The sequence below is a fragment of the Amblyomma mixtum genome, chromosome 8 (genome assembly GCF_055824585.1).
Source record: "Amblyomma mixtum isolate Tamu chromosome 8, ASM5582458v1, whole genome shotgun sequence".
Classification (NCBI taxonomy): Eukaryota; Metazoa; Arthropoda; class Arachnida; order Ixodida; family Ixodidae; genus Amblyomma; species Amblyomma mixtum.
The window spans coordinates 82,711,815-82,855,993 of NC_143019.1; the positions used below are offsets into that span (position 1 = coordinate 82,711,815).

General features: G+C 47.8%; 3 protein-coding genes and 1 long non-coding RNA gene across 5 annotated transcripts; 3 read left to right on the forward strand and 1 right to left on the reverse strand.

Annotated features, from left to right (window-relative positions):
• The first annotated feature begins 30,484 nt into the window (after positions 1-30,484).
• LOC149333227 (uncharacterized) lies at positions 30,485-32,053 on the forward strand. The gene is made up of 2 exons (XM_089556005.1): positions 30,485-31,310; positions 31,398-32,053. The coding sequence occupies exons 1-2, from the start codon at positions 30,485-30,487 to the stop codon at positions 32,051-32,053; spliced, it is 1,482 nt and encodes a 493-aa protein (XP_089412131.1).
• Positions 32,054-47,833: 15,780 nt separating this feature from the next.
• Positions 47,834-75,384, reverse strand: LOC149333228 (protein toll-like). Of its 2 annotated transcripts, XM_089558605.1 has the most exons (4): positions 74,181-75,384; positions 64,075-64,213; positions 61,469-61,793; positions 47,834-48,208 (listed from the first exon to the last, which is right to left on the reverse strand). In XM_089558605.1, exons 1-4 carry the CDS (start codon positions 74,922-74,924, stop codon positions 47,839-47,841), a joined length of 1,578 nt encoding a protein of 525 aa, XP_089414731.1. In that variant the 5' UTR covers positions 74,925-75,384; the 3' UTR covers positions 47,834-47,838. The 2 variants fall into 2 exon arrangements, with proteins under 2 accessions (XP_089414731.1, XP_089414730.1); XM_089558604.1 differs by lacking the exons at positions 47,834-48,208; positions 61,469-61,793 and adding an exon at positions 67,995-68,862 and having other exon boundaries at positions 64,116-64,213.
• Positions 52,918-58,802, forward strand: LOC149333229 (uncharacterized). Its single transcript, XR_016285299.1, has 3 exons — positions 52,918-53,602; positions 54,863-54,970; positions 58,283-58,802. It is a non-coding gene; the product is annotated as an uncharacterized LOC149333229 (long non-coding RNA).
• A 24,659-nt stretch (positions 75,385-100,043) lies between the features above and the next one.
• LOC149333230 (protein toll-like) lies at positions 100,044-116,430 on the forward strand. The gene is made up of 6 exons (XM_089558606.1): positions 100,044-100,096; positions 101,615-102,482; positions 110,484-111,052; positions 112,069-112,204; positions 112,276-112,594; positions 116,071-116,430. The coding sequence occupies exons 2-6, from the start codon at positions 101,636-101,638 to the stop codon at positions 116,372-116,374; spliced, it is 2,175 nt and encodes a 724-aa protein (XP_089414732.1). The 5' UTR covers positions 100,044-100,096; positions 101,615-101,635; the 3' UTR covers positions 116,375-116,430.
• The last annotated feature ends 27,749 nt before the right edge of the window (positions 116,431-144,179 follow it).

A 144,179-nucleotide genomic window follows, 5' to 3' on the forward strand; every position in this document is an offset into this window, starting at 1 on the left:
GAATCATATAAAAGGGAGTAATTTTATCCGACGCATCTCCCTCTGCTTGCACAGTGTAGTACCGATTGACCTCGAGAGATTTACAATTAACAGTCCTGATATCACATCCTGTAGGTGAGCAAGGGTACTTAAAAAATGGCCTGGCTTAGCTTATGGTTAAGCCTAGGATGCGAAGCATAGTTTTGCGGTCTGGTGAGCCGCCCTCTCCCTGGCCGACATCGCGCTGCTCAACTGACTCAACGAGTGCGTCGCCTTTTGCGTGACGTCAGTATCTCTTAGCGGTAGGAGCGGGAGTTAGGCCGCCGGCGGAGGCTGCGCGTCCGCATGCGAGCGCACGAGGCCCCAGCTTTCACAGCTGTTGTGACGTCATATCACGTGGTGCGCCGATGAAGGTCAAGTGGTAGCTACGCGGCCTGAAGGTCAAGTGGTAGCAAGGAAGAGCTCGGTTGTGCGAGTAATATGCTTCGCATAAAAGAAGAACAAAACTTTAAAAAGAATTTCCGCAAAAAAACTTCCATCCTGTAGTTGTATATACTCGTTCAGACGGACACGAGGGCTAAGCCTTTAGTATTTGCGAAATGCACATTCCGACGCGGGCGTTCGCATGTGGACGGACGCACTCCACATCGGCTTCGTGTCTTTTCGAAGATTCCGACACAATATTCACGTGGGCCATCGAAACTTTTCGGCCACATCGACGGATAACGTCACCTGGACCACGGCGACACCACTCTTGAGCCGGTAGGCCCATTTTTTGGACTTTTATCGGACTTTTGAGTGCCACCTGCGGCCGGGAGCGCTGAGCCTAGCGCGCTCCCGGGGCGGCCCTGTGCGGTGCCGGGACTCGGGGACGCAGTGACCGAGGCCATGGAGACCTCGCCACAGCAGCGGGACGACGGGGCCGACATCGACCCACTGCAAGACGAAGACATGGATCGTTGGGAGCTTGTATCTTACAAACGGCGCCTAAAAAGGAAAGGCTCGAAGGGGCCAGGCGATCCCCGGGAAGAAGCAAGCAACAAGATAGCGCCGACAGCCGCAGCTGGCGGAGCAGAGACGCAAGCGAGTGGCGTGCCGCGCTTTACATTAAAACCACATCTGGCGGGAGCGCAGCGGCAGATAAGGCCACGTCCGCCGCCGCTACCGAAGGATGATATCAATATCATTTATCGCCGCAAGGGAGCCCTAAAAATCAGCGAAATCCGTGTCGACCAGGCAACGCAAGCCCTCGTCGCGGCCAGCGGAGGAAAGATCAAGGAAGAAGACTTCATCATGAGACTCCGGCCCGGATCGAACATCATGATTGCGAGCAAGCCCGACCTGGACATCGGCGACGTGCTCAGGAAGATCGAAAAGCTCACGATCAATGACCAGACCTATGCAACCAACACCTATCCAGCCCTACCGGGCGACCTGAAGCGTGCGGTAATCCACGGCGTCATGCTGGGGCAATCACCGGCCCTACTGAAATCGAGGATGCGGCTTCGATCCCAAGGAGTGAAGATCCTGGAAGCGAGGATGCTGGGCAAGTCGGAAACGGCGCTCATCACGTTCGACGGCCCGTATATCCCGCAGTGGGTCGTCTACTGCTCCGGAGAATTCAAGACCTACCCATATCGTCCTACGAGGCAGATCTGCTACGTGTGCGGAGAGCAAGGCCATCGTTCGGACGTCTGTCCAACGCCGAACACCAAGATCTGCAGGACGTGTGGCACACACGACCCATCAGAAGGCCACCCCTGCAAGGCCAAATGCATGGTGTGCGAAGGCGACCACGTCACCAGGGAGTGCCGTCGACGCCTCAAGACTACTGACGAGCTCCGGGCAGCACGACCGGCGGCCGGCAGTCCCGGAAACAACAATGGCAGCAGCAGCAGCAGCAACAACTGCCGCAGCATCAACAACCGCAGCAGCAGTAGTGGAACCAGCACCTGAGTCGAGAGCGCCGGCCCGGTGGCTTAGCTCGGAGCGGGACCATGGCCGCTCCTCGAGCCGAGGCCGTAGCACCGTGTGAGATCGCAGCCAGAGCCGATCCAGGGATGACTCTTCCCCGCCGGTCAACCGATCAACGGCCAAGCCGAAGCAGCAGCAGCCGCCGCAGAAACAACAGAAGAAGGGCGGCGTCAAGGTGAGCTGGGGAGCGGGCTCTCCAAACCCACTGATTCCTCACTCGGATCAAGATAATATTACGCGTAACCCGAAAGAAATTAAAGCTCTCAGAGAGGAGAATACACATCTCCGAAAAAAATCGATGACCTAATTAAAGAGATGCAGGCTCAGAGAACAGGGCACATACCGCGGCCCCCGACCCCGGCGGCCGAAGTGCAACGATCTCCAACCCCCTTAGAAGTGAACCCCGAACAATTAAGAGCTTTCATGCAGCGCATGGAGGATTTCATGATTCGCACCGAAGGACAGTTCCGCCAAACTCATGCAAGATAAGATGCCATGCAGGTCCAACTCAACCTGTCAGAACAGAATCAAATCAAATCAAATCGTCTTTATTTCTCTCTCAAGGAGAAAAGGGGGTGACGGGTAAAAGCCGCATGTCTGCGGCTTGACAAAGCCCGGCCCCCTCTATGTACAGTTCGGCAGTATTGCTCGTGCACATACAGAATTAAATTTCACACTTCCTCTCAGGCCTAAAATTTTGCACCCTACAGAACAAAATCACTCCAAATGAAAGCACATGCAGTTTTAAATACATTCGAAACACACATTCTAGAACACATCAGGTTTTAAACATAAAAATTTCAAACACACTCAGATTAAAAACACGTTCAGTTCAATAATTTTCAATTTTTTAAAATTCTGGAAAAGACGTTACCTTTAGTGGTAGCAGAAATTAAGACATTTTACAGCAAAAAAGCACCAATAAAAAATAAAAGGCACCAAGAAAAACACAAAACGCAATCATACAAGAGAATCATGTGATGTTGGCTGCAAGGAAATGTGCATGTAGCGCTCGTAATGACAATTTTTCCGGGAAGGTATCGATGAGCGCAAGGCTATTAGAAGAATAGCAGCATGATACGAAATGGACTGGCGACCGTACTCTGTACGACAGTGAAGCACCACCCATGCGTCATTATGACGTGTATTGTAAATGTAAGTGCGGGGGCGAAGGTTTAACAAATTCAGGATGCTGTGATTGCACGCCGATACGGATGAGCGATATGTACAAGATAGACGGTAAGGATAAATGCATTCCGTGGGAAGAAGCTTATAGCGCAAGAAGTAATCGGAAGTGTGTGCATGACAAGGGACATTAGCAATAGCACGCAAGGCACGTTTCTGGCAGATTTTAAGTTTCTGTATGTTTTCTTTCGTTGTAGTTGACCAGACTAAATGGCAGTAGTTAAGTGTCGACAAAAATAGTGCGCTATAAATTAAGCGTTTAACTGTTGTTGGCAAGAAGTTGCGGTGTCTGTTTAGTATCCCGCAAACCTTATTAAATTTGTTGCAAAGCCCATCAACATGCTTGTTCCAAGTTAGAGTTTCCGATAATGTTACGCCAAGAGTCTTAATTTCATGAATAATGCTTACCTCTTCGCAGTCTAAAAGAATTTTGCCCTTGATGTTTACCTTTGTGTTCTTAGTACGGAAAAGAATAGCTTGAGTTTTTTTGGTATTCAACCGCAGGTAATTTGTTTGCGACCAGTCTCTAACTAATGATAAAGCGTGATTTGCCGAGCAGACTAGATCATCAGTATTTGCCCCTCTGAAAAACATAGCAGTATCATCCGCGTACCCAACCCATGTAGCTGTGTTTAGAAGAGAAAAAATGTCGTTAATATAAACAACAAATAGCAGAGGTCCTAGAATACTCCCTTGCGGTACGCCGGAAGTGATGGTTCTTATGTCGGAATTATGATTGTTATTGCTGACATACTGGCACCTGTTTTGAAGGTATGAGGAAAGGAGACGATTTGCACTACCGCGTATTCCGTAATGCTGCAGCTTAGATAATAAGGTTACATGATGTACGCAGTCAAATGCTTTCGTGAAATCAATATACAGTCCTAGTACAAGTTCTTTGTGTTCAAAAGCGTCAATAATGAATTCTTTTTCTGTTAATAGTGCCAATTCTGTGGATTTGCCTTTCAGGAAGCCATACTGGTGCGGCGAGATAAGTGAGAATTTGTTTAAACAGTTGTAAAGGCGTGTGTGCATTATTTTCTCCAAGCCTTTTGAAAATATGGGTAGTACGGAGATGGGACGATAGTTATTTATGGCATTTTTATCACCCCCTTTATGTAGAGCTACCACTTTTGCAATCTGCATGTTCTTGGGAAAACTGCTGTACTCCAGAGCTAAGTTGTATATCTTATTCAGGACAGGTGCGATCAGGTCTAGGATATATTTCACTGGGGCAATCTGCATGTCGTTCACATCATGTGATTTAGAATTTTTCATTGTCTGGAATGCAGCAATGATTTCAGTCTCAGTTGTGGGGAAAAACACCATACTGTTACTAACTGCACTTGGTCCAGGAAGTGGGACAGAGCTTATTGCTGGTTTACTGTTTGAGGTGCCAACACTAATAAAATGGTCATTAAGCATATCAGATAGCTGTTTGTCAGCCACAATGTTATTACCCACACTCAAACTGGTGAGTACAGCTGGGCTTTTACTTCGAAGAAGACTGTTTAACCGCTTCCATAATAAATCAGTGTTTTTAATTGCATCACTGAACTGCAATTGTAGAACGTCACATTACTACAGCAAAAAGTTGCGTTGCAGGACCAAAGTTTCCGCAACCACGTCAAAAGTCAAAATACGCAACGAATAACAAACGAGGCCCGGGACAGGCTCATACACGAGCGCCGTTTCGGAACTGAAGGCTCCAATCAGAACAATGCCCAAAACCATGGCTAAACAAACTCCACTAGAAATCTGGCAATGGAACTGCAGGGGGTACCGCCAAAAGCAGGGACTCCTAATGCAGTTTTTACATACGAAAGGCTCCACACCCGATATAATAGCTTTACAGGAAACTAACACGACACCGTCACTCAGGGGATATACGTGCTACGATAGCGGACGCACGGCAACCTTGGTCAGCAAAAAGTTGGTAGCCATAGCCTATGACCCAATTGCCAACAGCAAAATTGAACACTTAATGACGGAAATTATTCCCAAAAAGGAGCGTAAGGAAAAGAGTGTCTTTCACGTAAACCTCTATAGCGCGCCTCGCAAGCGAGACGCGAATTTTCATACCCTCTTTCTAGGGGCCAGCAAACTTGCGAAAAGCAACTCGTTGCTCATTGTAGGCGACTTCAACGCTCGCGGACAGCAGTGGGGATACCCCACTAATAATCAAAAAGGTATTCAGGTCGAGGACGCGGAGGAAGCGATCCAATGTACGCGCTTAACAGACGAACTTCAACCCACGCGCCTTGGCACTTCGATCTGACCGGATACGTGTCCGGACTTAACGTTTGTCAGGGGAGTGAAGCACGCAACGTGGGAGAATCTGCTGGAGAATCTAGGCAGTGACCACTATATCCTGAAGACCACGATAGCAGCCACCAAAATCAAGCGCAAGCTCGGCATGGCCAAGATCACCAACTGGCCGGCTTTCCGCAAGGCTTGCGCGGACCTGGAAGGGGGGATTACTTCCATAGATGATTGGTGTCAACAACTTAAAGACATCCAGAAGCGGTACACTCAGGAAGTGGATCGCACCGAGCAAACACCAGAGGTGAACCCTCGGCTCATCAGGCTATGGGAGGCACGTCGAGGACTCACCAAGCGCTGGAAGAAGCAGCGCTTTAACAGGAAGCTCAAGCTCAAGATCGCAGAAGTCACCAAGATAGCGGAGGAGTACGCGACCCAACTGGCCAGGCAGAGCTGGCAGCAGTTCAGTAGCTCGCTGGACGGCACCCTCAGCGCAGCCAAAACGTGGCGTATACTCAAGACCCTGCTCGACCCTACTCAAACCAGGGATGAAAGCGGGAAAGCTATCCGCAGACTCATCCACATCTTTGAGGGTACGGAAGAGGAACTGCTAGATAAGGCCAAAGAGAAATGCTACGGCACGACCTTGCCTGCGGCATACGCGAAACAATACCTAGGGAAACCGAACACCCACTTAGGCCGATCACCAGGGAAGAAGTGTTCGCTGCCATAAAGGCATGCACGCGCAGCCCTGCGGCGGGAGCAGACAAGATCCAGAACGCACTCACACGCAACCTCTGCGACGAGGCGGTCGACCAACTGACCACCTTCCTCAACGGGCACTGGGCCACAGGAACGGTTCCTGAAGAGTGGAAGCATGCAGAGGTCGTAATGATCCTCAAAACGGGTAAGAAATTCCAGATCGAAAATCTCCGACTTATCTCACTCACCTCCTGCCTAGGCAAGCTCTACGAGCGAGTCGTTACTCGAAGGCTCCAAAGCTACATGAAAGACGAAGACCTGTACCCCCACAGTATGTTCGGCTTCCGAGCCCACCTCTCCACACAGGACATCCTCTTACAACTCAAAGAGGAAGTCCTCACCAACGTCCCGAGCGTAGGCGAGAACGTGGTTATGGCCCTCGACATCAAAGGAGCCTTTGACAACGTTAGTAACACGGCTGTAATGGAAGGACTCGACAACCTTCACTGCGGCGAGAAGATTCACAGCTACGTGAAGGCCTATCTCTCCAACCGCACTGCAACGGTTGGGCTCGGAGACCTTCGCAGCGCTAAATTTTCGACCCCCAACAAAGGAACACCTCAAGGGTCCGTCATCTCGCCACTACTTTTCAACGTGGCCATGATCGGCCTCGCGAGACAACTCGAGAAGATCGCAGGCATACAGCACGCAATATACGCTGACGACGTCACGTCTGGGTTACCACTGGGTCGCTCGGCCAGAAAGAACGACTGCAAGCAGCGGCTACCTGCGTGGAAGAATATGTCAGTGCACGAGGCCTCGCCTGCTCCACCGAAAAATCCGATCTCCTGCGAGTCCACAAAGGGAAACACAATTGAGGAAGGGTCCCTCAATGTCTCCCTCGGAGGATAGCTAATTCCCGAACGAGACAAGATACGAGTCTTGGGGATGTGGCTGCAGAGCAACCAGCGATGCGGCCATACGCTCGGCCTTCTCAAGCAATCGACCACTCAGGTCACCAGAATGATCCCGCGCGTGTCGCAGAAGCGGAGCGGCATGCGAGAGGGGGATACCCTGCGCCTGGTTCAGAGCCTGGTGGTCAGTCGCGTGGGTTACGTCCTCCCGTATCCCGTATTTCAGCCTCAACAAAGGAGAAGTGGATAGTGCAGATACCATACTCCGTAAAGCTTACAAGACAGCCCTTCATCTACCAATGAACACCTCCAACGAAAAACTACTGGCTCTTGGAATTCACAACACCTTCGAGGAGATCAAAGAAGCCCAACTGGTCACGCAGTTAGCTAGGTTCCAGCAGACTCCTACGGGGCGCTCGCTCCTTAGGCGACTGGGGCTAGGCGGAACTGCGGAATTCGAGAATCGTACTGCGAGCATACCGGACGCAATTCGCCAGACGCTAAAGGTTCGCTCCCTTCCCCGGAACATGGACCCCAACTTGCATGCGGCCCGTAGGGCAGCCCGGGCGAGGTATGTACAACAAAATCTAGCTACAAAATCCACAACGCTATACACGGACGCGGCTCCGTATACAGGAAGCTCACATAACAGCACAGTGGCGGTAGTTATTGATTCCAACTTAAAGGAATTAGCTAGCGCCTCAGTGAGGGATTGCACGGTAACCGGAGGGGAGGAGCTGGCCGTAGCTCTAGCGGCGGTAGCCGGTTATCGAAGCAACATGTCCCTCACCATCCTTACAGATTCGAGAGAAGCGTGCCGTAACTACATGAACGGCCGCATAGGTCGCGCCGCGCTCCGGTTCCTCCAGAGCGCGACCCCACCAAAAGTCACACATAGCATTTACTGGCTGCCAGGACACACCGACATAGCGGGGAACGAACGCGCCGACGTGGTAGCTCGAGGGTATACGAGCCGAGCTTCCTCCCAATCGGACGATCTACCCGACCGAGTCGGCCCTACGTACTCAGACATTCTTAACTAGTATAAGGGGGTACGAATCCGCTATCCGTCGCCTCATCCTGATCTAAATCAACTAGAGGCCGTGTATTGGCGAAGATTGCAGAGAGGAACATTCCCAAATCTTCATATCCTTAGCAAGATTTACCCGACGCAATATCGGGACACTCGCCCGTGGTGTGGCAGCAAACCATCGTTGTACCACATCACGTGGGAATGCAGTAAGAACGACAGCTTTCGCAAAGAACCGAGTGCAGAACAGTGGGAGAGCCGGCTCTCCAGCGGCGATCTGGGTTGCCAACAAGGTCTGATCCAGCACGCCCAACGAGCAGCGAAGCTCAGCGGGGCCCTGGAATAGGGGCACCGACCCTGTGAGAAGAAGGAAGATGGACCTCTTCTTTCTCGTCTGCCACTAGCACCTTTCTAGAGCAATAAAAGTCTTTCCTACCTGCCTACCTACCTTGCGAAATGCAAAGGAAACACTTGAAAAAGCAAAACAAATGTTCGGTAATGAACAAAATCAGTCCATGTGACGACTGATCCGCAGAATTCCTGTAGCTTGAGCAAATTCAGGTGAATATATTACTTACCCATAATCAACGATGGTTGACCGCTGTTTATGAGTATGGGCATACTTCTGGCATCATGATTACTGGCTGTTTATATAATGAAAGAAGTAGTTACAAAACCTAAAGCTTCCAACATCCCATTCCTAGTGCAAAGGAGCAGAAGCCAAGAGACGTCCAAGTCCCAAATGAGCGCAATATTAATTCTTTCAGGTACCATTCAACTATTGGATTGAAACGAAACGATTTTGTGCCCAACATTTATACTCAGATCTTTAGATAGCAAATCCATCAGTTTAACAACTAAACCTGCCAATGGGTAATTTTTACACGCATGCGCTAAATTTCTCCAGACTGCCACAGTAGGAGCAAACTGTGATTTAAAATATCAGCTTTTGGGAAAGCAACGTTACAGGGATCATTTTCGTTTTCGAAGGTGCACACAACGTTTAAAATTGTCGGAAAAAATAATTGAAATAAGTACTGGCGACGAAACCTGCATAGAAGAAGAAAGCGGAGAAAATGGTTTTACAATATCTGTTTTGAGAGTTATTATGGGCAGCATTCATTCGCCGGCATAAAAAACCTCCTTCTTTGCAAAATATAGCATACCGAATTCATTTGGAAAGAAATCAGTGCACTAAGTAGAGAACGCTGAGAAAAGGCAGTGAGTTTTCCATGCAAGCTGTTTTGTATAACGTGGATTAAAGCACCCGCCAGCACCACCAGCCAACGCAAAAGCCCACGAGCCTTTCAATTCGTCTTGGGCGGAAAGGTCGCGCCGTTAGTTAAATTGTTTCCTCTGGAATAATTATGATTATGTTAGAAACGCTTTCAAACCGCAGCTGGAAACATTTTTTGCCTCTTTGATGGTGAACAAATTATAAAAGAGGGGACACTTAATTAAGCTACGCCATAATAATATGACGAAATAGCGTAATGGGTTAATTCCCATACATACAGAACTGGTCACTCTACAATCATAGACCCTTGGGAGTCCTCATACCACTCCTGGTGCAGTGGTGCAGCGGTTAAGCCATGCGCCACTGCCCTGCGATGACAGGTGCTGCCACCTGTGGGGCTTGTGAGAACCATGTTGCTCTCCACGAGCGACCAATCATTAATTTAACTGCCACCTGCCATGATGGGCAGTTTGCTGGCTATCCGGTTTGCAGCTCTCCCGAAGGTCATTTTGCACACATGGCGATACCCGGCTTTACGTAGGACAGCGAAGCTATCAGTTCAAAATACGGACCCTCATTTGTCACTGGGTCGAGTAAGTTCAGAAATATAAAATATCAGAAATAAGGACGCTTGCACATTGCTTGTCGAATAAGAATGAAACTGCTCCAAACTTTTCGTATGTCGCGATAATGTCGGCAACCACAAAAACAAGAATACTGCAAGATTTCAGTGATTTGCATGCTTGCCTGGACCGAGAGGCTCCTTCTCGGCGGATGAATAAAAGTTTCATTCATTGATTGATTGATTGATTCATTCATTCATTGATTCATTCATTGATTGATTCATTCATTCATTCATTCATTCATTCATTCATTCATTCATTCATTGTTACATTACCCAAGCCAATTTTAGCCGCGAAAAAAGAAAAAATGGGTTATCCAAGGTTGTCTTCACAGGACAGCTCAGAAGTGCAGCGGTAATCGGTTTTGCCTCTACACAACTGGATTATTCGTAAACGACTACTGCGGTTTCTGTACGGGTAGTAACTGGTCCTTAGGCAGCAGATAAACCATGATGCGTGCGAGGAAATATCCATTAAGCCATGCTCACAGGGCCTACGAACCGCAGTTGTTTAACCTGCTTGCGGATGTGGGACAGCCTTTCGCCTAGCTATTTAGGTCATGAGGCATTAACCATGTGCTTCTCTACTTTCCCTGATCATGCAGATCATGCATGCAGGTCAGTCGCACTTAGGTTGGGCACTACATTTCGAATGGCTCCAAATTGGTCACGGACACAAAAAACCCTGTTCATTATTCTGAGTCAAAACTATAACCTCGTGTAAACTAACGGTTCCGTTCTTCACCTTTAGTTATTAGTAGTCAGCAGTGAGAGGGCGCCCCGTCCTCTCCTTGAGTGGGCCGACCGTGACAGCGATGCATTCCTAACCGGCAGCCCAGATACATGAATAGCAAGAGGGGGCTGCAATCGCTCGCTGTAATCGCACATCGTTCATAGCCAAGGGCTCTCTGGCGAAATGCCACACGCGAACATCGATTACTCCCAATCAAGCGTTCGCGATGAGAAGAAGACGCGGGTGAGTTCAAGGCCCCCTCTTGTGACACTAATCTTTTTCTGATTTTTAACGTCCTCTCTTTGCGCTCATTCATGATGAAGTTAGCTCCAAAAACGAGGACCAAAGTAGGAGAGAAGACACAACACGAGCGCTTTTAACGGTGGTGGTGGTGAAAATATTTTAATGAAATAGTTTAGGAGATTGTAGCGGCGGTTGGAGCTCTCAGTCTGGAACCCCATTGGCGTAGGCTGCTGTCCGGGCTCTTTCGATGAGTTGCTTTTGACTCTTTTCGTCCGAGCTGGTCAGAGCTACCTGCCACCCCTCCTGCGTTGGCTGGTTATTAACAGTGATCTGCTCGCATGGTCGTTCGCACCTAAAGCTGCCTGGGCTCCATTACACTTACTTTGAATATGGGAGGCGTCTCTGGAACTCGCACACTCACAGTGATTTTTTCCCAAACAACATATGTGATGCAATTTGTTGGCACCTTCACGACATTACTGTAAGAAGTTACATACGATCATCGCCTCTGCCGTGGACCAATCAGAAAGTGGACCACCTTGTGACCATCGGCGTGAGTTTCAGGGCAGCCGTGTAGATCGGACAGAGTGTGAAAGTGTTTGTTCACTCTTTGGAGCACGTAATGAGTGCCGAGGGAATGCAGTCTCCGGAATAATTTCAACCTCCTGGGGATATTTAACGTTACCTGACATCGCACAACACACGCGTGCCTTTTGCGTTCCACCTCCATCAAAACGCGGCGGCCGCGGTCGGGTTGGCACCCGACCATTGCGGCCACGTTTCGACCTAGCGAGGCGGAGTACCCGGGTTTGAACCCGACCGCGACGGTGGAACGCAAAAGGCACCCGTGTGCTGTGCGATGTCAGTGCACGTTAAAGAACCCTGGTGGTCGAAATTATTCCGGAGACCTCCGCTGCGGCACCTCTTTTCTCTTTCTGCTTTCACTCCCACCTCCCTTCTTTCCCTGACGGCGTGGTTCAGGTGTCCACCGTGATAAGTGAGACTGATACTGGGGCATTTTCTTTCCACAAAAAAAAACGATTTACCAGTATACAATGCAGTGACCTCCAAGAAAACTTACAGAAAACTAAGCGCTGTCAGAAGCCCTCTGTGCTGTATGAACTCGTCCTATACGAAGCATTAATAATAACTTCGCAATATCGCTGCCTATATTGGTTTTACCTTGTTAGCCTGACGATGGGAGCTTTGAAAATTGGCGTTTGGGTCCTTTTTAATTCGAAAAACTTGCCAGCATTGCTGCGCCGAAATACACGCTATCCACATCGAAGCCTGCGCGATTTCGGCCGCATACCTGTTTTTTTGTCAGCCAACGTCCGCCGAAGCGGACGCAGTTGCGACGCGCGTCATTTTTTACCTCTCCTCTATCTTCACGTGGTGGTGGTGGTGGCTCGGCTCGAGCCAGTAGGCAGGCCCGTGCACTTTCCTTTTCATCCTTGTCTCAGTCGCAACAACAACCCGCAGCTGCACTTTTTATACAGTCATTTATTTTTTGAGGTAAACGCCTTTATGGTTTGGTTTGGTTCATGGGGTTTAACGTCCCAAAGCGACTAAGGCTATGAGAGACGCCGTAGTGGAGGGCTCCGGAAATTTCGACCACCTGGGGTTCTTTAACGTGCACTGAGATCGCCTTTATGATTGTTTTGTTGTATTTGGGCATCGTATTGGTTACCTAACGGGCAGTTCGTTTAGCATTAGCTGCCTCCTTGAGACAAACGACAACGATTTTCTATGCAGGAAACTATCGTTTGCAGAGTGCAGGAACGGAGTGAAAATTGAAAATTGGTTTTTGAGGAGAGGAAAGCACGCAGTAGCTGTCTCACATATCACGGTGGATGTCCGTGGCACCTCGTAAGGGAAGCGATAAAGGAGAGAGTGAACGAAGAAAGAGGTGCCGTAGTGGAGAACTCCGGATTCTTTAACGTGCACTGACATCGCGCAGCACGCAGGCGTCTTTTGCGTTTCGCTTCCATAGAAATGCGGCCGCCGCCGTAGGGCTCGAAACCGGGTACTTCGGCTCGGTAGACGAGCTACGTGACCATTTTGTAGGTACCGACATTTGATGCTGCGTAAGAAATCAACTTTGAGACTGCGCCTCTGTTGACAGGTGCTTATAGCGTTCGCTCTTTCTTGCACATGTGCCTGATTTCTGATGGATGGATGGAAACAACTTTATTAAACACACACACACACACACACACACACACACACACACACACACACACACACACACACACACACACACACACACACACACACACACACACACACACACACACACACACACACACACACACACACACACACACACACACACACACACACACACACACACACACACACACACACACACACACACACACACACACACACACACACACACACACACACACACACACACACACACACACACACACACACACACACACACACACACACACACACACACACACACACACACACACACACACACACACACACACACACACACACACACACACACACACACACACACACACACACACACACACACACACACACACACACACACACACACACACACACACACACACACACACACACACACACACACACACACACACACACACACACACACACACACACACACACACACACACACACACACACACACACACACACACACACACACACACACACACACACACACACACACACACACACACACACACACACACACACACACACACACACACACACACACACACACACACACACACACACACACACACACACACACACACACACACACACACACACACACACACACACACACACACACACACACACACACACACACACACACACACACACACACACACACACACACACACACACACACACACACACACACACACACACACACACACACACACACACACACACACACACACACACACACACACACACACACACACACACACACACACACACACACACACACACACACACACACACACACACACACACACACACACACACACACACACACACACACACACACACACACACACACACACACACACACACACACACACACACACACACACACACACACACACACACACACACACACACACACACACACACACACACACACACACACACACACACACACACACACACACACACACACACACACACACACACACACACACACACACACACACACACACACACACACACACACACACACACACACACACACACACACACACACACACACACACACACACACACACACACACACACACACACACACACACACACACACACACACACACACACACACACACACACACGCACGCACGCACGCACGCACGCACGCACGCACGCACGCACACACACACACACAATCTTGCAGGGTGGTTCCCTACTGGTCCAGGAGTCCACGGGCTTGTGCTTCACGTGAAGCCGGATCCACCAGCCATTTCTGGCCGGCGGGCTGAGCGGTCCGTAAAGCAGCCTCCCAGGAAGAATGAGTGGGATTGGCGATTGGGGATACTGCCTTTGGGGAAGGACATTCCCAAAGGTAGTGGAAAAGTGTGGATCTGGGCACGCCACAGGTGGTACAATCAGGAGGAAAGGTGGGGTGAAAGCATGAGAGACGGTGGGGGGGAAATGAAGCAGCCTGTCTGTAATTGTCGCCATGTGCAGACAGGCTGCTTTATTTCCCCCCACCGTCTCTCGTGCTTCGCGTCTGAAATAACAGTTGAGTTTTGTCGGTGAATACATCGACGGAAGTGGTACTCACAACGTTATTCGGAAGCGAATTCCATATTTCAGTGTTCATGGAATTCCATGAACAGGAAATTCCATGTTACGCCGTCGTCATCATCATTATATCCTGCACTGTATGATGAGTAGCTGAAATTTTATTTATGGGAGTGTATTTATTCAATCTGTAATCAACTTAACAACCAAGACCGATAGCCGTCGACAGTAGGTGTGGCTTTTTTTAGCGTAGAGCGGAAATTTGGGAGGTCTTGCCGCTTCGTCATCCGTTGAGCTATCTTCAACATTATGCATAGTTGAAAGTTTGATTTTGATGTCATCGCTTTTGCTCGCACCAGTCACTCTTTTATCTGCGGCACACACAGGATAGGCGAGCAGGCCTTGATAGGCATCGCATATCGACGTGTATTAGGAGGCAGCTCGAAGAGGCGACCTTCAGGGCAGGCGGCATTGGCCACGAAGGTATTTTGGACTGGGCGAATACCGGCTGATATAATAAAAAAGAAAACGAGGCTTTCACTGGCGTGCTCCGGCCCCCGCAAGCTGGTATTTTTACGAGCAGCCTTGTGGTCGATTAGCCGTTAAAGTAGAACGGGTGGCCGAGTTATCCTCCACTCTGCCTGCGCCACCGGCTTCTTGCATTAACAGCTATTGATACGGAGGAAAGCGCGTATATTGCCGCAAGGCGGTGGTAATCTTCTGTGCATTCGAGCGAGCAGTCTTGAACGATAACAGCTAGCAAACAGCAAACTGTTAGAGGCGCTGTGCTCAGCCTGGGCCGCTATCAAGATCTGCGACGTGTTGCGAAAACTGATTGCGATAAAAAAACGCAGAGAGCAACTATATCTATTGTTTTACTCTTAGTAAAATGTGATTATGTGGCTCTTTGAGGGTATGTTGCTGCTTTTCCGGCATAAAAAGATGCACTTAAAAATACATTGAAAAAGTTTTCTGCCTGTACATTGAAACATGGGACATCCACAATAGCAGAGATACTGCGGTTAACATTTGATGATTATGATGGCGATGAATTTGAATGGCACAGAGAGAGCTTCGGCGAAAAAGCGCAATGGCAAAAGGTGTTCTCGCCTTCTCAAGGTGGGGTCAAACACCAATTTTCCAAGCATTTCACGGCAGATTAAATCTGCACAGGCCAGGGGAAAGCTTGTACTAAGTAGCTGGAGGCACTGAGGATAGACCACGCACCTAACGCATGCGAGGCGGATGCTGAAACCACTTGTCCACCCCTTCGGTTCAGAGAACGATATTACAATAAAGGATACAATGCGACGAGACGCAGAGCTTAAAAAACTAATGTATATGTGCGAATGAGGCTACACCGGCATCACTCATTACTTAATTATGGGTGGTGTTTTCTTATGTGCTTGCTAATTTTAATACATGCGTACAGTTTCTGAGATTGCTGCTGGTCACCCATTTCCTGTTTTTCCTTTCATTTCTTCTCTGCGCCGCAGGTTTTTCTCAAATTGTAACAGAATGAGCAGATAGATGGCAGCGTCCTTACAGGTGGATATAGATTCAGGTGGAATCCACGGCTTCCGTTTTTCATAGAGGGTGCTTTTAGCATTTCTGCACCGAAGCGATGCAAGAAATATTACAAAAGTTGATCCACTGAGCTTGAAAAACGTCACAAACTTTTATTCAGAAGATCATGCAAATAAATAAAGAAAGCCATGTTGCCGGTCTTGATTTGCTTGATTTCATGTTGCTTTATTTCTTAATTCGTTTGGTCATAACATGTCTCCAGCAGCTATATTTGTAGCATTCAGTCAGCGCTTCCCTTGCGTACCTTTTTTCTTTCTTCTCTCATTCGCACTGATAGCACAAATAAACGAACGCAACGTCTTGCGTTAACTCCAGCGCACCTTCGCTTACTCGGATGATTGACATGAACCGATTGCTTCAGTCCCCCAGCTTAATATGCGTACGCATACTGAGGAGAACAACGGAAGATTGAAAGTCCCAAGGAAATCTCGGGAGCTGAACTACAATAAGGGTGCACTAATAAACGCAGACATGTCTTCAGCCGCCGCGGTGGCTCAGCGGTTATGGTGCTCGGCTGCTGACCCGAAAGACGCGGGTTTGATCCCGGCAGCGGCGGATGAATTTCTTTGGAGGAGAAATTCTAGAGGCCCGTGTACTGTGCGATGTCAGTGCACGTTAAAGAACACCATGTGGTCGAAATTTCCGGAGCCCTTCACTACGGCGTCTCTCATAGCCTTAGTCGCTTTGGGACGTTAAACCCCATAAACCAAACCAAACCAGACATGTCTTCATAGCTGGGCAGCCAAGAAAGACTCTGAACCTGAGAGTGCAATCTTCATTAATTAGCCAGTTAGCATGCTCTTAGCGCAGCTTAATAGTCAGACGTCAAATGTCGCACCACACGCTGCGTTGTTTACTAAGTTGATTAGAAAGTCGATAGAAACTTCGGTATTTTTCACGTAATGGCGGGCTTATTAGGAACTGCATATATACTACAGTATTTGCGTTTTTTTCTTACAAAGATAAGTTCGCAGTAGAATAGTTTTCAATATGTCTTTTCTTGTTCCATGCACATTGTACACAACTTCCATTGGAAATGAGATCTGACAATGCTTGACCTGTGTTATTTCCTGCTATAAATATGATTTCTATCAGAGTATTGCTGAAAGTCCGTATTAGAGTTTCTTTTTTTCTGTATTCATCATTACATTGCCATATTTCTGTTACCAAATGTATGGAATTGTTGGAGAAGTACAGTGACTAAATGATCATTTGAGGTAGCAGGCAATTTGATTTAGTAGAAGAAAAAAAAACTTGTCGGCGGCAGGAGCCGAAGTTTCGTCGAACCTCAGCCCGAACCGAAAGTGAACTCAGGTAGCCGTCAGTGTAGGACTTCTGGTAGAGCCCCTTTTGCACTACGGCCATTGGGTGATTGAGATGAGCTTGGCAGTGTTTTTTTTTTCTTCCAGATTATCAAAAAGTTTCTTGTCCCAAACCACTGCGGAATAAATACCGTCCCTACAAACAAGATCTAAAGGCCACTAACACTAAAATTTTCTAGCGCATTTTTTAATCTCTCACAATCGCAATCGTGTTTCGCCCATGGGTTTATTAAGACCGGGACGGCGGGTTGAAGGCCGCTGGGTCCGCTTGCCGAGCACGAGACGCCACCAACTTCGTTCTTCTCATCTTCGCCTTTGTCGGCGACTCCGACAACGCAGAATAGATATCGCCTTTTCATGGGAGTCACAATATATAATCTCATGGCCACCTAATTTCCGCTACATTCTTATTTCTTCTTAAAAGAGGACTTTGGCGCTACGTGAAAGGTAGGAGTGGTAGCGCTACTTGCATAGGTTTGGTTTGGGTTGGTTTATTGGGGTTTAACGTCCTAAAGCAACTCAGGCTATGAGGGACGCCGTAGTGAAGGGCTCCGGAAATTTCGACCACCTGGGGTTCTTTAGCGTGCACTGACATCGCACAGTACACGGGCCTCTAAAATTTTGCCTTCATCGAAATTCGGCCGCCGCGGCCGGGACCGAACCCGCGTCTTTCGGGTCAGCAGCCGAGCGCCGTAACCCCTGAGCCACCGCGGCGGGGTAACTACTTGCATAGAAGCCCATACGTTCAAAACTCGGCGGCTTATGGTGCGGTGCAAAAGCCTTCTTCGAAGGGTGAGACGTACTAAATAGTGACGTCATAACTCGGAAACTAAAAATCATGTGACGTCATAAACAGGTGTTTTATGGCAGTAAAAAATTTATGAAGCCTCGAGGATCCTTGCGAGCACGAGCCAGGAGCGAAGACACGACGACGTGCGCCGACTAAAGATTTGATGTAGTCAGTTCTCATTGCCTCTTTTTCCTTTGCCTTTGCCATTGCAAAGTGTTAACCTACCAGCAGGGCCGGCTATTAGTCTTAATGCTCGAGGGGTACATTTTATATACGCTTATAGCCTCTTGTTTAGAAGCTGCTTTTATGCACCCAGGTTTGCGACCAATGCCTTTTGGCAGAATTGTGCTGATGGAATTATTACGGCTGCCTTTTAGAACATATACAGGATACGACTTTTCATCAATACAATCAAAACCTACGCGGGCCGGATGAAACATGCAATCAAGCGTACACACAATGAGAAAGCAAGGGGAGGGACGGTAAAATGATAAAATACGAAAAGGAACCTCTCATTCGCCTGAAACGTTGAAGAAACCGTATGCTCATGGAGATTTCAATAAAATTCATCAATAAATTTCATCACATACTTCTTTGTGTCCAAGAGAAAAATAGAAATAGCCCCTGAGCATCCAAGATTTTGTAAAGGGCCATAGCGCGTGGTATACGACACACTGTTGTCTGATCAATACCAATAAAATAATATAAAAAGGACTGTATCCCACCGACATAACATCTAAAAAACTCAATGTGTACAATACCCATTACAGTTGCAAGTTTCAGTGCTCAGTAACATGTACTTACGTAGTGTGAAATTTCAAGGCAGCATTCATTTCGTGTTTTCAAAGGAGAGGGCGACAGATTTTTCGATTTTCAAACCGTTTCCCAATATTTAGAGGGATATACAGCATATGTATTCTTCAAATCACTGCCAAGTGCACTTTGATAGGAGCGTTTCTTCACCAAGAACAAAAATAATTCTCACTCAGTATTTCATTCAACAAATAGCGCAATCATTCAGACCAACTGCCTGCCAGAAAATTAATAGAAACAACTACGTAACATGCGCTTTCGTGCCAACTACCAAGCGACTATCTGAATATCACATCTAATGCCTCCCAGACAGACGTTTTAAGGCACCTTTATGGGTGGTATAAGCAGTCAGTGGCAACTGAATACCACAGTGCCAAAGCAACTGTAACACCCTGCGGCTCCAAAGCGATGCCAGCGGGGAAGTTGTCACTTTCATTAACACTTTCCTAGGAGCACCAGTTCTTAGATTGCCGTATGCTCTTCGTCTCGAACTACACCGTCTTTCCGAAGACAGCGGCCTCAGAACTGTGTGACTGAAACTGTGGTTGGTAAGACAAAAAACAAGCGCGCTCAAGCAGCCGACAAGTAGCTGACAAATACCACGAAAAGAAAAATTAACCACGTGCATGAAATCAACGCAGATAAAAGACGAGCTACCACACGCAACGAAGTCACGAGATGACGAGATACGCCGGCCGGCATCTAGCGGCCAGCAAGCCCAGAAAAATCAAGGTGGACAGCATAAGTGCCGCTTCCCGCTGCTGTGAAGGGGCACGAACTGGAATACAATTTTTAAATAAGCGTAGTGCTTTCGAACCAAATGTACACAACTAAAACATTTTTAAAACCAGTAATTATAGAGATGTCGGAAATTAAAAAGACCGCATATATATAAGCAGTGATTTTTCTCTTCATTGCGTAGTCCTCACTGAAAATTTTGGAGCTACGGTTCCGCTCCTCATTTGATGTCGCTGCCGTTTGGTTCTAGACCGCTATCGAGCCCGACCTTAGCGATACATGTGATCGGACGTTGTTGGGTGCTCATCTTTAGCTCGTATAAACAGAAAATTTAACGATTTTATGGTCGTGAGTGACGTCGCAGGATGTGAAAGTAATAAAAAGTCAGCGATTCGAGTTTTCGTAATACAAATCTGTACAACTTTATCCCAGAAACAAACTCAACTATGAATTCGAGATCCTCCTCAAGAAAAACAAACGTTAGATGTCACTGCGGCAACGCGCATTGGGAGAATGCGAATGCGTTTACACCTCCTCGGCACTCGTCGCCTCCCTTTGCTTGTATTTGCCTCTATTCGCTCATATTTCCCTCTATTCACCTAAATTCGCAATTAATTATCAATTTATTCGCACTTAATTCACTTAATGCGTCCTTGATTCACCTAAATGCAATATTAATCTCATTTCAATCGCACAATGCAGCTTAAGACAAGATTAATTCACAATTAACTATTTTTAATTGAGAAGTAATCGACTTTAATTCACCCCTAATTCAATCTATTGTGCCATTAATTCGCATTATAATTGCATTCATTCACCTTAATTCATAATTCAATCGCCTTAATTCACAAATTTTAGATGTTTAGATGTTTCTGAAATCGTTAATCATTGATTACATTTCGATTAACTCTACATTTCTTCTCGTGTCATTGATTGTAAAACATTTTATTCGCCGGGAAGAGCTTGGCAAGAGGTCGCGTTAAGTGGTCGAGAGTACATAGCCCTCGACGACTTTGTCAGCCCACTCCACCGCCAAAACTTGCGTTCTGGGGTCAGAGCTAGCCAGCACGGTCTCCCACCGCTCGAGAGAAGGAGCTGTAACTAGATCACCCGGAGGTGGCTCTATTTTGCAGTCCCACAGGATGTGATCGTAGGTAGCACGTTGGCCACAGTGTTTGCAGTTTGGGTTGTAAAGATCTGGATAAATGTGCGCGAGGAATGATGGGGTGCGTATCGATCTCGTCTGTAGATGACGCCACGTAACCTCTTGTTCTTTAGTAAGTCTTTTGTCTGGAGGGGGGAAAATTCTCCTCTCTAATTTAAAATGATTGGTGAGATCTTGATATGTGATCATTGAGTCCTTCGTGAAATTTAGGGAGCCAGACTCATCCACTGCGCGGTCGACGAAACCTCGGGCTTTATTGTGGGCTGCCTCGTTCCCCGGATTCCCCGAATGGGCTGGGACCCATATCAATTCGGAATAATTTGGTGAGAATTTGGTTGGGTTAAGGATTCTAAGGGAGGTGCTTGTAATTCGCCCTTTAGCGAAATTATTGATACCCATTTTGGAATCGCTGAGGATGATGCTCCCTTGGGTATGTGCTAGGGCGAGGGCTATAGCCGCCTCTTCTGCCGTTTCAGAGGATTTCTTTTTGATTGTCGCCGAGACGATGTGGTCACCATTCTCGTTCACAACCACAATTGCAAAGGCATTGACATTTTTGTATTCTGCCGCATCTACATAAAGTGTTGCAGCGCACTGTCTGTATTTCTTATGTAAGGCTTTGGCTCGTGCTTGTCTTCTACCCTCATGGTGTAAGGGTTGCATGTTTTGGAGAGTGGTTTGATTAGTAGGGCCGTCCTATAGTCGCGGGGTAAGTCTACTTTAGCATCGTTATTCGTAGGTTGAAAGTTAATTCCGAGCCTGGTAAGAATACTCCTGCCAGTTCTGGAATTGGCTAATCGCGCTGTTTGAGCCATTAAATGGGCTTCTTTCAGTTCATTGTAGGTGTTATGTATTCCTAACCTCATAAGCCTTTCGGTTGAGGCATTTAGTGGGAGTCCTAACGCAGCCTTATAGGCCTGCCGTATCATGCTATCCAATTTGTCCTTTTCTGCTTTCGAAAATTTGAGATAAGGGGTGGCATAGAGTATCCTGCTTAGCGCAAAGGCCTGCACTAGGCGGCATAAATCTCTTTCCCTCACCCCTTGCCTGCGGTTAGCTATGTGGCGGATTAATCGCGCCGTCGCTTCTACCGTGCGTTTTAGCTTAGTGGGTGTGTCAGTATTCTTTCCATTTGTTTGTAAATACAACCCCAGTATTCTCATGGTCTGTACCTCTTTGACACATCGTCCATTAACATAGACGTTTATTTGCGGGGGCGATGTCGTGGTACGCCTACCTCTTTGTTTACGACGGATCACGAAGAGTTCAGATTTTTGCTCAGAACAAGTGAGGCCGGATTCCCATGCGCATGCCTCAATGATGTCCACTGCTGCTTGGAGTGTGTCTTCTATGTAGCCTTCGCATCCTTTGGTTACCCAAAGTGTGATGTCATCTGCATAGAACGTGTGATGTAGGTCTGGTATTTGTGCCAATTTGGGGGGAATTTTGATGAGGGAGAGGTTAAAAAGGAAAGGGGACAGGACGGAGCCCTGCGGCGTTCCTTTACTTCCTAGTGTGATTGGGGCAGACTCTATTGTTCCGACCGTTATCACTGCTGTTCTGTTAGTGAGGAAGGATCGGATGTAGTTGTACGTCCTTTCTCCGGGGTTGATTTCTGACAAGTTTGTCAAAATGGCTTTGTGGGTGACGTTGTCGAAAGCTTTAACAAGGTCTAAACCCAATATTGCTTTCGTTCCTGTTCCCTCGTCAGCTTCAATTATGTCCTTGTTAAGCTGCAAGAGTATGTCCTGGGTAGATAGTTGGGCCCTGAATCCAAACATTGTTTCAGGTAGGAGGTTCATGTCCTCCGCATAGTTTTGGAGCCTATTGAGGATGACATGCTCCATGAGTTTGCCTAGGCATGATGTTAATGAAATTGGGCGTAGATTCTCAGTGCTGAGTTTCTTACCCGCTTTAGGAATAAAAGTGATTTTCGCGTGTTTCCACTCTGGTGGTATGTTGCCTGCATGCCAGTATTTGTTCATAAGGTCTGTAACCGCCGCGATCGACATTGCGTCCAAGTTCCTGAGAGTCTTATTTGTTACTTTGTCTGGTCCTGCCACAGATGCTGTCCGCAGTTTTCCAATTGCGTACCAGACCTCTGCGTCTGTGATGTCTGCGTCTAAATTTGGATTAGGAGTCCCCCGGTAGTCTGGTTGTGTGGTACCATCATCCGTGTTTAGATAACGTTCTCCTAGCTCTTTGATTAGGTCTTCAGTTGTACCCTCATATTTATGTGAGTCTGTACAGTTGACTTTGTTGCACGGGACGTGTTTGTTCTGGGTCGAGCAGGTGTCTTAGAAGATGCCATGTCTTCTTATTTCCGAGCTGTCCATTGACGCTTTCACATATTTGGTTCCATTGTTGTGTTTGGAGAGTAAGTGTATGTTCCTCGATTCGCCTCTCGATTTCAGCGATCTTTTTGCGTAGTCGCTTGTTGTGTTTTTGCTTCTTCCAGCGTTTTTGGAGGCCTTTTTGTGCCTGCCACAGGTGTAACAGCTTTGAGTCTGCAATCTGCTCCTCCTTCTCAACTGGCACCACAACGCTAGTGGAGCTGACATCCTCATTCAGGGAGATAACCCAGTCGCTAAGGTTAGAGATCTCCTTTGGAGCTGTTTTGTCGCGAAGTTGCCTGAACTTGTCCCAATCAGTGGTTCGTATTTCTTTTGCTTTGTCTTTAAGTTTTGTCGTGGGGAAGGTGATGCTAAGGATGAAGTGATCACTACCAAGGTTTTGCCCGGTGTTGACCCACTTTGCGTCCTTGACGTTTTTAGAGAGGGATAAGTCTGGAGATGTGTCTACACATACACTGTTACCCATGCGTGTGTGGTCGCTCGGGTTGTTTAGCGTTGTGAGCCCTAGTGACTGTATGATTTGCCAGAGCAGGTTCCCTTTCGGAGTTGCTTTGGTATATCCCCATGCTGGGTGTTGAGCGTTGAAGTCTCCCACAATTATTAGTTGAGCCCCAGCAGCCAGCTTTACTGTGTTTATCAACAAGTGTGGGAGTCCATTGCCTTTGTTTCTGGGCGGGTTGTATACATTAAGGATGAAGAGATTTGAGTCTCCCTTTTGCCTTGGTACTATTTCAAGTAGGGTGTAATCTTCTTTCGAATCATTTATAAAATGTTGAATTGCGGTGATATTTCTATGCACCAGAGTGGCTGTGAAGGAGCCGGCTGCGTTACTAGTATCATAATGAGGTGGCAGATATGCTTTATAGCCTGGCAGTGCAGCCCTGCCGCTAGCTTCTTGCAATGCAATCACGTCTGGGGTTGGAACAGACGGTGCTTGTTGGATGTGGAGCTGCAAGTGGGCCCGCTTGCGGCGGAAGCCTCTGCAGTTCCATTGCCAAATTTCAAATTTTTGGCGTGGTGCCATGTTGGGTTATAGATGGTTGTGGCGTCGTGGACAGATCCAAGATGGGGGGTAGGCGGGCCTCAATAGTTGTAAGCCTATCCATTATTTGCTGCATGCAGGTGGCTATTTGGGATACCTGTCCCTCTAGTGTTGCAAAGCGAATATCTATCTCTGCAAATTTGGTAGTAACGAGGCCTTGGAAGGTTGCTTGTTCTGTTGATATAGCGCTAGTTCTCTCTGACAGAGTATTGATGTCTGCCTTGAGTTTGGTAGGCGCTTTCGACGGCTGCGGGGTGTCGGCTTCCGAAGCCTCGGCCTTTCTTTTGGATTCCTCGCCTTCTTTTGTAGGAAGCGGTCTTTTAGTGGCTATTCTGGCGTCTGGGTCCGTCGCGTTATGGGCCGAAGACTAGGACGCGGTGGAGGGAGTGTGGCAAATAGCGTCTGTTTCCATCGCATTATTGGTCGAAGCCTGGGACGCGGTGGGTGGCATTCTAGCCGCAGTGGCATTCTGCACCTGATGCGCTTGTAACAGGCGTTTAATGTCAGCCAACTCTTTTTTAAGGCTGGCAATTTCTCTGTCTCGGGATTGTAGTTGGATCTGAAACTCCGTCTCTCGAGCGTCAATAGATTGGGAGGCCTCTGCTGGCCAGCTCACCTTTTTATTGGAGCGGCTATCGCTGCGTCCGCGGCTCGAGCTTCTCTTGTCGTTCCCTGCAGGGTTCCCCAGGGGCGGGAAGGAGCTGGAGTTGTTCCGGCTGTGGCTTCCTCCTTTTCCGGTAGCACCGTGTTCCTTCTTCCTGGGCCTAGACTGGTGTCCGTGTAGTGATGAGTCGTTGTCCCCTTGCTTGGGTGCCTGGTTGCCATGGGGCGTTCCTTGTTTGTTCTTGTTGATCAGCCGGAATTTGCAGTTCCGGCTGCCTGTGTTGTGGCCCCCGTTGCAGACGATGCAGACGGGTTGGCAGGTTGGCTGTTCTCCCTCAGGTGGAGGCGAGTGATTTTCTCCGCAGCGGCGGCAAAGGTTCGTTGTAGGTTTGTAGCAGACATCGGCCCGGTGTCCTACCCTCCTGCAGTTGTATTCATTTGCAGTTGTATCTCAGTATTCATTTCGGACATTCAAATTTTGGCGCCGCGCGTTGGCTCCGCCCCCACTTCCGGTCACATGGAACTTAACGTGGTACTACACTTCCGGTGTTTCAAATTTGGCGCCGCGTTTTCCCTGGCCACGCCCACTTCTTGCACATTTTTGGCTGCACTTAACTAATCACCGAATCGTCATCAATTTTTTTTTTGCGCCGCATCCTCACATCAGCCTCTTTCGATTATAGCCACTCTTTTGACGATATCTGTTTGTTTCCCTCGGACATGTTTGGTGACAGGTTGGCGGTCGACATAGCCTAGTAATGCTTTCGTGTTAAAATATGGCCCTGGAATGCACGAAATGCATGGCACGAACTTTAAACGAAATAATGCAATGTTGCACTGCCTTTCATCTCTGATGTCCCACGTAAAAGCTCACACGTATATAGATTACCGAACACAGTATACATACAAGAGGCACATACCCCTGGCAAAGCAAATCACAGAGTGAACAAGGGAGGTAAAACCTCAGGGTGTTTTGCAACGCTTCGACAAAAGTACTCGTCTTCGTCTGGGCCAACGTTGGCAACTACTCTGTGGCTTTCCCTCCCTTGTTCACGTTGTGATCAACAAGAACCACCTGGCCAACCTCTCCCAACCATGCATTACAACGCCAGATTGTCAATGAAGGCTCAGCTGCGTGAAAAGGCAGTGACTAAAAAGTCCTGTTTTTTTTTCTTTTTAAATATCCATCAAAATAACTTTCACGCAAAATAGAGAGTTCGGAATTTCGGTAATGTTGTGGCTCAGAAAGTGGACAAAATTTTTCGAATTGCCACTCAGCGAGTCATTTGGGCCACGTGCCACTGCGAAATGCGTCCCCATTTACTTATACGCCGCTTCGTCGCTCTTATCTAATCAGCAATCAATCGACCCTGAGAGGCGTCGCCCGTCAGCAGATATTGAGGACAACTGAAAAGGCTTTCCCGAGATGCTGAGAGCAGTCGAGGATACTTGCGTGTTTGCGAAAGCCCATTATCTCCTCTGCGCGCTGCCGTGAAAGGCGTACCTTGAACTTGTTTCGCAAACGGAGTGCTCGATCTTCTGCGCAGATAATTCAAATGGCGAGTCGCAATAACCGCAGAAAGCGTACGAGCGAAAGCGAATATGTCGTGTGTTGTTTACTGCTGCTTACTTGTAGGCCGAGCGAATGGGTTCTATAAATGCGAGAAAGGTGGGCAGTTCAGGCTTTGTACGTAATCGAAGTGCGCTTTCTAAACTGGAAAATGTTTAATTTTGGTATTAACGTCCAGAGATACAGAGAGAGGGGAAAGGCAGGGATGTCCACCAGAAAGGTTTCCGGTTGGCTACCCTGCAAATGGGAGGGAATGAAGGGATTAAAGAGGGAAGTTAGAAGGAGCGTCCAGAAATCATATATAGGCTTTATGAGGGCTGCCGTAGATGAAGGTTCCAGATTAATTTAAACCACCTAGGCTTCTTTAACGTGCACTGATATAGCATAGCACAAAGGCGTTTTTGTATTTCACCTTCATCGAAATAGGGCCACGGCGTCCGGGATTGAACCAGCGACCCTGACGTCAACAGCCGAATGCAAAAGCCGCTTAATCACTTCGTGCGGTCCCGCATTTTCCGCATACCACGCGACGCCTATCGGCGTTTTCCCAAAGCAGGAGCACTGTGGTTATAAGCGATACGAATGACACGCCTTTAGCTAAGAACACCTACTGGCCTGTCTCCGCCGCAATAACTGACGAAGAATGGCACAGCAATGAAATCTAACTTAAGCTTGCGTCGTATACACCGTTGTGCTCCCGACAGCGCATATTGCGATGTTACATTTATCTTGATGCCATAAATGCTGCAAGAGCAAGGCTGCAGAATAGGTCTACACACGCTCGAGATTAAGGCGCCGAAATTAGATTGAAGTTGAAGGGAATCTAATGTGAAGCACGGCTCTCAGAACTGCGAAGTATCAGGAGTTTTCTTTTGAAAATCTATGGATTCCACAAGAAGTTGCCACTTCTATTTTTTACCAAGCGATAACTCGCTGATAATGCTGCTCTTCCTGGAAGAATAAGTGGAAGGTGACTCTGAAACTACAGCGGGACAGAAGTCTGAAAAGCTACCCGCCATGAAATTTCCAGTGAGGCTGTTTTAAGTCATCGTAGCAAGGAATTTTTAAAACAGTCAAATACATATTATAGCTGCAACTGTGCTATGCAATAGAAAACACTGGAATTTGCGCGCATAACAAAAAGACCAGCATATTAGGACTGAGTCGTGAGCGCCAACATTATATCTGCATTCAGGAATGCCCCGTGCCTGAACATTGTGATACTGCTGTATTTTGGACTACAACTAAGCGTGATTTTTGTGCTTCCTGCTCTCTACCTTCTTGAAAACATTGTAGTGTTTTTTGATTGCCTGCCGTGAATGGTGCTCCCAGAAAACAGTTCTCATTGCGTACACTTGCTGGGAGATACAATATGGCTCGCCCTCGCCTAGTAAATTTGGTTCTTGTAATCGGCAGATTTTGCCACCGTCAGCTTGGCTACGACTGACGCTCTGCCTACCCTCTTCGAAATGCACCGGTATAGTTGTTAGAATGGGTACGTGAAGCTGACAACTACCCAAACGACATCGATCTTGCGTTGTCTCTTTCAAATCTGTCTCCGGGTTGTGAGTCGCGTTTCTGCACCACACATAGGTTGGCATGTTTACCCTGTTTGTGAAACAAATCATATTTGAAACGCTTCTCTGTAATGTACAGGTAACATGAAGACGAACCTATGGTCTCAACGCATATTTCATTTTGGAGCTCAAATATTTGGCTTAGTACACATTAGCGGCAACGAACCTCAGCGGCTTTAGCGGCACTCCTAACTCGGGGACAGCTTCCTGTGGCTTTGCAGGGGAATTAGATTGCATAGCAATTATTTCGTCATAAAAGGCAATATGCAGATGATCCGTGCTAAGTTCCTGTCAGTCCACGGTGACAGCGACCTAAGTAGTCCATTCAATGGCCCAGGTTTGAACGCCCAGATCTGAGCTGGACAACATGGTCTCCTATTCCTCGAGAGTAGGAACTTGTATTAGAGATTCTGGTGGCGGCTCCTCTTTACATTTCCAGAGTATGTGACTGTAATTGGCTATTTCGCCACATAGTGCACACTTCAGGTCGTTATCAGCGGGATAGAATTTGATAGTAAGTAAGAAGTGATGAAGGATCGCGTCGGAAGTCGTCGCCAAAATATCAACTACAACTTATCTAAGGTTTTGTCTGGAGGGGTGAAGATTCTCTTTTCTAGTTTAAAATTATTAGTAATCTCGTGCTCCGAACGTGCACCACAAGCTTGACGCCTTCTACAACCTCTTCTGTGTCTTTGCCTCGGACTTGCTCATTTAAAACGCACCATTCCTTTCATTTTGATCAGAAAACTTGTCTACAACGTTTATTTTAGTGCTCTCTCAAGCCTCGCCTGCTCAGCAGGATGTTCGTTCGATATTTGCATTGCTGCGCAAAGAAATTTTTTTTTGTAGTTCGGGCGGCCATTGTGATTGTTGGCGTCCTCTGTGATAGATTGTACTGACTGCGGGAATCGGACTAAGTTTGGCGCTTAATGGGAAAGACAATAATAGAAGAGATTTACAGGTAAAGCGAGGCTGTACGCAATATAAGAACAAAGTGTAAAGAAAAAACAAATGAAGGAGACAGAAAAATGCCTAAAGTGAAAGAAAAACTGGGATAATTTGAAACAATTTCGATTCACCTGAATAAGCGAACATATCGGTTGCCGTAAAGAGACTGTGAACAATACCACAAACGTCGCTTAACGCATAACCAGAGGTGCTCGTACAAAAGGACAGAAGAAGAAGAAGGAGACAAGAGGGCGGTATTGTTGTTGGCCCCAAGAAGATATGGCACGTACCTATTTCGGGGGATTGGCCAAGACGCAGGCGGAGACTGAGAGATGCTGAAAACGTTAAAAAAATAATAAAATAAGTAAAAATATGTGCAGATTTGAAGATTTTAATTAAAAAATCAAACACCGTGAGGTTGGTGACTGAAAATGGGAATGGGGCTAAATGCACCGTGTTTAGGGAATCTTTTCACTGCTGAATTTTGAATATAGTAGCCAAAAGATAGAATTCAGAAAGATTTTAGAGTGGCAGCCGTTTGGTGTCTAAAAGGAAAGTTGGAAAGGCTGAGAGCACATTCCTGATGCCCTGCTCGCAGGTGGAAGCACAGACAGAAGAACCCCAGCTGACAGACTGAGCTTGAGCTGTCGTAACGGGTGTTCTAGCAGGTGCTTCCGTAAATATTAGAAGCACAAGCATGTCAACAAGAAGTAATCTACCGTTTCGGGCGGAGCGTAGAGCGCGCACAATGGGGAAACCACCAGATCAGACCTATACAGGGAGAAATTTAAGTGAGGCACGCGACAACGTAGACGCGTGAAAGAAAACTGAATTTTTCGCGATCGCCATCCTTTACGGCAGCAAGGGTAGAGAAGATGCTGGACTTCGGGATTGATGTAGCTAGCCTTTGAAAAGATTGAAAATCGGGATTGAATTCGGGATTGAAACCTTCACTGGCGTTTCTTTCTTTTCCTGAGTTCGTTTTATGCGGCACAGAGAAATACATAAAACAAGCAGCGATGAGACGGAGCCACTTTGCAGAAGGCTATTATTGGCTGCAAGCGCTAGTCGTTGCGTTACACAGCTGAAAATTAGATCAAAATGGTTTCACTCGTTGAAAAAGAAAACACATTGCGTATATGGCATCATGCCTCCCGAAGCAGATGTAGAGAAAGACAAAGTTGAAACCAGCACTAGGAGTTGGGCCACCGAAGGAGCGTCTCGCCGCTCACCGGCGTCGTGAACGCCCCCGCCGTGTCCCGGGCCGCGATGCCAACCGCCGCCAGGTGAGGCTCGGATCCGCGAGCAACCGCCACCCGCAAGATGTCGGCGCCGCCGGGGGCCCAGCCCCCCGCGCCCGACAAGCAGTCCCGCAGGAGCTCCAAGTCGCACGAGAGCGGCACCAAGGAGGGTCGGGGCAAGTCAACCACCGAAAAATCGGCGACAGAAAAGTCCGCGACCGAGAAGACGGGCAGCGAAAAGTCTGGCTCTGCAAGCCAAGACAAGAGCGGCGAGAAGAGCAGAGATAAGAGCGGTGAGAAGAGCGGAGATAAGAGCGCCGAAAAGAGCTCGACCAAGAGCCATACCAAGAGCCACAAGAGCAAAGACCGCAGCAAAGGCAGCAAAGGAAGCAAAGGCACCGAAAAGACGCAGGACAAATCTGGCGAGAGGAGCCATGAAAAATCGGGCAGCAAGACGGAGAAGAGTGGCGACCATTCGACCGAGAAAAGCGCGGACAAAAGCGGTGAGAAGACCGACAAGACCGACAAGACCGAGAAGACAGACAAGTCCGAAAAGAGCGGTAGCAAGAGCGGCGAAAGAAGCGGGAGCAAGAGCGGCGAGAAAAGCGGAAGTAAAACAGAGAAGAGCGGCAGCAAAAGTGGTGAGAAAAGCGGAAGTAAAACAGAGAAGAGCGGAAGCAAAAGTGGTGAGAAAAGCGGAAGCAGGAGTGCCGAGAAGAGCGGAAGCAAGAGTGGCGAGAAGAGCGGTAGCAAGAGCGGCGAGAAAAGCGGGAGCAAAACAGAGAAAAGCGGCAGCAAAACAGAGAAGAGCGGCAGCAAAAGTGGAAGCAAGAGTGAAGAAAAAACCGGAAGCAAAACCGGAGGTGAGAAAAGCGGTAGCAAGAGTGGAAGTAGAAGCAAGGATAAGAGTGGCGATAGGAGTGCCGAGAAAACCGATAAGACTGGAAAGACCACTCAAAGTCAGGAGAAGACCCATAGCAAGAGCACATCCCGAGGAAGCCAGGAGAAGAGCAAAGGCAGCCAGAAGGAAGGGGACAAGTCCCAAGAAAAGACCCAAGAGAAGAGCCAAGAGAAAAGCCGGGAGAAGAGCGGCGGAACAGCGGGTAGCCAGCGTGAAGGGAGCCAGCAGCAACAAGGGGACGCGAAAGACATGATGCTGGGCGAAGACAAGGGCATGGAGGGCATCAAGGCGCTGCCTGAAATGCACGCTCTTAGGCTCATGTACGAGAACGCGCTCCTGACCGTGCACAACCGACAGCTGCAGTGGCTTCTGTCCGAGCTGAAGCAGGAGCACTCGGTCACGCTGCTCCAGGTGGGCTCGTTGCGCAAGCGCCGAGGCGTGTTCACCGGGCCGACCGCCATCATGGTGGACCGCGCCGTGTCGGCCTTGGCCCTTGGCGAAGGCATGGCGGGCGGCGCTATTGCCGGCGAGTCCTCCGGCGCCCGCTTCGACGACGGCAGATACGCCAACCTTGCTTCGGTCGTTGTCAATATCGAGGACAAAGGGATCTCGGCGCAGGACGAGAGCCTGTACGCATTCGGCCGAGCCGGCAAGGGCACGAGGAAGTGCAAGCACATGGCCGGGCCGCACGACGACATCAACTGGGAAGAGCTGCAGGCTCGTCTGCTGCCAGCCTTCTACACGTTTTGAGCATGTCTCATGACAGCCGTCTGGCTTTCGAGGTCAAGACCCCGTGCCACGTTCTGCGCTGCATTGTTTTGCACGGCAGCTTTTGCCATTAATCAGGACACTACAGTATTATCTCCTCTCCGCCAGTGCCGTGGTTCCTGCGGGATGCAGGACTTACACGCTGCAGACTGCTGTGATGCCATGTTGCTAAACAGTGCGACCGTGTCTTGTGCGAAGCGCTGCACTAAAAAGGTCCTGGCCATTCTCAGAATTTATGCTCATTTCCTTCACTTATAAGGTCCTATTTAGCGCCTTCAACATTCTCATTGCGCCTGATATTTTGACTTAAGAGGTTACTTCATAAATCTAGAGCTTTTTTTTTTAAATATTCAGCCCCAATAGTTTGCTTTCTTGCCGTGTAGGAGAGTTTCGGGACACTCATATTTCAATGAGCTCAGTAGGGGGCGGTTAATAGCTTGTCGCACTTTCATGATACTTGCAACGCTTTCGATGAAAAACAATTGAACTAGCAGAGCGCAGTATCAAAGCTAGTGGGCCGCGTATTTTTTCTTTGCATGTCATAAGCGTTAAATTGCTCACTCGGATTTGGGAGGACACTTCATCAACATGGCATAGTCCTTCAATGCTTTTATGATCATGAAACTTCTCCGTAACTCTATGGGAGAGCTTCATATGTTGACCGCGCCTTCCACGAGGCGGCGCTAAGAGTCCTGTGGGGGCAACGACGCGAGGTACGGCCGCGAGTCTACGGGAGGAATGGGACGCCGGCAGCACGGCAGCAACTATTTTCTCTTATCAATTTGCCTTCGTTTGCAAAATAAGTACAGTGCACGTGACGTGCAAGCCTGCGATGCCGAATACTTGCTGCGTTACGGGTGTCCGCTCCGGCTACGGAGGTACGCAGGAAAAGGCCTCGCTGTTTTGACTGCCGAGCGACGCCGAGCAGCGTAAAATATGGAAGCGGGCGATGCCGCGTCAGGAAAGCGGTGGATTTAGCTTCGACTCCAAGCATGTCCGTGTCTGCGAGTGGCATTTTGCCCCGCGGATTTAATTCGGCCTCACGAGTTCGTGATCAGCGGAGAAGCAGTGTCGCCGCAACGCAAGAAGCTGAAACTCAGGCTCGGCGCCGTCCCGCGGATAGTCGAAGGCCTACCAGCGTACTTGAGCACGAATCTGAGACGGTGTTGCATTTCATACAGCTGCACTTTTCAATGTGCTGATGGCTTTTGGTGCGAAAGAACTACTCCATAGGGTCAAATCCAACCAAAATTCTTGAGGCGTCCCTGACTTTGAGGGTGCAGGAATGAAATAAATATTGCCGCGCCTGGAAATTTCGAACCACCGGCGGTGCGAACGGATCAGCTTCGCGGGCCACTGCACGAGAGCGCTGTGCTATCGCAGCAGCCCATCACGCCTCGTGTTGTAGTTGTTGTTGCCTCAAAAATGATGGCACGGTGGGAGATTGGCCATGGTTTCGTGCAGACCCAAACAGGAAAAAACTAAACTGCAATACACTCTCTCGTGTTGGGCATTGCACATCGTCGTCTTCATCAACTTTCACCTTCGGAACGAGCACATCAGACCAGCTTCACCTCGATCAGAGCTTAACTTCAGTGTAATATCGTCGCCAGACGTGCCAACGATCCAGCAAAGCAAAACCATGAGCCAAAGAGGCTAAACACATGCGTTCGCACATCTGCTCGGTTTAACCACGTTAGATTCCTAGCACTTTTTTATTTTTTGTACATGTTTCTCCGTGATTTCTATAAATGCTCATTTTTGGTTTTTGGCGTGACCGCTCACAGCTTGTCTCTTATTCTGGTTGCGCGAAGCCAGCACATGTGCAATGAACAACAAAAATTCACTTTTTCCTTGCACTCGCCAGCGCCTCCGTAGTCACAGCGGGACAAATTGTAAATAAATATCTTATGCAGCAAGAGTCTTCAGAAGCTGGCTTTGCCACCTCCGAAAGTGTCAGCAAAAAAAAAAAAGAAATTGAGAGAGCACCATCAAACTACCGGTGCATTCGTCATGTGATCGCTTTTGTAGCGCGCACTCCAGTTCTTAAAATACCGCCATAACGTATTGTTTTCAGCCCTAGTGAGATTGCAGTATTTCTCACAATGTAAACGCCAGCCTTAAGCAGCCTTGTACATTTAGATGAAAGCGAGGACTCGACCGACAGCCGCAACCAAGACACATAATAATATGTTCTCATCGCTACGCTAGATCTTCCAGAATGACGTGGTAGGCAAGTTGCGGTAAAAATGAATGCGCAGGCTGGATGGACCCACTGTAATGATCGTACTTCTGGCGACGTGTGCCCGAGCAAGAAGCAACTGAGAACGGCCGACAAGGCCGACAATCCCAACACCATGTACAAAAATCGCTTTTTCGTAAAAGCATCGAGAGAAAGTAAGCGCGTTAATTGTTTGCCAGAAAACCGCCGCTAACAAGGTTTACTGGCGCCAGTCGTCGATCGCACCGGGTTTTTAGTGTCTCAATGTCGCAGCCAAGCTTTCTCATGAAAACCAGTAAAGTAGCGTCCATCCTAAGCACAAATACCGATCCCCAAAAAGCGCAATTACCAAGCGAATATGAGCCTGTCGGCCGGAAAAGAGCCGCTGCGGGCAGGGCTCGCGCAGCGATTCGTGCCCCCTCGCCGACAGCCGCGCCACTAGCGGCGCGCGCTGTCCCTATATGAAACTTTGGCCGGAGTATCGTGACCATAAAAAAAAACATTGAAAGACTATGACATGGCCCAAGCACGGTGCGTTAGCAAGCGTACGAAAGATTTTATTAGGACGTCATTAGTCGAGAACGCCGCTCTAACTGCCTGAAAAGAAGCTTCTACGTAGTATTTTGGCATGTCTGTCTTGCTGTTGTGGGTGCTTTGTGTAAATTAACACGAAACTAAACTACTTCAGTTCAAGCTACTTCAGTGCGTTCTGTAACGACTGAGTTACAGAACACACGTCGGAGATTACGCACGACGGCACTGGCAAGCGCAGTCAGTTGTGCTAATAGCATGCGTTGTAGTTCTGATGGCGGAAGTGGTTTTGTGAAAAATCATTTATCATCCATTCAGTTGTTACAGAGAGGTGATGGGGTAGGGCCCTATTGGCCCTTTCCCCTTAAAATACTAGGTGGAGCCCCTATTCAGGGACCCCATTGGCAAGCAACGCAGCCCGCGTCCGTTGAACCAAGGTGGAGCGATGGAGCAGAACATGAAACAAGAAGGGATGAAGTGCCAACAACGGCATTTGCAATAAACTTGTAACGTCCACAGACTTTGCGTACTATCGGGGACAAAAGTGGTGTACTCCACGCTGCGGAGGCCGGAGCAGCGGAAAACTGCGTTGCAACGCCATATACAGGCGTCATCTGGGATCGAGACAGCCAATGCGTGACCTTTATTATCAGTAGGCATGTCGCTTGGCTCGTTTCAGTGTTTCGTGCTTTAGCTCGCCAAAATGGCGCAGTTTTCCGTTGCTCCGGCTCCCGTTACGTGGAGTATACCACTTTTGTCCCCGATAGTACATTCCGGACGCTTGTTGATGTTTCTGTGGAACAGGCCCAAAGTAAAGACCTGTGCTTTCTCGGTTAGCGGAAGTAGCACTTGTTCTGTTGAGTTTGATGATGTTGATGATTATTATGAAAAACATTATGCTGAATAAACCTGCTTTACTTCCTCCGACGTAGAAGGGGCGTTCAGTCCACAACTGCCACGGGCTTCGCAATTTTCTGCACCTGAAGAACCAGCAGTCTTTGGTCCTCTGGTGCGGTGAGATATGTGTGCGGGTGGAAGAATATAAGGTGCGATGTGCGTAGGGCTGTGGAAGATTTTGTGAAATAAAGACATGCTGGCAATGCGACAGTGGAGCGATAAGAGTGATAATCCGGATGCTGTTTTTAAGGAAGAAACACTAATGTTATGATATTAGTAGGATGAATGTATGACAGAGTAGGATGAATGAATGAAACGAGCAGCGCTATTCTGAACAGATTCGAGGGCATTGATGAGATATGCTTGATGAGGATTCCAGATGGGCGACGCAAATTCTAGTTTGGACCTGACTAATGACTTGTAAGCTAATAACTTGACATGATGGGGAGCATGATGAAGATGGCGCTTTAGGAAACCTAACGTCTAGTTTGCTGACGATATTATATTAGTAACATGCAGGCTGCAAGAAAGATCGCTAGAAAGAGTTATGCCTAGATACTTGTATCATTGAACTAGTTGTGCGGGAACTTCAGATATTACGTAAGAGAAGGTTAGAGGATTACGGCGAGGGCTAATGGACAAAATATTACACTTACGTGGGTTAAGTTCCATTAGCCATTTATTACACCACTCCTGAACAGCATTAAGATCATTCTGGAGAGAAGATTGGTCAGCGGTGGTGAAAATAGCACGATAAAGTACACAGTCGTCAGCGAACATGCGTTTGTTAGATGTTATGTTTGAAGGCAGATCATTAATGTATATGAGAAAGAGTAGTGGGCTAAGCACAGATCCCTGTGGGACGCCCGACGTTACTAAGAGTGAGTTAGAGTTCTTATTGTTAACGGAGACAAACTGCGATCGATTAGTCAAAGATTCTTCAATCCACTTCAAAATATGAGGGTGCAAATTTAATCGAGAAAGTTTTATCAGCAGGCGTTTATGGGGTACTTTATCAAAGGCTTTGGCAAAATCTAGAAAAATGATGTCAGTCTGTAGATTAGAATCAAGGTTAGCATGCAGATCATGAATGAATGTGGCAAGTTGGGTTTCGCAGGAGTAACCCCGGCGAAACCCGTGCTGAGCAGGATGGAAAAAGTTATTCGAATCAAGGAATGTCATGATGTGTGTATAGATGACGTGTTCCATGATTTTGCAGGGAATACTAGTTAGAGAGATGGGGCGGTAATTAAGCGGCGAGTTCTTGTTACCTGATTTGTAGACTGAAACGACCTTCTCATTTTTCCAGTCTATGGGCAGTTGACCTATGAAGAGTGACTGAGCGAATAACAATCAAAACAGAGATGAACGTATATCTTTGGTATTAATCAGTATTTTAGAGTTGATATTGTAAATTCCAGCAGAGCTATAAGCTATAAGCACACAGTGTGTAGGGCCATACCGCAGCGCTGCCATTTGGGCTTCTCTATTTCGCACTACTATTTCTCGTTTTATCTTATTTGCAGCAGTAAAGCATAGTCGAAACATTATGTTGTACTCGTATTTGAATCGGGATTTTGCTACAGTTTTCGTGTTCCATTAGGTTTTACAAAAATACTGCTTTCGCACAGCTGCCGTCTACAGATGCTGAGCAGATGTGCATCTTGAGCGATGGAATCCTGAGCTTCTTGCCCTCATCAGAATCGGGGTGGTACTGCGTATACAGGGTGTTTCACCTAAGACTTTCTGCAATTTTTAAATATAAGCTACTTGAATTAGATGCGCGCTTTTTCTGGCATAGCATTGTCAGTGGTGTAGTACATCATAATTCAACTAAGACGTGCTAACTAGCAGGCTTGTTAACCAATATTTAATAGTTCACTTTTAAACTATTACCGTTGGGCTCCTTAATTATTGAGAGGCATGCAGCCCACCGTAAGTTTTGTCCATATCCGTTTTTAGAATTTCGAGAACCCGATTATCCTCGGCGCTGTGGCCCAACAAATTTCGCCTACATCGCGCCAAAATACACGCGGTTTGAGAAGCTTGCAGGCAAAGCAACCTCTCCAGTGAACGCAACTCGTCGAAATAGCCAAAATTTGTTGGGCCACAGCGCCGAGGATAATCGCGTTCTCGAAATTCTAAAAACGGATATGGACATTACTTACGGTGGGCTACATGCCTCACAATAATTAAGGATCCCAACGGTAATAGTTTGAAAGTTAACTATTAAATATTGGTTAACAAGCCTGCTAGTTAGCACGTCTTAGCTGCATTATGATGTACTACACCACTGACAATGCTATGCCAGAAAAAGCGCGCATCTAATTCAAATAGCTTATTTTTAAAAATTGCAGAAAGTCTTAGGTGAAACACCCTGTATATGTGACTAACCGAAACCATCAGCACGAGTTATCAATTGGGAACGGAGATGGATATGATCTGTACGTAGGTCATACATAGGTGATACATAGGTCAAAAGCTGGGTGAGAAGCTGGTTATCGAGAAAACGGAGATTATGTTTGTGAAGTTCCTTTCACGTATTTTGTACTGGCCACGAAACTGCCCGCCATGGTTTTGTAGAGAAAGAAAATGGGACATCACAAAGAACGCCGCCGTAGATTGGAAAGCAGCAAGCTGTCATCATGCCACCTGACTCCATATCAGTATTTCTGTCAACTGAGAGAGATTGCTGTGCTAAAATTATGATAAAAACCTTTTATCATTATTGCTGAATACAAAGATATATAAAGAACACCGAGAGCAAAGAAAGCTTAGGGGACATTTTATATTTTTTTTGTTAATCAATCAAAAATTAATGGCGAAATTGGTTTACGCCTCAAAGATAACTGATTAGAGAATAGAAAAAGAAACAACCGCACGCCACTGGTGGCAACCGAACCCACAACCTCCGAGTTGCGTGTACTGTGCTTTAAGAACCAACGCAAAATTCTGAGGTCGTGGGTTCGGATCGCACTGACGGCATGTGTTTATTTTTTCTTGTACTCTCTAATAAAATATTGTTCAGCCACAGAATAATTACACCGTTGATTTCTCATTGACTAACGAGAAAAGAAATACCGTTATGCTTTCCTTGGTTTCAGTGTCTGCTGGGCCTTCATACATATTTCATAACGAGCTCTTCATTTCCCTAGTTTTATCTTCTGGCTAGTTATGTAGAGAGATAGAAGTAGCCAATGCAGCTTTACCGTTTTTTTTTATCAGAAGATAGATGCCGTAGTTTAGACCCGTGTTGAATTTTATTTTACGTGTGCTAGCTGCCGGTGGACAATCTTTTACAGTTTTTAGATATCAAAATTGATTTCTGTACGGATCATGTCTCCGTGAGCAAAAAAAGGGGTTCTGCCATACGACTCTTCGCACTCAAAATTAGTAAAAAGAGCTATTGCTTCACTGTGCCTTGAGTCCGCGCTTAGAAAGTCATGCGTTCACAAGATGCGGCCGAGTTTTGACAACCGATTGGCTAGGCTGCATTCAGCCGGATTCCATGGTTCGGTCGTGACAGGGGTCGCCGAAAGCCTCTTACAGAAGTTGAAGATGAGAGCAGTGAGAGCTGAGGCAGAGGTCCCTCGTGAAGAGGTGAGTCCAGTGGCGGTGCCGTACGTGCACAATTTGGCCCACAACCTGAAAAAGGTTGCGAGCAGGCATAGTGTCCCGCTCGTCTTTTCAGACCCCCTGAAGCTCGGAAGCATTTGCGCTCGAATCGAGAAAAGAAAAGAAAAAGAGCAAGAAAGAGGCTGTGGTACTAAGCATGCGCGACCTTTCATGAAATGTGCCGAAGGGGTTGTTTACGAAATTCCCCTGTCGTGCGGTTGTTCCTATATAGGACAAACAGGGCGCTGCGTTAATGAGCGAAGAAGGCAGCATGAACGAAACGTAGAACAAAATAAAGAGGGCCCAAATTTGCCGAAACATATCAGGTCCTGCCCGTCACGCTCTTGTGATCCATGCTTCCCATCAGTGCAGATCCTTGCCAGAAGCAGCAATATCAAAGACAGAGAACTGATTGAAGCGTTCTATATCAGTAAGAAAGGCAGTTCGTGTGTCAGTGAAACATCTGTTGCTCTGTAAAAAAAAATAAAAAATTTTTGAGCGTTCGTTATCAGAATGATGCGTAATTTTGTTCGTTGCGCATGCGCTGGCGAAGTGTATATATGTATCAGGGTTCTGCGAAATAAACGAGTTGTGAGTGGCGCTCTGTCCCGTTCTCTTGTCTTGTGTATGTAGTTTTTGGCGCATTTACTTTTACAATGAGCCGCCTCGGTGGCTCAGTGGCTATGGTGCTCGGCTGCTGTCCCGAAAGACGCGGGTTCGATCCCGGCCGCGGCGGTTGAATTTCTTTGGAGGAGAAATTCGAGGCCCGTGTACTGTGCCATGTCAGTGCACGTTAAAGAACCCCAGGTGGTCGAAATTTCCGGAGCCCTCCACTACGGCGTCTCTCATAGCCTTAGTCGCTTTGGGACGTTAAACCCCATAAACCAAAACCAAACCACTTTTACAATGAACTTTAAGCGACACATTTGCGCCCGTTCTGCTAAGCAAGGAAGGAAAGAAATTTTTGAGGCTATGGTTGTTTCACGCCTGTGTGCAGAACGACATCAGTTGCAGCTCATACACGGGTTTCGGCGTCGAATCATCATTATGTTTGGATGCAGCCTCTCTAACGGCTGTACAAAACTTACCATAGCCTTACCCAGAATAATGACAGTAGGAAAGCATAAGAAGACCAAGCTGCATCGAAAAAAGATACGCGAAGCGGGCGTATTCTACATCTGTCCGTTGTCTATTTGGTCCTCTCTCATTGGTGGCTGAGGTATACCCGCGGCTTTCAAACGTCTGTAACAGGCGAACCAGTCATTGGATGGTTGGGGACCGGACCTCACCGTTGGCCGCGATACGCAGCCAACGCATCTATTTGTGAGGCTCGGTCACATACCATCCAATGGTCGGTTCGCTTCACACAGACGTTTATGTGACCAATGCAGTGTTGTCGGTAACGCGTTACAAGTAACGGTGTTACCGGTAACGCGTTACTTTTTTCGGTAAATTAGTAACGTACTCGTTACCATTTCGGAACTGTAACGGGTAATGTAATTACGTTAACATTTTCCGGTAATGTGAAGTGTCACGTTGCTAGTTACTTTTTATTTCAACTGTCCTCCCTCCGCCTCTTTTTCAAAAAAAAAAACGCCGAAAATGACGCTGCAAATAAACAAAATCTGCAGGTGCTCCCGATGACCCTTGTTGCGGCTTGCATGCATGCCAGAGAACACCTGCCCTTGACCACGCACTCCACCAAAAAAAAAAAAGCACGAACACGCATTCACACACTTGTCTTCACTCCAAAACCACTCACACACACAACTCTATGAACAGTGGACGCATGCCGAGCCACCAATGAACCATTTGCAGAAATCTGTCAATCAGTTTCTCCGTAAGCTTGTTTTCAAACCAAAAGGTCTCAGGAAGCAGTTCCCTCTTCTGAGTAAACTCAGGAATGTCGCCGGTTTACTTCAAGATGGCCACTAGAGAGCCGCCGAAGAAGCCCAATGGTACAGCACAGAAAAGAAGATTGCAGTCAACTGGCTGTAGCACCGAAGTGGAGAAAAAAGGAAATGGGCCTTTGTTCCTGTGCCATCAGTAGTGAACTACGTCATACTAAACTCTCTAACAATTTTCAGCGTAACAACACTGTCGCTCCAACTTTCTTCCTTCATAGTCATAACCCCCCCCCCTTTCTCCCCTAGCCACAACAAAGAACAACCCACTCTCCACAGCACTGTGAAAAAGGACGGCCTCCCGCTTTTTCCTGCCTAGACTCTGTTGCAAGCAGAGTGCGACCATCCAGAGTTTTCGTTCGCTTGAAGAATATGAGCGTGTCGTCTGGGTTCGAGATTTTTTGGTTGGAAAACAAGCCTTGCAGAGAAGACGAGTTACAGGATACAGTTGCAGTGAAGACGCACAGATTAAAATTTATAGGCATGGAGTAACGGCAAAGTAACGTGCGATACTTTTTTTCGGTAACGGTAACGGTAACGCGTTACCTTTTTCTCGAGGTAAAGTGGGACGGTAACGCGTTCTTATTTTTTTAGCGTAACTAGCAACGTATTTAGTTACTTTTTTTCGGTAACGCCTACAACACTGGACCAATGACAGGAGACCAAATGAACAAATGGACGAAGTACAGTTATGGAGTACAGCCCCTGGTTTAGGTTATTCATGCGACAGCTATAGTTTATGCTTTATCTCGAATAGATCTATGTAGTTAAGCTACAGTATTCAAATAAATCACCTTGGATCTCGTGTTCTAAATCCTTCATTGGTTAATCCCAAATGGCACAGTATTGTTTATTAGTGGCTGACTGAGTGGTGGTTGCTCCTGCGACTTATGCCTGCTCCGGCTGGCGTTTGCGACGCTGTCATTGTTATGCATTATTTTGAGTGCGAGCTTCATCCCAGCAAACCAAAAACATCTCAGAGACGTGTAGCTAGACGTATTTGAGAGTCATAGTGATGGTTCAACAGCGCAAACGCACACAGACCAAGAAGGAGACAAGACACACACAGCGCTGAACTTACAACTGATTTTTTATTAGGAAGAAGCATGTCATAATATACACACACGAAAACAACAAACACGAAAAAACAGCGCACATGCGCAATGTCAACAATCTCATAGCACTAAAAAAGGTCAAACCGCTTTAAAAGCACGTGTGTATCCGCAGAACTGCTATCCACTGTGTAGCATATTCATTTCTCGAACAGATAATGTTAAAGATGGCGCACTCACTCACACTTTATCTTTCCGGATAATATGAAAGGCTTCAGCAATTTCTCTAGTGCGCTGGTAAGAATGACAAAACAACACATCAGTGTCACCAAAAAACGGCGTGCATTTGCATGTGAAACAATGCTTCGCTTGGTTTGTTTCTTTCTTCTTTAAAGAATTAGCGTGCTCCATGAGCCGCATGTTAATACTGCGGCCAGTATGGCCTATGTAGGTAAGGCCGCAGGACAAGAGGATCTGATATACTATGCCAGTCTTACAGGGAACATATCTTGTTACATGATTGATGTTGCAAGCATTTCTTCTGCACCCCTCATGCCTTCTTTGAACCGCCGCTCCCACTCTTTCTAGTTTGTTAGGAGCGGAAAACAGAACTTTTACCCCATGCTTGCTCCCCACTTTCTTAAAGGGGCCCTGAAATGGTTTCTTCAATCATATTTTATTGCAACAACTCTGTGGAGGTGGTCTCTGCGAGCATTCTAGTCTGATTCAAAAATCTGCGCGTGGAACCAATAATTTACAAACAACTTTTCAAACTTGCCGCTCAAAGCCGATTAGGGTGACACCTCACCGCGCGTTTTTAGCCGCCCCTACCACATGACGCAAACTGGGCAGCCTTGGCCATGGACTGGGCGACCCTTATCATTGGCTCTGCCCAATGACGTCAAGCGCAATTTTTGCAATAATTCATTTGAAACTGAGCACTGATGCTCCTCTAAATACTATTTTATTCGTTGCTTATTATTTTTTAAAACACACGTATACAGAGGTAAGAATCCAGCGCATTTTTTGAAATTAATGTAGTACTTCCGGCGGAGAAGGAAATCCGTCTGCTCACAAAAGCACGGCTCCTCGTCAAATATTTGCGCCCGCCTTTGCGAGTTTCCTAGCTGCGCCGACGAGTCGCTGCTGTCGTCGCCCTGTGAGTATCAGTACGGCGTGTACTGAAAGTCTCGAAGCCCATCTCAGCGGTGGCTGCACACAGCCGCACTTCAAGCTCCGGATCCATGCCGTTCGAGCAGCAAGCAGGAGACACATGTGCGAAAACTTGGCCAGCGCGCCGCACCAATCGTCATCGGAAAACTGCCAACTATACTCGAGCAGCGACAAAGCATGCCTGCTTATGTTGGGAGCTTTCGGCAACGGCACCGCTCGCGGGCTCTCCGAGCGACGAGCTCTGCTGCTGACTGGCTGCCGTGGTCGTCGCTAGGCCTATAGCTCATTTCGCGTCGGAGCCGCAGCGGCCGGCGCTTCGGAAGTCGCCTGCGCTATAATAAAAGGCCTACTCTACACATCGCTTTACTGTCAGCAGCATCATTTCACAATAGAATAATAGTATGGTCAATTTCCGTGGCGTTTTCAGCGGCTGAGCTAGCGGGCGCCAGGCGAGCCGGACCCCAGCGTCGGGCCAGCGGCAGCTGCAAGGCGGTTGTGGCCAGAAATTTGCGCGTATCACAGTTGTTACCCTTACCAGCAGCTGAGTAGTGGTCAGCGATCCTCAAAAATGACACATTTTTCACATTTCTTGTCCCAGGATTTATTATTTACGTCAAGAACACTCTCCGGCTCCTTTTTTTATGACGCCGGCAGACGTGATGCAGGCTGATCGGTCGGCCGGCATGCGGCGTACTTGACGTTCGCACAAGGAAATACAAAACAGCCATTCTACCAGAGCTGATGCTTCCTAGATTCGAGCAACGACAACATGTCTGATCAAAAGTGAATCTTTCGGCAACGACACCGACTGCGGCAACTCCGGGCGACGAACTGCGCGCTGGTCCCAGGCTGCCCTAGTCGTCGCGAGGCCTAACTGGTTTCGCATCGAAGCCGCGCGTGACGGCGCTTCGGAAGTCGCCTGCGTTAATTGCAAAAGGCCTACTCTTGACATCACTTTACTGCGAACTCGTCCCATAATAGAAGATATATTCGATTTCCACGACGCCTTCAGCAACGGAGCTAGCAGGTGGCAGGCGTAGCGCCGCAGCAGCGCCAAAGCGAATATGGGATGAAATTAGGTGTCGCTTTCATCACTTTTACGATCAGCTCGGTACTGGCCAACGATAGTCAGAAACGATACATTTTTGATATGCATCTATTCCAGGGCTGGCTATAAACGTGAACAAACAATACTAGCGTGTTTTTCAGTCGCCGGCGGCCGGCATCAAGGCTGGCAGGCCGGCCCGGCGTGGCTCGGCCCCGAGCGCCCTGAGGAGCGCGCTGTACGTCATTACGACGCTGCCGCTCTCCGCGCTCGCTTTGGCTCCCGCTTTCCGTCGTTACGTCTGCCGCGCGTGGCTCGTCGTTGACATCTAGCAAGTTGCATGCAGGCGACGAGCTGCGATCGGACGTTGCGACGCAGTGACTCACACACTCACTTTTCGCACATGTGTCTGCGACCACCGGAAGTAAACAAGCAGAGCGCCATTGCTTGACGTATGCATGGGCGGAGCATCGGCCCGTCTTTTCTTTTTTCGGAGCGAGCCCCGCGTGTATGAGTTGAGGGTAGTATGTGGGGGAGAGGAGGAACATCATTTTAATCGGCGATATCTTCGGTGTTGATGAAGTTCGCTTAACAATTTTTGCGGTGCGGTGAAAAGTAATGGAATACCGATCTCTCGGGCGCTTTTGCTAACCTTGGCAAAGAGCTTTTCAGCGTCCCTTTAATCCGGTGCGGCAGCGCGTGTACATACGGCCTAACCACTATCTTTCTTCTTCCTTCTTCCGATCCCTTCTCCTGCCCAGACGTGTTTGCAGGCGATTGCCGCGCACGGAGGACTTTGCCTGCGCTCGAGACGAGCACTGAATCCGGGAAACCAGCTTCCCTACATCTGTTTGCCTGGGCTAAAAGACTAGACATCATTTTATGACGACAAGATTTCTTCACTGCCATGCCTAAGCATTCCGTTACAATACCACTTTTTACGATCTTTGAATGAAAGAGCTTGTAATCTAAAAGGGGCTTTTCACTCCTAGGCGAATACTGCCAACAGACATGATTGGGTTCGAAAGACAACTTTACTAAGAATCTACCATCACTATGAATCTACACCAACTAGCCCAATCTGCAGTTCTTCTACAGTCTCTGAGAGGTTTTTGGTTTGCTGGGATATGTCAGCACTTTCGGGCGCTCGACGGAAGGCGGATGGCCTTTAGCGGCCGAGAGGTGTGGAAAAGTTGTCGTCGTCCCTTCTGCTGTCGTCCCTTCGCGTTGTGACCTCATACCAGCGGACGCGCTCGCTCCGCGCCTGTTACTCGTGACGGTAAACTCAGGCCAGCCGATGCTGAAGTCAATTAGTTGTGCGCGGTGGGCCGGTTCCACTGAAGCTTTGCTTTGGGAGACACCTTATAAACCGTAAAATACACAGCTATCACAGTTAAAAAAAAGAACGCTGCCATGGTTTAGGAACGAGCCAGGCTTAGTAAAGTGGTGCATCACCGGAATCATCAGTATTGAGAAGCGATCAACGCGGCGACAAGAATGACGGAAGTTTCGTGACATGGGGATTACATTGCGCACGCTATACCTTCCATGAAAGCTGTAGTTATAGTACAAGAAGCGCATATTTAACTGCCAAAAACACGAACTTCATAGCCAATGACACCAAAGGGAAGATGATTCAGTACTTTACACATCTGAGCCTGAACATAAGTTGATTATTTCTTCTCTTTGCAAACCACTAGAACAACTGAGATGTTAACTACAGCCAAATAAAAGAAGTGCTGCGCGGTGCTTCACGCCGGAGTTGTTCTGTGTGCTGTTCTTATGACACATATTAGGTTTCACGTTCTACTGTGATTAAGATATTTATTTTGTGCAAAACATGTTACTATTATGTTGTTATTATATACAAACGCACAAACGCTCTTAACACAAAAATTCTGGAGCACATTTTCTGAATAAGAGCTCCCGTACAACCAGAGAGAGACGGTATACTACTAAGGTGAACTTGAAATCATATTTAGAACGTTACTTTCGGTGCTCGTTTATTTTCCTTCTTTAAACCCCCACAAAAGCAGAGCGGCAGAAAAACGGTTTTCTAGCTTTCATCTTTCAAGTCACGGGCTAAAAACGAACGAATGGACTAAATAATTGTTGCCGCGGTAGTACTATTCAATTAATTATTGAATCAGCGCACAAGACATTTTTTATTCCATTCTTCAGGAACTCCTCGTCAGCCTTGTTCGTGCGAATGAATGCTGCTGCGCTACTGCCTCCTTCACCGTGCATGCCCTGGTGGTTTTTTAACGTGCTTTCATAGAATCGCCTTCTCACGCCGCATCTTGCTCTCTCAGAAACTTCGCGCAAAATTTCTCACTGAACTTTGCACCACGTGCACTACACCCGCGACTAGTCCTCACAATGTAAGCAGCTGTCTTCGGCAACTACTGTTCCCATAGATGTTGCTAAAGTTCCCTTTCGGCACAAAAATTACAGAGATATGCTCACATGATCTGCTCGTAAGAATGGGTATACTTTAGTTTTGACAAGTGACCAAAATAGTTTGGAAAGATGGGAGGAGGACGTGCGGCAAAGCGGTTCCTGCTAGTGAGTTCCTCTGATTCTGATAAGAGGGTTAGCCTTTAATGTCTCATCGTTGTAAGCAGGAGTTGTCGACAGAAATGTGACGCTTTTCAATTGGTCGAAACGGTCATGACGTCACAGTGCGCGAATTTCAAACGAGGCCAATTGTACTTTGGCTAGTAACCATGCAACCAATTAAAGGGATCGTACAGTAATGCTCCAAGTAAGTGGGACTGAGTTTAGTTTATAGTTTAATTACCCAATTAGCCTAATAATCCTTTCTAGTCTGGCCAGATAAATAAATAAAACTGAGTAGGAAATTGGTGGAGTTCGGGAATCAATCCCCGGTCTCCGGAGTGCGAGACGAGCATGCTAACCACTCCGCCATGCCAGCTGGATGATTTGGAATGAACAAAGGCGCGTCTAGTGAATACGGTGTCTTCGTTCACCCCCGTCTTCCTCCCTTCCCGTTACGGCGAGGTTTGCGAGATATGCGAGACAGATACATTTCTTTTCCTCAAAAACCCATTTACCGACGAGCAAGGCGTAGAACCGAACGGGCGATGACGTTCTATGGACTGCTTGGCAGCGTTGCAAGACGCTGTCGCGTTTCACTCTTAGAAGCGAAGCTTAACATCTTAACCACACATCAGTGACACAAGCAGTAACACTGCGCTTAAGGCTTTCGCCTCACCGCACTTTAGGTCAACAAAGTGCCCCCCTGAATTTTCACTTTTTTATTGGCTATGAACTGCAGCATCTGAGAATGGGGCGTAACGTAAATGTATTTATTCTCCTAGCACTACGTCCGCCTCACTGATGTTGTTCAGAGAATACTGGCATTGAAGTTCCTTAGGAGTGATTTTCGAGATTTTGTTGCCTCCGGAGTCAGTTATTCCTGAGCGCAGAGGTTCTTCGATGGTGACCTTCCTTTGGGCCCTGTTCTTGGGCAGGGAGCTTTGCAACCTCTTCCAGAATTTCGGCTCTCCCCACCGGAGGTGATTCGCTGCCCTCAGGTACAGTCGCAGGTCATCGTCCAGAGCACCAGCTGCCACTTCTTCCACCAGGACAATGAGCAGCCTATTGATGTTATCCTCCAGAGCCCGCTGGTGCGCCAGCCGGAATTCCCAGCGGCACCATTCACTGGCCACGAAGTTCCTGCAGCACAGGTTACAGCTCATGAGCTCGCCGCATGTGTACTGGACGTTGCTCATTGTATAGAGTTAGAAAATACAGTGGGCGTTCACTTAAATGATGCGTTTACTAGAGAAGGGGTATAGTGGTAATAAGAATTACGAGCGGAGATGGTAGCACGGCCTCAAGGGTCTACTAGTGCCTTTATTTTGGCTGGGTGTCTTCCACAGAATGAGGTCTGTGGTAAATGCAGCCTACGTAAAAAGCTGATATAAGAGATAGCAGCTCCATATAACTTGGGTTATGCAATTTAGCGATTATTAAAATTGAAGATAACATCAGGAAACACAGAAAAAAACAGAATAAACAATCTGCCAAGTGACATCAAACTAGGCATGAGGCTTACCTTCACCGAAAATAAGAGTGAAAAAGCTTTTTCCTCTAAGCATTCTCGAACGATTCTGTGAAATTCGGGGCCCTATCGAAATATTCGCTTTTAGGTGCAAATTCTGTTACCTTTTATATGATGTGAATTTAGATTCTTGAACTTTAGTTTTACTTTCACCAGTTTGCTTTTAAGACGCCGATCTTCCATTCCTTTTTTACTTCGCCAAGGATGTCCGCGAAGGTTACCCAACCTTTAAACATTTATGCTATCAGACATTTTTAAGATGCTTGTCTTTCATTAACTAGGTAGTAAAAATAACCTTTAGGCCCTTTAAACCACCTTTTTTATCCGCTTTGTTTTCAAGCTATGCTCAAACCAATTTTCCCGTACCTTGAGCTTGGCGCATCTTTGGCGCAGCCTTAGTCGCTTATGCGCCATTAAACCCAACACAACACACCTTTTTTACTTAGGGCTACGTCGAATGCATTCACATTGTCTACGTTATCTCGAAATCCAAGAAATCCAAAGATGCCGATACTGAAGGCACCGAGATCATGGTAGATGCAGCGACATTTTAATAAAATATGCAGTTTTTTTAATGATGCACAACACACTACACATGTGTGATTATGCTGGTTAAATCTCAGGCACCCTCACCTCATTTCAAGCATTACGGCGCTGCCACTTAAGTTATCAATAAATGATTTCTTCCTGATTTGCTTGTTCGCAGTGCTTTAATTCTTATGGAAGTAATGCAGTTCTCATCAGCTGCATGTTTTACTTTGAGTTTACAGCATTTCATTTCCAAGTTTTGGTTTCCTGTATAATTACTGTTTAGTTCTCTAGTCCTTCTCGCCGCCCTGAGTCAGTGTTATTTCTGTACAAGTACCTAAATAGTACTTAAGCCACGATCTGTTTTTGTGGAACTTCTTCAAGCGCTCTTCATACAATATTTCATTCTGTGTTTCCCGTGCATTGAACGCCATCCAGCTCTTGTTCCCCTGTACTGAATAATTTGAGGTTTTGACGTGAGCACCTAGTGCTTATATGACAACAGCCCTTTGATTTATTTATAGCTCTGACTTCACTGCTGCCCTGAGGCGTAAAACTGCATTTAGAAAAGTAATCCATGGAATGACTATTCTATTCTAAGCACCCATCGGTACTCTAAACCTATTGTACACCCACAACGCATCTAATCTATTCGGCCTTTCGCATTACCGGTGAGTTCCTGTTTTTTTATGTTTGTACCCTTTGTTTATTAATTCCCAAAAAGATTTGTATTCTGTCACATTGAGTATTGGGTAACCTAGTACTGTAAACACCTTCACAGCCTGATCGTTGAATACCATCAATTTTGATTAATTTGCACTACAATGTCATCTTTGCGTTGTCAGAGGACAAGACGGTCGTTCCAAGACTTTATTCCATTTGCCAACCTTTCTTTATTTGTATAAAAATAACCCTTGATTAATTCGCTTAACCATTTTTTATGCTCGGGGGCAATAAGAACCACTACCGAAAAGTGTTTGACATTTGTTCATTAAAAAAGTTCTTATAGACATTCCCTATTGAAAAAACTCTGCGTGAGTTTGCACGAGAACAGTGATTTTTGTACGATCACGTTCATTTTGCACACAAATGCGCAGAAATTGTGCGTTACCTGTACGCATTCTGTGCGTCCTGTGTGTACATATGCGCGTACTGTGAGCTGATAGACGTTCACGCACACTCTTTGCGTGTAAAAAATCGTGGACTCTCGTGGAGAACTCTCTGTACGTGGACATCTGCGTGCTGAGAGGGGGCTTGCCGAAGCTGTGCGTGCTTATGTGCATACTGAGCAAGCTCAGTGAGGCTGCGTGTGGCCATGTGTGCGTTTGCTTGCTTAGTAGCAACTTGTCGAGACTGTAAAGGCCCATTTAGGGTGAAAGCAAACAAAGTTCGAGCATTCAGTTAATGATTACTTCTCAATAATGAGCAATAAGCTCACGTTTTGCTGTTTTATAATTTTCATCTTGGCGTAAGTACCCATTAATCATTTTCAACTTCAGCAAACAAATAACCAAAAAATTATCTTTTAGTGCAAAATGGTTTCCTTCGATACTGCAGGGACCTGTACATGACAACATGCACACTGAGCAAGAACTTGTCAACATTGCAAGTTCATAGTAAAATAATGTAAAAAACAAGCTTCTAATGACTCTTACAGCATCCTTCAGTTCTTCCTTTAACCAATTCTGAAAGTTACAGATATCTTATAGATGCATGATGAAAGCCATCCAGAGCACTTATGTTGTTGCCCGTCATGCAGACAGCCATATTTCGAAATCAGAAGCAACACAACCATTTGTTGCTTGCACTCGAAAGGAGTCAATCAATGGAATAACTCTGAAAGGGCAACAGTGTCTGTTAGGTGCAACAAACAAGCTTGGGGATATAATCAGGTTCAATCAAACATGAAGTGCAGAAAGCGAATTGTGAGCTGTAACAGGAATGTTACGAGGCAATTTCCAAAACCATTTCCAAAGCAATTTCCAAAGTCATTAGCATAAATTTACATACACGTAAAAAGGCCATGTAAGCCTACACGAAAAGACAGTTTTGAATTCACAGTTGGTGTCAAAAGTTCAGAAATTAGTGCCCTCTCTCAAATTCAGTGACAAATCACAGATCGATTAATTAATTCCCAGTATGGCTCCAGAACAAATCCAATGAATCTCAAATGTGCGAAGTATATATACCACACATGTTGCCTGATTAGCACCAGCATTGCATGATGCATGACGAAGTACCACACTCTTCATTCTTCTTCAATCTGTTTTGAAATTTGCACTACCACAAAGACCATCTGGATGCGCTATTATTCCGTCATATTGCTGAGAGTCACATTCGGAGACCAAGAGCAACACAACAGTGTGCTGCACATGAGTGGATATAATGCACTGGGACAACGACAACTGTGCACAGTAAGGAACGCTTGTAAGGCGTCAGGTATTTGCTTGGGGAATGTAATCGAGTTCAGTCATGTTTCATGTGTAGAAAGGAAGATAAAAGTTGTAGCAGAACTATGAAATCCAACATCAAATACTGAACTTCCCCAGGTGATCTACACACACATAAAAAGCACGAAAGGATAAGCTCAGCGGTACTGTTAAGTTTGATGCCCTTTGAGGTTTGACTTGCGCGTCTGTATGCAACCATCAGATACCATCTTGAAGTTACCAGAATGCCCAAAACAACTTTGTTGAACTGTTCTACTCTAAACTGAAAAACTTTTCCTTAAAACATTTTTTTTTGCGACATGCTGTGTAGCTAATTATAAAATAAAGAAAAGAAGCTGATAAAATTTTCTCATCTCAAACGTACTGATAAGTACACAAATCTGAGTGCTTTCAAGAGAGGTGACGCACCCGGTATTCAGTGTCCAGAAGCATACATAATGCTGCAGAATCCTATAGCAAGAAAATTTCTTTTAGTTGACAGATGGCTATGTCTGGTTACAAAGTCAATACCAAGTAAGGCACATATCCTAACCTGCAATTACATGAAGCTGCACGTGCTTCATAGGCTGTAACTCCGCCAATAACTACTACATATTTCCCACCTCTAGCACGAGTGCGGAATCAATATACAGCATGGAAACAGCAGTTTTGTTGCTTTAGCTTCTTTACTATGCTGTTTAGGCAAGGGACGAGTTGAAATATTTGCATGGGCAGTTCTCGATTGAAGTAACGTAAAAAACATCCGCACTCCTTTCTGCTGAAGCGACTGGTGGACCACTTTTGCATGTCGCATCTCGTATGACTTGCTAAGGGTCCAGACTAACACACGCACTTCGTCAAACCTTCACACAAAACACTCTTCGCTTTTGCTATAAGCTCCGGCCACAGGCAGTAAGTGTCCCGTCACCGTTCACATCGCAAAAGAAGGCAGCGCTCGCAGGCGGTCAGTTTGAGCTGACAGCGACAGGTGTTGCAGGCACACCGCCGACTAAGTTTCCAAGGAAGCCACACTGTAGAAGGGCGCCGTCTTGTAATCGAAACACACTACAGAAACAATGGCCACTGTCGCTGCTTATGAGCCAGGCATTTTTGCAACGAAGTTAGCAGTGCAATAGGCCGAAAGGTTCGACTCATCAAACGACGGCACCGCACTGCTGACCTCATTATCGTTGTCGACCAGACATCCATAGCACATATGCCCCGACGGATCGCTTAATTGGGAGCTGCTACTACTCTTGGATGAGAGCGCGCCCACCGGCAGCACACACCGGTAATCCTTCTTCTTTTGCGATTCCAGCACAGTAAAGCGGCGCGCAAGACAGCCCAGCAGCAGCACGAGAAAACAAGCGAAGCTCACGGCGGTGATCTCAGAAACCATGCAGCATGTCGGATAGGCTTTGGATTTGACGAGCTAGACCATGCCCACTCACGCACGCACGCACGCACGAATGTACCGACACGCATATTAATGCGTCCATGCGTCACAAATTTCTCAAGTTTTTAATGCTAATATGTGCACAAGAACTTAATTATTTTTGTAACGAAAGTTTCATTTGGTTTTAGTTCTTTGCTATCGCACTGCCCAAAAGCATAGAGCCCGAAAGAGACGACCTGGAGGAATGCCTGGAGGCGATGCCTTTCTAAACGGGCCGAAGGAAGCCGGAACTGGCCGAAGCGCTAGCCAACGAACGCAGCGTCTGGGGAGGGACAGCATGGCGGTCAGCGTTACTACGTTTGTCGTGGTCCTTTGTGGTGCCGAGGGCGTGAACGATCGCTGGCATGAGCATTTGTCACTCTTCCGATATGTGATGTGCCGACAGCAGTGAAATTCGCTGGTGCGATGTACGAAAACGTGGTAAGGTGCTGAGTAAACCTGTGTTTATAGCGTGCGTCAGCGGGCTCGACGGATAGCGCGTCGTCCTTTGCGCGCCTTCACTGGAAACGCTATGCTGACGGTGGGGCTCATTTCCTCCATGGCGGAGCAGCTGGTGGGAGACCACTACCCGGGTGACATCTCGCATCTTGGGGGTAAGTTAATTTTCTTCGAACCTGTTCATTATTTCAAAGCCTTTGCGCACAACTGGCCACGTCAACACAGCTAGTACAGAGACGCGAAGACGCAGTGCCTATCGCGGCAGCACGCAGCGCTGAAAGGTTGTTTGCTGGCGGCACACGGGCATGAATGCGCGTGTAGTGTCAGTGGTCACACGGTCATGGTCAGTATGCCATGCAAATATGCACAGCTGATCCGATCGCGGGGTGCACGATATCGGCGCCGTACTGCCGCCGTACTGCCGTTCATCTCTCGCCGAGAATGGAATATGTGCCCACCAATAGATCTTCGGCCCGGGCTTTACATTCTCGCCGCATGTTACGCTGTAATTGAAGTAACAGCGCTCGAGCAGTTTAACTACGTAGACTGCGATTCAGCTGTATGCGTTTGGATTGAGCTTCCTCCTCTTTCACTTGTATTTCACTTGTACTTTTATAAATTGTGTATTTAAGGTACGAAGCTCCATATGATCCAGCTGCGTTCGTACTTATAGCCGAGCCAGTGTAGTCGAGCCTTGAATAGCAGAACGGTGAGATAAAAACAAATTGCTCTGAAGTTTTTCGCCTCTATTTTGGCATTCGCTTTTTCATACTTTGGCTCGGAGCTGAAATGGTACAAACAACTGCAAAATGCACACAGGTGCCCTAGCTCCATTTGCCCTAAATCCCGAAGTTGCAGTGAAATTTAAGGGTAATTGAGCCTTTAATATGTACGAAGAATAAACTTGATTGTTTCATGATTATAACCAATGGCGCAAATAAATCTGACTTTGACTTAAATATGCTGAGGTACCTCTCCAATACCTTATTTGATGTTAAAGGAAAAAGTGTGGTTTTTCTGCAATTGGCACTATTAATTCATCATACCTGTGAGGATGTGAAATCAGTGCTAATCATGCCAGATTTCAAATTGAGGGACGCATGCAGAATTTGAAGCAAACCAGCCTTCTACTGAAAATATCGTTCTGCTGTGGTCTGTTCTTTTGAATGGTGGCATGTATTGTAGAAACGATGCTGGATATCGATATGCAAGTGATGTCTCGTCTGAGGCTAGGTTGTGAATGACTGCCGTGGTTATGAATTTCTTGTTGCCTGGCCCACTTCGAAATGTGGTTAAACAGTTGTGTTCCATTCTGCGACCGGCTCCTTTTTGTGCCTTGCACTTTGCCTTACATGCTTGATTCTAGTCCATTTTTTGCACTGTGCTGCTGTTAAATGTGTCTTTTTACCTTGCAGCAATCTCCACATAGCTTTACCAGCAATGCCTCTTCCAAGCTCTCCAGTATGGCTGTGCCAGCCTTTCACTTGGTGCTAGGATGCCCAGCAAGCAAGCAGGCTTTTGAAGTAAGCACTGAAGACATCTTCCGACACAAGTAGCTTTTATTTTCCTAGTCCACTGCTACTTGTGTGACCCCTCGTTATGTTGATTTTGGCAAGTTAGGTTGCCTATTAAGGGCTCTCTTTTGTTTTTCACCTGCTGCTGTGGCCTACTGCATTGGTGTTCGGCTACTGAGCCCAAAGACGCGGCATTGAATTGTGGTGGCTTCGTTTCGACAAGGCGAAATGCATATTTGCTCGTGTGTTATGCAATGTCAGTGCATGGTAAAGAATCTTTGGTGGTCGAAATTTATGCACAGCCCTCCTCTATGAATGGAGGTATTGTTCAACTTTGAGGCATTAAAGGGACACTGATGGCAAGCTGAAGTTGACCTGTGATGATGAAGTTCCGCATCCTAACCACAAAGACGACACTTTTTCTGAAAGTGGAGCTTTATAAGCCAGAGAAAGCAAAACGTACAATTTTCATCAGCACCGGCTGATTTCGGAAGTAAATTGCGATGCGCTGACTCCGTTTTTTTTTGGCACAGATTCCAGAGGCTAGGCTGAACTGCCATTCACCTCAGAACGGTTATCATGGAGTCCTTTGTGTAGACTTCATGAGTTCAAATCGAGTGGCGGGAAAATTTTTAAATGTAATTTTTGCGCCAATCATTGTGTTGATGGCCTTTGCACTGCTGTTAAAAACCGGGATAGCAGTATGGTATCCCATAAAACTAGGTTCAGCACTTGCAGGAAGTGGTTTATCACATTCCGCTAGCTTGTGCAAGAAACTACTTCAGGGATATGTACAGGTGTGTTTAATGTGTTCCTGAGTGAGCACTAACTCGTTAGGGGGAAGGCAGCTTCTAATCTGGCACTACAGTGCCAATGTCATGAGTGTAAATCATAAGATGACCCATCAGTATGTACGCCTGATTTCTGTGACACTTCAGTGGTGTATAGAAGTGGTAAACAAATCTGTAAGGTATTTGATGCATATCTCCAAGGCAACGGCTGTATGAGTAGCGAAGCCATTAGTCAATCTTCAACGGAAAGAATTTTCTCTTTTAGATGACGTGCTTGTATATCAGTGACAGTTATTTGTTGTCCTGCCTTTCGCTTGTGTGGGTCATGTGTGGCGCATCTTCATGCGAGCCTTCTTTTCCTTTACAAAAAATTCAATTGATAGTCCAACCTGTTTTCTTCTCTTTTCCTGTGTTGCATCTTTTGGCTGGTTTTAAATCTGTAACTGAGCTCAGACCGTGATAATTACAGCCGGTAAACAGGGCTACTGAATGTGAGCTTGGCATACATGCGTACTGTATGTGTGAAAGTGCAGTTTACAATATTCAGAAATGCTTGATAGCCTTACAAGAATCTAAAATTTTGTTGGAATTCCTATTTGTTCTCTGTTCAAGTGTCGAGAGTTTTTCCGCTTCATCGTGTGATTAGAGCCACTTTGGTACTTAAGCTGAAATCTTTTCTTTAGCCTGCATGTTTCTCACTTTTGGGACAGAAACGTGGAGGCTAATGAAGAGAGTTCAGCTTAAAAGAGTATAGACACCTAATCTTGGTGGCATGTTTTCTTCTCTATAATGATGCGGAAGACACTACTATGCATGAATCACCATCTGGTATTCGTGTGAGACCGCTAAATAATTTATAATCAACTTTTTCTGCCATCCTGTTTCGGTGAACAATTTGACTATGGCTATGACATCAAAGAGAGCTTATAGGTCACGTGAGGCGTGGAAAAACTGCACTTATAATCGCTGCTTCATCGTTTTAATTCGCTACAGCGCTGACGCCAGCATTCCTTAAGAGCCAGAAGTACCAATTGTATTGCAGTTTTTCATGCCTCACGTGACCAATAACCTCGCTTTGAAGTCACAGCCATCATTCAGCTGTCGAAACCGAAACAAATACAGCAGGAGAAAGAAATTTGATTATAAATTATTTAGCGGTCATAGGAGGATGCCATGTGGTAATCCGTGTATAATACTTTATGCCTTATTACAAAGAAAAAAACACGTGCCAAACGATAAGGACAGCAAAGTGAGCTATGGAAAGAAAAATGATAAGTCTAACATTAAGAGACCAAAAGGGGGCGGAGTGGGTGAGGGAACAAATGCGGGTTAATGACATGCTACTTGAAATTAAGAGGAAGAAATGGGCCTGGGCGGGGCTTGTAATGGGAAGACAACATAACCGCTGGTCCTTAAGGGTAATGGAGTGGATTCCAAAAGAATGCAAGCATAGCAGGGGGTGGCAAAAAGTTAGATGGGCGGATGAGATGAAGAAGTTCGCGGGGATATGGTGGCCACACCTAGCAAAGGACAGGGTTAATGTGGAGACATGGGTGAGTCCTTTGCCCTGCAGTGGGCCTTGTCAGGCTGATGATGATGGTATGTGTCGCACCTGCTGCTTCGTGCTATCAGCTGGCCCATGCTTGGCCGACCAGACTAGCCAAATTTGTGATGTGGGTTTTCTATTGCACCTGCATTTGTGTACACAGAGGACTTGAATGGTAGCAGGCGATGCTGTGCATGTGTTCACGCCACAGCACACATGACCCACACTGAAAGCTTCTCTGCCTTTAGTAAGACAGCTGCGTCAGTCTGGGGCATAACGTATCCCAGTGCTAGAGTATGAGTAAATTGCTGTGGAATTTTAATCTGGTATCAGGTAGCATAGCGCAAAAGAAGGCTAGCGCGGCTGCCTAATATTCTCTTGGGCAGCTGTGTTGGATTTTCAGTGCCTGTTAGTGTAATCCGTGAAAGTTCACTGTAACCCATTCGTTTCGATGTAAATTAGGAAGTCCTTAGAGCCCTGTACTTTTTAATGATAATAACAAGGTAATGCAGTAATTCAATTGTACCTGTTCTCTTTCAACACAGTAAAGTGCTGCTGGGTCGAGATCACAGTTTTACTTTGTAGGTGTGCTCAGGCTGTCATCATCATCATCATCATCAGCAGCAGCAGCCTGACTACACCCACTGCAGGGCAAAGCCTCTCCCATGTCTCTCCAATTTTGTCTGTCCTTTGCCACTTGCGGCCACTGTATCCCCACAAACTTCTTAATCTCATCCACCCACCATTTTTTCCTGTGTGTGTGTCTTCTTCGCCATTCTGAAATTCATTCATACAAATGGATTGATGCACGTAGTGTCAGGTGCGTAATGTGATACCACCAGCTCACCCCAAGCTGTGCTCAGATTTGCCTCTTGCTGCAGGAGCAATAAGGCAGGCTTGAGGCTGAGTGGTGCAAAAACATGATTTTTCAAGAATGTCTTTGTGGAAATTGCAATTAATCATGTGAATTTGCTTTCATTTTAGGAGCTGCACACAAGCTGTGCGCCTTTCCATGCTGATCATGCTGGCCAGGTACGCTTATGGTTACATTACTAGGTTGTTTTCATAATGGCAGTTGTGGATTTCTGTGTGGTTTTAAAACATAAATTGTATAAGTATTTGCCCTGCCACAAAAGTATAGTGGTGCATTCAAGGCCAGTGTTACAAAGGGATGTTTTGATTGCTGCAAGAACTTGAAGGCCCCTGTGTGGTCACTGTGGAAGGCCCCCTCCCTACTTAGGAATTGCTATTTGGGTTACTCAGTCATTTGGCAGAGTAATAGTGTATAGAGATAAGGGATGGAAGAATGCTTCCAACTAAAGAAAAAAATCCAGCAAGCAGTCATAGAAGCAGAAGTACAAAAATGGCAAGGCTTTCTCTAATTTACATCGAATCTTTTTCACTTAGACTTCTTATTGCATAGAACGGCTGATGCTTGGCTTACACACATATTTTCTTTAGGTATGCAGTAGGTCTCACATTCTTGTATGATATGGTCACGGTGCCAAAAATGATGGTGGTGTTAGAAAACTCGGAATATAGAGGAATTTTATTGCTGACCTTATGGAGAACTATGGTAGCTGTGCAGTCGTTATAAATATCTTCCAATATTTTCATATAACACTCTTCTACACCCTGATTCCACAATGCCTGCATGACAGCTGTGGTTCCACCGAGTCAATTGCTGTCTGGTAGTCAATGAAGGCTATATATTGGGGTTGGTTATATTCTGCCCATTTCTCTATCACCTGATTGATTGCATGAATGTGGTCCCTTGTTGAGTATCCTTTACGAAAGCCTGCCTGATCATTTGGTTGATTGAATTCGAAGGTTGTCCTGACTCTATTAGTGATTACCTGAGTAAATACCTTGTAGACAATGGATTGTAAGCTGATCGGTCTGTAAATCTTCAAGTCCTTGACATCTTCTTTCTTATGAGTTAAAATAATGTTCGCATTCTTCCAAGCTCCTGATACGCTCGTGGTCACGAGGCAAGCGTGTGCAGGGTGGCTAGTTTCTCTAGCACAATCTCTCCTCCGTCCTTCAACAAATCTGCTGTTACCTGATCCTCACCAGCTGCTTTACCCCTTTGCATTGCTCCTGAGGCTTTCTTTACTTCCTCCCTCGTTACTGGCGGGATGTCCCATTGCTATGCTCTACTGCCTCTCTCCGTAGCGTTCTGATTACATTCACTACTGTAGCGATTTGTGCACAACTCTTTGGCTACTTTAACTATCTTATCCATATTGCTTATAACATTGCCCTCTTTGTCTTTTAGCGCATAAATCTGGTTTTTACCTGTGATTAGTTTTCTCTTCACTGATTTTAGGCTACCTCCATGCTTTAGAGCATGCTAGGTTTCCTCCATGTTAAACTTTCTTATGTTGGCTACCTTGCACTTATAAATAACTTCGATAGCTCTCCTAGTTCTATTCTATCTCTGAAGTTAGACGTCCTCATGCTTTGGCGTTTCTTCATCAGACCTTTCGTCTCCTGAGATACCTTGCAGGTATCCTCTCGAATGATCTGACCACCTACTTCTGCAGCACGCTCCAATGAATTTAAATATGTATTTAAAGATAACAGTTAAGGTGGGAGATTGAGCTTCGAGATTTGCACTTCAACTTGGGAGTTATGCCACTGCTACACAGAATACTTGATCGCCGTAGAGATATTTCATCATCTCGCACCAAGCTGCTGTGGCGCCACTGTCACAGTTGATAATTTTGCTGGGAAGCTGTTGTAGCGCTCACACAGTTTTGAAAAGGTGGTATTCATTGTATTTGTGCTATTGGCAACAGTGATAATATGCTTGCTGCAGTGTTTTGTGGCTAGCCTTCTCTTTTTTTAGTGAAATAAGTTGTACATTTCATGTTGAGTATTCTTTCAGCGATTAAATTGCTTTGATTTTATTCCTTAGTGTATAGTTGCGAGTGCTCCATGTCTGAGTGCAAATTTCTACCACTGAAAAGCCTTCAAAATCTTAATAGATGTCCACACTGTTCTAGGGACTCAGTGGCTATTGGAAATGCCCATTTAGCTGTATTCAAGTGCTGTTGAGTTAATAGCCATTTGAAAGCCTTCAAAATGCCTGTGTGACACGGTTATTAGATTTTGTGCAGGTTTGATGCTGAGCAGTCTGCGTGCTTGAGTCGGGTTTTCCAGTGTCTGTATTTCAAACCTGAAACTTTTCGAAATCATCATTGGTTCATTAATGGAAGAAGTACTTGTGCCCTTTTCTGGAATTTCCAGAAAACAAATTAACTGAATTTTTTTGCATATACTCCTACCTTTTTGCAGGTGCTGCATAGTGAGAAGCTGTATCAAGACGCCAACCTGCTGGACTTGGAGAAACTGAAGAAATTGTTTAGCCACTGTGTGGCACCCATCATGAGGGATGTGGCATTAATAAAGCCAGTTAAGGTGACCTTATCTATGTCCTTTTGCAAGCATGCTACACACATGAGAGCCATCCCACGAAGCACCGTTTCTGCAAAGCTTGTTATCTCACAACATGCATGCTGAATGAGGCAGTGACAGACAGATGAGGAGGCCTTAATGCAGTACATTAGCGTACCGTGTTGAGCAGTGATGTAGGAGCCTTGCAGCCATGCAAGGTATTATCGGTATCATGATGGTAACTCCATTAGACACTGTCTAGTGCTCTGTGAGCCAGACTCGGCTCTTGAACATTCTGGGACTCACCCTTGGCTCTCGGACATTCTGGAAGCCTCACCCGGCTTGCGCATATTACGCGAGGATGTCTCCTGCTGTACGAGCCTTACGCGGCTTGCGCACTTATGTGAGAGATGTCTCGCGTTTGCGAGCTTGCTCGGCTTGCGCAAATTATGTGAAATATGTCTCGCGTTCTGCGACCTCGTTCAATCGTCGCATTTTGCGTGGCAATAAACACGCAAAGATAGGCACGCAGAATTCACGCTCAATATTTTCAATAGGGTTGACAGCGTTTCCAGGCGACGTGTGGCACTAAAAAATAAATTTATCTGCATTATCCTATTGCAGTCGATGCCTGAAGCCCGTCCTCAGTAGTGTTTACATTACCAGACCCCCCAAACTTGTTCACGTGCTGCAGCGCGTAAAGAAGCTGTAAAAAGTGAGAAACCTTGCATCACAATCAAATATGCACGCGCGCACCAACAGATACGTCACCTTGTGAGCACTAGCAATGTCCTTCTGGAACAGGCGACGGCGTCCCGGATGATGTCTTGCAGCAGGAATCCACCCTTGAAGTTTCGTTCGTACCTGCAGTACGAGAGGCCGAGGGTGTCCAACCTCGGGATCAGTTCATCATGCACCCAACTTGTGTCCTTGCTGCTGAACGAGACGAACACGTCGAACAGCTTCTCCGCGTCCAGATCTTCCTCCTCAGTGCATGGCGTCCAACCACACACTCTACGAGTGCACGGCCAATGTTTCAGCACTCGCCCGTAGCAAAGATAGATTGCCAACAGCGTCAAGGTGGTCACCAGAAGACCTAATTGCCACCGTAGACAGGAAGAGAAGGCCGTCGAAATGTTAGCTGCAAGGTCATGGGCTATTTTCACGCTAGATGGGGTAATTCGCGTTAAAGAACAGCTCTACTCCTACTGGTCTCAGTGTATACACTTTCAAAAAACAGTGCACAGGAACGCACAAAGCACGCGTAATTGAAGAAGCCTCCTAAATGTAAACGGCATCGTTGGTCTTGTTGAATTGCAAGCACTCCGTTATGAAAGAGCTGCGAGTGAGCGGGAATAGCCCTGACGGGAACCGTTATGTCTTAGGTACGCCGATATAGAACCTTCAGGCTTTCTGGCCTTGGCCACCGGCGACACTGGCGCACGCTCGAAGACTGCTCTTTTGTGCTTGGTAGCGAATAAGGAGCTGCCGGACGGCATATAACCATTGTAGAATTTGCAGAAAAGTTTGAATGGTGCAAGAGGTTCGCCCTAAGCGCCTTTTTTGCGTATCACGTGTGAACTAATCGTGTCAGTCAGAAAGTGCCGATAAGGAGCATACTACTGAGCACCATGGACGCATTTGTGGGTCCCGCTTGCAAGGGGCAGAAAGGTGGAAGCGGGGTTGGAGCGGTGTCGCCTCAACTACGTATTTCGTGGACGTTTTTCGTTCAGAAAATGGGGTTTAGCCACTGTGCTCTTATGTAACATTTCTTCATATTCATCTTCATCAGTTCTTCATCTAACGCCCGTGGCGTACCGCGCGTCTCGCTGTTGAGTAGGTAAAATTGAGAGAAGTTTATAACCTCAGTGTTTGCTTTTTAGGATTGGCACTAAAGATAAGGTTAACCTGTAATCTTGCTAACCTGCTAAGGTCGGCGGTGAGTAAAACTACATAAAGTTGAAACTGAGGTAGTGAACGGAAGGGGAAAGGAGGGTTTGTTGGCGGTTCGATCTAAGATGTAAATGGAAACTGGCAAACGAAAAGAGGGACGTGGCAAAGCAGCACACAGAACACAGCGCCCAATTTCGAAATTGAAAGTGCACGGGAATATAATGGCTCACTTGATTTAAAGATTTTTTGTGCCTATCACTATTACTCTGGCTTCCTAGGAAGGAGCATAATTTGTTCAAAAGCTGGCTGAAGTATTCACCAGCGTGCGACTAGCTTGTTGCAAAGGTAAGAGCGGAAAATTCGCACAAGATTTCTGGTGTCGCAGACGTTGTCAGGTGAAACAAAACAAAGCATGAAAAATCACATTGTGCCCACTTTCACCATTGTGGGCTAACTGTTGTTCTACATAAAGCGATGTTGTATGCACGGGGCAGCATCATCGGTCACTCGTACAGTTTTATCAATGAGCCGACCTCTTTATTTGGGCATCAATCACCATTGTGTCACGCTCAAAAGTTTTCTTTTTACGCCATTAGACAGTCAACATCGCAAAAAAATTATTCGCTGCATTACACGAACATCCTCGAAAGCGACTGATGACACCCACAGTCACTTCTCATCCGAGTTCACCTTATTATAAAACCATTAACACTATTTGCCGCTGTAAAACTCTTAACCGAAAACGGGGTTACAATGGTGTGTCGCAGGCAGCACAATATATTACTGCTGATAATATCACCAGTGCATTGTATGCTACTGAAATGGCCGAGTCAGGGGCGTGCCGGATTATGTTGCTGCTGTTATTCTATTTCGTACAGCTCACTTCAATGAAAGTTGGCTTCAGAAAACAATACTGTGTGCCAGTGACGTAATGCGCCATATATGGGCACACTGATCTACTACCCATCATAGCAACGTTTTACTGTGAATTTTGCGTTAAAAGTACCCGACTTCAGCAAACAAGCAACGGCTGAAAACATGCTGGGCGTATGGTATAGAAGCTGCCTAGCAGTGATTCGCATCAGTCTGGCGGTGACTCAGGCATCAGGCGGTGATTCGCATCAGGCGGTGATCATTTAGGTGTTGAAACTCAGAAAAGAAAACGTAGACAGGCGCAACGAGCAGCATTAGAGAAATTGTGCACATTAGTATAGAGGAATATGTAACAAGAGCAATAATAATGACAAAATACGATAGAATAAAATGAGCCAAAGTGCAGAAATTTTCTAACGGCCTGCAGGAAAAAGTTACGATAATAAGGCTCTTGCGGCAGAAATGAGGAAATCTATGCTTATAGCATGGCACATCACTGATGTTTTTGCGCAACTGATACTGCTGAAAGTAACAGTTACCAGCGCCATGACACATAGGCATGCGTTTTGAGCTGGAAACACATGAAAGCGTAAATTTGAAACGTTACCCACCCAAGACGAGAAGGAGGAACAGGGTTCCTTTGGGTATACTGGCCGGACAAAGTTGCTTCTGCCCCAAGGAAACAAAGTGCTTTCCCGACACGAGTGGGTTGGAGCTACTCGTACACCTGATTTCTCTGGCATCCTGGATCTGCCACCACAAAAAGCAAATGCAGTAAACACTTTCTGTCATAAATAACAAAGTCAAAAGATAAACAGTTTCTTTGAACATGTCTGTTCAGAGACATGGCGTGTGACATTTATACTGTAAGGCGCTACGTATTGAAAGTATTAAGGAACTGCGTCCAACTATTGCAAATAGTTGAGGGTAATAAGATTAGTCTGCAGCTCGTTTGGGAGGCACTGTAGTGTAAATAAGAATAAATTACAGACATCCCCTAAACCAAAATTACTTAATTATTCTGTCTAGGTTGTACTCACACGTGAAGTACAGTCCTGGAGATTCGAACTACTGAAATAGAAATGCGGGTAGCGCAGCAGCGTATACTATTCTAAATTAGACTGGTAACTTAAGAGAGAGAAACACAACGGCATTGACTAACAAATACATGTAGACATCTGGAACGAGAAAAAAGTAGGAAATTAATTAACGATATGATATGTAAATGGCATACCAGGTTGAACAGCATTGTGAAAGTACTAACGATATGTGTAGCTCGGTTAAGACATTAGTGAGTGTGATCCGAAACATAGCATTGTTAGCCAGAACTCAGATTCTATGAGCCAAGGAAGAAATCATTACAATCGAAAAGCTCTATTGATACTTTTCAGTAATTTTGGGAAGTTCATCTGGTCATGGGAACTTCTCCGGCCACGATTGGCTCGTAGTACTCACTTTAATGCGCATGCGTCTTTTACCAGCAATAAATGTGCACTTGCTGGCCCGCTACGCAGTGAACTATTTTTGCGTGCGGGGCTCAATCTACTGTATTTTTTTTTTGTGGGGTTCTTCTACTCTAGGCTAAAGAGAAAATATTTCGGGGAACTGAGAGCAGCAAGGCAAGTCGGGCTTGATGAATGGGCACTATGGTAGCAGCACGGCAAGAAGACGCTTTCTGGAGTGCTATTGACAACATTTCTAAAGTGAACTAGCATGGACAGTGTAGTGGGCGGGGCTCTTCGCGTACTGCCAGCGGCATTATCATCGCTACCCGCTTCAATGAAATATGACAACAGCGTTGCCAAAAGCGGGTAGATTACCGTGGTGGTCGCATCTCTTCGTATAAAGCTGTCAGAGTACTGGCTGTACAACTAAAAAGGAACATTTTGGTGTTCTATGCACCAGGCACGAGGTGCAACACAAGTCACCATTTCTGTTGGCAGACGAATGCGTTCAACAGTGGGCGACAACAGCGCCACCGCTTCGTTCACCAATGGTGAAGACAAGCGCCCCTTGGCCAGTACCTTCCGCCAGCTATACTGTCTCTTCTAGTACACTGTACGATTGCTGAACTTTCAACTCAATTTTACGGCTAGTGCCGTTAATAGGAGCCCGCCTTGAGTCATGCACCTGAAGCCAGCTATAGTTCTTCCTTGGCTTGAGATGGCTCTATTTGGCGCCCATATGGATCGGTGCCAAGCCGAGGCCAGTTAAACCAAGAGCCAAGCCAAGCTACTTCAAGAAAGAGAAAAAGAGAGAAGAGATAGAAGAAGAAAGGAGAAGAAAAGAAGCAAAATGAAGGGACACCGCCGTGCGTAGAGAAACGGACATGACGGACCTCACCCAAGATTTTAACTAAGCTGTATACCTAGTTTAGGCGGTAATTTTTTGTTGACGCCAAGAAGCTAGTAAAAAATCGCGCTTGCACGGACAGAAAGGTAAACGAAATAGCTGTACAGATTCCGTTGAGGCTGTAGAGGCACCTTTCAATCATTGCAAATTATGCATCAGGAGAAAGGCTGGCACATCAAGTTTTCATCATTTACTTCGAATTTCTGCCACTGTTTTCTTTCGCTTACATTTTTAAGGCAGAACCCAAGCGTGTTTATGAGCCTCTTAGTGAAATCTAGACAATAAAACTCATTTTTGAAACAGCGCAACAAAGACGGGACGTGGAAACTGAGGGGTAAAGACAAACAGGCGCTGACTAACAACTGGGTTCATTGAAAAAAACACACAAATATACAGACAGAGTTAGGAAAGATTAATCGCCACCATAGCCACATGTGAAGCCAGATACCCAATCTCCCCTTCGGAAAGGGCGACCGATGGGCAACTAATGCACGTTGCGCCTTTCTCACGTATAAGAAAAGCTTCAATCACTTCTCGCGTCATCTTATCACAATGGCGGAACAAGATATTGGTGTTCTTATAGTCGGGGGTACATTTGCATTTCTTGCAACGGAATGCACCTTTAGCGAGAGCGTCTCCTTCAGATTTTCTTTTTTCGTAATCTTTTTCCCCGAAGAAATTAGGCAGGATGTGCAAACAGGTAAGGCAGAGGCAGGAGGGAAACAAAAGGGCTTGTCAGGTGCGCCATGTTTCCCCTTATGTACCTTGCGAGGTAGGAGTAGTATACAAAATTCCCTTCTCGTGTGGCGCCACATATATTGGCCAAACAGGAAGATGCATCAAGAAGCGACTCATGGAACATGAGAACACCAGAAAGAAAGACCCCCTGTCACACGTGGCGGTCCACTGCAGAAAGTGCAAATGTCAACACGAACAAGATTACGAAAAAAGAACATCTGAAGGAGACCCTCTCGCTAAAGGTGCATTCCGTTGCAAGAAATGCAAATGTACCCCCGACTATATGAACACCAATATCGTGTTCCGCCATTGTGATAAGATGACGCGAGAAGTGATTAAAGCTTTTCTTATACGTGAGAAAGGCGCAACGTGCATTAGTTGCCCATCGGTCGCCCTTTCCGAAGGGGAGATTGGGTATCTGGCTTCACATGTGGCATGAGTTGACTATGGTGGCGATTAATCTTTCCTAACTCTGTCTATATATTTGTGTGTTTTTTTCAATAAACCCAGTTGTTAGTCAGCGCCTGTTTGTCTTTACCCCTCAGTTTCCACGTCCCGTCTTTGTTGCGCTGTTTCAAAAATGAATACATACCAACTTGCCCAACTTGCCCAAAAGCGCTCCTCATGAAATTGTCAAGCATGAGATGTTTTCTCAGGCTGTGTAACGTACGGGCTCTTTAGTAATCTTTTCAGAATGTTGACACTGGCACTTGGAAACTTATTCTCATCTTTCTAACCTACACAACATTTAGTGGTTGAAAAATAATGGCTAATTGTCGTGAAAATGTACTTACAGCGCCGTAACACTCATCACCTCTATCGAAGCATTACTTTGCTTGCCAACAGTGAGTTTAATGTAGCAGTCTAAACCACGTACACGACAGCTTAAACCGCGTCAAGTGACTAGCTTGACATGAAAGAATTGCTGCTTTTTCTTTTTGCCGATACACCTTCCAGATATTGTTTGCTCGTGAAGTTAGGAAATGTTTTTTTGCAAGTCGTGATCTGCTTGAATTTCTTTTTTTTTCAGTTTATTTGGATGCGTGGATTCGTTCAGTTCTTCGTTCCGAATAATGCTTAGCATCTTTTTAGTTTGTCGTTTTTGTTGATCATGCTTTCGTTTTCATCAGTCTCCTCCTCTGATATTCTCAGCTGAGCCCTTAGAGTATCCTGTAATAAAAACAATGTCGCGCTGTCTGTTATGTGAATTGCTTATTTGAACCCATCGAAGTCAAGCTATTTTTTTTTGCCTGCATGGGAATTCATAATGTGAAGAGCCACGTGCCGGTACCTGTCTCCGAATTTTATAGTCTTTGATGACTTGTCATGTTTTTTCTTTGGCAACAATACTTACCGTCGTTAATTTGAAGGGCCAACATTTTTACGTGTGCCACAGGAAAAGAGCATGAGTAAGTCTTTTTAGTGATTGGATAGGACGTACTGCCTATAATTATTGAAGGCTTGCTTCGCAGCGTTGGTGCAAAGTCACTCCTGCTGATACGAAGGAGCCGGTTGCCGTCGATCCTTAGCATCGGCAGGTACGTAGCTGCTATGAAAGCCCCTTTCACACTACTAACGTTGTTGCCGGCTAATAAAACCGCAGCCAAGTTGACGTTGCGAGCAAACTCGCCGGTTTCCAAGCCTTGTATTGCATTAAAGGATGCGTCGATGTAATGAATTTTTGGTAGGTTCCTCATTGAGCCGTTGAGGGTTAGCAAGCGATTATATCTCAGAACAATTATTTTCAGTGCCTCAAGCCCCTGGAAGGCGTCTCTTCCGATCCACTGAATGTCGTTATCGTTGAGAGCGACCTTCTGCAATCCTCGGTTGTCTCTGAAGGTGCCGTCCGGAAGGCAGGTGAGGAGGTTGTTGCGAATCGACAAACTTTTGAGCTTAGTAAGTCCATTGAAGGCGGCTGTAACGTCGCGGATTTGGTTGAACGACAACCTTAAGTGGCGAATTTGACGCGTTCTGTTAAAAACTCCTGTTACGGTTGTTAACCTGTTCCGGTTCAAATTCAATGACTGAAGCATTGAGTCTGCATGAAACGCTGTCTCGTTAAGGTGATGTATGTTGTTGTTGCTGAGATCTAGACGAGACATCTCTTTAGAGGACTTGAACGCTCTTCGTGCTATTTGGACGATTCGATTGTTGCTGAAAACTAGCTCTCTAATCATGCTCTTCGACGTCGAGAAGTCTGGGATGGAGCTTATACTGTTATATTCAAAATGGGCGGTCTTTAGGTTAGGCATCATGGAATTAAGAAGGGCATCGATGTCCTCAATCATGTTGCAGCGCAGGTCAAGATTCTGGAAAAAAAAAGAAATATACAAGTGGATGTATGACCCAGCTACTGAGAAATTTTGTGTGCGTAAAATTACAAGGGCCTTGTAAACGGTTTCGCAAAATTAACAAAGCTCAACCCTGGTTTATACCGTGAGCTTTTAAATATCTTACGCAAGTAAGAAGAATAACACTCTAAGGTCTCCTGTTCTATTCTAATTCGTGAGCACTGCTGAATGACCAATCGGTCAAAAAAGAGCATTATTTCGTACGCTGCATTGTTCAGTGCAGAGCAGCTCAAGCAACCAAGCTATCTGGATTGATGTAAACATTTATTCATTACAATTGATTACTGGCCTTCTGTTATAAAAACTTATAGGAAATATGTGTTTCGCACTCGTAAAAGAGAGTTATTCCAGCAGGAAGCTACGCATCGGACAAAAGGGGACATCACGCGCTTCTCTATCGCCTAAACATAATAATTTTATTGCTATTTATTAAGCTCCACCACGGTTTTAACGCCGTGTAGGATATTCTGAAGCTGCAATTGGAAAACCATGATTGCCGAGTGGCTCGATGAAGGTGTGAAGAAGGCACTGGAATGCGTTAAGCTGCGCCAGTTTCACGAAGTGTTTTCGTTTCTCTGAAGAAGCCCTCACCAGAAGAGGAAAGGAATTGATGAACTGTTATTGGAAGAAAATGCGCGCACTTTCTCTAGAGCCTAACCGCCGAACTTTTTTGCTGCAAGCAAGGATGGTGACTTGTACAACACATTTACAGTGAAACAAGCTTTGTTCAGTCTGACCTGCAACCAAGTTGAAAATCTCGTGTTCAGCTAATGAGAATCGAACTAAATTTTACGTATTTTCGAGAAAAACGAAAAAGCAATGACGTGACAGTTAAAAAAGAAAAAGATTGCGAAGGAGGTAGCACATTAAAAGGAATGACCTAGCGAGGCTGCACTCAAAATTCGTTGTTCTTTTTCCCAGATTCCTCAATATTTATTTATGAGCCACTTGAGATAAGCATGAATGAATTTTAATCATGCTGATGAGGATTGCTGGTCACTGGCCAAAGTCAATAAAGATGGAAAGACATTTCGGGAGCGCTACGGCTCCCTTGCTCACTATGAAGCAATCGGCGCACGGTTCCGTCCTTTTGTAGCACTCAGTAGCGTTTTTAATGATTTAGCATAGATAGGATGTAGAGTCCCGTCGTTCCTGTTTAGTGTGTTAGACGATGTCTGTATGATAAGCGACTCAAGATTCTGCCGTGCTGATGTGTTCTTTTCTGTTGTCAATATCTTTACTTGATCCCAGTTAATCTCGTGGCTGGATTCTTGCACATGCTCGGCGATGGCGTTAGATGTTACTTTCGGGTTTCGGACGTCGTTCTGGTGCTCTCTCAGGTGTCTCCTAAAGTCCTTTGTCTCACCAATATATATTTATGAGCAATCGGCGCAGTCAATTTCACACACTACGCCTGGAAACCTTTCACGAGGGAGCCTGTCCTTCACATTCACCAGTTCTGTTCGTACCTTGCCAGCGGGCACGTGCGCGATGTTGACACCATGCTCGCCGAAAATACGTGCAAGCGCTTCGCTAATTCCGGCTACGTACGGGACAGCAGCTCGTTTTTCTTTTGGTTTTTCTGTGCTCTCGATTTCTTCGGAGGCAGGCTGATTCGCTGGCATTCTTCTTTCGGTGTTCCTGATGAAGGAAAGAGGATAGCCGTTTCTTCGCAGATCGGATTCTATTATTTTCATTTCGCTCTTTAGATTGTCATCTTTCCAAAGGGCTTCCAAAGGTTCACAAAGAAGGCACCCCTCAACGCCCAGTAGTAGACTTCAGGAGGTCTCCTGTTTACTCGCTGTCACAGTACCTTCACGGTGTTTTGGCTCCACTGGTTGGAAAGACAGAAACGAACGTCAAGAACTCGTCCGATTTTATTAACAAGGTAAAATAGATCGTCCCTGAAGACAACGACATGCTCGTGTCTTTCGACGTCTGCTCACTATTCACCAGCGTTCCGGTCAATCTGGCCGTTCAAGCTTGCAGGCAACGCCTTGAAGATGAAGACTCGTGGCAAGATCGGACCCCTTTCGACGCAGCAGAGCTATGCGAGCTATTGCGCTTCTGTCTCGCTAACACCTATTTTACGTATAATGGCACCTTTTACCCACAGACTTTCGGCACAGCAATGGGAGCAGCAATTTCGGGGACAGCGGCGAACATCACGATGGAAGTCATCGAAAAGAAAGCCCTAACTACTTTCCAGCCACGACCAAAAATACTTCTAAGATACGTGGACGACTGTTTCTGTGTCCTGGAGCGCAAGCACATGGCCCTTTGCCTGGACCACCTGAACGCCATTGAACCCTCAATGAAGTTCACTGTTGAGGAGGAAACCGACGGCTGCCTCCCATTTCTGGACACCACGGTAACCCGTACTCCGACTGGCCTTTCATTTAATCTTTACCGCAAACCTACTCACTCTGGAAGATACTTACATTTCAGTTCTGTGCACCCAGTCGCTCACAAACGGTCTGTGGTTGTCTCCCTGATCAACCGTGCCAGACAAGTCTGCAGTAAAGATGGCAATCTAAAGAGCGAAATGAAAACAATAGAATCCGATCTGCGAAGAAACGGCTATCCTCTTTCCTTCATCAGGAACACCGAAAGAAGAATGCCAGCGAATCAGCCTGCCTCCGAAGAAATCGAAAGCACAGAAAAACCAAAAGAAAAACGAGCTGCTGTCCCATACGTAGCGGGAATTAGCGAAGCGCTTGCACGTATTTTCCCCAAGCAAGGTGTCAACATTGCGCATGTCCCCGCTGGCAAGGTACGAAAAGAACTGGTGAATGTGAAGGACAGGCTCCCTCGTGAAAGGTTTCCAGGCGTAGTGTATGAAATTGAATGCGCCGATTGCTCATAAATATATATTGGTGAGACAAAGGACTTTAGGAGACGCCTGAGAGAGCACCAGAACGACGTCCGAAACCAGAAAGTAACATCTAACGCCATCGCCCAGCATGTGCAAGAATCCGGCCACGAGATTAACTGGGATCAAGTAAAGATATTGACAACAGAAAATAACACATCAGCACGGCAGAATCTTGAGTCGCTTATCATACAGACATCGTCTAACACACTAAAGAGGAATGACGGGACTCTACATCCTATCTATGCTAAACCATTAAAAACGTTACTGAGTGCTACAAAAGGAAGGGACGGATCCCTGCGCCGACTGCTTCATAGTGAACAAGGGAGCCGTAGCGCTCCCGAAACGTCTTTCCATCTTTATTGACTTTGGCCAGTGACCAGCAATCCTCATCACCATGATTCCTGACCAGACGGTATGCCGTCAAACCCTCGACTACAATTTTAATCATGTTTGGATGTGCACCAAACCCTGGCCAATCGCCCACTGTCCGTATGTACCATCCCTACAGATACAACAACAACCCGGAACAAAACTGTGCCGGTTTGTCCCTGGATGCAGCGCCTTTCATGCTGATAGACCCCAAAAGATTATGGTGGTGACGATGGATACCAACTTCGCATGATTCACTTTAGGAATGCGTAATATCTTGACTTAGGAAGGGCCTCCCATTTTGTCCCTCGCACTGTCAGATTTGGCACCTTAGGGCGGGGCAAATTAAGAAATCCAAAGCCTTTCGGTCACGAGCGTTTACTTTGTTCAGCTTCAGCTGGGCATTTCATATCTACTGAAAGGCTCCCAGGATGGTATCAACTAATTTTGCTATGCTTGTCAACACCTTTGAATATAAACAAGGCGATGATTTGCAAATCTGTCACGCTATTTGCTTCACTCTCAGATATTTTTAATGTAAAACGTCATCGACATCGTCATTGTCCCGATCAAGCCGATGGCAGGACCAATATATATACGATGCTTATTCAATTAACCCGGTCTTGTACCTGATGAGGTCAACTAATCCCCTCAAAATTCTTAATTTCATCCGCCTACCTAATTTTCAGCCGTCACCTGCTACGCTTGCCTTCTAATGGAATCCACTCAGTACCCTTAACCAATATTAGCTGCCCTGCCTTCGCATTATATGCCTTTCCCATTTCAATCCCTTCTTGGTTTCGACTAGGCAGTCACTGAAAGGGTAGTCATTAATTCGACTTTGTTCCTTGACCCACTTTGTTTTTTATGCGAAGCATATTACTAGAGCTACACTACAGCCCGTCGAGCGCGGCGGTGGAGCTACCATTGACCTTTAGCGTGACCACGTGACACCACGTGACAACATGACGTCACAGCAGAGGAGAGATGGGCTGCCGGCTCCCGCGGTCGGCCGCGGCGGTGGAGGCTCCACATCAGAGGCGCTGCCTGCTGCTGCTGGGGGTACATCAATACAGTCTATAGGGAATGGTGGAGGTGGTGGAATAACTAAGGGTGTTTCCAATGTACTTTCCATGGGTGCCAAGAATGTTGTTGTAGCCGGTGCTGGGGCAGCGGTTGTACACTCTGCATTGAATTCACCGATGATCCCGTATATAGCTGCCACGGCAATTCTTGCTACACTTCTAGTGGTTGTATTAAAATGACCAAGTATTCAACCAAGGAAAGTCATGCATTACCAAGCCTAGCCATCAATATGCTTCGCATCTGACTAGGCTTAACCTTAGCTAGGCCTCAACCATTTTTTGCTTTCTCTTCACGTTTCACATCCTTTCCATAGCTCGCTGCGTTGTTACCAACTTAAGCTGAACCCTTTTCTTTGGCATCCACGTTTCTTGCTCATATCGGTTTATCGGTAAGATAAAAGTGTTATGAACTTTGCCCTTGAGAGGTACCAGTACACTGCCATTCATGATCTGAAAATGCCTGCGAAATGTGGTCCACGTATTCTTCTAGCTATTTCACTCTCGTGGTCCGGATGGGCGGTCACTACTTGCCCTTAGCAGATGTATTCCCTTGACCCTTCCAGCTCCTCGCCACCAGTCGTAAACTGCTGTTCTTCCCGAGATTGCTAAAGATTACATTAGTTTTCTGCTTATTAAGTGTTTCTTTGCCTCTCTAAGTCATTGTCCATGCTTTGAAATTCTTCCGCTGAGTAACTAAGCAAGGCAATGTCATCAGCGTATCGCTTTATAATGAAATGACATTCTAACACGACAGCGCAAGCCGAGGGAGGGTCTGTCAGTTTGTTCCATGTAATGATGCGAGGAAAAGGCCTTTCGCGCACAGGACTTGGCTCTTTCTCAAACTAGCGAGAGAGCTCGTGAAACATTTTTGACGGAACACAGACTATGCAATAATACAGCATGTCACTTAAGTTATTTAAGTTTGTAAAAGCACAGAAGAGACTTACCTCCATGCGATGAAGGCCTCGAAAAACGTTGCGTATTGTAGCAATTTTGTTGCCACGAAGTATGATACTTTTCAATTCCCTGGTTTCCTTGAAAATATTTGGACTCAGGTACTGTAGCTTGTTGCGCGACAGATTCAAAAACATAAGCTTGGGCAAGCCCGATAGGTAGTTCTCGTCGACTGCCTCAATTTCGTTGTAGCTCAGATCCAGCTCAAAGAGCTCATGCAAGGAAAGCACGCCTTGTAGAGACTTGATGCGGTTCCTGCGTATCTGTAGCCAACGCAGGCGTTTTGCTGCCACCAAACCACCAGGAACGTATGGAAGGTTATTATAATCCAGGCAAACATGCGCCAGGAGCTTGATGTTGGCGATAGATGCTTCCTCAATGTCCCTCAGCAGGCACTGACGGATGCTCAGCATGATCACCGTGTGGTTAGAAAACCATGTGGCTGGAAGTTCCGTAATTGGTATGCGCACTAAAGAAAGTTTCCTTTGAATGACGCCCGCCAGTCTTGCCATGTCTCTATCCAGCACACTCTTCGCGGGCATGTTTTCGCAGAATGTGTAAGCGCCTTCTGTTGAGAGATGGCAGATGCAGCGCTCCAGAACAGGGCATGTTGTATTTGCTGTGGCGGGCTTTCTTGCAAAGAACTGTCCAAAGCATAAACTGAAGCTGCAAGCCACAATAAGCCCCGAAACGAGGATATGCTTGAGGAAGCCTTCTCGCTTTGTTAGCGCTGACATTTGTTGCCGTGCTGCTCAGAATTCGTAGCACACGCAGTATTCCGTATCCAGTTGACCAAGCATCCCTAAGCAGCACATTGTCGCGGCAGGATTGATCAGCGAGCAAGGCATGTCCATGTAGTTGGTATTCAAATTCTGTCAGCTCGTCTTCTGCGTCTGAAGAAACAGGGCAACACGGGCTCTAAGATCTGCTGCTGATATCAGCAAGTTGCGAGGATTGAGTACAAGCACAAAGTTATCCGAGGAATCGCACAATATCAGGGATGCACCAAGGCTGAGAGGATAGATTGCAGCCGCAGGTTTTCCGGAGAAATGTCACAATATCAGGGATGCAGCCAGGCGACAGGACTGAGTGCAATCACAAGGTTGTCCGATGAATTGCAAAATATCGCGGATGTACTGATACTGAAATGTTTGCACGATAGTCACAGAAACACTGGAACCAAGCTCGACTGTGCTTGCCAGCAGCCGCCGGACGAGTTATAAACTGCGTATACTCCGGCAGCTCTGTTCCTGTTTCTGAGTGAGTTCCGGCACCACTCCTCAGGAGAATCGGATGTTTTTGAACGACTGATAAAGAAGCATCCGAAGTACGCTGAGCTTCCTCTGGGTCATATCAGTGAAATAGGATAAGCGTCAATGGCGACGGTATGCATAGTGGCGAAACGCATAGGCCCTTACTCTCGTGGCCAAAGGCTGTCTAATACTAGCCGCTCTGATGCCCTTATGACCTACGCCTTCGTATAAGCTATGTGTCGACCACAGTTGGAGTTCATGAATAAGGTTTATGACAGAGTTTAGTCATCTTCATTGTAGTTATTGTCGTGTATGCTCACGGAGAACTTGTTTATAGAGAAACATCAGTGAGACATTCTATTTGGGCGGATATCCGAACATAACAACAGTTGAGTTTCCCCTTCATGTGGTGACGAGAGGAAACACTTGATGGTGATGAACTGATGGTTCGGAGTCGCAAACAGTCACGTTACTCGATGGCTGGACAAGAAGGTTAACTATTTATTTACACAAAATAAACGAGAAGAAACAGGCAAGGAGAAAACTATTTACATCACGACTGAAATGTTATTACACAAAATCCGCCCCACTTCACCGGGAGCGTTCCGTTTTTAAACCTTCTGTCTCCGCCCTTGGCGGGGACAGCAACCAATCCAATAATGGGGAAACGATGCCAGACAATCAAGCACCGAAGGCTCCTTATACAGTAAGAAAAGGAAAGCTGTCGCTGAGGGGTCCAGCGTCCAGTAGCAACAAACACGAGAACGAGCGTTCTGGCGACGGCGCCGCCAGAAACAACAACACAGCAGCCACCGACGCGCGTCCCGCCGTACGTCCGCGGTGCGTCCGTCGTGCGTCCGCGGTTCCATGCACTGTGCTGGAGGCTGAATGGCACCGCAGAAAGTTCAGCGAACTTAACGATCTCCCCCTTAGCTGCTTGTATTCTACGACGGACTGCCACTGATCCAAAACCCAAACGAATCATTTGGGCTCCTGGCCACCAGGGCTTACGAGGTAATGAGGCCGCTGACGCGGCTGCCCGAGCGCTTACTCACCGGGCTCCTCATGCAAGCTCTTCTGGCTCGGAGACTAACCAGCCGCTGCTGCGATTCAGGGAAATATTAACACATTATAGCGACATCCACCGCCTTTTCCCGGCCCCTGCAAAAGGGCTGAGTAAGACGGAGGAGCGAATTTTAAGGCGCCTGCAGACAGGTACTCTACTCTGTCCTGCAATAATAAAACATTACGATCCTAACACGGATGGGCGATGCCCACACTGTGGGGAGACCTGTGATATCTTCCACATGGTGTGAGCATGTACTCAAAATCCCCACCTCCCCCCTTCCCCTACCCCTTCCAGAGAGGCATGGGAGACTGCCCTCCTCAACTGCTCCTCGCTTGAGTCCCAAAGGGCTCTGGTGAAACGGGCGAGAGACGGGGCCTCGTCGTGCGGTGTCCCGGACTAGGGACGCCGACCATGTAGCGGGGCCACTCTGTGGCTCCCAAACTCTTTTTCAAAAAATAAAAGTTTTCACCACCACCACCACCTCCCACCCAAGAATGCCACACGGACACTCGTTGTCAGTGGGACATTAAACTACAATCCGAGTGTCCGAGAATAAAACCACATGCGCACACGCACCTGTGTGCCGGCTGTCTAGCCAGTCCACCAACACGCACACATGCGCACACACAGCAGTTATCTCGACCCCCCCACACATAAGGTGAGGACACCAGTCAGCACATTCCAGAACTTGCCATGTCCGTTCTCTACATGCTATCTACCAGGCTGGCCCGTAACCCTCAATTCCCACTGTGACTGCCGCAGCGAGCTAAATGGTCAGAGCACTACCGCACAACGCACGTCGTGACTCGAAAGGGTTCCCTATTCTTCAGCCGCGCCCAGCGGGGTCGCAGACCAACAGTGGCTTCAGCCGCCGAGATACGATAAAAGCCGAAGGGCTTAAGTGCGCGTTCACAACTTCGAGCTCCAGACGCCACGCGACAAAGATTCGTTGCGCACCCCGGCCGCCGCGTCTCCTGAAAAGGATTTGACGGCTGCGCGTCTCCACGCTTCTCGTAACGATATATCGTCTCGCTGCTCCGCCTTAAAATCTTGAGCCCTGGATGTAGTTTCTGACATTGCTCGTCCCTGCCCTATAGCAAAAGCTGAGGCAACTATCGGCTCTGCATTATCTTCCTCCTCGAACTCCAGTGTAGCCTCTGTTGTGTCCTCATCCACCCCGTGTGTAGAGCTCAGCTCTTGTTCAAAAACAGCTCTCTCTTCTGGCGCGGTACACAACACTAGGACCCGCTGACTAACCTTTGCCAAATCCACGGCTGCACCCATCGGAACACACGTTAGATCAGCGTACGCTACATGGAGAACGCCACCTTCCTGCTTTGTTTCATCGGAGGACTTACCCCTAGAAAGTGGCCGAATCGTTCCTCCTGTTAGTGTTACTTCGGTCCCTGAATCTATCCGGGCTTCAGAACGATGACCTTCGGTATGCAAGTCGCCGCATGCCAGATGATCCCTGCTATCTGACTGCCTGGCTTTATCAACAACCATCTCCGATTGGGAGCATAACTTGTCAGGCATCGGCATGTCCACATGAGCTATTATTTTGCACATCTCTCTCCTCACCACGGGAACATCTTGTTCTTGCTTTGAGTTCGGACACTCAATAATTAAATGACCAAATAACATGCACCCAAAACATTGAACTCTCGCAAATAACATCTCGCTATCAGCTTTCGTTCCCTGGTTCAATTTAAACTGCATCTGTTCAAGCTTTGTTTTTTTCTAGCTCAATTAAAAGCTTCACTTTCTCAACTTCAAGCAGCTTTTCTGCCTCCTCAACCTCCAAGCGTCGCATCATGCCCTCCCGATCATACCGTGAGGCAGCCATCTCCAATTTACGTGCTATCGTTTCCAGTACGTAAACGCTACACCGACATGGTGAATTCGGAGAAAGCAGAAGGGTCCTCTACCTCTCTCGATGCTCCGTCGTCCGCACTGCTGTCAGACTCGGCGTGATGACAGCGGGCTCCCAGGAAGGTAGACGCACACGGGTGCGTCCCAAAGCAGCTCACTGCCTTGGAACTCGCTTCGCTTGGTCGCCTGGTTCTTGCTCTGAACCTTTCGATGGGGACGACTGGTTCCTTTCAGCAGCTTGCTGTCTCGAACGCTCGAAGACCGGTCTTCGCCCAGCTCCTTCAGTTCCTCGCTGACTTGAGCTTCGGGCGTCCTCTTGAACTCGACCTGCGTTCTTGAAGCGTCTCGACGTCTGTTCCTCGACGCAGCATCGCGTTTCCTCCTTTAGGACGAGCTACTCTGTAACTTGTCCACCGACTTGTTCTTCTCACCTTCCGTCCAATGCCTCGAGTAGAAAGACGTTGCGATCCTGTCGACTGCGCCAGTTGTGTTTCCCCTTCAGGTGGTGACGAGAGAAAACAGTTGATGGTGATGAATTGATGGTTCGGAGTCGCAAACAGTCACGTTACTCGATGGCTGGACAAGAAGGTTAACTAGTTATTTACACAAAATAAACGAGAAGAAACAAGCAAGGAGAAAACTATTTACATCACGACTGAAATGTTATTACACAAAATCCGCCCCACTTCACCGGGAGCGTTCCGTTTTTAAACCTTCTGTCTCCGCCCTTGGCGGGGACAGCAACCAATCCAATAATGGGGAAAGGATGCCAGCCAATCAAACACCGAAGGCTCCTCATACAGTAAGAAAAGGAAAGCTGTCGCTGAGGGGTCCAGCGTCCGGTAGCAACAAACACGAGAACGAGCGTTCTGGCGACGGCGCCGCCAGAAACAACAACACAGCGGCCACCGACGCGCGTCCCGCCGTACGTCCGCGGTGCGTCCGTAGTGCGTGCGCGGTTCCATGCACTGTGCTGGTGGCTGAATGGCACCGCAGAAAGTTCAGCGAACTTAACAACAACTAAAAGCTGCTCAGTTATAGAAAATGTTGTTCCACATACGGCCAGACAAAAAGAAGCCGCCTCGAGAGAGAAATAAAGAAAATAGAAGCCCGGACGACGACAGGATTACGTAAATGACGTAAACACTGAGTGGGACCGTAGAGGAGGCAACTAGTTTTGAGTATGCTGAGTACACCAGTGGAAAAAGAGCGGTGCGAAGAGGGCAAAGTAAAAATTTTGTTTCCCGAAAACTCAGCTACAATGCAACGCAGTCCGAAAAGTCGTTGCAGAGAAGGTTCAGCAAAGTGCATTTCAGCGTCAAAGGCCTGCTGTACTTTTGTACCGACAATTTTGCACGGCATTTTCGGTGCAATTGTGCCGTGGTCAGTGTCGATATCCGTACACCATTTGCCATGACAGGCCCCTAAGTTCCCGTGCTTACCTTCCTCTACGCTTTCCTCCCTAGAAAGGTTGGCTGTACCTGGATAGGTTAAATTTTCAGGGAGAAGAATTCCTTAGAATTTACGATTTGGCTGAACAAATGTCACGGCATAAACCGAATGCAGATTTTAATCCCTACCCTTAGTAAGGACACACTGCGACTAGTATTGGCATATCGTACCAACCCAGATGCCCCTGAAATTTGGATTGCGCAGCGATAAACTTCTCTATACTCTTTTTTATTGCTGCAGCAGCTCATTAAAATAAAAGCATTATTCACGAAGGCTCGACGTATTACGCTTCCTAATTCGCTGAGAAGTGCACCTTAAAGGGTAGCTGAAATTGTTTTTTGAAAATCAGAGATGACTTCTGAATTCGAATGTATGCAGCTTCTAGGCAAAGCATGCCAAGTAGCTTTCCTCTAGCGTTTGAAATTGTGTCGTTATTGACAGTTGAAAACGGGACGATGTCTAGGCTTCTCCTCACTGCGCCGTAGACGTTAAAGGAAACTCGTGAATACGTCATCGGCGGGGAAATTTTAGGTGACCTCTGCCTTCGCCCACATGTCCGGGCATAATACGATGGCGCCAAACAATGCTCCGCGGGCTTCACCATCGCTGGAATTAATTTTCTTTCTTGAAGCAGGCATTTCATTGGTGGGAATATAGCGCCGCGTAGGTGGCGTCATCACTGCACCCTAGCATGCTGGCTGCATACTCTGATTATCTGCTTCACAGCGAGTCAGAGAGACACGTTCGGGATAAATGAGTTTTCCTGCATGAGCTGAGGAACAATACGTCAGTTAAGCGTTTTTTCTTTCTTTTACAGTTCTTCACAAGATGTTTAAGGTTGCTAAAGTAATTTTTTCCTGTCGTACACCATGAACCGACTGAACGTTTTCCCACCACTAGCGTTCCGAGTTTGTGGTGCAATCAGCAAATCTACGGGGTACCAGCCATATCCCTCTGGTTTTTTGCCACACCACTAACGACTGATGAACGCTTTTTTAGAACGAAAGGAAAAGTTAACGAGGCCAAACTGGCTCACATAGAGAAAGAGAGAGAGTGTGACACTGGCCAAACCTAAACAAAAAAATAAATAATGCTGCGACTGGAATTCGAACTCGCGCCAGCGCGAACAGATCAACTGCGCCGGCCACTGCCCGAGAGCATTACACTTTCGTCGCAGACGACCACGCCTTGTTTGTAACTTCAGCACATGGTCCCGCTGTACACTGCACATTGTCTTCATTTAACTACTGCAACTATAGAATTATTATACATAATCTGGCAATGTGCATTGCATAACTTTGTCTTCATCAACTAATACTATTTGTATAAGGAAGATGATCATGCGCGTAGGCCGATGACGACGAAGCTCTTGAGGCGCCCGGCTGACGCTCGTGCTGGAGAAGTGCTTCTTGTGAGCCTGCCTCTCGCGCCGCTGCAGCATCGATTACTTATGCTATAGTATATTCTAGGCACTATACTTATGCAAGAGACTTCGTCGTCGTTGCCTCACACGTCCAAATTGTCGTGTTCGGTCGCTGTGTTGAATGCAGCGAAAGACGCACACGGTACTTTAAGACTTCGTTTATTTAAAGCCGATGAGGGTGCGACCAGCGTCGACCGAGGCAGGAGCCGAACTGGCCGCCCGAAGAAAGGAGGGAGCGGAGAAGCGTCCACGGGAGGGAGTGGCTTCCCAAAACAGGAGGAGGGTGCGGGGGCGCACCATGGGGGGGCATCTGGCGACAGCGTGCGACGAAGGGCAAGTGGTCGTTAGGAGGAGGATGCGAGTGGTCGTTAGGAGGAGGATGCGAGTGGTCGTTAGGAGGAGGATGCGGGGGCGCACACACACAAAAGCAATAAGGGGACACAACACTTCCTTCCCCCTTAGAAAGTTGCCTGGTATCGTGCAGGGGGTCGGCGCTCACGCGTGGAGGCGCGCTGGCTTTGTGCGCTCGGGGGAGAAACACTTGTAGGCTGGCTGTTGTTCGCTGTGTCTCCTAGGTCTGTCCTGGGCGAAGTCTCTTCTTCCGGGAAGAGGTGCCAGGCTATGTGGGAAGATGGTGCACGTGCTCTCTCCGCTGGCGGACAGCTCTCAGACGGCGTCGTAAATCTACGCAGCTGGTTGAGATGTCGGCGTGCTACTGTGCCATGTATGTTGACGAGCCAAGAGCGCAGGCCTATGCGTCTGACAATTGTAGCTTCCTCCCAGCGTGGCTTTTTCAGAAACTGTCGGGCGAGGACGCGCTGCCCCTCATTAAGCGTGCCGCAGCGCGGAATTGCTTTTTCTTCCCGGAACGTCTCTGCCTTTGGCTCGGGGAGGATGGCTGTGAGCTGGGTTCGCATTTCACGCTCGAACATCATTTTCGAGGGGGTCTCGCCTGTTGTGCTCTGAACCGTCGTGTGCTGCTTGAAGAGAAAGCGCGCAAGGCGGCGCTGCAGCGAGCCTGTCTGATCTCTTTCAAGGGCGCGTTTTAGCTCGGCTACGTAGCGCTCGGCTTGTCCGTTTGTCGCTGGGTGGTAGGGGGCCGATGTAACTGATGAGATCCCGTTGTCGCGATAAAACTTGAGGATCTCCGCAGACACAAACGGTGTTCCGTTGTCCGACACTACCTTGCGCGGCAGGCCGAACGTTGCAAATAGTGATCGGAGGTTGTCAATGACTGCTGCCGAAGTCGTCTGTCCCATTTGCCTTATCTCAAGCCACTTTGTGTAGGCGTCTACGACCACAAGGAAAGTGCAGCCCTCAATTGGTCCTGCAAAATCAATGTGCAATGTGTGCCATGGTGTGTCTGGCTTTTCCCATTCTGGGACAGGAGCTTTCGGCGGGGCGCTCCGGCTGCTCTGGCAAGGCTTGCATTCTCGCACCACTGTTTCGATGTCGTTGTCAATGCCAGGCCACCACATGTAGCTTCTGGCACACTTTTTCATTGCAACGATGCCCCGATGTCCGGCGTGGATGAGAGACATAGCTTGTGCGCGTAGTTCTCTCGGCATCACAACTCGGGACCCAAATATGATGCAGCCGCGATGGGTGCTCAACTGTGTAGCTCGCCTGCGGTAAGCGTCGAAGTTGTCCCCTTTGAGTTTATGCACGTTGCCTTGTTGAACAGCTGTGTAAACTAGCCGGAGAGCTGCGCACTTCTGCGTAGATGCTGCAACTGTGCCTGCTGTAAGCGGAGGTTCTGGCAGTGCTTCGAACATCAGAACGTCTCCTGGTGGAATTGGTTCGTCAACAGTTGCGTCTAGTGGCAGACGGCTTAGCGCATCGGCGTTTTGATGTTTACTCCCATTGCGGTAGACCAGAGCGTAGTCGTACGCTGAGAGTTTGATGCACCAACGTGTCATTCGCGGAGACAAAGTTGGTGGCATAGGCCTTTGTGGTCCCAGAATGCCCAATAGCGGTCGGTGATCGGTTATAAAGGTCACCTTCCGGCCGGCAATGTACTGGTGAAAATGTGTCGCCGCGTAGACGATGGCTAGCCCTTCTTTGTCAAGTTGCGCGTAGTTGCGTTCTGCTTGCGACAACGTACGTGAGGCGAAAGCGATGGGAGCTTCCCTTCCTTGCTCGTCAGTTTGCGATAGAACCGCGCCGACTCCGTACGGTGATGCGTCGCAAGCCAAAAGCAGAGGCTTCCTTTCGTCGTAGTGGCGGAGGACTGTACATCTTCGAATCAGGTCTTTCAGGGCATCGAATGACTGCTGATGGCGTGGCGACCATGTCCATGTCACATCTTTCCGAAGGAGTTGGTATAAGTCGTTGGCCACGGTAGCTCTTTGCTCCAAGAACCGGTCGTAGAACGTCAAGAGTCCGAGAAAAGCCTGTAGCTCCTGCTTGTTTGTTGGAGCTCGTGCTTCTGTGATCGCTCGCACTTTGTCCTCGGTAGGGTGAATGCCTTCCGCATCAATTCGGTGTCCCAGAAATTGCACCTCTGGCACCGCAAAACAGCACTTCGATTTGCTTATGCACAAATTAGCGTTTGCTAGCCTTTCGAGAACGAGCTCTAGGCGCACTGCATGCTCTTCAGTGGAAGTGCCACTGATGATGACATCGTCAAGGTAGACACAAACTCCTGGGATGCCCTGAAGCACTGTCTCCATGAATTTTTGAAATATGGCCGGGGCTGCAGCTACGCCAAAAGGCAGTCGCTTGACTTTGTACAAGCCTTTCAGTGTGTTAATTGCCAATAATTCAGCAGTTGACTCGCTCACCTTCAGCTGCTGATACGCCTGGGTGAGGTCCAATGTGCTGAAGACTCTTGCGCCACGTAGTACACTGAATACTTCTTCAGGTGTCGGTAGCGGGTAAGAGGACGCTTTAGTCGCAAGATTGACGGTGCTCCGGTAGTCTCCGCAGAGGCGTATGGTTCCGTTCTTCTTGCGAACTACGACAAGTGGTGTGGCCCATTCTGAATGCTGCGTCGGCTCGATGACACCTTGCTGCTCCAGTTTGTCCAACTCTTTTTCAACTGAATCTCGGAGAGCAAACGGCACCGGCCTGGCCTTCAGAAATTTGGGTTGCGCGTTGTCCAACAACTCCAGTGTGACCGGGGGCCCTTCGTTTCCTGGAATCTCTTCCGAGAATACTCTTTCGTATTTCTCTTGCAGTTGCTCAACCATGTTCTGGCTCGGCGTCTGGTGTATGCCGCATATCATCACGCCTAGTGGAGAAAACCAGTTTCTCCCTAGAAGGCTTGATCCTGTGCCCTTCACAACAAGCAGAGGTAGCGTATGGGTCTGGCCGTTGTAGTTAACCTGCACGTTGGCAGAGCCCAATAGTGGCAGATTCTGTCCTGACCACGTTCGCAGGTGCGTGTCGTCTTGTTGCAGGGCGGGTGCGTCAGATGGCCATGAAGTTCGGAACGTGTCCTCACTGATCAGAGTACAGGCTGCGCCGGAGTCCACCTCGAACTTAATCAGCTGGTGATGTACGCTTACTTCTGTAAAAATCTTCGGTCGCGTGCCGAGATTCATTGTGTTCAGGTCGTACAACACAGATGGTGTTGCTGATGTTGTTCCATGGAGACCAGATAGCGGCGTATTCTCTGAGGCGTTGACGCTGTGATTAGGCTGGGAAGGTGACTTTATCTTGGCAAGTCTCCGTTTCGTAATGCATGCTCTTTCGATATGCCCTCGCTTGTGGCAAAAATTACACGTGGCTGACTGGAATCGACATCCCTGGGGGTTGTGTTGGTCGTCACACCGCCAGCAGCGTTGTGCCTTTTTGACCGATTTTACAACAACAGAAGGCTTGCGCACCTGGTTGCTTGTCTGGTGTACCGGCTCGGTGTTCCGGCGAATCCCTCTCTGCTGGTGACCGGCGCTCTCCGCTCGAACGGCGATGTCGTAAGCTTTGCTGAATGTGAGGTCCTTCTCAGCGAACAGGCGCTGCTGCAGTGACTCGTCACTCAGTCCGCACACAAATCTGACGCGTAACATCACGTCCAAGGGAAGCATGGTGGTGTTAGCAGAAGAAGCTGCGTCTCCCTCCTGCCCGGTAGCTGTTGTCGACAGCGTTCCAAAATTGCAGTCGGCAGCGAGCTTCTTGAGCGCGGCTACGTAGGCGCTCACAGTTTCTCCTCCCAGTTGATCTCGTCGTTGGAAGCGAGCCCGGCTGTAGACCTCGGATGGCCTTGGGTCGTAGTGCTTTTGCAGCGCTTTTACGATGTCGTCGTAAGACACTGCCGCTGGTGTGCTTGGCTGAATAAGGGCGCAGACAGTATCGTAGGTCTGCTCCCCGCACAGCGTCAGCAGGTTGGCCCTCTTCAAGGCTGGGTCTGTGATGTTGTTAGCTTCAAAGTAGAACTGAAGGCGTCCAACCCACGATGACCACGATGAGCCGTTGAACTCTGGTATCTGATTGGGAAACCCTCGCGTAGCCATGGCTTGTCAATAGCGTTGCGTAGCGCGGGTCGAATCCACTTTCTCGTCGCCACTGTCGTGTCCGGTCGCTGTGTTGAATGCAGCGAAAGACGCACACGGTACTTTAAGACTTCGTTTATTTAAAGCCGATGAGGGTGCGACCAGCGTCGACCGAGGCAGGAGCCGAACTGGCCGCCCGAAGAAAGGAGGGAGCGGAGAAGCGTCCACGGGAGGGAGTGGCTTCCCAAAACAGGAGGAAGGTGCGGGGGCGCACCATGGGGGGGCATCTGGCGACAGCGTGCGACGAAGGGCAAGTGGTCGTTAGGAGGAGGATGCGAGTGGTCGTTAGGAGGAGGATGCGAGTGGTCGTTAGGAGGAGGATGCGGGGGCGCACACACACAAAAGCAATAAGGGGACACAACACAAATCAACCACTCTTCGCCACTATCGAACCAATATCGGCCGGTGACACAGCAGAGCAAAACCAAGGCCCAATCAAGCTGTGACGTTCCATGCGTGAAATACCAGGGCCATATCTTCGTCGGAATCTTCTTTGTGCTCAACCGTCCTACTCCCTTGTCTCCCCTTAAATGGTCCGCGTTCGGCGGCGCCGCCTAGACGGAGCCCCCAGCGGCGGCAAGCCACTGAAGGGGTACAATGGTACAAAGGCGCCGGCGGGAGGGAAAGCCAGCCCAATTAGGCATGCCTGGCCGTACAAGGACAAGAGAAGAAAGCTGCCGGCGGGAGACAAACGACATTCCAACGAGGGATGTCGGGGATGCCGCAGGGCGCCGCCGTGGAAAGGAGGAAGAAAGAAACATTCCAGTCGGGAAGACAGGAGATCGGGCGTGGCCGGCGGAGCGGATATAGCTGGCGAGTGCGGACGAAAGGCACGCAGAGGACGAGATCGTTCACGGAAAAGGGTCCTTCAGCGCCGAAGCCGGACGGCGCGCCGCTTCTGCCAGCCACCGACGGATCGCAACTCGGGAGACCATCCATCGCCCCCATGACGGCGTCGCCACGTAAGCTCGGACACCCCACTACTGACACCAGTGTGACGACCCCACATAATGCGCAGGTCCACACGGGACGGAGAGGCATGGAATTGTTGATAGACACGGGGTCAAAGGTGACCTTGCTTAAGGAAAGCAGCTTTAACACGCTTCGAAGGAAAGGGGATCGCGAGGTGTTGGAAGCGTCTGGTGGTATGGCAACCAAATTTGTAGGCACAACGGGGGATCCTCTTGGCATAAGTGGGCTCTACCGGTTACACTTTACTCTCGGCGGAATTGCATTGGAGCACCCCTGCTACGTATGCCCGGACACGGTGTCTCTGCCAAACGGAGTGTCAGGTATATTAGGGCAGGATTTTTTGAGAAAAGGGAAGGTAGTAGTCTCATTCTCTGAGGAAGAAGTTAATGCGGGGGGCTCAAAAGTTAATGTTCTCTGAATGCTGCGACATTCATGACTTCAAAATTGTAATGAAAGGGGACTCACGGGAGTGATTGTGGGACTTTGACCCCCATTTGAGAGGCTTGAGGCACCGGACGGCTGGAGAAAAAAAAAAAAATGTCTGTAACTGACGGAGCTCCCACTCCACAGCCGTCGCTCGGAGCAAGCATGCTGGCATTAGGAAGCGTCATTCCGACGTTTACGGGAGATAAGACAGGGGTTCCAATCTGCGATTTCTTTTCCATGCTAGAAGAGATTGGGAAAATGGGGGGATGGTCCGATGCTCAAATGCTGGGAATGGCGAGGTGTAAGATGGCAGGAGCTGCTCATGATTTTGCTTGGCGAGACGAAAAAGTAAAATCCACAAAATCATTTGCGGAATTTAAGAAGCTCGCGTTCGAGCATTTCGACACTGAACCACGTCAGGTGCGGGTACAGAGGTTCCGTGACGCCGGACAGATGGTAGGGGAGGACGTGCGAACATTTGCGTCGCGGCTTCAGCGCCTAGCGCGCGATACGCTGAGTAGGGAGGACGAAGGAGACCAGCTAAAGAAAAAATACGCGGAGGAACTACTTAAAGAGGAAATGACCGCTTTGTTTCTGGCTGGTCTGCAGGACCCCGTGCGCCGGTTCGTGCTCTCGCGCAAGCCGAGCAATTTCGACCAAGCCGTGGCGGCCGCATTGGATGAGGAACGAAATGAGGCGCTAACGGCGGCCGCAGCGAGAGTTCGCGTCATAGAGAGAGCGGTGCCCAACCCTGAGGTTGCTCTCTTGACAGAGCGGTTAGATCGCTTAGAGCAGCTGCTATCTCAGCAGGTGGAACGCCAGGTTGAAGCGGGCGCTCAACGGCGCCCATTCGCTGGAAAGCGGAGACCGCCACAAAGCTACAGGCGCGGTATGCGAGATTTCGAAGAAATCGCGTGCTTCGCGTGCCAGGGTCGCGGACACATCGCAAGGTTCTGCCCAAACGTGCGCCGTGGGGAGCCACAAAGAGAAGCAGGCGAGACACGCCCTAAGCAAGCCTACAGCGAGGCTCCAGATACAGGGACAAAAAACTAGGTTGTCCTCCCCATCCTGATGAGTGTGGGGAGGGAGCAGTGGGTAATGAGGTGGTGGTGGTTTGTGTGGCCGACGAGGCATGCCCTGTTGTGCGTTGCAAGTTAAATGGTTGTTGCATGGAATTGTTGATAGACACGGGGTCAAAGGTGACCTTGCTTAAGGAAAGCAGCTTTAACACGCTTCGAAGGAAAGGGGATCGCGAGGTGTTGGAAGCGTCTGGTGGTATGGCAACCAAATTTTTAGGCATAACGGGGGATCCTCTTGGCATAAGTGGGCTCTACCGGTTACACTTTACTCTCGGCGGAATTGCATTGGAGCACCCCTGCTACGTATGCCCGGACACGGTGTCTCTGCCAAACGGGGTGTCAGATATATTAGGGCAGGATTTTTTGAGAAAAGGGAAGGTAGTAGTCTCATTCTCTGAGGAAGAAGTTAATGCGGGGGGCTCAAAAGTTAATGTCCTCTGAATGCTGCGACATTCATGACTTCAAAATTGTAATGAAAGGGGACTCACGGGACTGATTGTGGGACTTTGACCCCCATTTGAGAGGCTTGAGGCACCGGACGGCTGGAGAAAAAAAAAAAATGTCTGTAACTGACGGAGCTCCCACTCCACAGCCGTCGCTCGGAGCAAGCATGCTGGCATTAGGAAGCGTCATTCCGACGTTTACGGGAGATAAGACAGGGGTTCCAATCTGCGATTTCTTTTCCATGCTAGAAGAGATTGGGAAAATGGGGGGATGGTCCGATGCTCAAATGCTGGGAATGGCGAGGTGTAAGATGGCAGGAGCTGCTCATGATTTTGCTTGGCGAGACGAAAAAGTAAAATCCACAAAATCATTTGTGGAATTTAAGAAGCTCGCGTTCGAGCATTTCGACACTGAACCACGTCAGGTGCGGGTACAGAGGTTCCGTGACGCCGGACAGATGGTAGGGGAGGACGTGCGAACATTTGCGTCGCGGCTTCAGCGCCTAGCGCGCGATACGCTGAGTAGGGAGGACGAAGGAGACCAGCTAAAGAAAAAATACGCGGAGGAACTACTTAAAGAGGAAATGACCGCTTTGTTTCTGGCTGGTCTGCAGGACCCCGTGCGCCGGTTCGTGCTCTCGCGCAAGCCGAGCAATTTCGACCAAGCCGTGGCGGCCGCATTGGATGAGGAACGAAATGAGGCGCTAACGGCGGCCGCAGCGAGAGTTCGCGTCATAGAGAGAGCGGTGCCCAACCCTGAGGTTGCTCTCTTGACAGAGCGGTTAGATCGCTTAGAGCAGCTGCTATCTCAGCAGGTGGAACGCCAGGTTGAAGCGGGCGCTCAACGGCGCCCATTCGCTGGAAACCGGAGACCGCCACAAAGCTACAGGCGCGGTATGCGAGATTTCGAAGAAATCGCGTGCTTCGCGTGCCAGGGTCGCGGACACATCGCAAGGTTCTGCCCAAACGTGCGCCGTGGGGAGCCACAAAGAGAAGCAGGCGAGACACGCCCTAAGCAAGCCTACAGCGAGGCTCCAGATACAGGGACAAAAAACTAGGTTGTCCTCCCCATCCTGATGAGTGTGGGGAGGGAGCAGTGGGTAATGAGGTGGTGGTGGTTTGTGTGGCCGACGAGGCATGCCCTGTTGTGCGTTGCAAGTTAAATGGTTGTTGCATGGAATTGTTGATAGACACGGGGTCAAAGGTGACCTTGCTTAAGGAAAGCAGCTTTAACACGCTTCGAAGGAAAGGGGATCGCGAGGTGTTGGAAGCGTCTGGTGGTATGGCAACCAAATTTTTAGGCATAACGGGGGATCCTCTTGGCATAAGTGGGCTCTACCGGTTACACTTTACTCTCGGCGGAATTGCATTGGAGCACCCCTGCTACGTATGCCCGGACACGGTGTCTCTGCCAAACGGAGTGTCAGATATATTAGGGCAGGATTTTTTGAGAAAAGGGAAGGTAGTAGTCTCATTCTCTGAGGAAGAAGTTAATGCGGGGGGCTCAAAAGTTCCGTTTTTGAACAGGAGCAGGGCTGAGATTCGCAGTACCGATATCGACACACGTCCAACAGTGGGATCATTAGAGAAGGTATATTCGCGGGTTGCCGTAAAGCTGGTCGATGAGGCGGTCGTCCTTCCGTGGTCGGAGCACATTTTGTACGCTTATGTGCCTGTAGATGTAGAGAGCGGCGCCGTGGGAGTGCTTGAACCGGTCGACTCTCTTAGTAATGGCCTGAAGGCGGCCGCGTGCCTCGTGACTGTTAATGACGCCCACAGAGTGCCCCTACGGGTGGTTAACTGTAGCCAGCAGCCACTGAGCCTTCCCAGGAACAAAACATTGGCTTTCTTCACCTCTGCGATAGAGAACCATGAGCCCACCGATACGGTACTCGCAACTGTAGAGCATGCTAGTCCTTCGACTCCTCCAAGTGCGTTGTTCGATCTTTCCCACGTAAAATCCAGGGAGAAGGAGGCTCTGGCAGGTTTGCTGAACGACTACTCAGAGGTATTCGCCGCGTCCAACCTGGAGTTGGGCTGCTGTGGCGTTATAAAGCACAGGATAGAAACCGGCACTTCATCGCCCGTTTACCAACGTGCGTACAGGATTCCTTACTCCCAACGTGAGGAGATGGAGCGGCGAAGCGCAGAAAGGAGGTGCACGATCGCGGTGCTAGAGACGCGCCGTTTGATGTGGGGGACAGCGTGTACATCGAAAACTGCCAAAGACAGATTGGGTTGGCTCGTAAGTTCCAGACGAGGTGGAGAGGACCGTGCGAGGTTGTCGAGAAGCTTTCTCCGGTAAACTTCAGGGTCCGAGACGTGATCCGCCGCTTGATAAGGATACACGCAAATCGCCTCAAGTCGGCACCGGTTCAGTATTCACGAAATGAGGAGGGGGAAAGCGCAGATTTTGATGGGCACCGAAGTGAAGCGGAGCGCGCAGATTGTTCGCAAGAAACGCCCTCTCCTGCATTTGTTCGGCAAGCGCCAGAGGTTACGGCAGCAATGCCACCGGATTTACTTCATGCATTGCTGGAGGAAGGAGCGCGCGAGGTTGCCGCGCAGATAACGCCAAGAGAGGCTCCTGCCACGAGCCCTCGCGAGTCTCAAAGCAGACAAGGGGTCACAGAATTACTTGGTACGACTCATGAACGCCGATATCCGCTTCGAAATCGGAAAGCTAAGTCGGACTAATGGCGTAAACAGAGCGGAGTTGGGGACTGGTTAAGACTGTGTAATGCTGCAGCTCAATACATTGCTATGTGCTTATGTGTTAAAATATCGGAGTTGCTAGTTAAGCCTTTCTGTCATTAAGTAACACTTTTACACAGGATGCAGAACATGCCCGACTTCCTTTCGTTGTCTATATATTTTTTGTCTGTGCCGTGATTGTGCTGGAAGTGGGAGCTCGTTTGTAACTGTGGTAAATTTATTTCGTCCAGTTTGGACTAGCAAGTAGAGGCTTGGGTGCTGAGTTTCATGTTTGTCTGTGAAAGAAGATCAGTGCTGCCCCTGGAGACGCCAATTATGACAGCTGCGGCATATGGTGCAGTGCAGTGGTGTTGTGTGCAGCGAAAAGTGTTTTGTCGGACGGAATGTGCGAAGCGATTCAGAAAAAGAAGGGGAGCTGCCTGGACTCAAATGTTCGGAGAACATTCTTCTAGAGGGTGAGCGAGTGTGACGTTCCGTGCGTGAAATACCAGGGCCCATATCTTCGTCGGAATCTTCTTTGTGCTCAACCGTCCTACTCCCTTGTCTCCCCTTAAACGGTCCGCGTTCGGCGGCGCCGCCTAGACGGAGCCCCCAGCGGCGGCAAGCCACTGAAGGGGTACAATGGTACAAAGGCGCCGGCGGGAGGGAAAGCCAGCCCAATTAGGCATGCCTGGCCGTACAAGGACAAAAGAAGAAAGCTGCCGGCGGGAGACAAACGACATTCCAACGAGGTATGTCGGGGATGCCGCAGGGCGCCGCCGTGGAAAGGAGGAAGAAAGAAACATTCCAGTCGGGAAGACAGGAGATCGGGCGTGGCCGGCGGAGCGGATATAGCTGGCGAGTGCGGACGAAAGGCACGCAGAGGACGAGATCGTTCACGGAAAAGGGTCCTTCAGCGCCGAAGCCGGACGGCGCGCAGCTTCTGCCAGCCACCGACGGATCGCAACTCGGGAGGCCATCCATCGCCCCCATGACGGCGTCGCCACGTACGCTCGGACACCCCAGCCTCTGATGTACCATGTATAATTATTGATTACATCATTTTGTTTAAACTGAGCCATACGGTGTCTTCTTGCCTCTCCGTCCCGCGTGGACCTGCGCATTATGTGGGGTCGTCACAAAGCTAAACACATGTTTCGCACGTCTGCTGAGTGGAACTACATTGAAACCCCACCACATTTTTTGTCCAGGTCTCCGAAATTGGCTGGTATCGTAGAGATATGAATTTCTGTAAGGCATAGAAAACTTGCGCATAAAACTCTCTTGCTCGAGTCACCGACCTGAACAGTTTTTTCCTCCGCCCTTAGAATGAGGGTCAGCAACTTGCGACAAAATTACTGTAAGTCTTACACCGGCTGCGTATCAACGTCACCGCAACACGCACCGTCTCCCCTTCCTAGTGATGACTGCCAGCGATAAGCACCTGCACGAACATTCTCATGGCGACGGAGGCGAGCCTTTGTCTCTTGACACACGCGGCACATTGCTCTGCCGCTCTGCAACATTACTGATGATCACCACTTGGAAGGGAGGAACGGAGGAAATATCACGACAGCAAAGAGAACAAGCTCTGTGTATCGATAACAGCACAGAGCGAAAAGGGGGGCAACGGAAGATAATATGGGTTCATACGGTAGAGATAAAAAGCTACAACAATGGCTGAACGGTACGAGGAAAGAAAGCTGCTTTTTTTTCGGCGGCGTGAGTCACAATTCCTTTTGGTGGAAGATGCTTTTTTTTTCTGCTGAATTTATTTGGCGTCAGCTGCGCATAGGTTTCGGGTGGGTGTTCCTCTCGGTTCTCTCAAACAATGGAAGCTGAAAGGACTCAGAACTCTAAAAGCAGGAACAGGGAGTTTGCACAAACGCTGGCGACACTATGCATTCTGGGTAGTTCACCATCTTGCCGTCCTAGGCAGCAGTCGACGCAGCCACCGCACGTGCAAAGCAGCTAAGTTTACACGGTCGTGTAGTGCGTGCAGGCGGTGCTGGCGTGATGGTATACTGTTATGTCGTGGGCTTTCACAGCCGAACCCAAAGGAAAGCGCAGAAACTACACACACGACTGGTCAACTGCGGGTTCTTCAGGATATCGAAGATACGCCTGCATGAGTGCGAGAAGGCAAACTACCTCTCAGGGCGACACGTACGCGAACGGCTAGCACGAATTATCAGACGCTTGATCGACGCCAATCTGAAAAAGTACGAAGTCAGCTCACGCCATTTCGTGTTAGATGCGTAAAGAATCTTGTACGCGTACAAAGAGACAGTCGATTTATTTACTGCACCTCCTGCGTCGTGCGCATCAGAAGAAAGATACCTGACGACTCGTCTACGTACTTCTAGTGGCTAGCGCTTTTAGTGGCCATTCCCCGCATTTAACTGTTGTGTGTCTATTTGTTAGTTATTCTGTCTGTATGTTTGTCTCAGGCTGGTTTTTTGGCAGGTTTCTCGCCTGCCCATTGTGTCAGACGGCAGCGCAATTACTCGTGAGAGACTGCTCGCGAAGAGCAAGCTGGATTGGAACCCAGCCAAAGCAACCCAAGTCCCCCGATGGCTGCTCCTGCCAGAGAAGGTCAGTGGGGCACCGCTTGACCGCTGCTACACTGTGCAAGAGTGCTAGGAAGAGTCCCAGGGATCATGTAGGAATTACCAATTCCGCATATATGGACATTAATCTAATATCGCAATCCGAACAACTACCATCCGTGATCACTAGATCTGAACACTGGAACCGAAGGGAAAATCAAACTGGTAGCGCAGATAATTCGTATTTGGCCTAACTGCGCAAATCTACCATAATTTATTTGCGCCACTTGCACCTCCAATGTACTTAAAAGAAGTTAATTGCCGTCGACACTCACCATCCTTGGCTACGCGCGTACGTTTTCCAGGCCAGTCCTCGAAACTTTTTGACGATTGCAACCCCGACTGGGCCCCATCGCTGCACCTGCGCTGTACCTTGAAATCCCCAAATCAGTGGCGCTATCATCCTGCAGAGCACTGCCCCATCGGTGACCAACAGCTAGGTGTTATGGCTCTCTATGAACAACTGTTTTTGGCGTGCACACTTTGAAAAAATGTAGTAATACTTACTTTGGGGTAGGAACTGGTTGTCACATATGTTACTACCCTGTTAGTAACTGCAGTTAGTAACGGGAAGGTTAGTAACAGTTGCTAACCAATTGAGTTAGTAACAGCTGCTAGCCGCAGGTAGTCACGGGAAGCTAGTAGTATTCACTAAGAAAATGAATAGAAGCTTGCATTAGTTAATAGATTCATCGTACACTGTGCTGCCGTTACTTGTCAAATTTATGCATACTCGAAAAATAAAAAAACTTCGTAGTCAATTTGACTAATTTCGGAATCCAGGCAGAGCTATCAGAGCGTGCTGGCAGTAAATCCCACACAGGTTCAAGCTTACCGTGCGTACACAAAGGTTCAGAATGCAGGAAAACCACAAATCACAAAGAGTCACACTCGCGCACTGCGCGTGCACAGGTAAATCGTTCTCAGTCTTATATACATAGTAAATCTGACTCACATTTACGGGCTAGTGGCTCTTAGCGGTTGACCTATGATACCAGCGTTAATTAGGAAGTTGAGATTGTAGAAACAGCTGAGTCTACCTAACGATATATCCCTGCAGAAATGTTTAATTACAAAACCAATTTATTAGCACGACATTCGGTGTCAGTTTGACTTTCTTTTAGAGTTAAAGGAACGATTACTAACTAGGTAGTAACTAGCGATCATAGTTAGTAAAAAGGTAGCAACGGCAACTTTTACTAACTATACCTTGAAGAGGGTAGTAAATAGCTGATAAAAAGTAGTAAAATTAGGTCCGAGTTAGTTCCTGCTGCACTTGCTAACTTTTTACATACTTTTTACTAACTTTTTTTAAGTGTGCGCCCGCATACCATACTCCACACAAAACATCAGGGCGACAACATGCAAGCAGGCTTCGCCATTGCAGAGCCGTGAAGACGCAGTATTTTGAGGGAACGTCGCCGTCGCCTTTTGCGAGGACCCACACGCCCACAAGTTACTTGTTCAGACTGTGCGGGTGGTTCACTTAGACATAAATCATAACAGCAACAAAAGAAATTTGTATCTCATTATTATTCTCCTTGCCTGCGTTTTGAGGATCGCTGCGTCGGCTGTGACCGTGGCCAACGGCACATTACATAAACTTCGCGGCTGTGCCCAGTGCCGCGGTGGCTCAGTGGCTATGGTGCTCGGCTGTTGGCCCGAAAGGCGCGGGTTCGATCCCGGCCGCGGCGGCTGAATTTCTTTGGAGGAGAAATTCGAGGCCCGTGTACTGTGCGATGTCAGTGCACGTTAAAGAACCCCAGGTGGTCGAAATTTCCGGAGCCCTCCACTACGGCGTCTCTCATAGCCTTAGTCGCTTTGGGACGTTAAACCCCATAAAACAAACAAACAAACAGAGCTACTGTGACAGGGCAGTACCGCGTCGATGAATCATTACATTTTCGCCAAATAAAGAGGGCAGTATGGAAACATACATACGTTTTTCCGGTGTACACATCGGCTGTGGTTCGCAGTTGGGCCTGCCCGCATGTTGCGCGACGTATGCTAGAAAGAGTAACTGTGCGTAGCGCTTCAGCATCGGTGCGCACTTTACGTTCCTTGAGTTTCACGCGCTTTTTCATTTAGTTCGAGAACAAAAGGACCCAGGCACATGCCAGCAGAAAGAAGCCTTCGCTGACGTAAGGGCGGCGTGAAGTCCGAAGGGCCCATTTGCAACCGGTTTCAAGGTGCATTTTCAAACAACTTTATTGTGGTTATGCCTTGGGCATATTCGAAGTGGCTAAAGCAGAATGTCTTACGGAGTTATTTTAAAAGCGTTTTCTGCTTGATCTGAGCAAATATTCATGATCTCATGTGAACCGAGCAACACACCTTGTTTTTAATAATTCGTAATCTGCGCTAGTTCGAGAAGACAACGCTAGACTGTTAAGGGCTCGGATGAGAAGTACGCTTTCAATTTTATTCCTTTTTTTTCAGCTCTACCTTAGCATATTTCAGCGCTGTGAGTAGTGATAATCGCTATTTTACTTTCGCCACTTGGTAGATATTTCCGGAATACACAGCACAGCAAGAATTTCTATGTTTGAACTGGAGGTTCCTAAGAGTGCTCAAAAAAAATTTCTTAGGCTTCGATGCAGGCGAGGCAGATGCGGAACCGTTCGTGACATGTCGACAGAGATAACAGCTGCGTTTAAGCAGAGTACATCACATCCTACTTGATATTGCCTTCCTGGAGCGCCGTCGTGCTTATCTCTCTATTACATTCCTGGTCTCACAACCGGACCCTTGGTTCCGTAATTTCCGAACAGGATGTTTCCTCCAGCACTCACGTACGAGCTTTCGTCGCAGTACACAGGACTCTCGATAGTCTTCACGAAAGCGCTCATGAAAGCATGTCATGAAAAACTGAGCTTTTTCTAACGTCAAAGCCGCGTTTCCCTATGTTGCGATTGTTTCTGTCTGTTCGAGCGTGTAGAAGATCAGCGGTAGTGGAGTTTCATCGCAGTGCTGACAACGGTAGAAAAGTGATCATTGCGCAAACTTTGTCCAGTTCTGCCGCACTAGTGGAACAGCTCCTGAGGACACCGGACTACTCTCGTTTTGGAACTGCGCAAAACATTGGTTTTTGGTTATGGTGCGGCGTCACTGAAGTATCAAGAGTGTGAATGATTGCTTCTTTTCCGGTGAGAGCTGCAATTTTGCTCCGTCCCCTAGTGGCGAGTATTCCTAATGATCTGTTCTGCAGTGCTTATATAATCTGCAAAAGGCTTCGCGCATGCGCTCCTCGGTCATCATGCATGCATATCGGGTGATGTTGCTCGCATTTGTGCTCGGAGCCCTGTCCAACGTTTGCCTTTCTGCGCCACGAAGATGGGGGAAGATAAACACAACTTGCCCGGAGTTAGAGAGGTGCTTTTGCACTCTGACAACGCGCGGAGCCCAGATATCGTGCTTCAACGTCTCGAACACCGCCGAGATCAATGGAGACATGGCGAAGGTGGCAGGAGTCGTCATCAAGCAGCTCTCATTTACGAACGTCCAGATCACCGAGCTCCCATCATCGTGGTTTTCAAACAACACAATACTTGGTTTGGCGATTAAAGTGTGCCCTCTTCGCGACCTCGCTGAAGCAACCATTGCTCGCATCAGACGGCTGAGGAATCTGCTCATAAGGAGTACCAACCTGCAGACTGTGCCCAACGGTTTGAATAAAGCGGAAGTCTTAAAGTATCTCTACATACACAAGAACAACATCACGGTTCTGAAAGGAGCGCTAACCTTGCCGCGTCTTATTACTCTGGACCTGAGCTTCAACAACATTATGGAAGTGGATGAAGAGTTCTTTGCAGGTTGTCGGGGACTTCGGCATCTGCTGTTATCGAACAACAAAATCGAGCACCTGCCCCCCAATATGTTTAAGCAAACTTGGAAGTTGAGAGTGATCACTCTTGACGGCAATCGAATCAAGGCGATCAACAGTGTGTTCGATGACATGCGACAATTAAAGGTAAGATAAACCACTTCTTGTCATTTTGAATCAATATTTATTTACTGAGAAATTGAAAATCATGACTAGCTCCTTTGTTGTTACGCCCATTTTGCCAAATATCTGCGAGCAGCATGTTTTGCCACTGGGAGAAGATTATATGAATAATTCGAATTTCCCTCGAAGGAACTGTGCAGGACGCATGCTACCCTGATCACTATTAAAGTCATTCCGGTGGTAACTTATCGCTCCCTGGTGTGATATTCTCGCGTTGTATGAGAGAATACATTTTATCTGTGAATTTTTTTCTGGATTTCATATGTGAGAAAAATTTCGGCGGATGGACTGTTGTCAGAGGTGTTACATTTGGCTGCAAAGTTCATGAAGACATGTTCATAACAATAACAAAAATTAATGATCTGGCGCATGCGACCATGTCAGCATGGCGCTTATTATCTAAAATACTTGTTTAAGTTTCTATGTCGGTTATCTCTGTTTAATTCCCTACGGCGGTTCACGACAAGGCCACCACTGTCAAAATTTCGCACAATGTCCTGGCCTACTGTTGATTTTTATACCGAAAGAGAAGGCATCGCTATTATGTTTTGCGCTGTTCACTGCTGGCGATGGATAGACGATGCTTAGTGGTGATGTCGAACGTCGATGATAGAATTACGTGGGGACAGCACTCACGGAATTACAGCAACTGTGCCTTGTGACGTGGCATCTCCGCCGGACACCATGGCGCAATTTCTTTCTCGTACATCGGTATTTTGGCAACAATGTCCACTCTCTCCTCTCTCCGTGGCTCACTCAATAGGTCAGCTTCCTAACACTGAGCCTGTAGATTTCTTTTTCAACAGATGGAACAAGAGGTTGGTGTGCAGATGAGCAAACAGCTCCAAAGATGCTGCCTCTCGCGGTAGACACGCGCAGTGCGTCCCACGTAAGCAATGCTCCGGGGCGATGAATTATGGCAGCAGGCTATGTTTTATAGAAAAAACGCGATAGCCTCAATAATTGGACTCTGGACGATGAGTGACGGCGAAATATTGGCGTTCATAGGCCCACTCAGACGCAGCTGCATTGCGCCACCGATCCCTGTTTGTAGGCAGCATGAATTAAAACCGAGGTTAAACGTTCCTGCTTTAGTCACTGACCGCAAAGAACGAGCTCAGCATCACGACACAAAAGAGAAACCAACAACTAACCCCCGTCAATTTGACCGGCATTCCAAGGCATAAGCACAAACGATTAAAGGTACGCCGTAATTAAAGCAGTGGCAAAATTTTTCACGCTTCACAGTTCAGGTGAACCGTACACTTCCAAATATTACGAAAATATTGCTCCAACTTTCCGCCCGCGAAGAACGTAATGCACGGCATACGCATCGTCTGCATATATAGTTAAACAAGCAGACCAGAAAAAAAAACATTTATAGTGGTTCCACACATATTAGCATTCACAATTTCGTAATTGGTCGAACTTGCTTTATTACATTACTTACGAATAATGCATTAGAAGCGGACTGACGGCAAAGGACGGAAGCTGACAGGCTGCACTTCTTTTTTCCGACGCCTTCTTTTCATCTAGGCATATTATGCCTGGCCCAGAAAGTTTTTGTGTCAGCTCTATAGACACAGGTTCCAAAACAGGGCACATTTTCCACTCCTTTTCTGGACTTAGGCAACCACTGACGAGCGCGAACGCTGAACTGCATTAATTCGACGCAAAACCAAGTCCAATGAATCAGTGCACCCGTTTCCTGTACGATGTTCCTTGTTGAAAGCAGCAACGAGAGCGCGTTCTATGACGCGAATCTGTTGATTGCAGTACCACGATAGTTATGAGCGAAGCTTGACGACAAAAGAAAACAGTGCAGAGGAGGGCCCGTGTGGGCTTTTCCTTGATAAGGAAGGAACAATCAAGATAAATGGCTCCGCGTGCTTGCTAGGCAATCTTAGTGGCTGATAACACCGACCTAGTGACAGCCACATGTGCGCGTGTCACTGATTCACCAATGACGACACCCCCAAGACTGATGGATTACTCTTAGCCGCGGAAAATCGCCCAGCAAGAGAGTGTTGCCGCATGTTGTATAATGCAGTCCAAGAGAGCCGGACTTCAAGCGGCAGCCATCGTCTCTATTCTGAGACGCGGCGGAAGTCATGTGACGTGAGCGGGACTTTTTATTCTCGCTTCTACTTTCAGGGGAGGTGTGGTGAGCTCGAGTCTGTAAAATTACGTTGCCGTATTCATATTTTGCGGGAAGTTTGAATGCGGATGGTTTTGACTTTCATTTGTGACTTTTTTAGAAACGAAGACACCTTTCTGCACAGTACATAACGTTGGCCATATTTCTAAGGAATACTCTGTCCATATTTCTAGGAAGGCTACATCTGTTCAGTGCCTATTTAAAGATGCATGTTTCCGCTGAAAACTGTGTACAAAGTCATTAAGTAAACTGGGAGGTGGGGACACTGAAGCTCCTACTTAAGTAAGGCGTACAGATGTTAAGCGATGCGCCGCTGCCCTGCGATGGGAAGTGCTTCCAGCGATGGGTTTTGTGCGGCCCAGGCTGCTCTTCACGAACGACGAATCAATAATTTTACTCGATGCGCAGTTTTCTCATTGTTCGAGGGCCAGATTGTGTTGATGCCTCAAGGACACGTGACCTAGGTGTCCCACCTACATCCTACATTGATATCTGGGCACCACCTTCGAGAGTCAACCTAGTAATTTTTCTCTCGCGACCCCGACGCAAAGAACGCCAAAACCGGGTATTCTGGGCATTGCGTCTTTAAACACTATTGCGTTAAAACGATTTTCCAAGAGTGAATTCTATAAAATAGGGTGAAAAGAGATTGAGACGTTTTCATAATTTTTTTCGTGGTGCCAGGAGCCGTGTAATCCGTTCAGGTACTGCCACTGGGATATTCCCAGCGAATTGGCGTAAATCGTAAATGACGCCGAGCGTAATATAGCGTGAAGCGGGTGGTGTGCTCGTCTTGTGAGGTCACTTACCTCTAACCAGTGGGAAGGCTCCATTCGAGTCAGGTCACTTACGACGAACGAAATTTATGATCCACGACGCGTTTTGGCCTTATGGAGAATCTAGTGCTCTGGCATTACCGCATAAAACAAAATTTACTTAGCAGCGATGTATTGCTGCCTTGTGCTAATGAGTCGGGACTAAATGATGATTTTGTCTGTAACGCAAATTCGTGTATCAGATTTTCAGCAGCATTTTCAGCAGATTAGTGGAAATTGTGGCAAGGGCTCCATATTGGGAACCGTATTTGAGTTTGCGTCGAATGCATATCTTGCAGGAAGGTTTAATGAGACCAACTGCTTCGGATGTGTCGGATAGCTTGATACTGGATTATTCTGTCGGAAATTTCAACACCCAGATATATCGGTATGATTCAACACTTAAAGTGGTCGTGAAGTTTAATGAATGCGAATGATTTAGTGTATACCCTTGCATTTTAGCACTTTCATTTCCATCGCCCAGGTGGGGCTCCCTCTGGTGAGGTGTTTCGACAGAAGTGATTCGTCAGATATCATAGTTATGCAACGAAAAAGGGCGCAATCGTCGCAATCAATTCAAGCGATCTTTTCTTCTTAACTAGTGTGTAACGGTAACAATTATATCTGACATTAAAACTGACCATTGTGCATTATTTTTTGCAGAGGCTCAATCTGCGGCAGAACATGATAACGGACATCGAGAGACTTCTGAAGTCTCGAATGCGCAACATGAAGAACATCGACCTAAGAGAAAACAGCTTAAGTGTAATAACGGAGTTCGCATCGTCTTATCGAAGGCTAACGGAGCTCCTCTTAAGCTCTAACAAGATAACAAGCGTAGAGCCTGGAGCCTTCAGAGCACTCGAAGGATTGAAGCTTCTTGACCTCTCCAGCAACCAAATTAACTACTTAAACGAGACGGTGTTTGGTGGCAACTCCAGCTTAGAGTATCTAAACTTGTCCAGAAACAGGTTAACAAGCGTGAACGGGACCTTCAAGAACACGCGAGGAATCATAGACCTAAACCTATCGTACAATAGTATTACGACTATTACCAACGCCTTCACCAGTCTTACGTCGTTGAAAAAGCTTTCCCTAAAATATAATCTTCTCACTCATGTCCCAGATGACACTTTTAAGGATAACATTGAGCTTCTAGAGATTGACATGAATACGAACAATATCCAGTGGATTGGAAGGACCGCCTTTAAAGGTCTTTTGACTCTGACCGACTTGCGAGTTCGATGCAACCACTTGATTTCCCTGAACGGCTCTGTGAGGCCTCTCCTGAGCATAAAATATCTTGATGCCGCTTACAATCGAATAGGGTACCTTGAAAAAGGTGAATTCGAAACAAACAAGTTCCTCGCCTACATATCCCTAATGGGAAACAACATCACCAACGTGGAAGGTGCCTTCATGGGAGCTGTGCATCTAAAGGGTCTTGGCCTCGCAGGAAATCGCATTGAAAGAATGCGACGAAGCGACTTCGCCCTACACTTGAAAGCCACGCCGCAAGTAATACTTGACCGTAAGCCTACTTTATTGCAAATCTATTATTCGCTCTTAAACGGACACTGAGGAGAGCACTATTAATATTTTTTTTTTATAAGAAAATCCGATAGTTCGGCATTTCATGGCTTTGTTGCCACTTGGCCGGCAGCGAAAGATGCATTTATTTCTAAGAAATATGGATTTGAAGTTGTGAAAGTTTTTCCCGCCGCTCTGATTCAAACTTGGGATTCTCTTATGACGACACAGGACTAAGTGACGTCAAACATGACGTTGTAGCTCCCGGCGACGCTATAAAGCGCAGGCGCTGCGATCGGCGTTCCCGCGACAGAAGAAAATGAACGACAGCGCGTGCTCGGAGCGGACGCCCGGCACGCGCAGTCCGGAACTAGAAGCCTGCCACGCTGGTCGTCTGTCTGGTGCTCCGCTGCGACCCCGCTAATACCTCAACAGTGGTGACCTGGCGAACCGTGCCTTCTATCTCAGCGGCGTTCCAGCATGGCGTACTGGCAGCACCCAAGTTTCGACCCGCCGCTCCCGGCGTTCCGGCCTGCAGGCGTCGGCGGGTGGTTCGCCCAACTGGAGGCTGCGATGTACCTGAACGGCATCACCATCCAGCCGTTCAAACACGAAGTCCTTTGTGACATCCTCCCGGCCGACCTCCTGCGTCGGCTCACCTACTCTGCTTTCGGCGGCCGGCCATACGATGAGCTGCGTGCGGCCGTCTTGGCGTACTTCGGCGCCTACTACGTTCCGCCACCGCTCTACGACGCAGCGGACCCGTTTTCGCCGCCGCCAGCCTCTGGCCCTGCACCGGCCTCGCTCGCGCCCACGCAGCCTTCATCAGAACCCGGCCCGCCTCAGCAGCCCCTCGCCGCATTGCCGCCACTCCCGTCCAGCGTCTCCAGCCCGGCTGTCTCTCTCGACGCCACACCAGGTGGGATCCGCACGAGCTTCGCCTCGCGTCCTTCTCCCACTACTATCGTACCCGCGTCTCTGGCCCTGCCTCTTTGCGCTTCAGTGGCGTTGTCGCCAGAGCCTCCTGCAGCCAAAGACGACTCTGCGGCAGCAGCCGTGCCGAGGCTTCCGGCATCTCCATCTACCTCGTCACTACCGCCAACAGCTCTGCAGGCCTCTTCTGTGAGGTTGAAGCCGCCGCCCGCTGATGCTAAAGAGCTCTCGACCACGACCAAGCCTGCTTGTCACACTCCCAGCCCCTCAGAAGGTCCGTAGAGCACTAATCGTCATCAGGAGCAGGGTGAGAAGGCCAACCCGGTGACAGCAGTAACAGGCATGGCGGTTGCCACCAGCCCCACTTTGCCTGAAAAGGTTCCTGACCCGGTGTCAGCGCTTTCTCTCCAGCCCGACCAGTCCACTGATGTGGGCCCTTCTTGCTCCCCGCCGGTGTTTGCATCTTCAAAGCAGCTTGACACCGCTAGCTGGGCCGCCACCTCATGCCCATTCCCGGTGAGCCCATCTGTCCTTCCTATCGCGAGACGCGCCTGCAAGCCCCATCAGAGCCCTGTCGCTCACAATGCGCAACCCGCACTGCTTACCATGGCTCTCTGGGCATCTGCCAGCTTCGCAAGTGACTCTGCCTCCGCGACAGACGACACAGCCACCGAAGGTGGTGGCCTGCTTGCGGCATGGACTCGTTTGGGCGGGCCCCATCCAGCACTGCCTGTGGTCGGAGCACCAGCGCATCCCGTTCCTTTCGATGCTCATGTGCCGGACTTCTGCCCTACTTCTCCAACTAGTGCTACCAGTATCGAGTCGGCCATGGCTTTCCCGCCGGATGGCAGCCGCCCGTTGCTCACTCCGCCTACGCCTGCCTTGAAGTTGCTTCGCCGCCTCGAGCACCATCTGCCACACCCACCGGGGCAACGCACTGCAAACGCTCGCAAGACTGGCCGCCGGTGTATCTTCAGGTTATCCTCGAGCGCACTGTCAGCCCTACCAGTTGCCGTCAATACTTGTTTCCGGCCATCCCGTCGACGTTTCCCGGGTGACTTTTCATGTCCGCTGCCGCTGTCATCACCATCCCCTTTCTGCATCCCTCGCCCGTTGCGCAGCAGCCAGGCTCGTCCACCTGAGCCCGTGCACTCCACCCGACAGCTCTTCCCGGCCCCCGACATGAACTTACCGGACCTTGTAGCGACCCCGTGGGGACACTGTTACTCCAGCTGCCTGCTTGCCTGCCGTGGCTACTCCATCTCTGCCCCGTCGGCGCGTATATTTCGACGTTCCGTCTAGGCGGGGGGCCCTGTAGCTCCCGGCGACGCTATAAAGCGCAGGCGCTGCGATCGGCGTTCCCGCGACAGAAGAAAATGAACGACAGCGCGTGCTCGGAGCGCACGCCCGGCACGCGCAGTCCGGAACTAGAAGCCTGCCACGCTGGTCGTCTGTCTGGTGCTCCGCTGCGACCCCGCTAATACCTCAACAACGTGAACATGACGTAACGCAGACTCCGTGATTTCTGGCGGTCAGCAGAGCGGCCTAGCAGCAGTCGAAAAGAAAGGTACCGCCGGCCGCGCGTTGAAGGCATCTATCGGCTATTGCGGCCATCGCTGCAGTCGCTTCGCTTACGTTTGCACCGGCGTTTTGCCAGCGTTACGATGGATCCCGTTCTCGAAGTCGTCAACGAAGTCAACGAATAGACACCTTTAGCATACCGTGTACAGTGGGCAGAATGCATGTCTACAACACGCTCTGAGTGTGTTTCGGGCGTAACAAATGATACCTAGCGATAAGATTTGGTTAAAAATGTTGTGGATGTAAACATGTGTAGTTAAACTCATATAATTTCATTGTCATTTTTTGCCTTCTTGGTCTCAGCGGCTTTGGGAGCTCCGGAAAACACAGTTTGGTTGCTCTAGGCATGTGTTTTGCCCTCTGCACCTTGTTACCTTTAGCGGAATACCGGGAGCCCGGCTACCCCTGGTGACCAGGCGCTGATTGGTCCCGATGCTGCAGGCGCGCGCGTAGCTGGCGGGCACGTAGCGCCATCTGGCGACGATAAGGAGATTTGCGCATGCATTGGCTGCGCCTCAGTGATATGTGGCGTCTCGGGTCCTAGTGTGGCTAGAACCATTGGTTCTAGCAACACTGTTTTGTCCTATGACGTCATCACGCTTGTAGTTGCGAGTTTGGCCTGTGGCGGCGATACCTGTATTTTGGTTCTTGCTCTTTTCTACGTTACAAGAGCTTTGTTGTCAGTATGAGTGGCGTTTTTGTAATCAGGAGCTGGTATTCTGTCGATGCAAGCCAACTTCAATTTCTCCTCAGTGTCCCGTTAACCTACGCTCTTGTTTTTTTTTTCGAATATATGGTTTTAGTAGAACTTGTTGACGGGTTAGGTGGTACGTCGTCTTGAAAGAATGTCGTACGCCAAAAAAGGACGAAACAGGAAGGAAACACAGAACAAGAAAGAGGCGCAACTTCCAATTTTAATAACAGAAAAGGAAACCAGGAGCTCTTTTATAGCAGCTGAGCTGCATGAGGGTGCGTGAACTACAAAACAAATGCGGTGGTGGACGAGTAATAACAGCACAACAAGTCATAGGGCGGTCACTCTTACAAAAAGCAGGGTCGATAACACATGCGAGTGTGAATGACAGCACAGGTTGAAAGATTATGAATAAGGATAAGAACCTACGCTAAGATATTAACAATCATAAAACCGATTGAAGGACGGTTTTAAGTTGCATAAAGTTGCAGTATGCTCGCACTGCTAACTTATGTTCGTCTTATCGCCCGCTCTACAAGCACGTCTCCTATGCAGCGTTGTCCTACACGCGTTGCTTTGTAGTGGTTACTCCTTGCCTTACGTAAATGCACAATATTCCGCGTAGTGTCATGCATTGCTGCAACTTAGAAAGAGATTTACTCCCATTTCTCTGTTTCGAAGGTACTCCTTGTGAACTCCCTCTGATAGCATTTATAGAACAGGCCATCAATATTTTTTGTATTTGCTTCTTGTAGCAGGCCTGTTAATAGTTTTTCGCTTCTTTTTCTAAAGCGTGAGCCATTCTTCTCTTCTTCTTATCGTCAGGCTACTTGCGTTCCCTCATCTGATCGATGTCACCAAAGTTTTCACTATTCAGAATTTGTGTACTCTGTCATTTTGATACCTTGACCCAAACTTCAAAAAAAATCTAGTGACCGCGACTATTTCGCTGCTTATACGAATTCACTGCATTCATTTCTATTTTGGGGTGACTAGCACCCTGTCACGAATGCAGAAGTCTTCGTGAGCAACAACTCCAACATTTTTGTACTTCAATTTCATATGGTAGAGAGAGGGTGTGGTAGATGGTCCTTGGCGATCACAAAATGAACAAGGGAGGGGAAAACCTCAGGTTGCTTGAGCCAACGTTTCGACAAGGGGACTTGTCTTCGTCTGGGCAAATTCGATGAGCTCAAATTGTTCATTCTTCAGTCATGCTTCAAATCGACTAGGGACAGAAAATACAGAGAACCATTCCTAATCCACAAATTTAAAACACTGCAACCAACAGGGATTAACATGTCCAGAGGAAACCTGGAATCTGTCAGGCACATTCCAGGGTTAGCATAATTTTAAATTAACAAATGTCTTGCACGTGGTCAGACCATTTCCTAGAACCTCGCATAAGTATATTATCGCTCTTTGCACCCTTCCCACGTCATATCTTCCACCACACTTCCGGCCTTCTCACCCTCTCCCTTTGTTCACTTTTTTTTTCTTCTTTTCCCCTAATCCCCTACTATCAGTTCTCGGAAACCATGACATTCCTGTTACCCCCTCCGCCCCCACCTTTTGGCTTTCCATTCCCCCCCCCTCCCCTGCCTTGTCCTTCCTTAGAAATACCCCCCCTTTCTTTCTCCTTCCAGTGCCAGCCTATTTTGTTTGTCTTGTTCTCATTTCCCTGTGCCACGCTGACTAATCCTCTTATCTGAGTTTTACAAGTCCACCCACGCCTCCCCCCGTCGCAGCCCCTTCAAAGCCTTTGTTCATTACACACTCCCCGGATATAAGTTTTTCCACTACTGCAGCTTAACGAATCAAGATTCACCTTCCTCCCCTTCCTGACACACATCCCCTCTCACACCACTTTCCTTCCCCACCCCCGGGGCCTTCCTCCTCGGAGCGAAGGCCCTATTTAATCCCTGCCAATGATGAATGCTTTGCCCAGACGAAGACAAGTCCTCTTGTCGAAACGTTGGCTCAAGCAACCTGAGGATTTCCCCTCCCTTGTTCATTTCAATTTCATATGTTAGGTAACTGAGGGTTATTGTAAGGTACTGTTATCGAAATATTGAAGGTAGTTGCCCATTATCTGAATGCGTAGCAAAATAGTTTCTTTTAATGTTTCCCCATCGCTCGCAAAGGGCAGTTCAAGCTGCCGTAGAAAACCATTGGGGAACGTTCTTGACGAGAGCAAAAACATTAAAGTAAATGAAATCGCCAGTCGAGAGGAAATATACGAATATAAGTATTGTTGTGGCGGAGTCCTACAAAAAACTACGCTCGTAAACAACTTCGCTATGAAATATTGTCTTCTCCAGAATTTCTTGGCATGCAGTAATACGGTTGTTAAAGAAGAATCTTATCCTCTCCATCTCAATTTCTGCTATGTTCTCTTGACAAAAAATGGGCACGCAAAACATCCGTTGAATCAGAGGCAGTAGGTGACAGGATTTATTTGCAAACCTCGAATAAAACTATTACTTCAAAGATCCTAGAGCGCTAAATATCACGCATTGCATTGTATTTTGAGCTCCCGTTTCCGCCAGCTCCCTGCATACACTCGGTCTGTCGATGTTAGATTTTTATTTTTAAACATTTTTTCTTTCTATAACACATTTTTTTTAGACGCTTTGACGCACTTCTTATATATAACAACTTCAGCCGTAATCTACAAGGCTTCAACTGAAATTGGTATCCATTTTCCATTTCATTCGAAACTACGTCAGCACGATGTCAGCACCAGATGAAACCAGCAAGCAGCCACTCACTCATGTGACAAGTTAGAAGGTTAGCACGCCGACGATTGCCCGTACCCACACCCAGCACGAAACCAATGAAGCGGAAGGTTGGAAAGCAGAGGGCAAAATTGGTAAATTGGCTTTTGAGGAAAGGGAACGCGCAGTATCTGTCACTCACAGCCGCGAAACCAAAGAAGGGGACCTTGGAAAGCAGGGGGTAAAATTGGTCAATTGGTCTTTAAAGAAACGAAATGGGCCTTATCTGTCTCCCACATCTCGGTGGACACCTCAACCAGAGGGAAGGCGCATAACAGGCGCATAACTGCCATAGGCCGTCGGGGTTCGTTGTGTTCATTCGCATTGGCGTTGAGAACGCTTTATGCTCCGATCATTTTAAGGAATGAAGTGCGCATAACTGGCTCCCTGGTTCAGTGGACGCCTGAATCGCACTTATAGGTATGTGGGGTGTAGAGAGAGAGATGTGGGCTGCAGGCATTGACAACGTTGTGCCAGCCGCGCTGAAGCCATACGCCGTCGGCGTTCATTGTGTTCATTGGCGTTAGCGTTGGCAACGTTTTGCACTCCGATTATTTTAAGGAAAGGAAGTGCGCATAACTGGCTCCCTTCGTCATTGGACGCCTGAATCACGCTTATCGGTACGTAGGCGATGACAGGGAGATATGGGCGGCATGCGTGAGCGCTGACAATGATGAGCGAACTCTCACGATCAAACGTTAACTGCCACCTGCCAGGGTGGCAGGGTGGATGGGGACTTTAATGTAGATATAGAAACAAACGGGAATTTCTTACCATTTATGCGGAGAGAACATCCCGATCCTCTTGCTCGTAACGACTCCCACAGCTGTCACAACCTCGCGAAATACTTGCGCAGACCTCGGGCTCCTCATCCCAGCTCTTCTGGCTCGGAGACTAACCAGCCGCTGCTACGATTCAAAGATATAATAAAGGATTATAGCGGCAACCACCGCCTTTTCCCGGCCCCTGCAAAGGGGCTGAGTAAGACGGAGGAGCGAACTTTAAGGTGCCTGCAGACAGGTACTGTACTCTGTCCTGGTTTGGTTTGGTTTATGGGGTTTAACGTCCCAAAGCGACTGAGGCCACGAGAGAGGCCGTAGTGGAGGGCTCCAGAAATTTCGACCACCTGGGGTTCTTTAACGTGCACTGACATCGCACAGTACACGGGCCTCTAGAATTTCTCCTCCAAAGAAATTCTAGCCGCCGCGGCCGGGATCGAACCCGCGTCTTTTGGGTCAGCTCTACTCTGTCCTGCAATCCTAAAACATTACGATCCTAACACGGATGGGCGATGCCCACACTGTGGGGAGACCTTTGATATCTTCCACATGGTCTGGGCATGTACTCATGGATGGAAAAACTTTATTTTTGTCAGAGAGCATGTGTAGACGATTCCGTGTTGGATGGCCATCAACCCATGGCTGACGGCGACCTGGGTGGCCCACTCCACGGCCCTGGTCTGGACGACCGGGTCTGAGCTGGCCAACACGGCCTCCCACTGCATGTACTAAAAATCCCCACCTCCCCCCTTCCCCTACCCCTTCCAGAGAGGCATGGGAGACTGCCCTCCTCAACTGCTCCTCTCGAGTCCCAAAGGGCTCTAGTGAAACGGGCGAGAGACGGGGCCTCGTCATGCGGTGTGCCGGACTAGGGACGCCGACCATGTAGCGGGGCCATTCTGTGGCTCCCAAACTCCAAACTCTATTTCATCAATTAAAAGTTTTCCCCACCACCACCACCTCGTCTTTGATAACCAGGCATTGGTGCAGTAAGTCGAGGATATACACATCTATTTTTCCGACCAGAAAGCTTCCTTCATGACAATCAAGAACTGTTAGTGGAGTGTTTCTTGAAGATGGAATGTGTGTGAAAAATAACAAGTTTTCTGTAGTTGTGCATACATGTCTTGTTCGAATTCTTTGCCTTAATCTATCGCAAAGCTGAAACTGCTGATTAGCTGCGCTCAAATTTCGCATTAGGAAGTAAGGTAATCGTCTGCAATTTTTTTTCCTTCCAGACAACCCCCTCTTATGCGACTGCAGAATGGCATGGCTCGTTCGTCCGGACAGTGAAGTGCGCTTGACGAGAAAACCGACGTGTGGGAACCCGCCTTGGCTGAAAGGAAAATCTCTAAATAAGTTAACCGAGGAGGACATTATTCCATGGGAAGACGGCTGCCCACTAGCCTGCCGCTGCGAGTGCCGAGAAGACTCACTCGGAGCCCGCAGCATCGTCGTGAACTGCTCTTCGGCTGCACTAAAGGAGTTGCCCAAAAAATTTCCACCCGGCTCGGCGGAGCTAGACCTGAGCGACAACCTCCTCGAAAAGCTCGACAACACTCTCAGGAAGGGCGCTCCTCATGTCCAAGTGTTGTCCTTCAGAAATAATCGACTCTCCAGTTTCAATATGTCCGCAATTCCCGCGACAGTCCACTCTCTTGATCTTAGAGGCAACAGGCTGGCGAAGCTTCCGCGCGTCATCGGGGATGAACCCAAACTGACTTCACTGTGGCTCTCGGAGAACCCTTTTCACTGTGACTGCTCCGATTATCCGCTTAGACAGCGGATTGAAGGACCTCACCACATGGTAAGTTCTAGGCAGTTAAAGTATGAAAATATTCATGCACTGTTTTCCACGCTTATAATCTCATCTTTGAGTGGTGTATCCCGGTTCCTCTAGAAAGCTTAGACGACCAGTGTCGAACTCAGCCATTGCATCTAGAGTGCCTTTGAGGAGTTCACATAGTTTTCTTTCAGAGCGCCCTGCTCAGGGTCCAAGTAAACTCGGCCGCTCACAGATTCTGAGAGTCTGGATGTAAGAGATGCCGAGCGTTCTCGGTCACGTCAACCCTCCGGCGGATGTCAGAGTGGCTACAGTATGAGGGACGCTAAAGGGCACTATCGCTCGGGGGCAAGTGCGAGTGCGACAGTGTTTAAACCCATATATTCGAAATGCCCTAACATTTCTAGTCCACAAAATTCAACAGAACGTGCTGCCATCTTAGGAAACTACTTCAAGGTGCTTAGCGTCAGCGCTATACGATGCCTAACAACATTGGCTACACCAGCGGCCTGTATAGCCTGTATAAGCCATCTTTGTGGTGTCTCTCTGCGATAACATTTATCGGTTGTGCACCCGCACTACACGTGTTCGTCTGATTCAACATCTTAAGAAATCTGTGCGTCAAGGGTCAAAGCGCAATGCTCTGGTGCCATATAGACGAACTTTCTTCCAGCGAAGCTAATATCAAAATTCAAGCTAGGGTTAATTCAGCGAGTCGCCATTTAAAGAGCTGTTTGGTAACGACTGCCGTGAAAATGAAACAGATTTGCTTTAAAGAAAGAAGAGACTGTGGAAGAAATAACCTGCACTAAAAAAATAGTTTTACATAACAGCCTTCTATGATACTCAGTTTCTGCCTTGCCAGCACTTTTTGCCGCAGAGTAATAATCCGAACTGTGGGCAACGAATCAGGACATCATTAGATCAGTCTGAGGTGCCGTAACACACAGCCCATGTTCGTTATCTCGGAGATGCTCTTGTGAAGTTTCCTTCCTGCTCATTTTATGTGCTCAATCTTGCCTATGCATATCTTCTTACAGATGATAGACGCCGCAAGCATCACATGTGTTGAGTCTGCCAATAGGCTAGTATCGCACAGGCATTTCCTGGCCTTAGGGCAGGAAGACCTCTGCCCTACACCTTCGCAATACGCGAAGTACCTGCTGTATGCCTTGGGTGAGTAAGAATCATTGTCCTCCTAACCCGAGGTGTGAACCGTGTCGTCCAAGCTTCGCGGTCGCTTGCAGTGGTGCTGGTGGTCTTCTTGGCGCTCTCGGCAACATACCTCCATTTCGAGCGGCAGTTAAAGGTGTTGCTGCCCAGCCGGGGCATTTCTGGATGCTGGCGGCGCCTGGTGGATGTGGATACTGAGCACCTCTTCGACGTGTTCCTTTCGTTCAGCAGTAAAGACGCTGCTTGGGTTCACGACCAGATACTTCCAGAATTAGAGACTATGGGCTTCTCCTGCTGCACATACGAGCGGAACTTCAAGGGCGGCTTCCTCATCCATGACATCATCCGTGACGCTGTTTCCTGCTCGAGGCGCACACTCCTAATTCTTACGAAGTGAGCATCCTTCATTTGTTAACCCATTCACCGTGTCGGGAAGGGGAGTGACGTATCATTCTTGTAGTCATAGCTATTAGAGGATAAAATTTAAATTGGAGCAGTGGCACTTGCCTCCTGATTCATTGTTTAAGGTTATTGAGCAGTGGCACTCAAAATGCATGTTAAATATCTTGACATATTTCGACTACATAAGGTATTTGTGCGTTCAGTGCTGGTTTAGCGCGTGGAATATATGCACCTAAGGTGTCCGTTTGGTGTGACAGGCGCGGTTGTGGATGACGCCGGTGAATTTCGAACTTCGGTAGTGATTCCGTAGCGCACCCGTGTTGAGGCAAATGCCGCGAACCCGGCCGGGCATCCAACCCACGGTTTCGCTGCCGAGGGCAAGTCTTCGCCTTTCTGTCACAGTGATGAAAGGCTATGTTGATTGTAAACGCCGCGCATGAAACGAGTGTCACTCTCGAGAAGGGAAATAATTTTTCAGTTGATATGAGGAAGATTTGTGAAATTATTTCGCTGGAAGAAGCATTTCTTATTAACTGATTAGTGTGTCACCAAAGGTCGGAAATGCGCGGTACAGTAATTCAATTTCTCTCGCTTACTGCTGCCTGTTCGCAGCAGCCAAATTGACTGGTTTCGCTCTTGTAAAATCTTTCCATGATTGTCGTGTAGTGTGTTGACTTTAATATTATATGCATCACACTAACTTAAGTATTTGACACATAAAGCGGACTCTTGTGCAACTGTTGAAGTATTATGATATTTAACTTATGCTTCACTGGCTTTTCCAAAAAATGGACCTGTTTTTCTGTTAACTAAAAGTACATGACGATTGGCCAACCACTGTCAAGAGTACTCCTTTATTAGCCAAGGTATAGTCTGTCTTGTGATGGTTTGCTTAAGCTCAACGCTAATAAGGGAGATTTAAGTTGCACTGTATATCAAGCAATCACCAGAGATTACAAAGATAATCATAATGGTTTTAGTGTTTGGAATTTTAAGCCATACTTGCCTAAAGCACTATATTCGTCTTGCTGAAGCGCTAGGTAAAGAACTGACATTACCTACTCCAATTTATACTTATACAGCTCAAGTCAAAGGGCTTAAAGCATGACTTATGCCTTAATTGTGAGGTATTCTTGCCCGATTTCAGTGAGATTGTTGGTCGGGTGTTCATGAGATCATAACGTTGTTAAGTCTTGCAGGTAAACGACTGAATATTTCCAGAATCTAAAAAAAAATTAAGGACCGCTTTCGCTAAGTGGATGTAGCTTATTGCATGGAGTTTTCCGGCCTGGGCTCATTGATTTGCAACCGGCTGCCTATTTCTCGTCGAAGAGGTAAGCGGGAAAGCTGGTATAATCAGACGCACTGCACAATATGAGTATCCAAGTCGTTGAAATATATATATATATATATATATATGATATCCCTGCTTACGATAAACCTCACACGCCAAGGGCAGCCGCGGCTTTAAAAAATGTTTTAGTTTTCTTTTGTCAGGAAGGGAGATGAATGCATGCATTGTTGTGGTGCGTTAACGTAAGCACTTTCGTCAGTGCAAAGTAGTTGCCGTGTTTTCAAAAGTTTTTTCTTTGGCCCACCCTTTTCCAAATTAACGTGCACGCGGGCATCTGTAACCCTAACTACGAAGAGATAAGGAATTAAGATAAAGCTTTAAATTACACGCTGATACGTACTTTATGAATAAAGCATTTTACCAGCTAATAGTGTTCTTCACTACATGCTCTACAGGCTTCGCTTCACTATTCTTCCTTTAGGAACCATAAAACGAGAATGATGAAATATGCATCGTCCGCAAAATGACAGGGAATATATCTCAGGGTCAGATCCGCAGATATATTTTATTTTGACACATGTCCTTCACAAGAAAGCGGTTACACCGAGTCCCTTCGGACATTTCACCTGCGTTTTGGGTGATGAAATGGTATTAACCCACTAGGAGAACAGTGACGTTCACCAAAACGAGCACCATAAAAATAGAGGCCACGAAAGTGCTCTAAGACTAGTGCAGTTTTTCCGGAGCAGAGTACCTTATGCAGGTACATTATAATTACTTCACCGTGGCTTCCATGTTGCCAAGTGGCATTTTGACGTGTGACAACTTGATCAGTTGAAAGAAATTTTCCTCATGAAAGCAAGTACTGGTTACAGCGTCCAACAGTTATGATCGTTCTGCCGGCTCTGTCATGGTAGGTTCCATGATTTTGAAATCATGAACTTGAAAGCAAGACGGACTCCACCCATATGAACCACACAGGCATAGTGTTCGAAGCGCCCGTGGAATGAAGGACCAAGGACCCATTTCCCTATGCATTTGGGGCTGCTGCTCTTGGTATCCTGCGTTGCGCAGTATGTTAGCAGAGCATCACTCTACGATACCCGTGAGCACCATGCTAAGAGCTGTCGTATGCACTATAAAAGCAAAAAACTGCTATAAGGAAAGTCCTGGTACCATTAACTTTTAGTGAAGCGGTAGCATTATGTGGTCAGGAGACCCATTACAGTAGCCCAAAATTTCACTTTCGGGCCTTTGCCCACTTCGTAATCTCTGGTGGGCCATATTTAATCAGTCAATATAGTGGCCACTTGCTATTTACTTTTTATGTTAACAATAAACCGGCTCTATTGCTAGCCAGCTTAGCTGGATCCTCCACAGCAGTGTAGTTTCAACTTCAGGTTGCGGATTCTGTATTTTGGCCCTTAGTCACCGACTAAACATGAGCCCACACTGGGACTGAACACGGCGTAATGCGAGACACAGCAGATAAGAACTGCAGGTTTCAGATCGGCCAGTCTGGGGTAGGCCGAACCCGTTCGCCCTCGTTGTGGCGGTTGTAGTTTTTTCCGCTGTCCCAAGTTATGCCTGTGCTAGGAATATTTACAGCTTTATATCTGTGCCAAGATATAAATATTATTCCTTCACGAGAAAAGTATATGACAGCTGTATCGTTCGGGTACTCGCATTTTGGGCAGGAACATGGAGGCGAATGAAAAATGTTTAATCGCAGTGATCTACGGAAACAAAAGTGATCGGTGTAAAGTTAAGAAGAGGAAGTGGGCAGAGTGGGTCAGGGATTAAATAAGGGTTAATGGCATCCTAGTCGAAATCAAGAGGAAGAAATGGACTTGGGCAGGGAACGTTATGCGAAAGCATGATAACCGATGCTCCTGAATAGTAACACTGGATTCCAAGGGAAGGGCAGCATAGAAGGAGGTTGCTGAAAGCTAGGTGGGCGAGTGAGATTAAGAAGTTTGCGGAGATACGGTGGCCACAGCTTACACAAAACACGATTAATTGGCGAGATATGACAAAGGTCTTTGTCCTGCAGTGGGTGTAGTCGGGTTGATGATGATGACAATCTGTGCCAATAACACACATCATCTTTGCGTAGGGTGCCCACGCTCAGATATCGTTTTCCAGTGGTGACGGCACGTGTTCCAATCTGCAGGAATTTTGTGGCGAGCGAGTGGTGCCGCTTGGAGTTCCGGCTAGCACATCAGCGGACGCTGGAGGACAACATCAATCGTCTGATCATTGTGCTGGCAGACGATATGACTCCTGTTGGTATGGACGAAAGCCTCCAGCTCTACATACGGGCGGCGAACCATCTGCGATGGGGAGAGCCTAACTTCTGGGAGAGGCTGCACAACTCGCTTCCCAAGAGACAGTGTCGAAGGAAACTCTTTACCGAGGATCGAAATGGCTCCACTAAAAGCAGTACCCTCTTCAGCCACCTCAAGGAAGCCACATAAGTGGGACTGTATTTAAAAAGGCACAATGAATGCAAACATAGTTTTGAAAGACGTGTTTTATGTTTTCTTTAAATCATTTGATTGTCTCACAGAGCGAACGAGGGCCATTAGTATGAAAGAAAAAAGGTTTGTTTTCTGATGTAATGATATCAACAAAGGACAGATGACGCAGTCACTACGTCCATGCACCGTAGGAGGGACATTTCTGGCGAGCGACTCGTTACGCCAGGAGGCCGGATTTTTTTCTTTCGGCGCTGAGCAGTACTTCATGTGCTAGTTGTGCCCTGTGTGAAAATGCCGGAATGTTGGGTCATGCATTTTTTCACGCGAACATTTAATGTGAACAGCGGGAAAGGACGACGGACAACACCAGTACATAGATAACAAAGCCCATTTGTCCTCTTGTCTCTATTTCGCTTGGGGGAAACTAGTCGTAACAAATCACTTTACAAGGAACCCCTATCCCCGTCACCCCCACCCTCCGTATCCTTGGCCTTTACTTGCAGGATTCCGGACGCAATGATCATACCCTTAAAACACTCAAGGCCTCCACGCAATCCGTGTTGCAGCTTCTACGCCGCGTATCCTCCCTGCACAAAGGTTTAGACGAAGCGGATAGCATGAAAGTAGTGCATGCTTTTACACTTAGCCGCATTTTATACGCCACCCCATATCTTAAGCTGAACCGCATAGAAACAGAGCAAGTGAACGCCATGATTCGTCTAGCAACCAAGGCAGCCTTAAACCTACCCCGCAGCACTAGCACAGCCAAGCTCCTTGAATTAGGCATGCATAACACCATTCAGGAACTAGTAGACGCGCACCTTCAGACACAGTATCTAAGACTTGCCGCGAGCGCAACTGGCAGGCATATCCTCGCTTCCCTTCGCATCAACATTCCCGCTAATCAGACATCCCTTATAGCCATTCCTCGACACATTCATACCCCCCTCGTTGTGAAACCCCTTCCCCGGAACATTCATCCCCAGTACCACATCCCTCGCCGCATGGCTCACGCTAAGGCCCTACACAAGTATTACGGACAAGCCCAGGACGCCATTTGGGTAGACGCCGCGTGCACAACTCATGAAGCGGTAGCAGTTGGTTACAATCCAGCCCTAGCACAGCCCCTCACACACCGCCTTCCCTCGGGCTGTACGTCTGAGGAGGCAGAGGAAACCGCCATCGCCCTAGCCCTTGTACATTCCAATGCAAACTACATCTTTAGCGACTCCAAAACGGCTCTGTTCAACTTCGCGAGAGGCAGGATTCACGCCCCTGCTTGGAAGTTGTTGAACACCCCCTCCAAAAACTTACCACGCAGGGTAGAGCTCCAGTGGGTGCCGGCTCACTCTGGGAATCCAGGAAACGAGGCTGCCGATAAATTGGCCCGAGGTTTGATTTGCCGGGCTCAGGACGGCCTCGGTCCAGGTTTCTCGAGAGAGCGGGCGCACACCTTTGCAGAGCTCACGCAAATGCCCCGCTTGGACCGTCGGACTTACCCTCCTCCACACCCCTCCCTTACCCATTCCCAACAGATCCTCTGGAGACGCCTCCAGACCCGCTCTCTCTCATCCCCTCAGCTGCTATCTCTCTACTGTGGCACCTCCCCTGCATGCACCCTGTGCGGCGACCCTCACGCCACACTCTCCCACATCCTTTTCGGCTGCCCTGCTGATCCTCCCCCGCAGGGACAGCCCGCGTTATCAAGTTGGGAGGACTGGGAGGTCGTGCTCTCGTCTCCGGACCCGCCATCGCAGCTTGCTGCGGTGCTTCGGGGTGCCGACGTCATGGACAAACACCGCATGAACGTTACGACGTAGAGTGGGACCGTGCGGTGGTCCAGGGACCCAAGGGGGGTCTAAACACACTTGCAATGATAAAGTTTTTCTCTCTCTCTCTCGTAACAAAGAAAGTAAAACAAAATGCAACACACAATAGGCGACAAAACAAAGAAGCGTGATGAACAGAATGAACGGGCGAAAACGCGAAATTTAAGCTCATGCCAGAAACTCCGCGCACAGTCGGTGGATTCCTTAACTACACCAACTGCTACTGCATCGCCACTCTAAGATCCAACAGTGCTGGACCTTTTAAATACAGCAGTGCTGCTTTGTGGAGGCAAAAAAATTTTAGCTGGGCAGTAGATAGAGGTGTACGTAAGCTGCATCCGGTATCTCACCGGCTTTCTTCATCAACTTAATGTCTTGTCTGTATCCTCTTCGCAAAGGCTCTTCATATATCAGAGACATCGCTGAGGGGAGACTGCAGTAAAGATATTTTAAAACGGACCCTCGGTGGGCCTCGGAGCGAAATGCTGAAGGAAAATAAATCATACGGGCAGCCCTGCGTATGGAAGCAGTTTCTGCATACTTGCTGCTGCATCGTCATCTCTAATGACCACGAAAATCTGAAAAAAAGAATGTCGAGCCTAACTACCTTCGCTCAAAGCCCCACAATGCGGTTCGATGGATGCGGTAGCAGCTGCCAATAAATAGCGGTTTACTGGTATCCCACAACTGGAGGGTAAATAAACGATGTATCCCACTTTTAATAAACTGCGGTGCCAGAACGCGCATCCTAGCGAAAAGGGTTTACCCTAAATTGATTATAGCGCAGGAAGCTTTGTGAAAGTGAAATGATAGGTGGGAAGTTAACAGACAGAAAGAGAGCAGTGTGACCCAGGGAAGAAACTAACTTGATATTCAGTGGGGCGCAGCCCGCGGACTCGAAGACTTTCAAAGGGCGCCTTACTTGAGCGTTGCTTCTAACTGGTTGCGTATTACAATGCGCTGCTCAAGCGACGTGGTACAGGCTGCTGGCGAATATCTTTGGCGTTCCATGTGTTAATCCAATGACGTTGATGCGGCGATAGCAAAGCGGTCAGGTTTTCTTTGGGAAAAGTCGAACACTTGGGTATGCAGCGCATGAACATCTTCTAACGCACGCTGATCTTTGGAGCGCAGCGACTGGGGAATTATGGTTTGCTGCTTAGCAGAATAGTCGGGCTTCCTTTTCGCGGTTTCTGTACAAATGTTAACGGGAGTGATAGGACCGGTGTTTGTGAAATTGCTCTATTCAAAGCCTGACCAAAGATGAATTGTCTGTAAAGAAAAGCTTGGTGTCCCCACAATCGTGCAGCCGTCTACTGCCGTCACGGCAGCACGTGGAATCGCATTTTTTCCCACACATTGAAGGTGTCCCGTTCGATTACGATGTGACAGTGTTCGAGACGAACTTGTGAAGAAATCTTAAGGGTAAAATGTGCTCCTTTGGCTGGCAGAGTGGAATCGCACGTGAGGGGCAGCTCTCTCTCGCGACAGTCGGGCGGATCCGATATTATATTTCTAGAGAAATTTCACCAGCCTTAGAGTTAAATGTAGCGCCACACACGCGCGAGATTTCAGCACCAAGTAAAACACCATGTTTGGCCCATGCTAACATCACATATTCAACTCGCAAAGGCTCAACAATAAGTGTGACTAAGAGCAAAGCAGGACAGAAATTGGACAGGACGGCGATTCTTTGTGTGAACCTTTTCCCTCGAACCCGACCCGTCCGGCCTCGGAGCTTCCCCCTGCGCTTACGTGGGTGAAATTCACTCGTAATCTTGGCCGCGAGTCGGATGACCTTGATTTATTTGCTTGTTTTGTTGCTAGCTGGCGTTGTTGTCGCTTTGGCAGATGCCCATGGTGCGTCTGTGCGGAAGTTACACGCGTATACCCCGTCCCCAGGTTGCAGTGACGGAGCCTGCCGGGACCCCCTGTCAGCATACAACTTCTCCTTGAATTGGTTTAGAAGAATCGATGAATGCAGGTTTGGCCGCAGGACATTCAAATGAGTCTTGAAGGTTCTCCCCGTTAAGAGCTTGTATGGTGGCCGACCAGCTACTTCATTCGGTGTAGTCCTGTAGTGGAATAAAATCTTGGAGAACTGTGTTCGGAAGTCCACAGAACCAGACTTTTGAGTTTGTTCTTTACGGTCTGTACCACTCACTCTGCTGCACCGTTTGAAACAGGGTGATAGGGCCGTACCAGCATGAGGCGTATGCTATTTGGAGTTAAGAGCTAGAGGTACAGGGTACTGGTGAAAGCAGGACCATTGTCGGAAACTATTGTGTCAAGGAGGCCATGCTGAGCGAATGTAGGCAGAAATGACAAAAATGGGCGGCTTCTGCAGAAGTAGATTATAAAGGGAAGACTTCAATCCATTCTGAGAAGGCATAAACAATAACCAAGAACGTATGTCCTAGAAATAATCCCCCGAAATCAATGGGAAGCCTTGAGCAGGGTCGGTGCCGGAAAGGCCAGGGTGTCTGCTGGACTGGTTGTGCAGTTCGATGTTCAGCCTGGCACGTAAGGCAGTTCGTCATAGTCTTAGCAATTTAATTGTCTATGTTATGGCCACTAGACATGGCTCCTGGCAATCATCTTGCTCTTCTCAATACTAGGATGGCTGGCATGTAGCAACACAAGTACTTGGGCTTGCAGTGATCGTGGAACGATGACTTTTGATCCCAACAACAGACAACCCTCATGGAGACTGAGCTCAGTCCCACAGGGAGGTTTTCTTCTCTCAAAATAGAAAGAACAACGTAATCCAGAACTGGATACTTCCTTGCGGCTCGTGCCAGAACAGCAGGTGAGACAAGTCGTGGATATGCCTCTTCAAGCAAGAAGATCTCAGCAGGGTGAGAAAGTGTAGTGCTGTGGTTGGAAAGTGGCAGTCTACTAAGAGCATCAGCATGACCGAGCTCTTTGCCAGGCTTGTACGCAAGTTCGTACTTGTAAGCAAAGAGCTTCAGGGCCAACCTGACGACTCGAGGTGAAGCTTGCACTAGAACAGGCTTGTTGGCACCCAACAGTCCAAAAAGTGGCTTGCGGTACGTGTGTACCTCAAACGATATGCCCACAAGTACTGGTGGAACCGATACACTCCAAACATGAAAGCCAGTGCCTCCTTGTCAAAATGACTGTAGTTTTCCTCTGCTTTCGACAAGCTCCTCGAGGCAAAAGCAATGTGATGTTCTTGCTCATTAGAATTTTTATGAGCAAGAACTGCGCCTATGCCATACGGCGCTGCGTCGCAGCTGAGGCATAGAGGCCTATCCGGGCGGAAATGTGTAAGAACTGGAGCTATATTTATCAGGTGCTTGGCGGCACCGAATGCATCTTTTTGCTACTATCCCCACTCCCACTCACTACCATCACGAAGAAGTATATGCAGCGGACGGAGGAGTGCAGAAAGATTGGGTAAGGAACGCCTATAGAACTGATCAATTCGCGTTACAAGGAACATACACACGAAAACACAAACGGACGAAGCGCGTTTGATGAGACCCAAGAAGCTTTGAGGTTTTTTGACATTTTGTGGGACAGGGGCATGCAAAATGGCAGACACTTTGGCAAAATTCGAGGACAGACCCTCCTTGCTGCTGGTCTGCCCTAGGTACAGAGGGGAAAATGCATGTCTAGAATGGCCGAAGTGCGTTCTCCGGGCCGCTCAGAGCTACATGCGCGACATCTAGCAATATAACGCCTGGTTCGAGACGACGGAGTGTGGGCATGCGTGGCCAAACTGATAGCGCTGCCCGTCTTGTCGGGGCTCGCAGGCGGCCGCGGCTTTTCCTCCTGGTTTTGTCGTTAGTAGCGCTGATTTGCGGTACCATCTGCGAAAGGACATACGTGGCGGACCGCACAACACTGGCTTATTTTTTTTATTTTCTTTTTGTGCGCTTGCAAAGCTCTGGCGAGGAGCGATTCACCACATTACATACGCGCCAGTGTACTGCATCGTTATCGCGGTACTAGCCTTAGATAAGGGAGCGAGGTTTGGAATCTTGCGTTCTTCGGCAACTGCAGGAAGGCAGATATGGTGTTCAAGGTGCCATGAAGTAAGCGTAAGCGGCGGGTTCATTTTTACTGCACTGTTTTTATGCGTAGCATATTGCAATCACTCAGTTCAGCCCTTGGGCGCGGCCGGGCGGCCATCAAACCACTTGAAAAAAAAGAAAAACAAGGAAAAAAAGAAAGAAGAAAGAAAAAGAAGACGGCTGAGCATGGTGGCGGTTCCCACCGCCCCGTTTGAAAGGGGGCGCTCCTCTCCATCCATCCATTCATTCATACGTCACGGAAGAAAAGGTGCTGAGAAAATCGAGTGCCGCCAAGCAATACCCCGCGCAAAAATACCGCGATATATGCAACGCATTCTTTACTTAACCAAGCTAAGCCTGGGCATCTTTTTTTTTTCCTCATGAAAAAATGCAACATATCGCTGGCTTCTCATTTCACGTTGTTTTATTTTTTCCACAGGTTTAGGGACAAATTAATAGCGAACTGGGGCTTCCCCAGACTTCTTTAGGATCTCGATTCTCCTCGGGAGTGACTTCAGGAGGAAGCCGACGAGATCGCGGTCATTGTGGAGGCGTCCCCCTCCTTTTATATGGTTTCCAACATCTGACCTGGATTGTTATTAGGGAGCCCCGATTTCTTGCATAGGCTTTTTTTTTTATGAATCCCCACACGTTTTCTATGATGTTTAGGTCGGGGCTTCTTGCAGGCCATGGAATAGTCCTAACGCCAAGACTTTCAAGAAGATCTCGGACAGCCTTGCCTGTGTGCACAGGCGCTTCATCACGTTGAAAGTGATACAGCCCATCCGGAAACAGCCCATCAAGCACATAAGGCAACAGTACCATTTCACTACCTCCGCGTAGACCCCGCGGCCGTCATACGTCCAGGAATGCGGTACAGGGGTCGTATTCCATCCTAACTGATGGCTCCCAACACGCTGACTGAAACACGGCACGCACATTCCAAGTGCACTTTTCTTGGTCCCTGCATGAGGTGAAATCGGGCATTATTAGAGGAACCAGATTGTCATTAGACGTAATGATACGTGATGTGGTAGCAGTGAACGACAGGAAACGACGAGAGAACAACGCATTGAAGAGATTGAAGGCATTACGGTTCGAAATATGGATCGTCAATATGTCCGTCCGCGAGCTCGTTATGCTGGCTCTCCCGATCTGTAGGTTTTCAATATGGCGTCGCAGCGCACAGTATTTACCCGCAATCAATCTAGTGCATTTTATATTATCATAAAATTCACGCACTGTTTAAGCTTAAGAATACAATTTTGGGAGGGTGGAGTGCAGAAAAGGTGCCTAACGAACAATTAAAAGTGCGATTTTGACGTTGTATATTTCAAATAACATTGCCGATTCTGAAAACGTAAAAATTGAGCTTGCATTATAGACTCAGAACCTTCAATTCTGCAGTTTATCAATTCGCCCTGGAACTGAAAATAAAATAAGGCATTTATGTTATTTATGCGTTTTTCATCTCTATTTCCAACATAATGTCTACTGCGCTATAGAGTTTAACAACCCCAGACTGGAACCACCTACCTTCCACTGGTTTTAAAATATAAATTTGACAAATTAAAAGAAGTCGCCCTGTGTATTCTCTGACCGGCGAGCACATTGAAACACACTAAAATCTTACCGTGCTTTTCCCGGCCGCCACGCCAGCTTTGCTGGTCCCAGCGTGTGCAGAAAGTGGCTTCATCGCTGAACACCACTGCCCTCCATTTTTTCTGGTGTCCAATCCACCACCAATAATGCAATATCTAGGCGAATGTCCCGATCCGATTGCCGAAGTTGCGTTTTCTGCGAAGCTATTCTATTTTTCACGCCCGCTGCCTGAAGTCTGTTCCTGATTGTCTGAGCGGAGGCATTCAAAGCGATCATGTCACGAAGCTCCCGGACGCTTAAGAACGGATCATCTGCTGCTCTTGCGACGACAAGTCTGTCTTCTTCAGTCGTCGCTCTTGATGGCCGGCCACGCGGAGCATCCTTACGTCGGCCTTCATTGTAGAATGCCTGCAGCACTCTGTTGACGGTGGCTAAAGGGCGCCCTATAGCTTGAACTATAGCTCTTTGGGACATTGTAGGTCCCATCTCCGCGATAGTTTTCCTTTGGCCTAGCGTCAGTCGTGGCGCCATCGTCAATGCCTTCACGCATCCGGTCTTTCACATGGTTTCACTTTCAGGGGCGCAACACTTTATTCCAGTTATCGCATATCTGATCTTGTGTGGCCACCTCACCTAAGGCCCCCGTATGCTTTCAATAATCACATGCCTATTTTGGAATTTGCCGAAGAACACAAGATGTCAAACCTCGCTCCCTTATCTAAGGCTCGTAGCCGCGATGACGATGCAGTACACCGGCCCGTGCGTGATGTGGTGAATTGCTCCTCGCCAGAGCTTTGCAAGAGCACAAAAAGAAAGTAAAAAAAAAAGGAAGCCAGTGGTGTGCGCTCCGCCGCGCATATCCTGGCCGCGGCCGCCTGCGAGCCCCGAAAAGACAGGCAGCGCTATCAGTTCGGCCACGCATGCCCACACTTCGTCGTCTCGAACCAGGCGTTACATCGCTAGACGTCCGTAGCTCTGAGCGGCCCGAAGCACGCACTTCGGCCATTCTAGACATGCATTTTGCCCTCTGTATTCAACTTGTGGCCCGAAAAAGTTGCTAAGTGTGGCAGGAAGGTTGCGTAGGTGCTCGGCAGCATTCGCACCGGCAACAAGAATATTGTCAAAGTAGACAGCTACATGGGGCAGTCCCCTAAACAAGTTCTCCATCTCGCGTTGAAATACTGCAGGAGCAGATGAAACGCAGAAAGGCAAGCGGGTGTACTGAAATAACCCCATATGTGTCGAAATCGCGACATACTCTCTAGATTCCTCGTCAAGGGCAACTTGCTGGGACGCGTCGCGTAAGTTCAACTTCGTAAACTTCTCACCTCCAGCAAGCTTGGTCCACAGATCCTCGATCCTTGGAATGGGGTGCTGCTCTACTGTTGATACTGGGTTGATGGCGGTCTCCACAGATTCTGATGGGCTCATAATTTTTGGTCGCAGGGACAATGGGTGCAGCCGGCTATGCTGTCTTCACTGTGACAAGGATGGAATATCTTACTAGTTTTGAATTTCTTGTGTGGCTCCATCTTTCAAGGCATACGGCAGTTGGTGAGGCTTCAAAAACCGTGTTGGCACCTCTGAAGGAACATAAAATGAAGCTTTTGGGTCCCATGAACAAACCCAGGCCTTCTTCAAACATTTCAGTGCAGTCTGGGACTAGGTGTTTGATGCCAGAACGTGCATTAATATTGCCGGTACCCAGTTTAAGCATCCAGTTGTGTCCTAGGAGAGTGGGTGATTCGTGCCCGGCGCTAAAGAAATTAAGGTTAGCCTCCCTGCCATTAAACTTGACACGGAGTACAGCTTTGCCTTAAACTTTTCTTAGTTCACCGGAATAGCTCTACAGAAACACTTGCGATGCCTGCACTAAATTCAATTGCATAATCCTTTGTAAACGAGACTTTGCAATGACAGAGACACTTACCCCTTATCCACTTTCATGTTGAGCGGCTTGCTGCAAACGTTAACAGTAGCGGGGAAAGGCGGCGGCGGAACGGCGTCACCAACTTGCCACACGTGGAAAACTTCGGAAGACGAAGTTGCAGTGGCATCTTCACCGCGGACAGTATTCACACGTTGCCGGTTGGTCGACGTTTAGCGTTTCGTGACGAGAACGAACTTCGCTTGGGAGGACTGTTCCTTCTGGCTTGGCTGTCCTTTGGTCTCGTATTGCAACTTTCGCCAAGCGATCTCGCTTGTGACAGTAACCACAGACGGTCTTCTTGTGCTTGCATTCGCATGCAGGGTGTACTATCAGCGTCAAATAAAATGCTTCTTGATGGAACAGCGCAAAACATCGGGACAAGAGACAAGCGCTGACTTACAACTGGTTTTTATTTCGAAGAAACATTGCTTCTTATACTTTCTTCACCCTCTCAAAAAGCACATGCGTCGCAACCATATCGTTCAAGCGTCCACAAAAAAGCATAAGACAAATAATCACAGATATTTATAATCACATTTTTAACATGTCGAATTCTTTTAGTCAAAGCAACAGACGGCGTGCTGACACAATCGTCGCGCAGACTCGCTATCGAAGCTGCCTCGATTATTTCCCGGACTAAGGAAGGAAGGAAGGAATATCTGTGATTATTTGTCTTATGCTTTTTTGTGGACGCTTGAACGATATGGTTGCGACGCATGTGCTTTTTGAGAGGGTGAAGAAAGTATAAGAAGCAATGTTTCTTCGAAATAAAAACCAGTTGTAAGTCAGCGCTTGTCTCTTGTCCCGATGTTTTGCGCTGTTCCATCAAGAATGAATAACCAACATGCCCAAGCTGCTGTCCTGGCTGAAATGAAATGCGAACCGCGGAAAGTCTGGCCACAGGTCCCACTTACTCATCAGCCTGTCGACAGGAAACACAGGCGCGCTCATCCGGTTTGCGATGTTTTTGCTTGCGTTTTCTTTGACGTTCGTTGTCGCTTTTTGCCACTGGAGCGCCACAATCATTCTTTCTACGTATGGAAGCTTGAGCAGCGCGGTTTCGCTGGCGGCAGCGGCTCTAGCCCGCGTGGTTCAGAGAAACGAGCGTTCTTGGCTCGCTTGCTTGCCGCGCTATAATTTCTTGGCATCGTAGACGGACGCTGATAACACGGCGATGACGGAAGCAAATTCAAAGCGCTCGCTTCACCCGCGCGGGCCAGAGCCGCGCCAGCCAGCGGAAACGCGCTGCCCAAGCTTCCATACCTAGAAAGAATGATTGTGGCGCTCCAGTGGCAAAAAGCGACAACGAACGTCAAAGAAAACGCAAGCAAAAGCATCGCAAACCGGATGAGCGTGCCTGTGTTTCCTGTCGACAGGCTGATGAGTAAGTGGGACCTGTGGCCAGGCTTTCCGCGGTTCGCATTTCATTTGACGCTGATAGTACATACCCCCAGCGGTAGCAGGTGACTGCCCCCAAGCCTGACGAGACACGGAGGGTCGATAGAGTGATGCTGGTGGTAGAAATCCTGCCTCCCACAATGTCAATGCCCTTCTACTCGACCTATTCTCAAAAGTGATAACGAAGCCGGTCAAATGTAGCGCAGGTAACCTTATTGGACAAAAAGTACTATGTCACGTTGTAGTGACGGCAGTCCAGCGGTCAGGAATACAGCAACAAGGCTTGCAAACGAAGCTCTTTATTTCGGCTGACTTGAGCCCGCAAAAGAACTGAATCACTCTGCGGCGGCGTAAGCTACAAACGTGCTCGTCAGTCGTCGAACTACGAATGCCCGCTGCTCGCGGCATCGTTCAATTTAAAGCCGGCAAGGAAACTTCGAGATAACAGGTCGAGATCATCTAGAGTAATCTAGAAACACGTAGATGCAGCTGTTCATGGTTGTGAACAATCGAGATAAGTCCGGTCGCTTCTCGCGTCACGAACAAAACTGATAACACCCCTTTTCCGCGGCCTTGCGCGAACGAACGGACGCTACAATGATACGTGACAATAGACTACGCGACATACCCAGCATCGTCTAAGCTTTGTCTTGGAAGGAATTGGCGGCTGTTTTATGTTCTGACGCCAATGGGCATGCGCAGATCACTTCGAGGGCGCCAGATGGCGTCAGGTACCCGGCCGCTGCACGATCACCTACGACATCGGAACCAAACAACGCCTGCTCACTGGTAGTGGGTGGGATCCCGGTACTCCGGTAACGCTAACGGTTACACGGTAAACGGTATGCTAAAGAGGTTCATTGAAGGACGTGTTTTGCGGTTTTACGGCGTTCGCGACAGAGGCACTGCGTAGAAAAGCGAAGGTGTGGGAAGGAAGGAAGGAAGGAAGGAAGGAAGGAAGGAAGGAAGGAAGGAAGGAAGGAAGGAAGGAAGGAACGAAGGAAGGAAGGAAGGAAGGAAGGGAGGAAGGAAGGAAGGAAGGAAGGAAGGAAGGAAGGAAGGAAGGAAGGAAGGAAGGAAGGAAGGAAGGAAGGAAGGAAATGATGATCGGCCTGGCGCCGTCGCGCTACCTGAACACCACGTCGAGGTCCGAGGACCTTTGCTTCATTCGGTCGCCGCATCGTTTCAGCATTGCCAGGATTTCAGGACAGGAAGCTCTAGTTTCCTTCGCTGCCGCCACGTGGCGCTTGGCTTCGAACATGAAAAAGTAGCTGCCATTGAAAAGTAGCGGCTGCCCTTCAAGGTCTTGAGGCGGCTACGGTTAGCGGCACTGGTTGGGCGCTGTCCCTAATTCAGAGTAATGGGTGGGTGTGGCGTGGGGGGTGGGTTCAACGAATCTTCTATGTGCGCTTCGATCTCTGGGTTGGCGGGAAGCGCGCGTTTTCCGGCTGCGGTGTAGTTTACGGCGCGTTCTTCGCTCTATATAACGAGCGTTGCACCCACGGTTGTTAGTTTTAACCTTACACCATGGTTCCCGTTCGGACGCAGTGCCATTGCCGTAGTCTATATGGACGATAGCATCGTCTTTATTCGTATTTAGCAACCTGCCGTTGTAACTGCAGTGGTCCTATCCTCGACTGTGTTGGAGAATTTGAATAATTTACACTTTTTTGAGTGAGCAGTTTTTCTTTTACAATAGTATGTCCAGAGGAAAAACACAATTTCCTTTCGTTCGGGGCTAATCTACGAATTAAGAGAAAAGTTTTACTGGTATTTACCGGAAACATGCTGATTAGAACCACAACAACTTCGTATTCGTTCGGAAGCAGCTGATTGCGACTTCGAAAGGCGCCGACATACCTCCACGACAAGAGAGACAACGCTAGGCTCTGATAAATGCGGGCTTGTGCTAACGCATTATGCCCATTATGGTTCCGGTCATGCGTACTTCAGGCCTTCTATTCCGCTATGTACAAAATCATGCGAGTTCTACTAGACAAAACTGTGCTTCATCATTTTTTTTTTGTTTGTTTTAACGTCCCAAAGCGACTAAGGCTATGAGAGACGCCGTAGTGGAGGGCTCCGGAGATTTCGACCACCTGGGGTTCTTTAACGTGCACTGACATCGCACAGTACACGGGCCTCTAGAATTTCTCCTCTAAAGAAATTCCAGCCGCCGCGGCCGGGATCGAACCCGCGTCTTTCGGGTCAGCAGCCGAGCACCATAACCGCTGAGCCACCGGGGCGGCGCTTCATCATTTGTATTAGTATCAAGTGTAAATGCAATATGCGTTCATAGCGTTCTGTAACACTATTCCTTCAGTGCTTCTAACAAATCTTAGTATATGTATGTTGTAATATAGTAGCAGCGTGCATGCCCATTAGAATTAACGGCAGGGTTTCCATGCCAGAAAGCAAATTAGGATTATTGAAGCCGGCGTAAGTGGAAATGACATATAATGGAGACTCTCAGCGATAGCTTAAAGCGTTACATTTAAAGGTGCCTTGAAGACCGCAAAGCATTTTAATGAAGTGAGACGGAGTGCAAAAAGGTCCTTCTAGAAGAATGAGATGCTTTAGCGAGTGGTTTCACACTTTTGCGGGATGTCATCTGCAGAGCAAGCATACTTATCTCTTTTGAAGGGGTTCCTTTCCTCTCAAGGCGATATTTAATTTTGAAACGCCCGGTAGGATGTTTTCTCCAGAACAATCTCGAAAGAGCATCCGTAGTCGTCCGCTCCGTTCTTGTCAGGCTGAGGATGCAGCAGCGAAAGCGTGAGTGCCTCGGAGGACATCGCTTCCTGTGACCTCAATCTTGCATGCCCACATGTTGTGATTGCAAGAGTAGACTCATAGTCAATCCAACGGCGCCTTCGCATTGCTTCTCCGCACCCGACAGAGCAACTAAGCATCAGAACATTTTGGGCAAGACACAAACAGAAACCCCAAGCTTATAGTTGGTGGTATACCCAAGTAATAACATTGGCTTGAGCTTTGAAAATAGTGGTACAAGAAGCGAAAAGAGTGGCTTTCTCTCTGCGATTAATAATGCACAAAACCCGCGATGCGTTGAAGTGGAGCTGTAGTTCAGCGTGCCGTGGGCTGATGTTTTCTTTTCGCGAAGGATTCCTTTGAAGTGTACACTGCCTATTCGCGCTTTACATAACTGATGCATGTTGCAACAGGAGCCTGAAGGAAGATAGCCCGGATCATTGTAGGCAAAGCTCGAAGGATTTAAACAAAAAGAATCAGCAGAGTGAATTGCTCTGTGATCATGGGTTTGCTTCGTGTAAATATGTTGCTGTGTGGTTTGGTTTGGTTTATGGGGTTTAACGTCCGAAACCGACTAAGGCTATGAGAGACGCCGTAGTGGAGGGCTCCGGAAATTTCGACCACCTGGGGTTCTTTAACGTGCACTGACATCGCACAGTACACGGGCCTCCAGAATTTCTCCTCCAAAGAAATTCAACCGCCGCGGCCAGGATCAAACCCGCGTCTTTCGGGTCAGCAGCCGAGCACCATAACCACTGAGCCACCGCGGCGGCAATATGTTGCTGTGTGTGCTCGCAACCTTGTGCCCCGTCGGCCTTTCCATTCGCTACGGTTTTGGAAAGGGCAAGACTTATTGCCCGAAGTTCGAACACTGCTCGTGCATTGCAACACCGCGCGGAGCTATGGCGTCGTGCTTCAACATCTCCACTGCTCAGATCGAAGTAGAGATGGCCAGGGTGGGAAGCTCCGTCATAAGATCGCTGGGGTTCGGCAGCATACAGATTACCGAGCTGCCTGCGTCGTGGTTTTCTAACCAAACCATAAACAATTTTTAGTTCCGATATTGCCCACTGCGTGAAACTGCAGCAGCAACGATCGCTCGCGTGAGCAGGCTGAAGGGCATCATCTTTACGAACACTAACCTGCAGATTGTGCCCAGTGGTTTGAGTGCCGCTACGAACATGAAGTGTATCTACATCAAGTAGAATAACATCAAAGATCTTAAAGAAGCGCTGTTCTCGCCGCGCCTGATTAAGCTAGATCTACGCTCTAACAACATCGAGGAAGTGGACGAGAAATTCTTGACTGGCTTGCCAGGGCTCCGACACCTGCTACTCTCTAATAACAAGATTCGGTACCTGTCTCCACAACTGTTCAGCCGAACTAGGAGGCTGGCAACTGTTTACCTTGAGAACAACCGCATCACCACGATAAATACCTTATTCGATAAAATGTAGTCTTTGAAGGTAAGGCGGCATGTTGTGTTTTTACGACGTTAGCAATGTGGACCTCACTCACTAAAAATTCGTTGTCAGTCCATGGGTGTTAGCCCTGTACTTAGCGGGCACCCTCAGGCCCCTAAATGTGTATCCTGTGAAGTACACTTGAGTGGGCGCGCCTTTTTGGCACCCAAACATAAAAATGCTCCTTTCACCTACAAGCATGTAACCTCCCCTCCGTTCTCCTACCCTGCTGCACTCTATAAAGACCCTGACTCACTACCCGAAGATCTCTCTCCATTCTTCAGACGCCCCCACTAACCGAAGGTCACAGCTAAAGTAAATTTGAATGCCTAATCGTAAAGCAATCAATGTAAAAGCGAAGTCTACATCAAAAACGTCGAACGCGAATTTTTCACGACCAATCCTATCATCGCCTATTAATTCTGTTCATGTAAAGTTGTTTATTCATAAAGAGGACATCAAGTTTACACTGCTGGTAATTTACGCAAATTATAGGTGATCCTGTTCCTGGTGATACGGTAAATTTTATCGGCTTTTTTCGACACAACGGCTGCGATGGCACCTTAATGCAATGCACAATCTTATGCACCTTCGGCACAAGCCCCGCGTCTGTGTGGCGTTTAGGAGAATTGTAAGGGATCGGTAGTGTACGCGGGGGCGCCCAAAGCGAAGCGTCTCCTTTCTTGGAACGCGGCCGCTCGCGAATGCGCCGGGAACTACGGGTGTCCCCCCGCCCCGCGTTACGCATTCGCGCACGTTCTGGCACGGATGTGTATTTGTGTTTGTTTTTATTTTTATTCTGTGGTAGAGAGGGTGGTTTACCTTGTAGAAGCCGGAGGGCTGGCCATGCCCTTGAAGAGCCAATCATGTTAAGAGGGCAACATGATTGGAAGTTACCAAATGTGGGCCGGGCCTTTACGGCTTTAAAACCGGGCCCCGGAGCTGGAAGCGGGGTTCTACGCCGAGTAGGGGCCTCCCCTAGTGTTAGCCAGTTCCACCTTTTTGTTGTTGTGTATCTCTTTGCCGTCTCGAGTGCCTAAACTTGTATATGCAATGTAAATATCCGTACATAAACTTCAAGTATTCGCCTTACCCCTGCGTCTCAACTCATCACGAGAGCGTCTCTGACGGGGCACCCCTGGTGCAGAGATCAAGCTTATGTCTTCGAGTTAAAACAACCATCTCTGGCGGGGCACCTCTGGTGAAAGGAAAGAGAACCTCTGAACTTTACTGGCGCAGTCGACGAGTATCCTGCGGCCATCGGAAGACGGCGCAGGAAGAAGACTGAAGGCAGGGAGAAAGGCGACGATTAGGCAACAGCAGCGTTCGAGAAACGACCTGCGGAGAGACGGCGGCAAGGACGCAAGGACCACGGCAGTAGTCCAGCGACGCGGGACTGCATCCGGTCAAGAAAAGCAGCGCGTAGAACTTGACGGTCACCGGCAGGTCAAAGCAAGTGACGACAACGTGCACAGGACCAGCGGCGTGCGACAGCTCATCGCAGCGTCCGGTGAAAGTGGCGGTGGACTGCGACGCCGAGGAGCTGGCAATGCGGATCGACGCATCAAAACTGAGTTTCCTTCGTCGCATTGTTCACGTCCCTGTTCATGTGTTCGAGCCGGTAGGACGGTTGAGGGGTACTGACAGCGGTATGGAGGGTTATCCATGCCGGCCCTCACTCGATTTGAGGTACCGAATGGAATTTGCGAAGGCGCGCTTAGCTTATTTTCAGGCTGAGCTTGCCAAAGTGAATGGAGTAAAGGCGCCGCTATGCGAGGAAAATCTCCGGATTTGCAGGTGTTACTATGCTCATTATTCTCATTATGCTCAAAGGCGCCAGCAGCTAGAGCTCGAGCTGGCTAAGCTCAAAGAGTCGAGGAGAGCTAGTCAACTAGCCAGGGAGAACTGCTCCGCGTCTCGAGCAGAGAGGCCGCCAGTGCTGGAAGGCAAAGGCATATGCCTGTCAAGCACAGGTCAAGAAAACAGCCAGGCAGAAGTAAAAAGTGAGCCTGATATCTGCAAAGCTGGAGTCGCAGTTCAAGGAAGTATCGTGACGGAACGCAGCGTCTTGGTATTAGAGGCGGTGAACGCGCACACCGACGATCCAGCTACACAGGTTAGCTCTACCCCAAATGACACCAGGGACGTGGACGCGACTTCAGGATTGTTGGAAGTCACTCTGACAACACCAGAAACACGGTCTCAAGCAACCTACGAAAAAGAGCATTTCGTTCAGCAGGAAACGGTCAGTGAAGACAGACGCCAGATCGGCGAGCGAGTGAAAGAAGGAAGTCCAGCGTTGCCGCAGCGGCACACTGTGTCGGCCATAGGGCATGAAGTGCCCCGTAGTGTTACTGGTGACAAGAGCCCTTCATCCGAGGCAGAGAGCGGAGGTGGGCCTGCTGGGCCGACCGGGCAGAGCGCCGCACAGTTGTCGAACGCACCCGGTGTGTGTCCGGCCAGGTCATTTGAGGACCCGGAAATGAGTGGCGACTTGCCGCAAGGCAAGCTCGGGTCAAGTGACTGCGAGGGATCTCATGGAGCCTCGGAGTTAGACGATGCCACGAAGCCGGCAAATGCCTATCAAGCAGGGAACGGCAACGTCAGTGTTTGCCCGAGCAGGAACAGGGCAAATGGCTCTAAACGAGGCGAAGTGCCAGGAGGCAGGTGCGCGGCTTTCTTGCTGAAAGTCGGTACGTGGAACATTACGTTCCATGCTGCAGAACGCCAAATCACGTGTGGTAAAAGTGGTCGCACTGACATGATTAGACTGGACAGGGGCTATGTTCCTCATGCAGTACGCGGTTCGAACCGGCGCGCCGGAGAAAGCTTGCCCTCAAGTGTGTCGCGTGATGAGGTATTTGGACTTATCGAGGATCAGGACGTTTTCGATCCTGGAGGGCAGCAATTATTGAATTCTTGCCCCGCTGTGGCACCGGAATGATGAGCATAGTAACCATTGGGCGTTGATCATGTCGATTGAGACGCGTGGTGGCTTGAACGCACACAGGGACGCACGGTGCGACTAAGGAGGCTCACGTGGCCGCTTACGGACCCAATATGAGTGCCAATGAACGCTCCGGTTGCGAGTGTCTGTGTGCATGTGTGCCCATTCGCGAGGATGTGTGAAACGCGTACTTGAATTTGTGCATTTCGCTTGTTTTGTTGGTGCGCGTGTGCATTTTGCGTCAGGTTTTGTTTCCCTGTGATGACACGATATGTGACTGCTCTATGTGCTTCGCCCTCGCGGCGATTTCATGAGTTGTACCGATCCCTTTTTGCTGTAATTCTAAAAGTGGCATTTGAGCCCTTTGTAGAATCTTAGGAAGGGCGTGTAAGGGATCGGTATACTCCGTTTCATACATCAGGTGCAACGCTGTCAAGGCTAGCGCTCTTTTTTGCGCAGCCCGCATCCGTGTCAGAAAATAGGGCATTGCTTGTGGTGAGAGAAAAATAACACATGCTTTGCCGACAGGCTTCGTGGGTAATACATTTGTCATAAGCGTGACAAAAAACGATGTTATTGCGAGCGAATCGGTCGAGTTCTGTGATTTTGCATTTTGCGTTTGTCGTCTTTTTCCATTTCACGTTTTCGCTGTCCCCGCCGGCCGCCGTGTTTACTCTTTCCGTCCGCCTCCCTTTTACTTTTGAGAAAATGGCGTCCAGCTCAGCGGCCGCGGCCAGCTCTCCTGTACGCATTTTCCCGAAGGTTCGTGCACGCCAAGCAAGTAATTGCGAATGTGTTCTGCCGTACCAGGATCCGTTTTCCGGAGAAGTCTGTTCGGGAAGTACTGAGTGCTGTGAGCGAGGACACCGGAGTATCTCCCCGTAGCGTTGCCGAAATCAAGGCGGAGCGTCTGTGCGGGCCTGTGGCGTCTCCGAAGAAAACACCTCGCGGCGTGAAGATTTCAAGCTCGCGAATAGTCAAGAATGACAGCTTCACAGTCCATGCCATCCGTCTGAAAGTGCACAGTATGTACGCGAAGAGGGAAGTCCCAACACTGGGCAGTGTGCTAAACACTGGCAATGAGGACGACGACCTGCCGAACTTCAAGAAAACCATATTGTGGAGGTTGATGAAGGACATCGGATTCACATTTCATAAAAGAAAACGGAATCTTGCACTGATCGAGCGAAGTGACACCATTGCCTGGCGTCGCAGGTACCTGCGGGCGATCAAGGAATTCCGAGGACAGGGCAGGTACGGGTCGTTCCTTGCTTACTTTCTTACGCAGCACGTTTAGACTGGCTTCACATAGAGCTTGATGTTAGCTTTGCAACCTCGTAGTCGGAACAGTGAGTGTTGCTTCAGGATAACACATTTAGAAGAAATCGTCTTAACCACGTTGCTGTTGCCGACTTTTTGCGTAGTGGGGATGTTTCACGACCAGTTTTGCGCTACGTTTCGGTGGGGCACGTGTCTGCATGGGTCAAATTAAATCGCTAAATCCCAATTGGTGCGGCAAGCAAAAACAGCAAAACTGCCAAAAATGTAGCACTGCAGTGGGTAGTGCCATCTCGTCGTCACCGTTAGGAACGAATGGACACTCACTGTACACTGCCCGTTGCTCCGGTGGTGCGAGTTACTGGCGCTACTCCTGCGAACGTTGGCAATTTTTGTTCGCAGTCGCCGCGAGTGAAGAGATTTCAAACGTTGCCGAATTAGTCAAGTACTCCATGCAAACATACAGTGAATATAAACTGGCTACCAAATGCCGCCTGGGGGCTGTTTGTGAGACAGGGGCCAGCAGTGCGTTGGTTGTAGTGCATTGCCTACTTACATGCTGCAGCGTGTTTGTTTATTTAAAAGCATTGACTCGTGTACTCGGTTGTTTTGCATCTACAGGTGCATCGTCTACCTAGATGAAACCTGGGTCAACGCAGGACACACAAAAGAATACATCTCGCAGGACAAGGCTGTAAAGTAATCTCAGGAGGCTTTCCTGAAAAGTTTAACAACGGGATTGGCTGCGCTTTCGGGCAAATGGGCCCGTTTGATCCTTGTACATGGTGGGAGCAGTGCAACAGGATTCGTGGAAGACACTGCTGACTTCTTCAGAGCAAAAAAGGGAAACCACGCTGACTACCACTCTGAGATGGATGGCAACTACCTTGAGAAGTGGTTCACCGACGAGTTTTTCCCAAACATTCCAGCCAATAGCATTGTCGTCGTGGACAATGCTCCATATCATAGTGTGGCTTTTGAAAAAGCACCACTGGCTGTTTTGAGAATAAACAATTTCTCACAAACACTGCGGGGTCAGCATTTTTTATTGTCCTGTCTCATTTATTGTTTGCTCTTTTGAAATATTTTTACCTAGCGTTGTACAACTTTTTCTGCATTCTTACTTGACGTTCCCACAGCTCGGAACTCTTTTTACCTGGCTGCATGAAAATCCTGCCTTAGCAGCTTCTGCTCTTCTAGGAGAGCAGGGAAATCGAAATAAGCTGACTTGCCTCTGTAGTGCCTTCATATACATTTGTGCACGACAACTAATCTAACTCTTGAGGCAGTGCTATTTTCTCTCGCTGTGTGAATCAACCCTATGTTCTAAATTTAAAACTTAACACGGGAAAAGAGGCCATATTGAGGTTGTGTGTAAAAATAATTTGACCCGAAAGTTGCAGACGGCCAGTTAATCGGGCCACGGTGAAGCACTCACCACTGTGTTAATTAAACCCGACAAGTGAACGTTATCTTTCGCACAAACCTCTCGCTTGCATCTAAGAACTACAGTCACAATGCTGCAAAATCGGGAATAAAACCGCTACTGGTGTCCAAAAGCCGGTGCGAGCTCATTGATAACGAATTTCGGACAGCTCATCGCATCGAATGAACAGATGCATGCAGTTCATTTCAGAACACGCCATAATATTCAAGCGATTCTGAACAAAACGAGTTTTCTCATTCAAGTCACGCGAAATTCAACTTGCGATGAAAAAAAAAATGTGCGAAAAAAAATTTTCACCATCCGGGATTTAAACCCACGCACCCCCACTGCCTGTCGACTCTCCGGAGCGACGCGTTAGACCGCACGGCCACAAAACAGCGCGGAGTGATACACCTCTCTTTATTTTTTTCTGCGGACTACTTCCGTAGCCTTCACAGCGTTGCACATGATGTATGAAACGGAGTATAGTGTACGCGGGGTCATCGGAACGCGACTGGGGGCGCCCAAAGCGAAGCGTCTCCTTTCTTGGAACGCGGCCGCTCGCGAACGCGCCGGGAACTACGGGTGTCCCCCCGCCCCGCGTTACGCATTCGCGCACGTTCTGGCACGGATGTGTATTTGTGTTTGTTTTTATTTTTATTTTGTGGTAGAGAGGGTGGTTTACCTTGTAGAAGCCGGAGGGCTGGCCATGCCCTTGAAGAGCCAATCATGTTAATAGGGCAACATGATTGGAAGCTACCAAATGTGGACCGGGCCTTTAGGGCTTTAAAACCGGGCCCCGGAGCTCGAAGCGGAGTTCTGGGCTAAGGTGAGATGCTATGCATCTTCGGCTACGCCGAGTAGGGGCCTCCACTAGTGTTAGCCAGTTCCACCTTTTTGTTGTTTGTATCTTTTTGCCGTTTAATTTGTCTCGAGTGCCTAAACTTGTATATGCTGTAAATATCTGTATATAAATCTTCAGTTAATCCCTTTTTTTATCCCTGCGTGTCAACTCATTGTGAGACCGTCTCTGACGGGGCACCCCTGGTGTGAAGGAACGCTTCAGTCTTCGAGTTAAACCAACCGTCTCTGGCGGGGCACCTCTGGTGCAAGGAAGAGAAGAACCTGTGAAATTTACTAGAATCCTAACAGGAAAAGTGATCACGAAGGTTTGGTCGGTAATGTAGGTGCTAGCGGAGGAAGGAGGATTCAGATGGTAATCATTGTACGTTATCAAAGTGGGGCAAGTAATAATGGCAGAATTTCAATGGGAAGAAGCGACAGCCGAGTTCAATGTCACGACCGTCTAGGTAGGATGTATTATGAGCAACGCCTGTCAAGTTAGATGGCCGCAGTGCATATAGAAGAGCGCTAGTGCCCTTCCGTGCGGCGCTTATTCTGTGACAGCGCGGGACAGACATATACACTTATTATGCGCATGCTCACTACTTACAGCCCTTAATACCTATCACAAGCATCAAGAGACCTGATAAAGTTCCGTTTAAACAGAATGCACTTGCTCAAGATTACACACCTTAACCTGACAACGTATCCACTGCCGTCGTTACCAGGTTTTCCCGATAACTTTAGCAAAAGCTTTGGTGCAACTTTAGTGGTTATTGCAGGAGAAGTAAGTTCTGCTGAAATATTATTGAACGCCATATAAGTCTCCGCTTTCCTATTAGATAAGGAACTGCAAGAAGCTGCAGACGAATTTCATTCGTGTGCTCGGGCACTGCGCTCTTCTTGGTGGCATGATATTTATTGAAATAACCTTTTTTTTAAATGTTGTTTACAGAATATCACTTTCAAGCCGTAATATGTGCATTGCGCTTTTCGTTTTATTCGAAATGAAAAGCGTCCAAACAGATTCCGTCGTAAGTACCGCGAAGTTGTTTCATACTTTGTATGGCAAACCGGTTGTCATTCGTTTCGGCAGAATGCTTTACGGCCACGCTAGTATTGCCACGAAACGAGATTTCGGCTAAGAGGCATCGTACAATTCTCGATGATGGGCTTAAGGCAGGCGTTTTTTAACTGCAAACATTTCCGCATGCTTGGGGATCTGCAAAATTGCTAGAAATGTTGCCCTGAATTTAAGACAACCAGTGTGTTTTCAGGCTACAAAGTCGGTTTTGACACCGAGACGCCATCTGTGGAGCTGCTTTGATTAATTCAAAAGCATGCTTGAAGACATATTTTGTAATAATTAGGCATCTGAATTGGCAACAAGCTCTTTCAAAATAAGAGCAACTTCTAGTCAGCTCTAACGTTTGTACTTCACATTTATATTTCAGAAGCTGCTTCCGGGGTGGAACATGATAACAGACATCGACGATCTTGTAAAATCTAGAATGCCACACCTCAAGTACATCGACCTCGAAGGCAACCGCATAAGTGCCGTGACTGAGATTGCACCCTCTAATGCTAAGATACAAGTGTACATTTTAAAGCGTAACAAAATTACGTACGTCGAGCCAGGAGCTTTCCGAGCATTAAGGGACTATCCCTTACAAAAATGGATATAAACTTTCTTTAGAATTTGTATTAACATTCTATTGACTCTAGTAACCTTGAATTAACTTTTACATTCTATCAACAATTGTTTATACAACGTTGGTAGAAGTTACTTCTTTGTACGTACTCCTGTCAATAGAAAGTTACTAGAAAATAATTTTTACATTCTATGCATTTTTGTTAATACGAAGTTGGAAGACTGTTACTTGTGTGTATTTACTCCTGTCAATAGAAGGTTACTAGAAAATCTGCGTGCAGTTTCACACATCGAGAGCAATAAATGAACAAACTGCATGGTGTACAAGGTGATTAACACTATCTTGTTCGCATAATCGTGACGATATCTTGCCTGATTGCATGGTGGAATGTGTTGCAGCTAGTCAACAATTTCACTATATCGAAAAGCGACCAACATTATTCGCAGCAAATGCGTTTGGAATCAATCAGGATATGGGAAAACGTTTTAAAACAGATCGTATATTCCATTTTAATACCTTATGGTGAAATGTTTAGGGGAATCCCCCAAGGTGGAGTAAATTTGTAATAGGGGAGTAATTACTCATTGGCATCCACCTAAGCGCTGCCATACGGCTACAAAGGAAAGCTATACAGCTTCCTCAGAAACTTCGTAGTTAAGAAAAATTCGTCCTGGTCCGGGGTTCGAACCCGGGACCACCGCTTCACCGGAGCAGTCGCTCTACCAACTGAGCTAACTGGGACGGTATGCTTATGGTGGGCCGAGAGCGAATTGATCAATAACTCGAAGTGGGAACAGAATACTTTATGTACTTTACGTACTGTTGTGAGCAGAAATACTCTAGAAACTAACAAAACATTTTTGGTCATGCGAATAGTTGCCTCAAATCATGTACTGCAGGCGAACACTTCAAAGCTATCAGAACAACTTGAACACGAAACAAACATTACAGTCACATTCTCTTAGCCGAGCATATTCTATTAACATTCGTTGATATGTTCTATGTACTGCTGTAAGTATAAACATACTAGACACCGACAGAATGTTTTATCATGGGAATAAATGCCTAAATTAATTAAGTACTCTAGCCTAACATGTCAAAGGAACTAAAGCAACCTTGAGCACGAAACAAACATTTGCAGTCACATTTTCTTAGCCGCGCATATTTTATCAACGTTTGTTGATAGAAAGGTCATACAATTTGCTTACTGCTTATATACAGCTGTCAATAGAAATATACTACAAACCGAGAAAGCATTTTGGCGATGCGAATAAAAGCCTAAAATAATCAAGTACTGTAGCCGACAACTTCAATGCGGCAACTAAACAAACCTTGAAGACGAAACAAAAATTTGCAATCACATTCTCATAGCCCAGCACACTGTGGTTTTTTAGAACTTTCAGTTCAAATTTCTCAATACTAGCCTTACTGCTTTCGCATTTACGAGTGCGGGAAAAAGGGCAAAGTTCATAACAGAACATTCATACCGAAATTCAGAAATGCGCCTTGAATTGAAGACATTTAGCGACACCTTTTGATTGTATGAAGTATTGTACGAAAAAAGTTACTAGCAAACGAAATAATTTTGGTACAAAGTGAATGAATCCATAGAATACTAAAGTATTATTGCCTCGCACTTCAAGGAAATAAAATAACTTTCTAAGCAAAAATCAGAATTAGTGACATATTGTATCACATAAACGCAATGATGACTTCGTTACAGCGAATTAGTTTCAGTGATGGCTCATTCTACACGAAAACAATGCTTTCTGCGGCGTATTCGGCCCTAAATTCTGTACTCAGGCAGTCATTAAACAGATTTAACATTTCAGAACTAACAAAGAGTTTCAGCAGAGCTGTACAACCACTCTGTCAATTCGATAACACGTTGGTGTTGCTATTTTTGCAATTCTTGATAGTTCATATTTTTACGTGCAGTCGAACAGTAATGTACCGTACGACGGTGCTAAAACACACTACTGTTAAGAGCGTTTCGCTCTGAGGTTTCAGAGGGATTATTGTTGCGAGCTAGAAAAAAATTCAAGTTTAGCATTGCACCGATGTGTTTCCACACTCATTGAATGACACGTTCTCGCTAGCTCAAAAGGCGCCCATTTATATCACCAGCCTCAGGAGAACTCCTTCCTGAACCTCCAAAGCAAGCATACTTTCTTCCCCTCACAATACCCTGCAACCTGCCCACCATGCAAGAATGCCCGGTGCACTTTATGCCACTGCACGTGGGAGCGCCCAATTTAAATCCTCGCACTACCCTCCTCCTCGAGCGACCAGCAATGGCTGATCGCACGGGACTGAAAACCCCGCGCGAAAAGGGCCGCACCGCTTCGCGCTCTGAGTAAATTCCGTGTAACGTGTGCAGGCTTACAGCTTCGAGAACTCAAACTGATTTGTTCCTCAGCGACTGTACATGCGAAATTTCGGGCAAGGCAATATTAATCTTTATTCATGTTCGGCGGCCGATACTATAAAGAGAAGTATAGAGAAACAAAACAGGTAGCAGCGGCCCGCTGTACTCAACTCCGGTAACAAGGGCTTTGCATGAGGAAGGTGCACGGCAATTGGAGCACTTTATGCCCTCATTCTTGACTTGTTACATTTTTCACTATTACTGAGCCACAGAGGAGCTTCCAGTATGGAAAAAGCTAGGGTGAGAGCAGCCCCCGCTTTGAGCACCGCTAAAGCACAGGCGCAGTGCCTCTTCCGCATCTTCACTTGCATCTCCTTCAACGCAAACACGGTACGAAGCTGTGTCGAGGGAAAACGTGGCGATAGCTGTATTTTCTATCTTCCCGTAATGCAATGACTAAGGAACCCTGGAATGAAGTGTTGGGTTATTAACGTAGTCATACCGAGCAGACGCGCGAAAGCATGTGTTCATTCTTCGCCTTTTCTTACTGGCATAAGCGGACGTGAGGCCGAGCCGAGGACCGCGAAAGGCAGAGGCAAAAATCAATCAAGGTAGCACACAAAAAGACTACGGTACCGCGACTGTCAGCGGGGCTCGCTCGAGCGAAGAGCGTGCAAGGTGTCCAATGGCGTGATATAAACACACACAAAACAAAGGCGATGCTGCAGCGCGGCCTTGAAAGTTTCGCACGTCACGCTAGAGCGGCGTGCGAACGCTCGCTTTCCCAAGGCACACAGACGTACTTACACTAAATGGCATGAGCCAAGCTCTGTACACTAAGCGACACAATATGAGAAAATGAAAACCGAAACCATTAGCGTTCGCCAACATCATCATCATTCCTGATTCTGCGATGCCTTGCGGCCATGGAGGAAGCTTGCGACGCAGTTACGGGGAGCTTGGTTATAGCGTTAGAACTAGGTAGTTAGTGCAGCCATGTAGCGGCTGCGGCTTACCGCATGCGCCCAGCTGCTTCGCCTGTAGCTGTCCGCCTCTCCGAGCTTTCGTTCTCAGCGCCGCCAGAAGCAGATGGTTGTGAGTAGTTGCATTTTATCACCTAAATTATTATCAATTTGCTGACTTCTCAAATGAAACAAAATATTTTGTCATTTAATGCACAAGTATGTGTCAAAAAGAGCTTTACCAATGCTTTTTTTTAAAGCGTATAACGTTAGGCGAATTCAGCGCCCCTTTTCCGTTCGCTGGTGGCGCATTGAGGCGCCTCAGCAATACTATTGGACGCGCGCTACACTACCTTTTTTAGAACGCTGAAACGACTCTTTGTTGACGAGGTTTGACGGTTGCAGCTGTGGGTGCCTTTCTTCAGATTGTTTGTGTTGAATGTGCGGCCTCGTTAGTGTTGTGGTAGTGTGATTGAACTCCGAAGGTGACAGATAGCTCCTGCGCTGCGGAAGACGTTCTTACGCGCATGGAGTTCTCAAAAACTGCTGACGTGCTGCACTCAAGACCACGCTGGAGCGGCCATCGCCCGGTGCCTGATAGAAGAAACGGCTTGTCTTGATTGCTGACGAATGTAAATACAGAGCTGGAAAACGACTTCTGCGATGTGTCGGGAGGATGCGTGAGGGCTGCGAATGCATTTAGGGTTGGTCTTCACGTCTTGTTCTCAGTGAGCTGCAAAATGCGAGCACCACGCGATCGCTTGCAGGGAGAAGGTGTTCCGACACGTTCGCTTGCCAGCTATGCAACTTTTAAACCGCCGCCTTGCGCTCTTTGCATCATCTCCTCGGCGGAGAAGTTGTGCAATAGAATTTGGTTGGGCGCTGAGAACTATGTGGTGCTGCTTGATTCGTTATTCTGACTGAACAGGAGCAGCGCGTGAAAAGGAAACCATAAGAACAAAAAGTGCTTGTAGCGGTGTGCGTCTTTTGATTCTGCTGCCTGAGTGTTTACTGGATAAGGAGCATTGCCCGTTCTACGTCGCAGTCACATCAAGTGTTGTGTTTCTTAATACCTCTGGTCAACGAAACTACGATTAAATATAGCAGAACCATTCAATTGCAGTGCAGCTGGGGTAATCGCACAATGGAAGGTTTGTTGTCAGTTTATTTGAATTACGTTCACTACATTTATGTCATTCCCCCATTTTCAGTCTGAAGCGATAAAAGTATAACGTGGTTCGCGTATAATAGCTTTAAGAAAAGTATGACTAGCTTTGTATACCATTTTTGTG

Excerpts from the sequence above, each read along its gene's own strand:
- LOC149333230 (XM_089558606.1), top strand. The coding sequence starts at position 101,636 with ATGATAACGGACATCGAGAGACTTCTGAAGTCTCGAATGCGCAACATG. Across the intron at positions 102,483-110,483 it reads GCCGCAAGTAATACTTGACC|ACAACCCCCTCTTATGCGAC; the intron begins GTAAGCCTACTT and ends TTTTCCTTCCAG. Across the intron at positions 112,205-112,275 it reads GTACCTGCTGTATGCCTTGG|TGGTGCTGGTGGTCTTCTTG; the intron begins GTGAGTAAGAAT and ends GGTCGCTTGCAG.
- LOC149333228 (XM_089558604.1), bottom strand. The coding sequence starts at position 74,924 with ATGTCAGCGCTAACAAAGCGAGAAGGCTTCCTCAAGCATATCCTCGTT. Across the intron at positions 68,863-74,180 it reads GAGGCCTTCATCGCATGGAG|AATCTTGACCTGCGCTGCAA; the intron begins GTAAGTCTCTTC and ends TTTTTTTTCCAG. Across the intron at positions 64,214-67,994 it reads GCCTTCAATAATTATAGGCA|ATCCAGGATGCCAGAGAAAT; the intron begins GTACGTCCTATC and ends TTGTGGTGGCAG.
- LOC149333227 (XM_089556005.1), top strand. The coding sequence starts at position 30,485 with ATGTCGGCGCCGCCGGGGGCCCAGCCCCCCGCGCCCGACAAGCAGTCC. Across the intron at positions 31,311-31,397 it reads AAGTAGAAGCAAGGATAAGA|GAAGCCAGGAGAAGAGCAAA; the intron begins GTGGCGATAGGA and ends GCACATCCCGAG.